This window comes from Sander vitreus, chromosome 4, assembly GCF_031162955.1.
Source record: "Sander vitreus isolate 19-12246 chromosome 4, sanVit1, whole genome shotgun sequence".
In the NCBI taxonomy this organism is placed as follows: Eukaryota; Metazoa; Chordata; class Actinopteri; order Perciformes; family Percidae; genus Sander; species Sander vitreus.
Genome location: NC_135858.1, coordinates 14,807,270 through 14,923,819, shown reverse-complemented (window position 1 = coordinate 14,923,819; position 116,550 = coordinate 14,807,270). Strand labels below are relative to the sequence as shown.

The window sequence follows — 116,550 nt, the reverse complement described above, 5'->3', positions numbered from 1 at the left end:
TGATGTCACATTAATGTGTAAATTGTTACATGACTATGAAGACAAAAGAAAAAAATCACCAGAATCACCATCAGGATCATCATCCTTGCAAGGCCAACAACAACAAAGAAATGCTCGGGTATTGTGTAAATATTGATGAGGGCTGATGATCTCTTTTAGATTCTTTTTCTCACTTTCTACATCTCTCTCTCTCACTTTCTCTCTCTCACTCTCTGTCTCTCTCTCACTCTCACTCTCCTCACACAAATCAGGGGTCAGAGAAAGTTTAATCAGCATCAAGTCAGGTCAAGTTATTTATAGAACACATGTAAGAAGGACAATAGATGTTGACCAAAGTGCTTTACAGAATCATTTGAGTACATTTACACTATTAAAGTAGGCTACTTGTTGCAAACAAAATAAAAGGGATTGTGTAGTTATGTGGTCTCCCTTCTTGGTAGCAGTGAGAAGTCTTGCTGCTGCATTGTGGACAAGGTGACTGACTCCCACATAAAGAGAGTGTCGTTAAGACACGAAGAGATGAGAACATGTAAAACGTGTTGTTTTTTGTTTTTTTTAAAACATGGGGAATGGCTGACAAATTGAAATTTAAACCTGCTGTAATACATCATTGCACAGTGGACTGCACAAATCAATGACAAGTATAAAACATAATATATGCAGCTAGGACAAACTTAGTTTGGCACAGGGTGGTGTCAAACTGATCAATATTCAATAATTGATATACTTGAATCTATTTTGGTGGACTCGTATTTGCTTCACTATTACTGAAGCATTTCAAATTTTTTTATTCTTAGCTTTAGGATGAGAGTAGCTAGACGGGGGGAAAGAGAATTTTTAAAACATCATAGTAATAAAGAATTATATGCAATCAAGTGTATTTTCACAATAGATCTATGTAAAAAAAAAAAAAAAGCTACAAATTAGTTTGTCAGAGTTAGTCAGATGCCTTGATTATTTTTGTTTGTGTGAATAAATCAGTGTGGGAAAGACTTACTTTATCGTACAGCCTAAAGGCATCTTTACAAACTTGTATCTGATCTTAAAAACGTCATCCTGATGTACCATATAACTAGATACCATGTTTTAGTCGATAATGGTTTGGTTTGGTATAGTAGCCCAGGGAGTAAAATGGAATGATGATGGAAACATATATCAAACCCAGCATACAGCCTGTACACCTGACTATAGACCAACATTGCAGCATTCATTAAGTCATCTACTAAACAACAATGTAATCTAATATAATGCATGTAAAATCAGTACCTCTGATGCATCTCTGCAAAAGAATGAACATTATATGAACTTTACCAAATTGGTATTGATAGCCTAATTATTGCGAGGTGTTTTGGTCATGTTGTCCATCTCCTGCAGTGTTATACTGCACTGAATATGAATGAAAACATTAAACTTCAAAAAAGATTTAACTCCAAATGTGAATGGACGGTCTTCCATTTTCTATTTATGTCCTACAAATGACAATGAGATCCAATTTAACCCCACTGGTATTCTCACAATGGTGAAGTAACTGGTTAAGCTCTTTTTTTACATACACAATGGAGAGTCTAGACTCAGGATCACTGGATGAGAATGAGTTGACAGTTGTAGGTGGTCTAACATGAATTATCCCTCACCGCTGAGAGCAGGAGGTCAGGTTAAGCTCTTAGACAACAGGTGTCCGCTGTTTAACCCCTAAGAGGTTTATTTCCAATTAAGTCAAGACAGAGACTACTGTTTGGGTTAAGAGTTCAACGGTAGTCTGGTTGCGATTATAAAGCTTTATGTCTAGAACAATATATTTAATTTGGATTGATTTGAAATTACACATAAAGCAGAGGCCCATTCACTTGTATATTTTCTTTGTTGTCGCATAAGTGAAATTGTTTTTTAAAAAAACATGTTAACCATGAAATTGGAGACAGTTTGACTTATCAATCCCAAGGTCCATGAATTAGGTTTTTTTTCTGAGTTTTCTGAGCTTTTTCTGGTTCAAAGCTCTCCATAAAGCCAGTAAGTTCAAAGTGTTTTGTCAAAGTACTATTTCCGAGGTTAAATATGAACTTACACTGAGCCAACCTGGACAAGAACGCATCAAAGTTCTATGGATTAAATGATTAAAGCTACTCAGCTTGCTGAACTCTTAACCCAAAATCAGACCCATCATCACCATGACAACTGATGTACGCGGATATTTATGTAATGGGTTTCACTGTCCACATTATGAACTGAAATAGAGTTGAGAGATGTATTAAATGCTTCTCAGGCCTTTGGGTACTCTGGACTTGGTTTGCAGTGCAGCATCTGAGTGTGTATGTCCTTTATTTCAAGAAAAACAATCTCAATTTAGGGTTAACTTACAAGCTTTTCCTGGGGCTTTCAACCATACCGCACAGACTTCATCAGAAAGTGATCACATTCCTCATTGAAATGTATGTAGCAACTCCCCCTCTCTCAACAATGTGTTTTGCTTGTTGGTACTTCACTGTGATGTTTCAGCTTCACTGTGCAGAATGATGTATGTGCTGAGTTTGACAATCGAAGGCTGTTTTCACAGAAAGTTTCTCTGTGTTCACCTTAAATCTGAGTTTAGGACATGTACGTACCAGCAGGATTTGTGGCATCACAACTAGCTTGGAAGCCAATCGTGATCCAGTATGCAACTTACACAAGTGTGATACATACACTGAGTATGAACTTTTTAGTGAGGGTGGTGCAACGACCCAGAAGCAGATGACGCATTCCTTGCCCAAGGACACTTCAGCAGGACTTGAGTCCCAGTTGTGTTTTTAACCGGACGAATAAAACTTGAGGACTTTCTTCAGTATTGTGACAGAGAACTGCTATTATTTGTCGTCGATAGTTAATTAAAGCATTCAGGGAGGCGAGGGAGGAGAGAGTGGATGATACTGTCCGTCATCCAACATGCAGGCACCTTATCGGCACGTCCCAGACAGTACAGGCTCCTCACAACTTTGATGTATGATGCAATTACTAAACTAATAAAAGCTTCAAGTCGAAACGTGGTTCCTGTGGTGGTGGTGCATCAACCCGCCTGCTGCCTTGACATCATTATCGCTTCCTAATCAGCGTTTACAGAAGACGATTAGAACATCTTTCGGTCTTATTTTATACAGTAAGCACTGATCAAAACTTTATGTCTTCTTCACCAGTCACATGCGTGGCAGAGGCGCTTACTCACTACCCCTCCATACACGTCCACGTGGAAAAATTGCTGGTGAGTTACGTCATTGTCCAAAGTGATGAATTAATAAACTTCAACCAATCATAGACAAAATACACAAATACTTTATACTTCTACTTCAATACATTTCAGTAAAAAGTATTGTACTTTTCACTTCACTGCATTTGTTTAAGAGCTATAGTTTTAAGAGTTTAAGAGTTTAGCTAAAAAAACATCAGTTAATAAAATATGATATATATATATATATATATATATATATATATATATATATATATATATATGTACATTTTGTTGCTAATTCTTCTGTAATTTTACTTAAGTGTTTTTTTTTTGGGTGCAGGACTTTTAATGGTGCTCTTTCATTTTAGTTGTTATGTAGTATTCCTCTGGACTCAGTGTACACATATTAGTTTTCTTCTACTGAGCTGCTGGCAGTGCGGAAACCTTCATCAAACATCTGCAGTCTCATTATCGCCCACAGAGCCATTTTGTCAGGAATCTCCCCTCATTCTGTGCTTCTTTTTTAACCTGTATATTCTTGGTAATTCATTATGTCATGCACCACATAATCACAACCCAGTTATAGTAAAACAGGCAGTAAAAACAGCTTTTTGTGTGTGCAGCGTGGAGCTCGGAGACAGTCTAGGCTACACTCGGCTACATCAAGCGTGTACAGTATAGGCTAACGCAGCGTCAGCGTTAAATGCAACAACTTCTGAACAGTCGACATCAGAGATGTGCGTCGCAGAGGACAACTAAAGTACAGCGGGCAATTTGAATTTTTCAGCATTTTGCAGATGAATATACATGTTTTCGGTAGCTGTGTAGCCGGTAGCACCTGTCCATGCTGCTCTTCTCGGCTGGAAACTGAATAGAGGAACCCCCCTCGTGAATCAGATTGTGCCGATTTCACATCCTCAAGCTTTTCAGGCTTAGTTGCAATTGCAAACATGCAGGCGACACGTTTCCAAGAATAAAAGAGCCAACTGAGGGGAGGGGGTTCTCTCTCTCTCTCTCTCTCTCTCTCTCGCTCTCTCTCTCTCTCGCTCCAATCATATACAGTAGGGTACGTGCTGGCAGAAGCGAGGCTGGACTGGAGACGGTGCACCGGGGTCCAGTACGGTGCTGGGACGGGATTCTTACTGAACAGATATTTTATAAGAAGAGCCGAAGATGCTGGGGAACTGGAGGATCCTGTTTTCCCACGTGTGCAGCAGCAGCTTCCTTTTGCTCTGGATCCTCGTCGGCTTGAATGTGGAGGAGGTGGCGGGGTCCCAGCAAGGGATCCCTCTGTCAGTGTGAGTGAGAAGCTCTGCAACTTTGTTTCACATGGAATTAAGTAGGCTAATATGTTGATCCCTTACGGGCAGGAATTGTATTAGCCATTTAAAGAGGTTTAAACAGGTTACAGGAACAGAGCGATTGGGATTTTTTGTGAAAATCTCCATCATCTGATTCTTGTTTGTCTTAAAATGACCACCATGTGGAGTTTAATTTAACCACAGACATCTGTCTGTATTCCCACACACAGGCCATATTACAGTAGGTTTAGCTATTGGTAGAGAGTGACACTATAAGTAGATGGGAACAAGCAATCACACATGTGATTTTAATAAATAAGCAGCATGATTAAAAAAATCACAGAAGGTGGAGTAATTCAAAATGTGACATGTTGATTAAACTGCTGCAGTAAAGAGGTTAAGATATTTAACTCTTATTTGTCTTATTTTGTTATATGGTTGCATTATATACAATCAATAAATAATAATAATAATATAAAGTTATTAAAATATATGGTTCTGCTAAAAACAAGACAAAGCTTTGTATATCTCATGGACTTTAGAGGTACATTTTTAATGGCGCATTTTATCTCAGTTGTTTTTTTATGTCTAACATATTTCAAATTGATGAAGAGCAGGTCATTTTTTTTTACAAACTTTCTGATAACTGTAAATTGTTACAGTTGAAATCACAATTATGCAGGCCTTCACAAGTGCAATCTAATCATTCACAATTGTCTACATATCACAACAATAATGAACTGATAATGATAATTTCTTGATATGTTAGATTGTAACTGCAGCAGATTGGGAGACTTGTTAAATTGCAAAACCTTTTACTCTGGGAAGCTAAAACACTTTAAACACAAGACTATGTAAAATCCAAAATAAATGTCTAAAATGTAAATGTGTACTCAAAAAGTTCATCTCACCCCGATATCATGCCAAAGTTACAAATTTGTGTGTATTTAAACTCTGTGCACATATTCAAAAAGGCTAGATTGTGCACCTATATTTTAAATAATTTTCCTGCAAGGTCTTAAAATGGTCAGTTTAGTTTAAAATATTACAGAAACAATACGATTTTGCAAAACAGTAGAAAATAGAACATCAACTGAGATCTAATTATTCTTAAAAAAAATGTTGTGCTCAGGAAACACCTCTGAGCTGTTTTTGAAAAGTTGGTTCAGCAGATGAGGACAGTTCAACCACCTCATGTAACTACAAATCCTTTATTTTGTAAACATACTTTTATAAATGTAGTTTTCCTTAATTTCTGAATATTTAAATCAGGCCCCATTCTTAAAGCGGCATCTATGTCTTCTGTAGGACGGTTACACGTTCTACATTTTATGTACAGTATTTCGCTGCCACGCTTAGTCATTTACAGTTTAAAAAAGCTCCAATAAGTATAGATCATCAAATGTACAAGCAACCATCTGTCAGGAGAGTGAAGGTCAGGGACACCAGAGCCATGACGATAATCTTTTGACTGATTGGTCAGAAAAAAAGCTAAAAGGAAATGACAGCTGAGGAGAGATTAAAGGCATTTAAAAGCAGCTGGGCCGAGGAGAGGACAAGCAGGTGATAAAGATATGACTGCCGCTCAAACTGAAATCTCATATACTTTGTTAAGAATGGTTTTAAATGTCTTTTTGTAAATAACTTAGATATTATTTCTATTGATTTAATTGAATCACATACCTTATGTAATTCTTTTCACATTTTTAGGCACATTTTTCCACAATACTTGTGAGATTGTTAGCTAAACTCTTATTTGTCTGTTTTGTGTTCTAGCGTGAAGCTCTGGGCTTCGGCATTTGGTGGAGAAATTAAATCCATTTCTGCAAAATATTCTGGATCCCAACTACTGCAAAAGGTATTCTTCTTACGTCCCAGTCTTGTGTGAACATGCATGTTTCCCTTTTGTCTGATAGTCATGTAGTTACACACACTGCATGATATAAAGTATTCCCTCTCTAATGGCTGCAGAGACATTTCGGTGTCTCAGCTGAATGCTGATGCGCTGTTTTAGAGGAGACTCAGGTGCTCTGTGTGTGTGTGTGTGTGTGTGTGTGTGTGTGTGTGTGTGTGTGTGTGTGTGTGTGTGTGTGTGTGTGTGTGTACTTGATACGGCCCATTAACCACGGCTCTGATTCCTCTTTCATCTCATCTCTCCAGTTAACTCTCTGGAGTCAAGAGTTTCAACCTCTGGATATGAATGCGACAAGGAGACAAAGTGTGTGGTTGGTTTCGATAGTGGGTGAGGGGGTGTTGATATGATGAATGAAATCAGTAGAGAACGAGTGATGACTCAGTGCAGTAGATTTCACTTTCTGACCACTTAAAGGCAAAGGTGGGCTCTGTGTTCACAGGCCTCTGGTGAGTCAGGTGGATGAACGGTGAACTTGCTTATAAGGTATTTAATGTGTGTGTAAACTCTCCTTTACAGTCGTGTCTTATGGCATTTTAAAAGGCATTAAATCTCTAATTAATTCTGGTTTCAGCCTTAAATTTTCCCCCTTAATAAGTTAAAGAAATTTTGACTTTGCAAAACAAGAGAAAAGAAAGAAAATACGAAGCGACGGACTGGACGATAAAAACATGCACACAGCCACAAAAAATGTTATCACATTTAACAAGCCCTACATTTAAAAAAGTACACCCTCTCTCTGTGTCAGTTTTATAGACTTGTTTCAACAGACTTTATGATACTTAGACCATGTGAAATATTCAAACACACCATGTATTTATGGCTGCATCATTACATCAAACATAAATATTCTAGAAATCGTGTGCATTATTCCATTTATGCTTCCCCAAAATGCAGCCTGGCGTATTAGGTATATTTAGAAACTCTGCACTAGAATGTGCAGAATGTGTAGAAAGTTGTATTTAGTTCTGTGGATCTGAGAAAAAAAGCTTGGACTTACACATAACATGAGCTTGTAACAGTAGACGCACAAGAAGCTCTGTGGGTTGAAGAGGTTAAACCCTGATAAAGGGTTATGTACGTGCAAAGCATACCGCAAACATATACAGTAGGTTACCAACACTTTAGGTTCTAGCCAAACTAAATAATGGCATTTTAAGAAGGTTATACTCAAATGTCTCAGGTCTCTTTTCTGTCTAAACAGCAGTTAAATTTTTTTTTTACTTGGGGTTGAACATAATGCATGAGTTTAAATCCTGAGTTTTGTAGAACACACTACAATACAGTCATAAATAAAACCGTATCTAAAATGTCCTGTTTTAGTTTTTCTATTTCAGCTGGTTGACTTAGTTCTTCTGTATGTTATGAGGCTGTAGTTTGTGGTACAAGTTGAAATGAACTGCATTTTATTGATAGGTGTTTTCAATACTGTGTCAGTCACATTTTATATATACAGTATGAAAGAACAAAAATGTTGGAGTCACCTTTATAATCATGCATTTCAATTAAAGAACACCACAAACTTCAGGCTAAAAAATTACAACAGATTTTAGTCTCTCTGACAACTGAGTTTAATTTTCAGAGTTGATTTATTACAGGACTACATGGGACAGCTGTTTCTATTTTTCTGGTCACTCGGTGGACATGGCATCCATTTAACTCATATACAGTATAAATCCGGTATAGACCATTATCAACTGGGACACTGTGATCTATTAGCCTGGAAATCCAGACCCAAATCCGAAAGATTAAGGGTCTGGCAATGAGTAATGAAAATGGCCCAACTCGAGGGGCTGCACCAAGCATGCATTTGAAAATCTTACTCCACACAATTGGATAACACTACGACCATTCACAACAATACATGGGGTGACGTATCCAGAGCGTACCCATACGCTTAGCTAACAGTGGAGCTGACTGGTAGATTAAATTCTTGCCGTATCTGGCGGTCAAAACAGCCAAAACATCCTTCTTGCAAAGGAACGATTCAAGCGCCGTCTTCTGTTACTCTTTTAGATAAAAAGTCAAGTCTAACTCGTTCATTGTAGCGGCCAAAGCCGTTTCAAACTGGTGTTCATCCATAGCCATCTTGCAATGTTTACTAATGACTTTGACGTCGCAGCGCTGTCGTCTTGCCTCTGGCCTGCCTATATCAGATACACCGATGTGATTGGTGCAGCACGGCTACAAGGGCATAGTTAATGAGCATCATTACTGAATGCCAGAGTGACTCACTGAGCAAATTCAAATTGTGCTCTCGCGAGAACTTTGGATTTCCAGGGTAGTAGTCTATAACAATTCTTTACTTTCTTCCTGTAGGTTAAGTTACTAGAGTCCCCGTCATACTTGTTAACCCTCTGCATTTGACCCATCCTCACTATTTTAGGAGCTGTGGGCTATCACAGCGCCGCGTCCGGGGACCAACTCCAGTTCTGAGGCCAGTGCCTCGGTCAAGGGCAATAGCAGGATTAATCCTAAAAACGCTGCATGTCTTGGAGCGTGGGAGGAAAGAGGAGGAACCAGAGGAAGTCCACGCAAACATGGAGAGAGCGTTCAAACTGCATATAGAAAGCGGCTCCTGGGTCCAAACCTAGGACCTACTTGCTCTGAGGTGACAGTTCCTTAATGTAAGATAAGATTTAAAGTTCAAACGTGTATTGGAAGCTGAAGCACGGTCCTTCCATTTGTTACCAAATATGTATTTCATCTTTGTACAAAAACATTTTGCAATATGCCCTGCAGATTTGTTCCCTTTTTTGTGTGTATGTAAGCACTTTGCTTGTGTTCCTGTTCATGGAGGCATGTCTGGAGAGAGCTGTGCCGAGCCAGTCAGCATAAAGCAGTGAGCTGTGAGGGAACTGACGGGTCGTTAGGGACTGGTCATTAAGGCTGATCATTAGATGCTTTTATGGTGAATTACCCGATTTCACCAAGATTTTCTGCAAAGGGGGAAACATTGGGGATCTTCAGGCTACCGGCCTCACTCCTGCATTGGTCATTACTCTAATCAATAATCATGATCAGTGCTTTTGATGGATGGGGCTCAACCTTCTCTTGATGACTAGAGTAGTGTGAGGGAGGAGGAGGGGGGACTGGGGGACTGTTGGACTTGGGGTGCTGAGGCGAGGAGGACAGGCGTGAAATGAACTGTTCTGCTCCACTGCGAGCCCACACTCTTCCTTTCAGTAGGTAATTTGTCGCCTCATGTACTGGGGCGTGTGTGTGTGTGTGTGTGTGTGTGTGTGTGTGTGTGTGTGTTTGTGTTTTTGTGTGTGTCATGTTTGAATGTGTCCTACGAGCCTAACATGGCCTGTGTTTAGTTTTAGATAAGGTTATTGGAAGTGCGTGTGATGTAGCTGAACAGTGTGAGAGCATCAGGTTTTTGTTTTTATTTGGTGTGTGTTTGTGTGTGTATGTGTATGTGTGTGTGTGTGTGTGTGTGTGTGTGTGTGTGTGTGTGTGTGTGTGTGTGTGTGTGTGTGTGTGTGTGCGTGTGTGCGTTCGTGCCCAGGTGTGGGATTATGTAATGTTATATTCCTCCGAGCTGTGGCGGGCTTTGTTCTGTATCACTGGAGGTCCTGTGCATCCAGCAGAATCAGCATTATGTGAGGTGTAGTTCATTACCCAGAATTGCCCAAGCTTGACACGTTATTATCTTTCTCCTGTGCTTTGACTCCATTTCAATTACCCTCTTACCATGCATAGCCTTCAGATCCAGCCTGCCCCCCTCCCTCCCTTGGCCACCCTACATGGCCATCTCCAGCCAATCAGAGTTAAAGAAGCAGCATGTGCAGCCAATGACTGAGACGGGATAAAGACTATCAATCATTCTGTGTTGCAGGGAGGGTTTTATCAACCGTTCATCTGAGACTGGCTGCATGCAGCTTGTCAGCCAACATGTGAAGGCTTATAAGCCTTGTTCAACAATTCCCCACCTCTCTGGAGTGTGATGCAGTGAATTGTTTTAAAATGTTGCAGAACCACACACAGAAAGAGATAATTATCTTAATGTTTTTTTCTTGTCTTATTAAGTGGACATTTAAGGCACTCCTAATGGGTTAATCAACCATGTGAGCTCAATACGTGTTTCAGTATGTTTTCCTGCAGCCATGTTTACAGTCGTCCCCTCTGTCAATGCCACACTTTGGTTTCTGGTTATTTTCAGAAATATAAAGACTTTGAAAAGTCAGTCAGAGTGGAGGAAATTGATGGTGTAAAACTGGTCAAAAACCTGGCTGTGAAGATGGAGGAAGTTTTCCGGAAAAAAGCGGAGGCCACCAGGGTAGGTACAATATTAAATATCTTTATAAAAAGCCTTTTATGTTTCTGGAATATTCTGCTTTGCAATCAATAACTCTACTTTTAATGAAAAATTATTAGAGTAAAGTTATTGCTTTTGTTAACATAATAAGGTTTAAATAGAAGAACACTGTGTGTGTGTGTGTGTGTGTGTGTGTGTGTGTGTGTGTGTGTGTGTGTGTGTGCGCGCGCACACCCACACACACACACACACACACACACACACACAGTGTTCTTAATGTTACAGGGGGTAATGTAATGTTTCTTAGAAAATATGAATAAATATGGGGAGAGGGTCTTGGTTTCTTCGCCCACCTCCCCACCACAATAGGCCTAATTTTTTTTTTTACAGTCCCTAAATTGAGCAGATTATTCACTTGGAAAAGCAGACTAGGCTACTGTTCAAAAACCAAATCTGTACTTAATGTAAATGTAACAGGTCCGTCTGGAATATGGTCTTGTATGGCCTGAGCTGTTGTCAGCCTCACAGCAGCAGCCTGTCTGCGACCTCAGCGCAGATGAGCTTGTAACCATTTTAATGCTGCACCTCGCAGGGACTGCTGGGTATTGATAACGTTTATCTCCCCCCGCCTGATCCCATGTGTGCGACAATTTATGACAGTTCAGCCTATAAATTACACGAATAGTAAAGCGCTTAATTTAATTTAACATAATTTGGTTCCCTGAGATGCATCAACATATTATGGTGTTTTTTTTGTTTTGTTTTTTAAAGAATACAAAGCAGAAATTTGGACGTTGTAATAACCAGCACATGTGTGATAAATCATAATCGGATGACGTCGTCGCTTTTCTTCAAATTGAAATCAGAGTTTAAAAATGATGCAGTGACCTCAATAAAGCGGCGGAGGTCGGGTGTCTGGCTCCTGCAGGTACAAGAGCTACCAAGAGTAGCCTAAATCAGAAAACATAATATTTATTTCATGATGTTTTTTATTAGCCAACTGCTGACGACATGAAATCTCACCATGAGGTCAATTGAATTTGGTCACCACCGCCCCAGTTGTGTTTATATGGCAGTTATTTTGACACATGTGACGGATGTTAATTACCTGCTTGGCTCCGAAGGCGAGAGTGACCGTGACGTTTAGGTGGCGTTTCCCCCGGAAACACAGAGCCAAGCACATTTTCCAGAATCAAATTATTACAGAAGCTATCGCTGCTATACACGGCATGAGATCCCGCTCTTACCTGCCTCCATCAATCATTTCACAGCTGCACTCCACAGTAGTGCCCTACATTTTATGCATATTGTTGTCCAAAATACCTCAAGGATTGCAAATGAGGGAGAGACTAACAGTTCTGTCATCATATTTTATTATTACAATTTAAAACCAAAGCTGGACATGGATTTTATCCAAACATTAATCTAAAGCCTGGCAATGGCCCTCGGTCATGTTGCTCTTCAATGGAATGACATGTGTTGAGGTTTGGAAATATGAGTGGCAGAGTAACGTGCAAACAGCAAGTTTGAGAAATACAGAGAGCAGCAGAGTGTAGAAAAACTTCTGGGAATGACTTAGAAGGCTTTGGGGAAATCTCAAAGGATAGTGTATATTTCCTAATGTAAATATGCATGTTTTGTATAGGAATTTGGTCGTTTAATATATTAGGCTACATTGTATGTAGCTCTATTCTTAACCAACGTTTTTTTTCTCCTCTCAGCGGCTGGTGGAGGCAGCAGAAGAAGCGCACCATCAGCATGAGGATAATCCCGACCTGCAGGTGAGGTTTGTCCCGGACCAAAGAAAAGAAAAGAATAGAAAAGAGGAACGTAATTATTAAAAATGTGGTGTGTCATTGTGTTAGACCAGAATGAATCATTTTTAGTTGAGCTGGGGAGGAGCGGCTGCAAGGTGAGAGAAGGGTAATAGGCCCTAAAAGTCTTTAATTACGTTGGCTTCGTCCTTCGCACTGATGTCTTGTCAGCGGTTTGATACATAATGCTTCTTTGATAAGCAATGCCGCACATATTGAAGGCTGCAGCGCCATGCTGTCATCACTCACACTGATTGTGAAAGCGTAATCGTAGCTCAAAGGCTATCTGTAGGCCTGCTGCAGCGCCTTTAGGTTCAGTAGACTACAGTAACCGAATAACTGTAATACAGTAGGCTATTAGGGATCCAGTGTCCTGATGTTGCGTGCAGAATTAAAGGCTGTGTTGTGTATTTTATTTATTTATTAGTAGAAACATTTCTCAGGAGATACTGGACTCAGTCTGTGTGGCTAAAGCAGAGAGAAAAATGGGAGAGAGAAGTCGGCCTGCATTGTTTCTAGTTTAAATCGTATTTTACGCTCATATGCTCAGACTCTGTTCAGGACATTATTTAGCGGCTCTCACTGCGGATTTCCAGCTCGCACTGAGCTTCTTCGGTGTCTGCAGAGGGAATGCAGTATTTCTGTCGTTTGTTAGTTCTCTCTCTCTCTCTCTCTCTCTCTCTCTCTCTCTCTCTCTCTCTCTCTCTCTCTCTCTCTCTCTCTCTCTCTCTCCCTGTGTGTGGACAAAGATAAATGAAACTCTTTTGCGCGGCGCATTGTTTCACTTTCGTGGCTCTAGATTGGAAACCCACTCGAGCAACAAACCACTGAAATAACGACAGCACTTTACAGTTAATAGTACCATTTACATCATAGGAATACATTTCAGTCGCCTTGTTCCCTGCCCCTTTCTCTGTTGTTCACACAGCCCGAACAAGACAGATTGTAGCCTACTTTTAAACATTTTCAATAAAAATTACGACTGCTATTCTAATAGTAAAGGGAAAAAATATATATTCGTTTTCACCATTATCCTTGAAAATAGTTTGCCTATAGACTTTAATATGGCTTTGGCCCTCTAAAGCAGATTGCTTCCAAAAACACATTTTACTGAAGGATGTAGCCTACTGTATGTATGGGACTCGTTTCATTAGATATTTTTGATTACATTATTATATTTGGGCTATTATTTCTGTAAGAAGACAAGGTTTCCATTTTCTCCATAGACAGTTTGGTATCTCTTACTCTCAAACTAGTAATCCTTAAATCAAACAATATGGACTCCACAAATACATAGAACCCCAGGTATTAATTCAATTCTTTATATTATTTTTGCTGAAATATTTAAATAATATTTTTGTAAACTTGACATGATTTTATGATAGTTTCATTGGCTTTTTTTTATAGTTTGCCATAGACAAATATCTATCTCTATTAAGCATTTATGTGCTTTTATAAATTAAATGAAAACTAAATTGTGTATACTTTTGATAAGTCCAAGCTATTTGAATGCTTTATATTCAGGCAATTGACATACAGCACAGGCCTATCACAGAGATTTCATCTTAAAGGCCATAAAAAATAATAAGGAAAATTCAATATCCACCTGCGATAATGATGTGATGTCATGATATTACTCCTTGTGGCATCATTTAGTCAGCCTCGCCTCCCCTGACACTGCACATTTTTCACGCACCATTTCACTGACCACAATGAGATAAGCCGCCTGCTCTTATCTCAGCTTCTTTGTGTCAGGGCAGTCGGGTGTTTTGCATTGACCCGAGCGTAGTCTGTGGTTCAAGGGTGTGCAGATCAGGTCTGACGGAGCAACAGAAACTTGGCTCTCAGAAATTGTATTATACTGTAAAGTGTCTTTGGTTTAATGTTTGCTAACAGAGCTTTTGCTTTCAACTTTAAACATTTATGTTGGCCTATGAAAAAAGCCTCTAATTGATTTTTGAAAATCAGGAACATTTAGAAAATAATGAAACAGTTAAACAACTTCAACAGTTTTCATTAAATGCTCTTTGTGTGCTTTAAAGGTTTCTTTAATCTGACTGCCAAAACCTTGTCGAGTTAAAGGCCGAAATTCTGCTTTTGTGATTGCCCCTGAAATATTTGAAGCATATGTAAAAAGACAAAAACATATTGTTTAATTTAAGAATCCTTGTTTATTGTGTATTTCATATTTTTTACATGATCAAATTAAAATGAAAGGGAGAGATGGATTTAAAAAAATGCTAAAATCCACATGATTTTAGCTGTTGTTATGATAGTTTCTAAGGATCATAAAAAAAACGGTTTGGCCAAAAAACACTGTTACAAAATGATGCTATAGAATAACACTCTAATTGATTCATATAGTAAAGTGTACAGTGTATTTGGCTCATATGCTGCATGTATTGTATTGATCACACATTACTGTAACTTATCTTAAACAACACGTCTACTTGGACAATGTGATCTGTAACATCAGGGAAGTTTCTGAGCAAATTAGTTTTGACTCTATGAAGCTGTTAGTTATAACAACGGCAGTACGAGTCAGGGCCTGTTAAACCTTCAGTGCTTATTGGGACCCACCATCTCCAGATATTGGAGTGTGGGTACACAGTAAGTCCCAGCAGCCCATAATGGAGGGCAGATCGCTGCGGCAGGGCCTACAGCTAACTGCAGTGGTGTAGAGTCAGCGGGGCATCTCAGAGAGCTGCAGTGTCCCATGGCCTGCTCTACAGTAATAACCCTGGTGGTTAACGTGCCTCTCTACAGCACTATAAGTTCTGCTGAGGGTGCAGGTTTCTCTCCCCTGCTGCTCCCCCTCTGCAGCAACACCCCCCATCACCACCCCCGCCCTGCCGCAGCTCGTCAGAGAGCTGCTCAGGCGTGGTATGAGCTGTCAGGGACTGCTTGATGGTGATGCCCGCGCGGCCTCCCTCGAGTGTGATGCTGTAGAGTCCATCACCCATCTCCTCCTCCTCCCCCCTCTTTCTTTCTCTCTCTCTCTCTCTCTCTCTCTCTCTCTCGCTCTCTCTCTCTCTATCTGTCTCTCTCTCTCTCTCTCTTAGTGCAGCCAATAAGGACCACAGGCCACAGAGAGGCCGCTCAGACAGGATAGTCTTTCTTCTTGGTGAAGGACAGGACAGACAAACTGTTGGGTTTCACTTAAGGGAGGACAGACCTTTCACTGGCAGTCATGAAGTCCTCTTTGCACGTCCAGGGCCTTCTTAGACCTCAGTGACGAGTGACAATTACAATGGTTGCACATTTTGATATACTAAGAACATTGAAAAACTGAGCTGAACTGAACTGAAGAAAAAAAAAAATCTGCACACACTCACTTGTTATTATGTTTAATTAAAAGAATGTGTATTAATTATGAGTTTCAGTAGCTTTGGTGGTACAGCAGATTAATTTATCCCCGCTTTCTCCAGTCCGTGTGTCCAAGCGTCCTTGCAAGACACTGAACCCAAATTGCTCCCAAATAGTGTGTGCATGTGGCGGAAATAATTTAGAACAAAAGCCTCTTCCAAATCAATGCAATGTAAAAAAACATAATTCATTCATTCATTAATTACAATATTTCCACGTTGTGAGAAGCCAGCATGTATTTTTTAACCATTTACACCTTATTTTTCTGGTTGTATTGTGACACTTGTTTTATTTCACATTTGGCAGTCTTTTTTACTTCTCTGTGACCTTATTATCAGCTTATAATGCTAATAGGACAGATGTAGAAAGAAACGCATGTTATTGTGCATTTGATTAATAATCTGTGAAAAATACTTAAATTCCTATACGCACACTGAAACTGTTTTTGGTTACTGTAATTGTTCTTGCTGTCTATACTGGCCATGAAGAGATGGGGGACAAAATCAGTACCAGATTCCATCTTTGTGGTATTATCCATCCGCCGCTGCAACACTGTCAGGGGAGAGAATTTATACTAATAAGACTGTAACTTTGGAAGATACTCAATTCAGACTGCTCAGAGTTTGTCTTCGAGTAAACTTTAGAATGCACTTTTTGCACAGACCAAGGACTGTGGATTTTCTCCCCCATCACATACATTGAAATCCCATTAGGAAGAGATCTCTTGATGGCCAGAACTGACAGCTTTTAAAATACATATGGGAATGTGAGTATTGTTTTGTAAGATAGATTTGTAAAAATGTGAACCTATACTTTAAGTATTAGTATCACCACTGCTTTTAAACATTTGGGTATTCACTCTTTTTCTCAGTATGAGTACTTCAATGCCGTGCTGATCAATGAAGTGGACGAGGAGGGCAATAACGTAGAGCTGGGAGGAGAGTTCCTCCTGGAGCCCAACGACCATTTCAATAACCTATCAGTCAACCTGAGCCTCAGTGTGGTGCAGGTGCCCACCAACATGTACAACAAAGGTGAGAGCTCAGCCTGCACACAAGGATTATGTGAGTGTTATTTACCTACTGTGAGCTGATTAATGGGGAGGAGAAGAGAAGGGAGGAAAGTAAGTGGTGAAAATGAGAAATGGTAGCTGAAGCTGTATCAGTGTCACAGGCTGGGAGAAGTGGAGTTAAGGGATCAATAACAGTCCAGACATAAAGGGAAAGCAACTGCAGACCCTTCAAAGAGACTGGAAAGATTGCCGAGAGGGGGTGTGTTGCTTCTTGTTTTTTAACGGAGTGTGTCACCTCTTCCTGTGTATTGCCAGGGCTGCTTTTGTTTGGTTATAATGGACTCCCCATAACTCTGTTCACAGCACAAAGGCAGGCTCGTCCAGCAGGAGGAGGGGAGGGGATGATTTAGTCACAGGCATTGTAACTCCTTCAGGGGAGTCAATAAGGGACAAAGGTCAACCGTGCACTCGGTAATGATGACCAGGATGATTACTATTATCACCATTTCATTTACTTGTTTCTCTCCCTCCTCAGATCCTGACATAGTGAACGGAGTGTACTGGTCCGAGGCTCTGAATAAAGTATTTGTAGATAATTTTGAAAGAGACCCAACACTAATCTGGCAGTACTTTGGGAGCGCCAAGGGTTTCTTCAGGCAGTACCCTGGTGAGTGCTGTAACTCTGTCAGTCCGTCTGTGTGCGTGTGTGTGTGTGTGTGTGTGTGTGTGTGTGTGTGTGTGTGTATGTGTGTGTGTGTGTGTGTGTGTGTGTGTGTGTGTGTGTGTGTGTGTGTGTGTGTGTGTGTGTGTGTGTGGAAAAGAAAGGCTTGTCTCAAGGGAGCCATCAGCCATCAGCGCACGAAAAAACCCCAAAAAAAAACAGATCAGAACAAATGATTTAGAATTACTAAAAGGGTAATTTGGCTAATGTTGTAATTTTACAGACCATCAGAGAGGATGCATATATACAGGCTGTAATTAATCAGAATTTGGTGGTGTAGGTCTACAGTCGTACTGAGCGCGGCTGCTGGATCCAACCAAACTTATCAGACTGTTACAATTATATGAAACAGGCGGTCGGCTCACTGCAGTGCTGGAGTGAAGCTACAGAGATGAGCTACAGCTGATGATAATCTAATACAGATATGGACTCTGTATGTTTAATGTATCAGGAGAAATTCATAAAAAAAGAGATTTCTTTCACCAGTGTTTTGTGACACCCTTTTATTCATCATTAACATGTTATTTGAGAATCAAACTTCACTGAACTCTTCTTGGTTTCTTGTTTTGGTCATACTCTATGCAATATCCAAAGAGTGAAAACATTAATAAAGATATAGCCCCCAGTATGTAGGTTATACTGTAGGCAGTGTTCCTCAAGTACTACCTAAGTACCACTTTGAGGTACACATACTTTACTGGAGTACTTCCATTTTATGCTGCTTTATATTGCAATATTGAATATTGCACTTTTCACAGTTACCTTTCATATTAAGATTTTACATCCAAACATCAGTTTATAAAATATGATGCATTTTGATAGATTTAAAAGCAGTTTAAATGTTTAGTTTTGATTAACTACATCAAGGTACCACCTACATGTTAAAACCCCTCAAATCTGAAGTATTTCCCTAAATCATTAATATGCATGACTAAATAAGCACTTTGAAAAACATATTCTCTTAATATTTATTAAAGCTTTAGTGCGTAACTTTTTGATATTAATGAATGTCCGTTACATTCAAGCCATTGCCAAATGAGTTGCTACAAAGCTAGTTAAGACTATCAGCTCCACACAACGCTCTCTGTATTTCTCAGTATGGCTGTGTTCAGAAGATTCTGTCGTCCGGTGACTTTCCCGCGCAGAAGCTCGAGTGAAGATAATTACCTCTTCTGAAGAGTCCATCATGTTTTTTTAATCCTCGTGTCCTCCTTGCATATTAGCAACTGTGTGGAGGAGGGGTGGGGCCGCGTGTGCGATCACGGAAGGCTTGTATCATGTGGATGCGCCGACAGTGTTGTTGTCTTCTTCTTACTTAGAATTCCTCATGGGGAATACAGAAACTACGCACTACAGCTTTAAGAATTTAACATCCACTTCATCAGGACTGTGTGGGTGCGGTTTTATCAGATTTGATTAACAGTGCTGGCAACGTGAGCAAACAACCCACCATCTGTCATCAGATATTGATTCCAGTGTTGTTAAATCCTGATTGGTGCTCAGAAGTATGTGAACCACCTGTTTTCATCTGAGACCCGCCCACTTCAAACCAGTGAAAAGACAAGAGATAAAAAACAGGTATACAGAAAGGTGAAGTTATCAAAATATTTCTAACTTTTGCAGAAAATGTCATCTCCATGTAGTACATTTACATAGTAAAAAAGGGGATTGAGAAAACGGATACATACGTTGATACTATTGAAACATTTACTTTTGATACTTTGGGAAAAAGACATACATTTATTTTTATAGTGTGGTATTGTTATATATAAACTTTATTTAAGACCCAGGGGGATCCATATTACAATAAAAAAGTATAACATAAACATAACATAACATAAAATACAAAAATACAAAACCTTCCACAATGTTCAGTGTCTGACATATAGACATGTTCGCCAATGGTTCCACAGTCTGGAAGTAAATCTGACAGAACTGCGTACAGGGTTAGCTAAAACAGTAATCAAGTTATTTTCTGACTCAGATACCCTACACATAAATCTATACATCAGGTTACGTAAAACAGCAGAGCAGGTAGGTACCCCGACACTGAGAAACATATGGCTTGCACTGGAGCTTCTTGGAGCTCTCAGCAGCAGCCTCATGCTGTCATTATAAGCCACTATGAGTTTTCTAATGCTGCCTTGCTTATAACGACACCACAGGTAGGCAGTATACAAAGGTGTACAATAAGCTCTGAAGAGTGAGATCTTCACAGATACAGAGCACATGCTAAACTTACAACACAGCATGTTCACTTGAGCATACAGCTTCCAACGCTGCCTATAGATATTCTTATCATCAGACAGGTCATTTGCAATAATATGGCCCAAATATGTAATCTCACTGCACACCGTAAGTGCAGTGCCAGACAGACAGAAGTCAGGGAAGGTTGACTGTCTGTCTTCTCTACTCCTGATAATCATGATCTTACTCTTTTTGGCATTGTATTTCATATCAAAATCAGCACCATACTGTGTGCATATTCTTAGAAGCTGTTGGAGACCACTTACTTTTACTTAAGTGAAGGATCTTATTACTTCTTCCAACACTGACTAGTACCTCACCCTGAAGTACCTCCCTAGTACCCTGAAGTGCAAATCACAACAGCAAATAGAAAAGCGCAACAGCAAATCATAAAACACAACAGCAAATAGGAAAACACAATGGCAAATATGAAAACACGACAGCAAATAGGAAAACACGACAGCAAATCATAAAACACAACGGCAAATAGGAAAACACGACAGCAAATATGAAAACACGACAGCAAATATGAAAACACGATAACAAATAGGAAAACACTTCAATAAATCATAAAACACAACGGAAAATATGAAAACACAACAGCAAATATGAAAACACAACAGCAAATAGGAAAACACGACAGCAAATAGGAAAACACGACAGCAAACATGAAAACTCGACAGCAAACAGGAAAACACGTCAGCAAATATGAATACACAACAGCAAATATGAAAACACGACAGCAAATAGGAAAACACTTCAACAAATCATAAAACACAACGGCATTAACTTCTACCGGAAAAGGTAGGGCCTATCTAGCAGAGGACGGACCCTCCTGATTGGACAGACAGTTTTCATATTTGCTGTCATGTTTTCCTATTTGTTGTCGTGTTTTCCTATTTGCTGTCGTGTTTTCATATTTGTTGTCGTGTTTTCATATTTGCTGTCGTGTTTTCGTGTTTTCATATTTGCCGTCGTGTTTTCGTATTTGCTGTCGTGTTTTCATATTTGTTGTCGTGTTTTCCTATTTGCTGTCGTGTTTTCATATTTGTTGTCGTGTTTTCCTATTTGCCGTTGTGTTTTATGATTTGTTGAAGTGTTTTCATATTTGCTGTCGTGTTTTCCGATTTGCTGTCGTGTTTTCATATTTGCTGTTGTGTTTTATGATTTGTTGAAGTGTTTTCATATTTGCTGTCGTGTTTTCCTATTTGCCGTTGTGTTTTATGATTTGTTGAAGTGTTTTCATATTTGTTGTCGTGTTTTCCTATTTGCCGTTGTGTTTTATGATTTGTTGAAGTGTTTTCATATTTGCTGTCGTGTTTCCCTATTTTCTGTCGTGTTTTCCTATTTGCCGTTGTGTTTTCCTATTTGGCGTTGTGTTTTATGATTTGCTGTTACGTTTTTCTATTTGTTGTTGTGATTTGCACTTCAGGGCCACCGTAGACTAGGGTTCTTGTTCAATACATCCAAAACAAAATTAATGGTCACCAATTTGCAAGCCAAAGCCTTTTAAACATAAAGCATTGTTAGTAACCTCCCTTTGAATGTGTTCATTTTTTGTGGTAATTTTAATGCCTACAGTAAGCTTCGTACATACAACAGCACAGCCGACACTGTACAGTATAACAACAGATACAATTATGAACCTGAAAATTATCATAATATGAGCACTTTAATTGACTTCCTATTCCTTCTATTTCACAGGAGTAAAGTGGCATCCAGATGAACATGGTGTCATTGGCTTTGACTGTAGAAACAGGAAGTGGTAAGCCTCTACATACTTAGTCTATATCCACGACGTTCCACTTCCGGGATTGCTCCGGTCCCGCAGGAAATTCTGCCAGATGCATGTCTTTTCGTCCGATGTCCCGTTTCCTTCTGCTTCTTTGTGTTGGAATTTTAAACTCCGGTCGATTTATGAGGAGTATGGTTAGATCTCTGCAAGGTAAATCCAGGCAGCTACTGTAGCTAAACTCTCTATCCAATCTGAGTTTTCTCTTGCACGACTAAAACAACTTTTGAACATACATATATTCCACCAAAACAAGTTCCTTCCAGAGGCTATTTTGCAGCGACACCGTGGCTCCGTGCGGAGCTTAGCGGTGCCCATGACGATTGTGATTGTTTTCAAGAAATGCAAATAAACCAGAGCACGTTTTTCTACCATCTAGCCAGACCAGGCTTGTGTGGACTAGCCAGACCCTCCTCCGCAGCATGTGGAGGAAGGTCTGGCAAAGCGAGACTACTACATACTAGACTAAATTTATTGCTATTGTTTTTTTTCTTATTTTGCAACAAGGTATCAAAATGTGTAATTTAACATATTTTCATATTTCAGGTACATTCAGGCAGCAACATCTCCGAAAGATGTCGTTATCTTAGTCGATGTTAGTGGAAGCATGAAAGGACTGAGGCTGACCATCGCCAGGCAGACTGTCTCCTCCATATTAGATACACTTGGAGAGGACGACTTCTTCAACATCATTGCAGTAAGTTTTAGTTTAGTCATTTACAGTTTATGTCCTATATCTGTGTCTATTCCTGTCTATTATTTTAACAAAATAGTTTTTACTGAAGTATTTCAGATAATTGGAGCTCATTCTTCCATGAAAAATACTAATCTGTAATTTGCATTTCCACAGTATAATCAGGAGATCCACTATGTGGAGCCTTGTTTGAATGGCACGCTGATCCGAGCCGACAGAACCAATAAAGACGTGAGTCGCAATCAAACTGACATGTAATGAATACAGTATATCGGATCAGGTTAATTCCTGTGATTAATGTTTAAAACCTTTCTTTTCCACTTTTATCGTTATCTGTTAGCATTTCCGCGAACATCTGGACAAGCTGTTTGCCAAAGGGATTGGGCTGCTGGGTGACGCTCTGGCCGAAGCGTTCACAATCCTGAGTGATGTAAGTTCCAGTACAGTAAACCTCTCTGTATCTGTGACTGTCAGTTTAATAGCGATGCTGTGAAAACACAAATCTTCCCAGTCTATATTCCACTGAAATGATGTATCACAAAGCAGACCAATTCAATTATTTTTTACTGTTTACTGATTATGTGACAATGCTGTTAAGTATTCATGAGTTATCACAAAATTATCCATTTATTTATTGATTCCTTTGATGGAATAATAATGTATTTGTGCACAGATATCACAAATGCACGTCATTTTCATTTAACTGAAGGGCTCCACATGATCAGAACATTAGGAAAAATTTTATTTTACAAGCCACATTTTTTTTCAGTGACAGGAAGTGTTCGAGTACAACCTCATGTTCTCAGCTAATCATAAAAAGTAGCACACTCCATTCATATATATTTAAGCGTTTGGGAGGTGTGTCGCCTGTCGAAACGCTCCAGCGCTATCCCTGTTCCGCCCTCCAAACACAGACACATCTATTCTGCATCATGATTAATGGCTCTAATTAATGTCGATGATTAATAACGTGGCTGATTGGAACACAAAGCAGATAAGGCCAGGAGCCACACCGCACTCCTTTTATCTCCCTGTATTCAGGCGAGCTTTGGCTGCATCGCTGAAGCTGAGGGACTGCAGCTTTTACCTCTGCATTTGTCAGATTAATTAAAGCCCTGCAATGAATATGGTAATCAGGTAGCAAGTAGCCTACTACTGAAATGCATTGTTACACCACTGCCCAGTGAATGAAATCAGAATACAGCCTATCGTAGACCAAATCAAAAAGAAACTTGCTTCACTTGAAGAGCACTGCACCATTTTCATAAGAGCAGTGTTGAGATACAAAAAAGCAACGTCTCACCCTCTCACAGGCGGCTGATATAAGAGAATCACAAAATGTGTAATAAAATATCCCCAACATCCCCCTGGTTGGATTGTTATAGAACAAGATAATTGATGTATCTCTCAAACAACTAGGACTTGGGGTTGATTAGATTGTATCAGCATCAACTACTTCATGATTCCTGTTATTGATTATGTCTTTTATCATTAACATTTAGATTTACTAATTCCTATTTACTTTCAATACTGAAAGAAATGTCATTTTATACATTCAATGCATTTTGGAGGTGTTGAAAAAAGGAAAAGAAACGCAGGGTGGACACCAGCTGAAGGAAGAAAGAAAAGGAGGAGGTTAATAACATACTGTAGCCCAGGGAAGCTAGATGAGCTGCAACCCTCCATTGTCAGCCAGTTGCCTCTTGAGCTTGATGAAGAGAGCCCACTCACGGCAAGAGGGATGTCACACACTGGACTGCCTCTTGCACAGAAGCCATTTTGACATCTTAAAGGTCCAGTGTGTAACGTTTTTAGTTGTTCATTATCAAAATCTGTGTTGCCCGTTCACAAACTTGTAATGGGTACATGTAAGGGACATACAGGATATACTGCTCCGCCTTTCGCGTTTTCGCTGTCACATGATAAACTCACAGGTGCTGCTAATGGGTATCGTGGCTTCCCGGCCCCGGCAAGTTTGAAGAAGGAAACATGGAGGACCACACGTATTCAAAATCCAAATTTCAGGAACAGGAGTGTTCTTCTTCGCCCAGAAAAAGAAAAAGGATATTGAAAAGAGCAAGAGACCAGCGTTATCAGATGGTGTAAATAATTAAATTAATGACGATTGAATTCCATCTAGCTGCTTCAGTTTTTAGGGTCCTGGTACTGTGCATGCTGGCTAACTGTCACTGATTACTGGGACATGTAATGGAACAGAGCCATCGTTAATGTCATTAATAACAGCTGTGCTTTCACTACCGTGACAAGTCAAACTCTTTCATTATATCAAAACATTGTGGCTGATTATCTTACTTTAGAGTTATTTATTTATATTTATATAATGGAACATGGAAATTATAGACTACAATCAAACATGTTCTAATTTTGGACATTTGTTTATTGTGTCATGCATATACAAGTGCCCAGCCAATCTGAAATTTTAAGACCCTCAACAATATGGTTGTCATCTGATTTTCTCAAGAGAGGCCTCCTGATGCTCCACCTGTGTGATTTGAGAGTAGCGGTGCTCAGCAGTTTTCATCCTGTGTGATCGTGTCACTACATCCTCCTTGTTCTCTACGTTACAAGTCAATGAACCACTTAATTACTGCGATGCATCTTCTGGCATCAGAATAAAGTGTACCACACTCAGGTTTATTTACCAAGACATTATCTGTATTTTATTGACTGATGGCTGCACAGCTGCCATATCAGACATCATCATCATCATCATCATCATCATCATCATCATATACAGTGGAAACAGACAGCTCTGTTTGTTTAATGTTTAAATAACAACCCATACTGTATATTATTTGTGTTGTGAATTTATATCTTCATGTGTTTTCTCTCTTTCTGCAGTTTAATCAGACTGGACATGGCAGTCTGTGCAGCCAGGCCATAATGCTTGTGACTGACGGGGCGACTGAAATGTATGACGACGTTTTTGAGAAGTACAATTGGCCAGAAAGAAAGGTGAGTCTCTCTCTTTCTTTCTTTCCCTTTCTCCGCTGTTCCTCACAGTGCCTAATGTTCAATGTTAACCATGTCCTTTTTAAAAACATTCTGCTTGCTCTGCACTTTTGTTCCAGTTGGGATAGATGTACATGTGAATACTTTATGCCAGCTGGAGCTCCTGTCCTGACGTTATGAGGAATTGGTTTCTTACTTCATCATCACTCATAACTCTATAATTTACAACCCATGTCAATATGATGATTTTCAACATGTTGACGCGTTACAGAGCAATATTTCCCCCCACATAGAATAATACATGGGGAATAAACTGCTTTCAAGGGTAGAGTGTGTACAGTGCAAGCAGCTCAGTCTCAAAGGCTCTGGTCTTCATCCCCTCACTGCTGTGCTCTCCCTACTTTTCTTCCTGGACTCAGGAAAAATCTTTTGTTAGCCTTCCATTGTAAGACTAAAATGCAATTGAAATGGAATGGACTGCTGTGCCACTCACAAAGCGATAAAACAACAGCTCAGGGGTGGTTGTTCAGTCCTATCAAGCATATGTGTGTTGGCAGTGTTTGGCAGGATATTTGGCAGGAGACCCCATCCCCCCTCATACACCCTCAGGGCCGCTATATGGCAGCCATTCACTGTTTTCTATATGCTTCATGCTTAGCAAAGCATCTGGAGCCAATGAGCCGTGCAGGTTTGGCAAAGTGTCACACAGCGTTCTTTAAAAGGACAGTGGAACATGCCCTCATGCCAAACCCCCAACAAAAGAAAAAAAAATGAACTGCAGAGAAACAAAAAAAAAGCCATAACTTACTGTTAAAGAACTGACAAAGATGGACTGAAAAAGGTAAAGAATGAAAAAAAAAAGAGCTGGAAAAGCAGCTTAATGCTCAGTGCTTTCACATGAGGGTGTAAAAACATGCAGCTATACTTCTTACACCAAAGCCTGATAGAATCAGGACAGGAAGATAAAGTCCTAAGGAGACACATCACTTTGCATGTTTTTTCAATCCTTCCATCTTTGAAACTGTCGACATCTATGTGTCCTCTGCACAGGTGCGAATATTCCCGTACCTGATTGGACGAGAGTCTGCATTTGCTGATAACCTCAAATGGATGGCTTGTGCCAACAAAGGTTTGGGACTTTTTGACAAACACTTCTCAAGACAGCGAGTGTCGAGTATAGGCTGATGTGGTGCTCCTGTGGAGCAATGTGATGATGGTTGAGGATGTGAGGGTCTCCGTGTGGTTTGGCCGTGTATGCGTATGTTATGTGTGTGTGTGTGTGTGTGTGTGTGTGTGTGTGTGTGTGTGTGTGTGTGTGTGTGTGTGTGTGTGTGTGTGTGTGTGCATGCATGTGTGTATGTGCTGGCTCAGACTCTTTCTGCCAAGAGGCAATGAAGTGGCACTTGGGGGGGGTCAGAGGTCAATCCGCTCTAATCCCTCTTCCTGTCAGAGTGTCTCCCCCTTGGCTGCTCGCTGCTGATGGCTCCCACGTGTCAACGCTCTGGATGAGTGCCCTCTGGAAGGGAAAGTCACAGGCAGGAAAACAGAAAAAAGGAAAGCCCCAAAAATCCTACCCCATACATACCCCCAATGGGGAATAACCTTACATGTCCAATATGAAGCATTGTCAGCAACAGCAGGAGCTGACACAAGTCAAGTGACTCCCGTGTCAGTGTAAACTGTAATGTCAGGGAAATTAGCAGCAAATTACGAAATGTTGTTAAGGGGTAAGTGCTTTGGGGAAACTTGGACACATGACTTCTGTATTTCTAAAATCCTAGCTACAGCCCTGTTTGCTGATAGTACTTTTGTTTAAGTTTCAGATGCAGGACTAAACATTGCTGATCATATACTTCTTTTTTTTTTACCACTGGATATCAGTTTTAAATATGTTTATGTGTTGTCTTAAATAGTCAGAATACATGTAGGACTACACATTATGTATGCTGTGCCTCATTTTAGGCTAATATGTGTTTAATTTCAGGATATTTCAGTCAGATCTCCACCTTAGCAGACGTTCAGGAGAACGTGATGAGGTATCTTCACGTCATGAGCCGCCCGAAGGTTATTGACCACGAGCATGACACAGTGTGGACTGAAGCTTACGTGGACAGTGCTGTGAGTGTGTTACAGTGCTTTACTTCAAGTTATTAGTTCTCATTCCCAATTTACATTTGTATATGAGTGAGTATATAAGTGAGACTGCATGCATGTGTGTGTCCAGTGCAGCAAAATGCTTTGATTCCACTTTTAGGGGCTATAGTTTCTGATAGTTGCAGGAGCCACGTTATTTTGTCCATTCCTGTGCCGTACAGTAAGCATGCACACGTGTGGGTCTGCTTTCTCATCATTACTCTTCATGCTGCTGGAATGATTCCTCATTATGAGGTTCATTAATCTGCATTGGTCTCCCCCCCTCTGTCGTACATCTGCGTCCACAAAGTCAATGCACAATGTGAAGGCTTTAATCCACTGAACAATTCAATCTTTATGCGTCTTTTCTTTCATTTCAGCTTTCCCAGGCTCATAAGGTAAATATCTACATGTGATGTTTGCGTGCTCGCAGGTAGAATCATGTTAATAAAAAAAATGTGTTGTCTTATCATAAAAGATTTGAACAGATGCTGTAGGAAGTAGTTCTGAACTAGCATCAGAAAGGAGATCACAGGCAGGTTATGAAAGGTTTCCACTGGGACTCAAATTTGAGTCATGTTGTATAAAGAAGTGACCTGAGAGGTTAAATAGCTGCTTATTGCCCCTACTTTTCAACATTATGCTTTTTTTTTAAATTTTCTTAGGAAGTTTAAAGTGAGGAGAGGCTCTCTGAGGCGCAGGAGCAGTAGAGGAGCATTTATTGTACTTCTCTCCAGTATGGAGACAATGAGCATGCATACACTAAAACACAGACACATACACAGACACAGACACACACACACACACACACACACACACACACACACACACACACACACACACACACACACACACACACACACACACACACACACACACACACACACACACACACTCACAGAAGGGTTGGGAGATTGTCCTCTGGAGTGTGTGCTCTTGTATCTCAGCCTCAGACACACCATTCATCATTCTGTGGATCATTGCATTTTATCTCCTAATGCCCATAATAAAACTGACATTGGAGGGGAGACCAAGAAAGGGAGAGGGGTGGGGGGGAATGTGGTTAGGCGTCTGTGGCTTTACCTGACCTATGTGTGTGTGTGTGTGTGTGTGTGTGTGTGTGTGTGTGTGTGTGTGTGTGTGTGTGTGTGTGTGTGTGTGTGTGTGTGGGGACTGAAGCAGTCCAGTTTCTACTTCAATTGTGTGATGAATTGAAGGACCCACCATTCTTCATTTTGTCAAGCTAGATAGTACACACTGCAGTTCACGGCTTGTTTGCTTCATATGCATGCACATACACAAATGAACATCAACTACGCACGCACACACACACACACACACACACACACACACACACACACACACACACACACACACACACACAAACAGGGCCATAGGCACACTCAGCTGTGTCAACTCACGAGGTGAGGGAATAGCAGACCTACTTTAACAGCGCTCATGTGCTTAATAATGTCAGCCTTCATCCTACTGAACTGACCCCACGTGAGACTCACTCAGTTCTTGTTTGACAACTGAAAGGCTGCGACCAGGATCCTGTATGATTCTGCAGGAATTCATGTGGATGCGGCTTTTAACAGATTCTGTCTGTTGTTTGTGTTCCCTACTACTGAATTTGTAGCCACATTTGGCTTCATTAGTGTCAAGTCCTGAAGCTGTTATTCCCTGCTGAATAACCCATGCTCTCTCTTTAATATTTGGACATTTTAAATTGAATTTCATGTCAATTAGGCTGCCTCTTCACTGGTAATTAGCTACTGTACTATGTGAAAAAAAAGTTGTCAGAAGTCAAGTGCTTTTTCACCCAGTAACATTGATTAACATTTCCATGGCAGCTGTTCTTTTTCTTTTAAATTTTACATTCTTATATGATTGAGTCTAGACAACGTTTTGTTTATGAATACAATTATTGTTTTAACATCATTAATATAATTTCTTCTGTAGTAGTTGCTGCAGTAGCAAAAGGACAAAATATATCATCTTTGTTCTGTAGGTATAATAATACAGTTTAAATGTGTCTTTCTCTGTGCAGTTTTTGCTTTTGACTAATGCTTACCAACCTGATGAGAGAACACGCTGACACCACTCTCAATGGGACTGCTCAGCTCAAATAGCAGCATTCAACAAACAGAAATTCCTTCTTTTTTTCAGTTGAAAAACAAAGCAGGCCCAAGTCTGATGACTACAGTAGCCATGCCTGTCTTCAGCACAAAGAATGAAACGGTAAGTGAGCGAGTCATTGACTCACATGACTCTAGAAATAAGTACATTTACTCAAGTACTGTATTTAAGTACAATTTTGACATACTTTACTTGAGTATTTGCATTTTTTTCTACTTTCTACTTCATTACATTTCATGTTGTACTTTTTACTCCTACGTTTATATAATATATGCATATTTACCTATCTAACTTATCTAAAGTTACTTCTTACTTTTCAGATTAAGATTTTACAAAAAAAGATATGATAAGATTATTAAATTAAATACATTGTTAAAGAATAAATGAATGGCTCCCAACCCTTTTGGCTTGTGACCCTTTACAAATAAGTCTTGCTGGGGCTTATTGTCACATTTCAAATGTCTTTTAGTTGTTAGCAGTTCCAACAAAGAGACATTTCCCCTCTAAACTTCTCATTTGGTTTCATTTAAATAACTCTCCAAGGCCCAAAGAGGTACAATTAATTAATATTTCACAAAACGTAGAGTATGGAAAAAAATGATTATAAATTTGATTTACTAAAACGTTTTACTTTTAACTTTTTGACTAAACTACCTTACAGTATATGGAGTGGTTAAAACTAGCTACCCCTTGATCAGTTGCAACAGTAAAATGCTGCTTACAGATTGATGAATTGGTATTTTCTAATAATGTCATATACAATAACATCAGTGTTTTTTATGTAATGAGAACTTTTACTTTTAAATCTTTACGTTTTGCTGATAATACTTCTGTACTTTTACTCACTTAAGTAGGATTTTGAATTCAGGACTTTTGCTTGTATGGATTATTTTTACGTTGTGGTATTGGTACTTGGATCTGAGTACTTCTTCCACCACTGCTAAGTAATTATTCATGCAAATTTCCTCTAAAGTTGTGTATGTGTGTTTTGAATCTCTTCATGCAGAAGAACCAGGGTATTTTGTTGGGGGTCGTAGGAACAGACATCCCTCTGCAGGAGCTGATGAAGCTCATCCCTAAACATATGGTACAATCAGCTGTGATCTTCTTGTACTTTTGCTTTGAATAAAAAAATATGTATTAATATTAATTAAGTAATTTTTTTTTTTCTTCTCTGTATCTCATGTTGTGTCTCTAGTTAGGAATCCATGGGTACGCATTTTCTATCACAAACAATGGCTACGTCCTGACTCATCCGGACCTCAGGCCTTTGGTAACTCAGTTTCTTAACGTTACTTTTACACCAGAACAGTCTCACAGCATTCCCTGACTTTACCATGTTTTTCTTTTTGTTTTGTCCATGCAATTGTATACATAATGGAAATGATGAACTGAAAGCCTCCATTATTGAGGGCACACAGAGACAAATGTGTTATCTAGTTAGGAGGCTAAATGGACTCGTATAGTCTGTAATCCCCACCTTTTCCTTTGATGTATGCATGCAGGGATAAAGGCCACTCATAGGGCTGGCCGGCCTGAGATTTCCCAGAGGTAACTTAACACTCGCTGGCAGAGACCACAGCCGCTCGCATTGGGACCGTTGGTTCCTCAGGAGCTATGGCTGTGCTAATGGGTCTGTGTGTGCCAGTGTTAGTGCTGTTCCTCTCTGTGCAACGGTGTGTGTGTGTGTGTGTGTGTGTGTGTGTGTGTGTGTGTGTGTGTTGGTCTTTTGTGGTTTTTTGTGGTTTTTTGTGAGCGTCTCTTTGTGGCTAAAACTGTGCTGTGGTTGTATCATTGACTTGTTTCTTGTGGACCAGACGACATACACTAGCAGAGTTTGACATGTACAGTTTAATGCATCAATGTAGACTTGTTTAAGCTTGGAATTCCTATCAATCATGTTAATGATTTTAATTTACCTGACAGTGGTGTTAATTTCACAGACGATTTGTTAAATAATTACACAACAAAACCTCCATAACAAGGCTTGATAAATAAGATCATACAGCAAGTCTTCATGTTGACACTGAAACACAAAAGACAGATTACAGTGACACCTTTCTGAATAGATTTATTTCTTTAATATCACGCTCATAGATTTAAAAATTGTGTGTCACATGCAGATTTCACAAATGGGTCAAGCTAGAGTAGCAGACATGCTTAAGCCGTGGTCTGTCAAAATAAAATTAATTGATCATTAAATTGTGTATATTGTGTTTCTTTGTGCAGTATCAGGGCAGTCAGAAGAGGAGGAAGCCCAACTACAGCAGTGTGGATCTCTCTGAGGTGGAATGGGAAGACAAAGATGATTTTGTACGTGTTAAACCCCTAAAAACCAATGTTCTATGGAAAGACAGGTCATTATTCAGTCGACAATATGAAACAATAGATGTACTTTGGACTACATGCAACATTGTGTGACTGCAACTGACACAATGCTTTGATTTCACATTGTTACTGGACTGCATGTCCATTAGTTAGTTTGTACAGTAAATTATCTATTATTTCAAATAGATTTAGGCAAAATGCCAGCCACATCCAGGCTGCTGGATCACTGATCCAGCCTCGACTTCTCTGCTCCATGTGCCTCTTTGTGTGCTTTATCTTTCAGCTACGCAACGCTATGGTGAACAGGAGGACAGGGACTTTCTCTATGGAGGTGAAGAAGACGGTGGATAGAGGGGTGAGGCTGCAGATAAAGATGTCTCTCTATCAGATAAGGCTTGTTCTCTCCATTGTCTCGAGACTCAAGGTGTAAATCTCATCTGCACTTCTTTTCTGCTCTTTTAGCGGCGTGTCCTGAAGATGCACAATGACTACTACTTCACTGACATCAAAGGAACACCATTCAGGTGGAGAAAATAAAGTTTCATTACATTCCTAAAACAACTTTCTGTCCGTTTATGTCTTGGTTACAGTTAAATGTTGATTTTCTCCACTGTCTGCATCTCCAGTGTCGGAGTGGCTCTCTCCAGAGGTCAGGGAAAGTACTTCTTCCGAGGAAATGTCTCAGTTGAAGCCGGTATGTCACTCCAACTCTGTCATTTACTCCGTAAATACAGTGAGATGCATTTCACTCTGACTTGCTTGTTTGAGAGGGCTTATTGTATTAGTCTACCCAAGCTGGCATTGCTGAAGCGTTACTGACTTGTGTTTTTCAGGGCTCCGTGATCTGGAACAGCCAGATGTCGCTCTGGCAAATGAATGGTAACACTGGGGTTATGGGAGCGGGCATTCATGCGTTATGTAGGTTATCCCTCTGTGATCATCACACAGTGAGGCCTGTGATGTAACAGTGTGGCTCTGTTTGGACCACAGGACTTACTGCAACACAGAGGAGCAGCACGAGCACCGTCACCTGACCCAGATTCAAGCCATCAAGCTCTTCATGATGGGCCGCAGACCACACCTCAGATGTAAGAGACATCTGAGTCACACCTAAATAAACTACACTACATGGATCCTGTTTTATCGCTGATCAAATTCTAATTCTAATATGAATGAATATAATACACAAAAAAATGTATTGTTACAAAAGAGATGGATGTTTTAGGTTTTTGAACAACACTCTGCAGGTGACAGAGAGCTGATCCAGGAGGTGTTATTTGATGCTGTGGTCACTGCTCCACTGGAGGCCTACTGGACTGGACTGGCCCTCAACAAGTCAGAGTAAGAACATTTTTGGTACCACTTTTCAAGTCATTAATGTTTTCTAATAAGCCATCAGTAAATGTTTGTAGGTCATCAGCATTCATAAATGTTTGCAAGTCATAAATGAAATGTTCTTACAATAATCCTTCAAGTCTGCTATGTAAATGGTAATAATAAGTTGTCATGATCAAGTAGACAAAAAAAACAGCCAAAGGGATTTTTTACAAGCTGGCAACCCAAAATGATTCTTATGAATGCCGTATAACTGATTTATAAGGCATTAATAACCATTACAAAGGCATTCGTTACATATCCTTTATATGCCTTTTTAGAAAGTGGCACCCACATTTGTTTACAGAAACTCTATAACTATATCTCTTTACCATTAATGATACTTACATACACATTACGTACATTGAAATAACTGTTAGTCGCTTTATTGTTACCTTCTTAAAGCAACCTCAGTGTAAGAGATGGGCTTAATCTTCCAAGTCTAGTCTTCCAAAAGTTACTGCCTTTTTGATATCAAATTACCCAGACACAGTTTCCTTGCTGTGCACTGGTGGACGGAGGCTAACACAAAGAGAACTTTGGGTGATATATGATATTAGGAAGGGGTGTTTTTTCACAGACAGAATGAACAGGAGAAAACAATCACAGTGACAAAAACTGTGTGGACATGTGAGTGCTATTTTAAGACAAACTTGTGAAAAATTTGAACTTATCCTTTTAAACTCTGAATCCTATTATAATGTCCTGGTATACATATTAATGTGACGTTGTCAGTCTTCAAATGTACGTTTGATGTGTATGTGTCATATAAGGCTTTACAGTATAACTAGAGTTTATTATCATTTTAGATTCATCTTTTTTTATTGTTTTATTTTTTTTTGGGCTTTTCCGCCTTTAATGGATAGGACAGCTAGGTGAGAAAGGGGAGAGAGAGGGGGAAGACATGCAGGAAATTATCACAGGTCGGATTCAAAACCTGGACCTATGCGTCGAGGCATAAACCTCTATGTTTATGTGCGCCTGCTCTACCCACTGAGCAAACCCGGCCACTTAGATTAATCTTTTGAATATAAAATAATAAAAGTTTGAGAAGAACTCATTTAATGTGGTATTTTGAGAGCCATATCAGCTGCGTCAAGACCTTTCCTCTATTCACCATTCAGTTTAATCAGCAGCAGATCTGACTCACACTGTATACATTTATAAATATTCCACACCATAAATTCAAAAGTAAAACCCAAATTACATGTGGCATTGTACAATTGTGTTTAGACTTTTCAGTCAGGAATGTTCAGGGAAAGCACTCAGAAAGAATGTACAGATGTGTTATACTGCTTCTGCATATACCCACAGGAACTCAGACAAAGGAGTGGAGATTGCTTTCCTGGGTACACGCACCGGCCTGTCGAGGACCAACCTGTTTGTACCTGCCGATCAGCTCTCCAATCAGTGAGTCCCGCTGCTCAACATCGCTCTAATTATACTTACAGCACGAGGCGAGGCTGTGATTGTGCTTGATAAATCTAATCTTTTTCTCTTCGCCTCACTTTCATTATGTGTGCTTCCTCAGAGATTTCCTGACAGCTGAGGACAAGGAGGGTGTGTTTAATGCTGATCACTTCCCACTGTGGTACAAGAGAGCTGCAGAGCAGGTCCCCGGCACATTTCTCTACTCCATACCCTTCAGCACAGGTATGCAGAACAGAACCAGAGATAGAGATAGAAGCTCAAGTGTGCAGTTCAAAATAAAAGTTCCCTGTGCCGCACAAAGAAAGTAAGTTTATCTGCCTATTGCTGCTAAATAATCTGCATCTTACATGTACGTTATATAAGAACATCTTAATTATTGAGTGCAGCAAATATATAAATTATTTTTCTGGAAGTCCGTCTGGTTGCTTTGGTCATTCAGTATTTTAATATCTTAATCAGTCTTTCTCTATGTCCCTCTTTCTGTTATGGATTGTGGTTTTTACTGGTTTCCACTGATAGGATGTGCAGCACAGCTCACCTCCCTTACAGCTTTTATGCAGTTAATGTGGCCCACGCTCTGTCTGCTCGCAGAGGATGGAGAATTCAGCTTCACTCTACGGGACATTTACCACCTTTCCTCTGTAAATGATGACTGCATCCACTCATAACATGAAATGTTCCCATCACAGCACCCATTTCAGAATTTTTAGAGTCATCTGGCTGTAGTAAAAGCTCTGACTGGACATTACTGTAATGAAATAGACTGGTACTGCGGTTTCTTTTGAGCCTGCCAAATCAGGCTGCTGAGTAAAGGGCACCATCTAGTGACCAGAAAGTGTAAGTTTATTCTCTGCTCTCCTTTCTAGCTTTAGAAAATAAGAGTGTGGTTTTGGCCAGCACAGCAATTCAGCTCCTCGATGATAGAAAGTCTCCAATTGTTGCAGGTAACAACCTTTAACCCATTTATCATATCATTATTATCTTCATGTTAAGACTTCCTTTTGGATATGATGCAGTATCTCATGTGCTTGGTCTTGGTGCTCAGCTGTGGGGATCCAGATGAAGCTTGAATTCTTTCAGAGGAAGTTCTGGACTGCCTGCAGACAGGTAGCTACACATCATCATCTACTGCAGCATGTTTTACAACAACATGAGCTCCCTGAATAGGTGTGAAGCTTAATTACTTTGTTTTGTGCTCAGTGTACAGCTCTGGATGGAAAATGTAGCATTAGCTGTGATAACGCGGTAAGAACAGTCACATAACTCTGGCTCTTTGAATTTTTTTGTCAGGTTGTTTTGTTAACATACAGTAATGTTTTATTTGCCCTTCTGACAGGACATTAACTGTTATCTCATTGACAACAATGGCTTCATTCTTGTCACAGAAGAGCAATCTCAGGTACGGTGTGCATGTGTGTGTGTATGCATGTTTACATCTATAAAACAAAGGTTGAAATAATGGAAACACCTAAACACATGCCTTTACCTTAACTGCTCCAATGTTTTCCCGCAAGTCGTGAATGTGTATAGCGCAACACTGAGTCGTAAATCCAAATAGGATAGCTGAAGGCCTTTGCATTTTGCACTTCAGAACATCCCAGAGAGATTCAATAATGTTTAGATGTGATAATATAACACACTGACTCCTACAAGATGGCTTCCTATACTGTAACAGCAGCCCTGAAATAAAAAAGCAGTTTCTCTGCTGATGCAATTTGTGAAGTTTTGAAACAAAAAAAAACCTTGAATCACAACTTACTTAGTTACGAGATTAAGTCTTTTCATTGGATGTTCCTATTATTTTGTCCACCCAGTGTATGTGTAAAGTTATGTGCCTGTGTGCTTTGACATAACTTCTATCTCAGACAGGGCTCTTCTTTGGGGAGGTGGAGGGTGCTGTTATGAACAAACTTCTCCAAATGGGGTCATTTAAAAGGTCTGAGACACAACATAACATTTCCCTGAGCCCTGAACTGATACATTTAACCTGACTTTAAAATCATGTTGTTACAAACGTCATATTTGATTATGTGGTTATGACAGCGTGTGCTGCTCGGTTTGTGTTGCAGGATCATGCTGTATGATTACCAGGCCCTTTGCAAAGACTACGCTGGGAGCAGCGACTGTGCACGCACTTTGTCAGATGTAAGACACAACATCAGCTGGTAGATTTATAGATAGACAACAGACGCAATACTTTTATCATCTGCGGTTCACTACTGTAGGCTACATCTACATTTGTGTGACCTGAGTTAAAACCATCGTAGCATAGACCTCGAAACCTCTCTCAGAGTTTGTGGTCGACGCTGTTTGCTCTCTGGTGGAACATCGGGAGAGAGCACAGTCTCGAAATGAACTTCGACATTTAAACAAACTCAAACATTTTTTTCATTTCATTTCACGTTCGAACATAATATGCTTTTCTCTCTCTTTTAGCCCTTCACTGTTGTTAAGTGGCTCCTGACTGAACTTGTCATGTAAGAATAACACAAAAACATGTATGATGTACACAATGTGGTAATAAAGGTATATTGATTAATAAGAGTTAGTATTTGAAAAGAACAAAATGTTGAAGGATGGAGGTTTAAGTTGATAATCATCATCTTTTAATAAACATTTTAAAACATATTTTCACTTATAAATGCATTTACATATTACATCCTATCAACTGTGTACTAATATTACTTCATAACCCAGCATGTCAACCAGTAACAAGATACAATGGTTAATACTTATATATTGTGCTATGAATAAAAAAAGAATTAATTCTCTCATTAACTATACCCTTTTAATAAAGACATTAACTATTGAATAATGTGTATCCTTGTGTTAACTGATATTAATTCAAATGTTCTCATAACTGTCACTGGAAACATTTGTTTTAATATGATTTTTGTGTTTTTTTCTCTTAAGTTTTCTGCTCGAATTTAACCTGTACAGCTGGTGGAATGTGGATCTTTCAGTTAAAGGTAACTGTAGTTAACCATCATTACAGGCGTGTACTGTATGTGTTAGAGAGAGAGTATGAGAAGGAAACTGGAAACCCTCTCTGTTCATCTGTTGTTTTGTTAACATGCTGCAGTTAAATTAAATTTGCTTTGTCACACATTCAGCTCAGAGATCTCGGGGTAAAACCATGATGGTGCCGTGTGATACAGAATACCCCGCCTTTGTCTCCGAACGCACCATCAAAGAAACAACAGGCAACATTGACTGTGAGGGCTGTATCAGGTACTGCTTCAGGCCAATGTAAACACAGTGAATCATGTAATAATCATCGCTTTTCCTAACAATATCTATCGTAGTATCGATATAGTAGATGTTCGGTCTGCTACTATTCATATTGTTTCAATTCCTGTCTCTGTTTGGGCTGCAGATCTTTTGTCATACAGCAGATTCCCAGCAGCAACCTATTCATGGTTGTTGTGGACAATAAGTGTGACTGCAGCAGTTCTCTTCCAGTAACCATGGATCCCATCGAGATCATGTATATCCTTTCGAGATGTAACACAGATGCAGAAAGTAGATCCTAAGAATATTTGTACAGCTACTTACTGTGAGAATTATGTTATTTCTTCCTTAGGATTCAATGTGTTTATGTTGGTGAAGCGCTGAATTTATAAGCACGTTCTGTTCATTTATTTACATCCTTGACGCCTTTGAACACAACGAGTCACTTAAATGTGACAGACTGAAGTTTCAGAAGGACAGAAAAAAGCCTGAATCATGCCATCCTTTCCACCCTGAGGTATGAGGACATGTGTTTGTCTGCATACAAGCAGTAGGCGATTTGAGGGGAGATGAGGGGGGATGCCATCTGCCTTGTTAGCAATATAGACCTTTCATGGCAGACATGTTGACATGTCATAGTAGGAAAAGCAGAGGTGTATTCAAAACCATTGATGACGGCTGCATTCCACTTAGGAGAGGCCCTGGTGTTGTGCATGCTGACTCACTGAAATAGTTTACTGGGACACTTGATGGAATTGAGCCATCGTTAAGGTTATCAATTTCAGCTGTGCTTTTCCTACTATGACAAGTCAAAATATCTGCTGTTAAAAAGGTCCATTGTTAAAAAGAAGTCCAACGGGCCAAGTAGTCAGACAGTCGTACTGGTTTTAAATAAACCCTGAGGTTAGCAAACTTATTTGGATGAAACAAGAAGGTGAATGGTAAAATGATTACCCGGCGTTTATAGACCAACTTACTGCTTCAACTGTAGCCGTACCAAACGTGCACAGTTTACTTTTGCAATGAGGGATTATTAACAATATTACAGGTGTGTTTCCTTTCGTTTTTACCTCAAAATAAAGCGGTTTAGATAAATTAGCTTAACTGTTTGCTTGTTTACAACCTCTACGAAACATTACGGAAATCCCACCTTGTTCAACAACAAACGTTTACATCTATTAGCATCAACTACTGTCTTTGCCGGAAAAAAATCACACAGTACAGTATATCCACCCTGTTAACATTCAACATCATACCCTGAACAGCTTCATCTGTATCACCCATGACTGTGTCTTCTACAGGAAAATGCCATGGAGTGTGGTTCAGCAACACGCCTCTCCAGCCCTCTAACAGCAGCTCTGCTCCCTCTGATAGCAGCGACCATCAGCAGGTGACCATTAGCAGCAGAACTGCACATCAGTAAGGACTAAATCAACGAGAAGATGCTTATAAACACATAGAGAACATGGCCAATCAGAAATGAATTTGCTCATACCTCTGCAACAGGCAGCGCTCTACTAAGAAAAAAAATCTCTATCTGTAGCACTGAGACTCTCATCCATTAATGCAGAAAACATAAGCGATGTGGTGCAGCAAAAGAAAATGAGAATTATGGGAGTGCTTGGTGACTTTGCTCTGAATACTGCAGATTATGCCACTGACAGTTTGTCATAGTGTTCTGAATGAGTGCTGAAATAAGAGAAAGAAATACAGTATGTCAACAGTAAAAAAAAGCATTTTGCTGGGTTTTTTTGCTAAGGATGATAGTACTGTAAGAAATCATATGTTTTTTGTGAGAGTGAAAAAAAAATGAAGGCTAATGTAAAAGTCTGCAGAATGTAAAATGCACTTGTGTCATATGTGAAAAGAATGCAGAGCGGTCTATATTTTGGCAGTAAATTGCTAAAAAAGAGTTGACAGTGCCGTCATAGTTTTCTTTCTTCAAATATTTTATTTTGTAACTAATTGTTTTTAGTGTCTGTAATAATACAGATCATGTAAAATAGCTGTGAGACAACGGAAAAATTCAAACTTGCTTTAATTTGCCAGTTTTTCCTTGTTTATTTGCAGAAGACATTTCAGACGAGCTAAAGATGCATGAAGAAGATCACAGAATGTTACACTGATATAACCAGCCATAATTTGTCAAGGTTACCACATACTCTTGACCCCATGTTTAAGAAAGCTGATGAATAAACAGAAAGAAATATTTTCCTTTCTTTATTTAGCCCTTGTGTTATTTCCGTGTGTGTGTGTGTGTGTGTGTGTGTGTGTGTGTGTGTGTGTGTGTGTGTGTGTGTGTGTGTGTGTGTGATATGTAAATGAACAATACAAAGCATTACAAGGTATGGTATTATTGGGAGGCCGTGGGCATACAGTGTGTACAGTATCAGTAAGTTAAAAAATATGACCAACATTAAACAGAAAACACATTAGAAAACAAAACAATTACAAACACTAGTGACCTTTCGTTTTAATTATATATGAGTAAAACTAAATACATGTTTAATCTTGATCTAAAATAAAGCTAAATTGAAATGCAGTTTGGAAACCAAGCTGTGCTTTGTACATCATAAACCTCAACTTTACAAGTGCATCCAACTGGAAAACTTGGAAACTTTTGTAAAAGTTTGGTTCAGTCTTAAACAGCAGTTTGGTTGATCTGATAAAAAGACATTACAATTGTTTAACATTAGTCTGGAATATACCACTCAACTTTAAACACAAGGTTTACATTTTTACAATTCTCTAGTCTTTGTGGCTTCTCTTTCTTTATACAGTATAAAACTGTTTCAGTGTGTCTGCACGGTGCTGTACACCATATCCTTCAGGGCTGATGCAGCTGACTCTTCAGCGATGGTGTAGTACGTATGGTATGTGTCAAACTGGGGGAGGGGGAAAGAACGAACTATAACATATAATATATATGGAACATGTATTTATAAATGCCTCTCATGTCAGACTTACATTCTTGTTTTGAGGGTCTTGCCTTTTTACTTCCTCAGAACCTGCTGGTAAGAAAGACACACAAAGTAAGACGATTGTTTCCCACAAAGGGTGGCGTACAATTTTGCTCATATGTGAAAAAGAGTGTTAGACCCGATCAAAGGAAGTTATTTTTGTCTCAGTGCAGTGGTGGTCTCCCAAATGCATGGTTTACTTTCGAGTCTCGCATTGCCAGACCTATCTCCACAGCACTACTTTCAGTTTGAGATGCAGGTCTTGTGAGTTTGTTCTGTCCAAGCTGATGAGTTAAACAATAGTTATTTTAGTAGCTGTGAGCTACGTAAACTCTGTTTAAGTTAGAAAATGAGCTGCGCCAAATATGTCTTGCAAGTGGCAAAAGGGTTTCAAGATCGATCCAAGCCAACAATGTGTGTAAAGGTGTACTTTGTACTTTACTTTGTAAAGGGTAAACTGTGTGGCCAATCTTAACCAAAACGTGTTAGTTCAGACAAAGCACTGAGGCTGCTCTTACATTAGCTGACTGGCATCATCGGTTTCACCATCAGTAGCTTCTTTACCAGTTGTGTGGCATAGCCATTATAACAGGACACTTCTTACTGATATTCTGCTGATAGACTCACTCCAATAACATATACTGCTGCTGCTGCTGCTGCTGCTATGAGCTATATTTGTGGTACTGTAGATTTAATTTAAGTTTAATGCTGCTGGATTCTTTGAGAGCTTTCTTTAAAGAGCACAACCTTTATATAACCATTTGCAATAAATGGCCAATTCCTTGACTAGTGTCTCTGACTGAAGTGGTAGCTTTTATGGTGCTTCTTTTGAGTAGTTGTTTAACCCTCTCAAACTGAATAAATCTTAAGATGCAATGATTGTGAAAATGCAACATATAGAGCTTACATAATTTAATAATCAGAGACAAACAAAAAAATATATAGGGAGGGTTTTAGATTCGTATGTGCACCTCTATATAAAAAAAACTAATTTTGACTTAATATGTATTAGACAAACAAATCAACCTCGTTCTCACCAGTTTTTTTGTTGTACAGAATTGCAGAAACCAGCAAGATGACGCCAACAATGACTCCACAACCAGTCACAACTGCTACAAACTTCAATATCCACGTTTCTGCTTTGCAACAATAGAAGCCATAAACAAGTCAGTTTTGTATCTCACAACATTAACAAAAAGCAGGAAGACATGTTCTGCGGGTGTGCAATATGCACAACTCAAGTTAACTTTGAAAGTTACATACTATTAGATAGTAAGTTACTGTAATAGGTTTTATATGTTAATATCAGAATACAAGGTCCTGTATTCGTGTAAAGAGCTATGTTTAGTGTGAGGCATACTAACCCTCGACCATAAGTGCACAGCAATAAACATCCACAGAAAAGCAAAGCAGGTTGCTTTTTGAGGCAATAATAAAAATGTACCTGTTATTTTATCTCCAGATTCTGGAGTCATAGGAGTACTGGTATATGTTACTTGCAGGCACAAAACATATTGACATCACAACTATTATAATATTTTCTTCCTTTGTACTAGGGGTATAAATATTAAGCAGCACCGCACATTGTTTTTAATGTGCTGCTTAATAACTTTATTTTACTTGAACAATGTTGGCTAACATCTGCACAATAGGAAGGCTAACTTCACATACATATAAGCAACTGCATATCTATCACACACTATCTGAGTAACCAGTCAGCAACCATAACTTGCTTTGTAAAGACACATTGAGTGTACATGTGAATATATTGTATGAACACTTTGTAAAGAGTCAGTTTGAATCATTGAACTGAATAATTCCATCACCTGGTGCTTGTTTCACTGGTGTTAGGTAAGTAGAGGTGGAACTACCAGTGCTACTTGGCATATCAACAGTTTGACCTGGTGAATCAACAAAAGTACATTTCAAAATATTAAATACATTGAAACACGTATGACTTGTATTTAACTAATGTCACACTCATTAAGAGTTCCTTTGACAGGAGTCTACCAGAGTGGAAACGCCACGCCTGCTAACAGTCAGACCTCACGAACTATAAAAACATAAAGATGTTCAAACTAATTCATATTAAATTGCTATGTAATAATATTCAGGACTGCTACCTTAATGTATAAAATGTCCTACCTTTGGTCATACTAAATGTTGGCATTGTGTCATGCTTGACTCTCTTTCCACAATATCTACAGAAAGAGAAGATGGATTTCAGCTGACAAATTTTTCGAGTGTACAAACAAATAAATATTAATGTAGAAATAGAACACCATACAATCTGATACAATCTGTATCACCTGTATCATCGCCCACAGGTGGCATTTTAAAGGGAATGGAGGTTGTTAAATCTGTTTCTTAGACTTAGAATAAGTCTTTACAACACTGGGTTGATAGGAATATTATTTTTTCTTGCAGACTTACAAAATGATGAAGCTCAACTTCTTAGTTATGAGGAATTTCTTAGATCTAAAATCTTTCCTGTCACCCACAAAGAATATCAAACAGCAACAAATGCTATACCTAGTGGAATTCTTCAACTAATGAAGTGTCACTCTGAGAGACAAGAATTGGATCTGACCTTCTTTGTTAATGGAATAAAAGTCATAAATGTACCAATAAACATATAAGGAATTAATTCACACTCATTAAGAGTTCGTTTGACAGGAGTCACCAGAGTGGAAACGCCACGCCTGCTAACAGTCAGACCTCACAAATAAAAACATAAAGATGTTCAAACTAATTCATATTAAATTCAATCCAATTCAAAAAAAAGTACAAAGCAATGATTTTCAAAAAGTATATGAAAGAAGGAGAGCTTTAACAGCTGCACTGTGTTCATTATCGTATGTGTATGAATGTGTGTCCACTCCATCACCTGGTGCTTGTTTCACTGGTGTTAGGTAAGTAGAGGTGGAACTACCAGTGCTACTTGGCATATCAACAGTTTGACCTGGTGAATCAACAAAAGTACATTTCAAAATATTAAATACATTGAAACACGTATGACTTGTATTTAACTAATGTCACACTCATTAAGAGTTCCTTTGACAGGAGTCACCAGAGTGGAAACGCCACGCCTGCTAACAGTCAGACCTCACAAATAAAAACACAAAAATGTTCAAACTAATTCATATTAAATTGCTATGTAATAATATTCAGGACTGCTACCTTAATGTATAAAATGTCCTACCTTTGGTCATACTAAATGTTGGCATTGTCGGAGTCATGCTTGACTCTCTTTCCACAATATCTACAGTAAGAGAAGATGGATTTCAGCTGACAAATTTTTCGAGTGTACAAACAAATAAATATTAATGTAGAAATAGAACACCATACAATCTGATACAATCTGTATCACCTGTATCATCGCCCACAGGTGGCATTTTAAAGGGAATGGAGGTTGTTAAATCTGTTTCTTAGAATTAGAATAAGTCTTTACAACACTGGGTTGATAGGAATATTATTTTTCTTGCAGACTTACAAAATGATGAAGCTCAACTTCTTAGTTATGAGGAATTTCTTAGATCTAAAATCTTTCCTGTCACCCACAAAGAATATCAAACAGCAACAAATGCTATACCTAGTGGAATTCTTCAACTAATGAAGTGTCACTCTGAGAGACAAGAGTTGGATCTGACCTTCTTTGTTAATGGAATAAAAGTCATAAATGTACCAATAAACATATAAGGAATTATTTCTACAGCAAAAAGAAAATAACTCCACGGGGGAAATTAGTTTGGAACTCTTTTTTTCTAACATTCACTGGGAATCAACATGGCTTCTACCGTACACATCTGTTATCCCCAATACATTTTAAGAATACTGCATAATATTGATCCCACTAACAAATTAGTTTCGAGATTTGTGGTTGTGGACAATAAATGGGAATTTTGTAAAATTGAAGAAGAAACTATTGTACATTTATTGTGGGAGTGTCGGTATTCTGTGGAGTTCTGGAAGAAAATTGAAAACTATTTCAATATTCAAAAGAATCACAAAATTAAATTGGAAGCAAACAATGTTATTCTTAATTATGATGTCAAAAACAAAACAATACATAGGATTGTCAATCTATTCATTCTACAAGGGAAATTTCATGTCCATAGAGTTACATTTTCTAAATCTCGGCCAGCTTTTACTCACTTCAGATTTTGAATTTTGAATTTTGAAAAAAAAATACACTCACACTCTCACACTCACAATAATACCATACTTTGTATTGCTTTGTATTGTTCATATACATATTACACACACACACACACACACACACACAAAAACTACCTGCAGCTGTCTTATTTTGAAACGTTATCCTTTTATTATATAGAACCACAGTCTAAAACACATTAAACTGAAATGTAGCTGTGATTGCATGTGTGTGTTGATGTCTTTGCCGACTTACCAGTCAAGCTGTATCCATCACTACGAGGAGACAAAGAGTTGGGTTCACTTCCCAAACTGTAATCACAGCTGGCATCTCTTTGTTGAACTAAACGTAGACGACTCAGCAAATCATCAATTGTGACAGTAAACTGGCAGAACGACTCTTTCTTTGAGGTCTTCTTCCCCGAGATGTTTGTTGTTAGAACTGGACGACTTGCTTCTCCAAAGTATAGGTTACATCTCGTATCAGGATTAGCAGATCCAGGCAGAGAGCAGGTGAAGAGAACGTCGTCACCATAAGAATGGTGAACAGCCATCCGTGGTGTTTGACCTGCAAAAAGATTAATGCAGTCATTAAATAAAATGTGCCATTCTGTGATCAAATACACTGTATTGTAGAAGTGTAGCTGCCCATTAAAGGCGCCCAGAGCAATAGGGGGTTCGGTGCCTTGCTCAATGGCAAACTGGCACCTCTCCACCTACCAGTCCACATTCTGTACTTGATCCTGTGGTATCTGACGATTTACACTTTGACTTAAGATTTGGTATAAGGAGATGCATGAACTTTACCCCACTTGTATTGAAAAACATCTGGAAACTGTTAACATGAACAGAGGGCCCCCCCAAGACAGAAGAGTCCTGTTTTTGGGGGTTATGCCAGATAAAAGGCATTGATTGGTCAGTTCCCTACTCCAATCATATACTTACACATATCACGCCTTATGTTATTACAATGTACAGGATATATACTGGATACACACAAAGAAAAGGCAGAGCGACAATATTTGAAGATTGGGTTGGTCGCCTCTCCGAGCTTCTGCAGATGCTTGTAAATTGATGCTGGAATCTTTGATGTAATAAACCTTTTTATAATCAAGAAACAGTGTCAACGGGAGTTCCTTCTCCACACATCGGCAACGCAGTGCTGCAACTAAATATACAACAAACCGTACCGGGACTTAAACCGGCAACCCTCCGGTTCCCAAGCCAAGTCCCTATGGACTGAGGCACTGCCACCCTCCAAAGACTACACAGGGCTCCAGAATAATTTTTCTTACTAGGGGCACTGAGCCACTAACTGAAAATTTAAGGGGCACATGCAGAAAATGAAGGGGTGCATACCCTAAATCGACCTGCAATGCAATTTTTCACATTTTCCCCATTTTAACCGCATTACTGATAAATGCTTTGGCAATTAATACAGAAACTACAATCTTAGTTCACAGTCATAATTTAATTGAATGGTGCTTAACAAATGCACATTCAGAAATGTAAACAAAGTGTTATTACTGTCAATGTAAAAAAACAAAACTGTTAACATGATAAAGGTAACATTTTATCCCACTGATTACATTTAATGGAAATGGATTTTTTTTGTTGTTCCTTAAAAACACCTGAAATTTGACACCACATCACTGAGTTATCTTGCACTAACACTATATGATAATATATAAAAGAACGATAACAGGAGTCACTCACTGTGTATGGTGATGGAGGATGTATCACTGTATGGAGATTGAGAATTTCTCTCTCCAACCTTTACAGTGTAGTAACATTTCACTTCAACCTCAACAGATGAATTCTTATTTGCCATCTTCAGCAGCTCAGTTCCCTGTCAGTGTCTGCAGACATGAGAAGACGTCGACCGCTTCTCCTTTGTGGAAATAACACTGAGACACGTTACAGGAAGACAGTGATGATGGAGTCTGCACAGTTCAGTGTGACTGAGTCGGGTTTCTGTGATCACTGGTGGATTCACTGTCAGTTTAGGTGGAAGAAGAGCTGAAAAGTAAGCACATGTTGGATCAAATAACTATAAATGTAATGTATTTTCAAAAATAAAATCTGATGATAAATGTATAATAATAGAGGATGCCAATTGAACATTTTCTAAAAAACTCAACATCCACGTTGAAAGCTACTTTGTTGTTTGTGCTGATACATGTCCATGCCATGCAGTGTTCACTCACTGCTGTATGGTGATGGAGGATGTACATCTGTATGGAGATTGAGAATCCCTCCAACCTTTACAGTGTAGTAACATACTCACTTCTAACCTCAGCATGTAAACTTTGATGCGACATCTTCAGCAGCTCAGTTCCTGTCAGTGTCTGCAGACATGAGAAGAGGTTGACCGTTCTTCTACTTAAAGTGTAGAAATAACACTGAGACACAGAAACAGATGATGGAGTCTGACAGTTCAGTGTGACTGTTTCTGTCACTGTGATCACCGCTGGATTCACTGTCAGTTTAGGTGGAAGAAGAGCTGAAAATTTAGAGGTAAACATATGTTATATCAGTTAATAAATAATAACATTATCATCGTAATATACTTGAGAAATTGTGATTTTAATTAAGAAGTATATACAAGCATTGAATTACCAACAGACTATAATAAAGCCAGACTCTATAATAGACACAGTGATAACCGCACAGTTAAACATGAAAGATAACAGATCAGAGACTGACCTTGTGCTTGAACCTCATGAAAGGAATCTGTTGGAAATACGTGTTCACAGTGTAAATAGACTTAATAATGATGTGATAATAATAACTAAATATAATAATAATAATAATAATAATAATAATAATAATAATAATAATAATAATAATCACTAGCCATTAAAAAGATAAAAACAAGAGTGTGGTATAACATGCTGATACATGATGGCTGACATTATATATTAATGTCATGTTTGCTAGAATGAACCTGCATTAGTTTGTATTAGGAATGAAAAAAGGGTTTTACTTACACATGAGGAAGACAAACAGCAGGCGTCCAGCCATGATGAAACTGAATACTAAGAGAGAAGACAGTTGTGTGTCTAGCTCTCAGGAAAACCACAGCTAGCATCAGGCGTGAAACCTTAACAGACAGGCCACAGAAATGCACTCACAGAACAACCTTTTTAGAATACATGTGTTTTATTTATATTGAATCGACCACACTGGAAACCCACAGCTGAAGAAAGATGAGTACGTGTTTTCATAATTTCAGTGTCTTGGTTGATATACAATACATCAGCTCTGTTTCTGCTTTTTCTATATGAATAGATACACAACATCAAGTGTAAACATTGGCTCAATTCATTAAGGTCATCTTAAAACTTATATTCTTGCAAACAGTTGTTATCGATTTATTCTCTTTGCTGTGTTCCCTTTTATTGTGTTATTCTTGTGTTGCATCTTGTTTTGTAATCCATTTTTATTGTTTTCTTTGTATGTGTGTTGTATGACTTTGTGTACATGTATGACTCACTTCACTCCTCTTGTATAAAGCACTTTAGTACAAACATGTGTGGAAGAAAAAGTTATTTCCGGTCCAATAAAGTGGCTAGTTCAGATGAGTTTTATTTACTGTGCAGTGGAGACAGAAGCTCACAAGAAACTGTAGGTTTCTCTCTGACCAGAATGAGTTTTCTGGTCAGGGTTTTATACAAGGTTACAGGAAGCAACAGAATAACAAAAGTTGAGAAGACATTCACTCACAAAACGATCGGAGTAGATTTGCATAGACCCAATACCATCTGCTCCTGAAGTTCACCTTTTGAAATTAATGTTTTTATTATTCAAAGCACTGTGACACATGACACATGTTAACTTCTGTTCATATCAATTCAATGAAGTTACATTACTTGGGGATCATGATGTAAATAGTGCAAACATTAATTAACCTCGAAAACAAAGGAAAAGTGAAAAAATGCAAATAAAACAACAATTGGACATCAAATTAACTTTTGGAGCGCTGTTCACTGTATCTCTGAGGGCTGATGTAGCTGGCATCTCTGAGGTGCTGCTGTTGTCGTTCTATGAAGAGAAACAGACATGACTCTGATGTGCATGTTTGGTTTCTGTCATGCCACAATAACAACTTTTTTTCACATCTGAGAATGCACATTTTAATTTGTACCTATAACGACATGTTATGCTTGTTCCAACATTAAAAATGTTGGCTGAACATGCACCAACAAGAAGCTAATCAAACTGTCTACCTTATGCTACATTCAGGAAGAGAAAAGCAGCTCATGTCTTGGATCCATAGGTGACGATACTGTAAGTTTCATCATAACCAGCCTGTAGACCAGATACGTTTACTTTTTGTTCTAAATGGAAAATAATAGAAACATAGGTTTTGTAAAGAGTGTCTTAATGTCAGAGGAAAGCAAAAGCTTAGTACACATTTCCAAGTTAATGAATTACTCCCCAAACATCTAAATGATGTGAGTGAAAAGTGTGAATCTCAGATTCTGCTGGAAAATATGGCAGTAGCCTTTCTGACCTGCAGTTGTCACTATTACTCTGCTGAATCAGCAACACAGACGTGCTGGTTTTAGATGATGGAGTCTGACAGTTCAGTGTGACTGAGTCTGTCTCGTTGATCACTGGTGGATTCACTGTCAGTTTAGGTGGAACAGATGCTGGAAATGTAGGTATATGTTGGATTAAATAAATGAAAATTGCATTTATTTAAAATAATTCTAATACATTCATAATAGCAGACGATGTCTATTAAGAACCTTCTAACATTTATTTTGAAGACTTGTCCCCCATGCAACTTATAGAGCTTACATAATTTAATAATCAGAGACAAACTAAAAAATATATAGGGAGGGTTTTAGATTCGTATGTGCACCCCTATATAAAAAAAACTAATTTTGACTTAATTTGTATTAGACAAATAAATCAACCTCGTTCTTACCAGTTTTTTTCTTGTAGAGAATTGCAGAAAACAGCAAGATGACGCCAACAATGACTCCACAACCAGTCACAACTGCTACAAACTTCAATATCCACGTTTCTGCTTTGCAACAATAGAAGCCATAAACAAGTCAGTTTTGCTTCTCACAACATTAACAAAAAGCAGGAAGACATGTTCTGCGGGTGTGCAATATGCACAACTCAAGTTAACTTTGAAAGTTACATACTACTAGATAGTAAGTTACTGTAATAGGTTTTAAACCAACCATAAGTGTAAAGCTATTCTCAACATTTATGTACAGGAGCTATTTCTCAACATTTTGCACAAATGACATTACATCTAGTAAGTTACTGTAATAGGTTTTATATGTTAATATCAGAATACAAGGTCCTGTATTTGTGTAAAGAGCTATGTTTAGTGCAAGGCATACTAACCCTCGACCATAAGTGCACAGCAATAAACATCCACAGAAAAGCAAAGCAGGTTGCTTTTTGAGGCAATAATAAAAATGTACCTGTTATTTTATCTCCAGATTCTGGAGTCATAGGAGTACTAGTATATGTTACTTGCAGGCACAAAACATAATGACATCACAACTATTCAGAATCAGAATCAGAAAAGCTTTATTGCCAAGTACGTTTTTTACACATACAAGGAATTTGTTTTGGTGTTGTAGGTGCACGTCACACATTCTCTAAAATAAGTTAAACAAGCAGGTTAAACAGAACAAACAATATATGTATAACTATATGTATATATATATATATATATATATATATATATATATATATATATATATATATATATATACACACACAGAATGTATTAAAAATAAGAGAGTAATAGTTAAGATAAAAAGAGCAGATTAAGTACAGTGGCATGTAGAGCCAGAGGGGGGGTGTGGAGAGAGTTAGGGTGGTTTCCGGGCCTTGTTGATAAGGCTAGAGGCAGAGGGGAAAAAACTGTCCTCGTGACGTGAGGTTTTATTATATTATATATGATTATATATAATGTAATATATGTATTATAATATTTTCTTCCTTTGTACTAGGGGTACAAATGTTAAGCAGCACTGCACATTGTTTTTAATGTGCTGCTTAATAACTTTATTGAACAATGTTGGCTAACATCTGCACAATAGGAAGGCTAACTTCACATACATATAAGCAACTGCATATCTATCACACACTATCTGAGTAACCAGTCAGCAACCATAACTTGCTTTGTAAAGACACATTGAGTGTACATGTGAATATATTGTATGAACACTTTGTAAAGAGTCAGTTTGAATCATTGAACTGAATAATTCCATCACCTGGTGCTTGTTTCACTGGTGTTAGGTAAGTAGAGGTGGAACTACCAGTGCTACTTGGCATATCAACAGTTTGACCTGGTGAATCAACAAAAGTACATTTCAAAATATTAAATACATTGAAACACGTATGACTTGTATTTAACTAATGTCACACTCATTAAGAGCTCGTTTGACAGGAGTCACCAGAGTGGAAACGCCACGCCTGCTAACAGTCAGACCTCACAAATAAAAACACAAAGATGTTCAAACTAATTCATATTAAATTGCTATGTAATAATATTCAGGACTGCTACCTTAATGTATAAAATGTCCTACCTTTGGTCATACTAAATGTTGGCATTGTCGGAGTCATGCTTGACTCTCTTTCCACAATATCTACAGTAAGAGAAGATGGATTTCAGCTGACAAATTTTTCGAGGTGTACAAACAAATAAATATTAATGTAGAAATCCTGATGTGATAGAACACCATACAATCTGATACAATCTGTATCACCTGTATCATCGCCCACAGGTGGCATTTTAAAGGGAATGGAGGTTGTTAAATCTGTTTCTTAGAATTAGAATAAGTCTTTACAACACTGGGTTGATAGGAATATTATTTTTCTTGCAGACTTACAAAATGATGAAGCTCAACTTCTTAGTTATGAGGAATTTCTTAGATCTAAAATCTTTCCTGTCACCCACAAAGAATATCAAACAGCAACAAATGCTATACCTAGTGGAATTCTTCAACTAATGAAGTGTCACTCTGAGAGACAAGAGTTGGATCTGACCTTCTTTGTTAATGGAATAAAAGTCATAAATGTACCAATAAACATATAAGGAATTATTTCTACAGCAAAAAGAAAATAACTCCAAGGGGGAAATTAGTTTGGAACTCTTTTTTTCTAACATTCACTGGGAATCAACATGGCTTCTACCGTACACATCTGTTATCCCCAATACATTTTAAGAATACTGCATAATATTGATCCCACTAACAAATTAGTTTCGAGATTTGTGGCTGTGGACAATAAATGGGAATTTTGTAAAATTGAAGAAGAAACTATTGTACATTTATTGTGGGAGTGTCGGTATTCTCTGGAGTTCTGGAAGAAAATTGAAAACTATTTCAATATTCAAAAGAATCACAAAATTAAATTGGAAGCAAACAATGTTATTCTTAATTATGATGTCAAAAACAAAACAATACATAGGATTGTCAATCTATTCATTCTACAAGGGAAATTTCATGTCCATAGAGTTACATTTTCTAAATCTCGGCCAGCTTTTACTCACTTCAGATTTTGAATTTTGAATTTTGAAAAAAAAAATACACTCACACTCTCACACTCACAATAATACCATACTTTGTATTGCTTTGTATTGTTCATATACATATTACACACACACACACACACACACACACACACACACACACACACACACACACACACACACAAAAACTACCTGCAGCTGTCTTATTTTGAAACGTTATCCTTTTATTATATAGAACCACAGTCTAAAACACATTAAACTGAAATGTAGCTGTGATTGCATGTGTGTGTTGATGTCTTTGCCGACTTACCAGTCAAGCTGTATCCATCACTACGAGGAGACAAAGAGTTGGGTTCACTTCCCAAACTGTAATCACAGCTGGCATCTCTTTGTTGAACTAAACGTAGACGACTCAGCAAATCATCAATTGTGACAGTAAACTGGCAGAACGACTCTTTCTTTGAGGTCTTCTTCCCCGAGATGTTTGTTGTTAGAACTGGACGACTTGCTTCTCCAAAGTATAGGTTACATCTCGTATCAGGATTAGCAGATCCAGGCAGAGAGCAGGTGAAGAGAACGTCGTCACCATAAGAATGGTGAACAGCCATCCGTGGTGTTTGACCTGCAAAAGATTAATGCAGTCATTAAATAAAATGTGCCATTCTGTGATCAAATACACTGTATTGTAGAAGTGTAGCTGCCCATTAAAGGCGCCCAGAGCAATAGGGGGTTCGGTGCCTTGCTCAATGGCAAACTGGCACCTCTCCACCTACCAGTCCACATTCTGTACTTGATCCTGTGGTATCTGACGATTTACACTTTGACTTAAGATTTGGTATAAGGAGATGCATGAACTTTACCCCACTTGTATTGAAAACATCTGGAAACTGTTAACATGAACAGAGGGCCCCCCCAAGACAGAAGAGTCCTGTTTTTGGGGTTATGCCAGATAAAAGGCATTGATTGGTCAGTTCCCTACTCCAATCATATACTTACACATATCACGCCTTATGTTATTACAATGTACAGGATATATACTGGATACACACAAAGAAAAGGCAGAGCGACAATATTTGAAGATTGGGTTGGTCGCCTCTCCGAGCTTCTGCAGATGCTTGTAAATTGATGCTGGAATCTTTGATGTAATAAACCTTTTTATAATCAAGAAACAGTGTCAACGAAGTTCCTTCTCCACACATCGGCAACGCAGTGCTGCAACTAAATATACAACAAACCGTACCGGGACTTAAACCGGCAACCCTCCGGTTCCCAAGCCAAGTCCCTATGGACTGAGGCAATGCCACCCTCCAAAGACTACACAGGGCTCCAGAATAATTTTTCTTACTAGGGGCACTGAGCCACTAACTGAAAATTTAAGGGGCACATGCAGAAAATGAAGGGGTGCATACCCTAAATCGACCTGCAATGCAATTTTTCACATTTTCCCCATTTTAACCGCATTACTGATAAATGCTTTGGCAATTAATACAGAAACTACAATCTTAGTTCACAGTCATAATTTAATTGAATGGTGCTTAACAAATGCACATTCAGAAATGTAAACAAAGTGTTATTACTGTCAATGTAAAAAAACAAAACTGTTAACATGATAAAGGTAACATTTTATCCCACTGATTACATTTAATGGAAATGGATTTTTTTTGTTGTTCCTTAAAAACACCTGAAATTTGACACCACATCACTGAGTTATCTTGCACTAACACTATATGATAATATATAAAAGAACGATAACAGGAGTCACTCACTGTGTATGGTGATGGAGGATGTATCACTGTATGGAGATTGAGAATTTCTCTCTCCAACCTTTACAGTGTAGTAACATTTCACTTCAACCTCAACAGATGAATTCTTATTTGCCATCTTCAGCAGCTCAGTTCCTGTCAGTGTCTGCAGACATGAGAAGACGTCGACCGTTCCTCCTTTGTGGAAATAACACTGAGACACAGAAACAGATGATGGAGTCTGACAGTTCAGTGTGACTGAGTCGGTTTCTGTGATCACTGGTGGATTCACTGTCAGTTTAGGTGGAAGAAGAGCTGAAAAGTAAGCACATGTTGGATCAAATAACTATAAATGTAATGTATTTTCAAAAATAAAATCTGATGATAAATGTATAATAATAGAGGATGCCAATTGAACATTTTCTAAAAAACTCAACATCCACGTTGAAAGCTACTTTGTTGTTTGTGCTGATACATGTCCATAGCCGCAGTGTTCACTCACTGTGTATGGTGATGGAGGATGTGTCACTGTATGGAGATTGAGAATTTCCCTCTCCAACCTTTACAGTGTAGTAACATTTCACTTCAACCTCAACAGATGAATTCTTATTTGCCATCTTCAGCAGCTCAGTTCCTGTCAGTGTCTGCAGACATGAGAAGAGGTTGACCGTTCTTCTACTTAAAGTGTAGAAATAACACTGAGACACAGAAACAGATGATGGAGTCTGACAGTTCAGTGTGACTGAGTCAGTCTCTGTGATCACTGGTGGATTCACTGTCAGTTTAGGTGGAAGAAGAGCTGAAAAGTAAGCACATGTTGGATCAAATAACTGTAAATGTAATGTATTTTCAAAAATAAAATCTGATGATAAATGTATAATAATAGAGGATGCCAATTGAACATTTTCTAAAAAACTCAACATCCACGTTGAAAGCCACTTTGTTGTTTGTGCTGATACATGTCCATAGCCGCAGTGTTCACTCACCCTGTATGGTGATGGAGGATGTGTCACTGTATGGAGATTGAGAATTTCCCTCTCCAACCTTTACAGTGTAAAAACACCTCACTTGAACCTCAGTAGGTAAACTTTGATGCGACATCTTCAGCAGCTCAGTTCCTGTCAGTGTCTGCAGACAAGAGAGGACTCTGACCGTTCCTCCACTTAAAGTGTAGAAATAACACTGAGACACAGAAACAGATGATGGAGTCTGACAGTTCAGTGTGACTGTTTCTGTCACTGTGATCACCGCTGGATTCACTGTCAGTTTAGGTGGAAGAAGAGCTGAAAATTTAGAGGTAAACATATGTTATATCAGTTAATAAATAATAACATTATCATCGTAATATACTTGAGAAATTGTGATTTTAATTAAGAAGTATATACAAGCATTGAATTACCAACAGACTATAATAAAGCCAGACTCTATAATAGACACAGTGATAACAGCACAGTTAAACATGAAAGATAACAGATCAGAGACTGACCTTGTGCTTGAACCTCATGAAAGGAATCTGTTGGAAATACGTGTTCACAGTGTAAATAGACTTAATAATGATGTGATAATAATAACTAAATATAATAATAATAATAATAATAATAATAATAATAATAATCACTAGCCATTAAAAAGATAAAAACAAGAGTGTGGTATAACATGCTGATACATGATGGCTGACATTATATATTAATGTCATGTTTGCTAGAATGAACCTGCATTAGTTTGTATTAGGAATGAAAAAAGGGTTTTACTTACACATGAGGAAGACAAACAGCAGGCGTCCAGCCATGATGAAACTGAATACTAAGAGAGAAGACAGTTGTGTGTCTAGCTCTCAGGAAAACCACAGCTAGCATCAGGCGTGAAACCTTAACAGACAGGCCACAGAAATGCACTCACAGAACAACCTTTTTAGAATACATGTGTTTTATTTATATTGAATTGACCACACTGGAAACCCACAGCTGAAGAAAGATGAGTACGTGTTTTCATAATTTCAGTGTCTTGGTTGATATACAATACATCAGCTCTGTTTCTGCTTTTTCTATATGAATAGATACACAACATCAAGTGTAAACATTGGCTCAATTCATTAAGGTCATCTTAAAACTTATATTCTTGCAAACAGTTGTTATCGATTTATTCTCTTTGCTGTGTTCCCTTTTATTGTGTTATTCTTGTGTTGCATCTTGTTTTGTAATCCATTTTTATTGTTTTCTTTGTATGTGTGTTGTATGACTTTGTGTACATGTATGACTCACTTCACTCCTCTTGTATAAAGCACTTTAGTACAAACATGTGTGGAAGAAAAAGTTATTTCCGGTCCAATAAAGTGGCTAGTTCAGATGAGTTTTATTTACTGTGCAGTGGAGACAGAAGCTCACAAGAAACTGTAGGTTTCTCTCTGACCAGAATGAGTTTTCTTGTCAGGGTTTTATACAAGGTTACAGGAAGCAACAGAATAACAAAAGTTGAGAAGACATTCACTCACAAAACGATCGGAGTAGATTTGCATTGACCCAATACCATCTGCTCCTGAAGTTCACCTTTTGAAATTAATGTTTTTATTATTCAAAGCACTGTGACACATGACACATGTTAACTTCTGTTCATATCAATTCAATGAAGTTACATTACTTGGGGATCATGATGTAAATAGTGCAAACATTAATTAACCTCGAAAACAAAGGAAAAGTGAAAAAATGCAAATAAAACAACAATTGGACATCAAATTAACTTTGGAGCGCTGTTCACTGTATCTCTGAGGGCTGATGTAGCTGGCATCTCTGAGGTGCTGCTGTTGTCGTTCTATGAAGAGAAACAGACATGACTCTGATGTGCATGTTTGGTTTCTGTCATGCCACAATAACAACTTTTTTTTCACATCTGAGAATGCACATTTTAATTTGTACCTATAACGACATGTTATGCTTGTTCCAACATTAAAAATGTTGGCTGAACATGCACCAACAAGAAGCTAATCAAACTGTCTACCTTATGCTACATTCAGGAAGAGAAAAGCAGCTCATGTCTTGGATCCATAGGTGACGATACTGTAAGTTTCATCATAACCAGCCTGTAGACCAGATACGTTTACTTTTGTTCTAAATGGAAAATAATAGAAACATAGGTTTTGTAAAGAGTGTCTTAATGTCAGAGGAAAGCAAAAGCTTAGTACACATTTCCAAGTTAATGAATTACTCCCCAAACATCTAAATGATGTGAGTGAAAAGTGTGAATCTCAGATTCTGCTGGAAAATATGGCAGTAGCCTTTCTGACCTGCAGTTGTCACTATTACTCTGCTGAATCAGCAACACAGACGTGCTGGTTTTAGATGATGGAGTCTGACAGTTCAGTGTGACTGAGTCTGTCTCGTTGATCACTGGTGGATTCACTGTCAGTTTAGGTGGAACAGATGCTGGAAATGTAGGTATATGTTGGATTAAATAAATGAAAATTGCATTTATTTAAAATAATTCTAATACATTCATAATAGCAGACGATGTCTATTAAGAACCTTCTAACATTTATTTTGAAGACTTGTCCCCCATGCAACTTATAGAGCTTACATAATTTAATAATCAGAGACAAACTAAAAAATATATAGGGAGGGTTTTAGATTCGTATGTGCACCCCTATATAAAAAAAACTAATTTTGACTTAATTTGTATTAGACAAATAAATCAACCTCGTTCTTACCAGTTTTTTTCTTGTAGAGAATTGCAGAAAACAGCAAGATGACGCCAACAATGACTCCACAACCAGTCACAACTGCTACAAACTTCAATATCCACGTTTCTGCTTTGCAACAATAGAAGCCATAAACAAGTCAGTTTTGCTTCTCACAACATTAACAAAAAAGCAGGAAGACATGTTCTGCGGGTGTGCAATATGCACAACTCAAGTTAACTTTGAAAGTTACATACTACTAGATAGTAAGTTACTGTAATAGGTTTTAAACCAACCATAAGTGTAAAGCTATTCTCAACATTTATGTACAGGAGCTATTTCTCAACATTTTGCACAAATGACATTACATCTAGTAAGTTACTGTAATAGGTTTTATATGTTAATATCAGAATACAAGGTCCTGTATTTGTGTAAAGAGCTATGTTTAGTGCAAGGCATACTAACCCTCGACCATAAGTGCACAGCAATAAACATCCACAGAAAAGCAAAGCAGGTTGCTTTTTGAGGCAATAATAAAAATGTACCTGTTATTTTATCTCCAGATTCTGGAGTCATAGGAGTACTGGTATATGTTACTTGCAGGCACTAAACATAATGACATCACAACTATTCAGAATCAGAATCAGAATCAGAAAAGCTTTATTGCCAAGTACGTTTTTTACACATACAAGGAATTTGTTTTGGTGTTGTAGGTGCACGTCACACATTCTCTAAAATAAGTTAAACAAGCAGGTTAAACAGAACAAACAATATAAGTATAACTATATGTATATATATATATATATATATATATATATATATATATATATATATATATATATATACACACACAGAATGTATTAAAAATAAGAGAGCAGATTAAGTACAGTGGCATGTAGAGCCAGAGGGGGGGTGTGGAGAGAGTTAGGGTGGTTTCCGGGCCTTGTTGATAAGGCTAGTGGCAGAGGGGAAAAAACTGTCCTTGTGACGTGAGGTTTTATTATATTATATATGATTATATATAATGTAATATATGTATTATAATATTTTCTTCCTTTGTACTAGGGGTACAAATGTTAAGCAGCACTGCACATTGTTTTTAATGTGCTGCTTAATAACTTTATTGAACAATGTTGGCTAACATCTGCACAATAGGAAGGCTAACTTCACATACATATAAGCAACTGCATATCTATCACACACTATCTGAGTAACCAGTCAGCAACCATAACTTGCTTTGTAAAGACACATTGAGTGTACATGTGAATATATTGTATGAACACTTTGTAAAGAGTCAGTTTGAATCATTGAACTGAATAATTCCATCACCTGGTGCTTGTTTCACTGGTGTTAGGTAAGTAGAGGTGGAACTACCAGTGCTACTTGGCATATCAACAGTTTGACCTGGTGAATCAACAAAAGTACATTTCAAAATATTAAATACATTGAAACACGTATGACTTGTATTTAACTAATGTCACACTCATTAAGAGTTCGTTTGACAGGAGTCACCAGAGTGGAAACGCCACGCCTGCTAACAGTCAGACCTCACAAATAAAAACACAAAGATGTTCAAACTAATTCATATTAAATTGCTATGTAATAATATTCAGGACTGCTACCTTAATGTATAAAATGTCCTACCTTTGGTCATACTAAATGTTGGCATTGTCGGGGTCATGCTTGACTCTCTTTCCACAATATCTACAGTAAGAGAAGATGGATTTCAGCTGACAAATTTTTCGAGTGTACAAACAAATAAATATTAATGTAGAAATAGAACACCATACAATCTGATACAATCTGTATCACCTGTATCATCGCCCACAGGTGGCATTTTAAAGGGAATGGAGGTTGTTAAATCTGTTTCTTAGAATTAGAATAAGTCTTTACAACACTGGGTTGATAGGAATATTATTTTTCTTGCAGACTTACAAAATGATGAAGCTCAACTTCTTAGTTATGAGGAATTTCTTAGATCTAAAATCTTTCCTGTCACCCACAAAGAATATCAAACAGCAACAAATGCTATACCTAGTGGAATTCTTCAACTAATGAAGTGTCACTCTGAGAGACAAGAATTGGATCTGACCTTCTTTGTTAATGGAATAAAAGTCATAAATGTACCAATAAACATATAAGGAATTAATTCACACTCATTAAGAGTTCGTTTGACAGGAGTCACCAGAGTGGAAACGCCACGCCTGCTAACAGTCAGACCTCACAAATAAAAACATAAAGATGTTCAAACTAATTCATATTAAATTCAATCCAGTTCAAAAAAAAGTACAAAGCAATGATTTTCAAAAAGTATATGAAAGAAGGAGGGCTTTAACAGCTGCACTGTGTTCATTATCGTATGTGTATGAATGTGTGTCCACTCCATCACCTGGTGCTTGTTTCACTGGTGTTAGGTAAGTAGAGGTGGAACTACCAGTGCTACTTGGCATATCAACAGTTTGACCTGGTGAATCAACAAAAGTACATTTCAAAATATTAAATACATTGAAACACGTATGACTTGTATTTAACTAATGTCACACTCATTAAGAGCTCGTTTGACAGGAGTCACCAGAGTGGAAACGCCACGCCTGCTAACAGTCAGACCTCACAAATAAAAACATAAAGATGTTCAAACTAATTCATATTAAATTGCTATGTAATAATATTCAGGACTGCTACCTTAATGTATAAAATGTCCTACCTTTGGTCATACTAAATGTTGGCATTGTCGGGGTCATGCTTGACTCTCTTTCCACAATATCTACAGTAAGAGAAGATGGATTTCAGCTGACAAATTTTTCGAGGTGTACAAACAAATAAATATTAATGTAGAAATAGAACACCATACAATCTGATACAATCTGTATCACCTGTATCATCTCCCCACAGGTGGCATTTTTAAAGGGAATGGAGGTTGTTAAATCTGTTTCTTAGAATTAGAATAAGTCTTTACAACACTGGGTTGATAGGAATATTATTTTTCTTGCAGACTTACAAAATGATGAAGCTCAACTTCTTAGTTATGAGGAATTTCTTAGATCTAAAATCTTTCCTGTCACCCACAAAGAATATCAAACAGCAACAAATGCTATACCTAGTGGAATTCTTCAACTAATGAAGTGTCACTCTGAGAGACAAGAGTTGGATCTGACCTTCTTTGTTAATGGAATAAAAGTCATAAATGTACCAATAAACATATAAGGAATTATTTCTACAGCAAAAAAGAAAAATAACTCCACGGGGAAATTAGTTTGGAACTCTTTTTTTCTAACATTCACTGGGAATCAACATGGCTTCTACCGTACACATCTGTTATCCCCAATACATTTTAAGAATACTGCATAATATTGATCCCACTAACAAATTAGTTTCGAGATTTGTGGTTGTGGACAATAAATGGGAATTTTGTAAAATTGAAGAAGAAACTATTGTACATTTATTCTGGGAGTGTCGGTATTCTGTGGAGTTCTGGAAGAAAATTGAAAACTATTTCAATATTCAAAAGAATCACAAAATTAAATTGGAAGCAAACAATGTTATTCTTAATTATGATGTCAAAAACAAAACAATACATAGGATTGTCAATCTATTCATTCTACAAGGGAAATTTCATATCCATAGAGTTACATTTTCTAAATCTCGGCCAGCTTTTACTCACTTCAGATTTTGAATTTTGAATTTTGAAAAAAAAAATACACTCACACTCCCAATAATACCATACTTTGTATTGCTTTATTGCTGTATAGCCATTAAAAAGATAAAATGAAGAGTGTGGTATAACATGCTGATACATGATGGCTGACATTATATATTAATGTCATGTTTGCTAGAATGAACCTGCATTAGTTTGTATTAGGAATGAAAAAAGGGTTTTACTTACACGTGAGGAAGACAAACAGCAGGCGTCCAGCCATGATGAAACTGAATACTAAGAGAGAAGACAGTTGTGTGTCTAGGGAAATTAGCTTTGGACTCGCTGAAATTCCACAAAAAGTTCACAAATAAACAGTACAGACTAACATAGGCTATAAGAACACACATCAAATAAAATCACCCATGACAAAAAGATAAAACATGAGTGTGGTATACTGATACATAATGACTAACATTACATTTTAATGTAATGTTTGCAAGTGTGAACCTGCATATGTTTGTAATAACACAATAATAATAAATCTATAGGTTTAACTTAAACATGAGGATGACAAACAGCAGGCATCCAGCCATGATGAAACTGAATACTAAGACTGTCCAGAGAGAAGATAGTTGTGTGTCTTGACCATGTGGACTTTAATGTACTGGTCACTTTGCAAAACTTGCTCACAGGAAAACCACAGCATCAAATATAAATCACACAGACAGGCCGCAGAAAACGTGCACACGTTACATCTACTTGTTTCACACACTAAAAAACTAAAACATGTAGGCTACTATTTTTAGATCACGTCTATCACAGATGGTTAACTGGTTCAGAAGAAGAAAAAAAAAAAAGAGTTTGATCATCATTTGTTCACAAACTGCTCACACCTATACATAGTTGTTTGATTTTTGTCCTGACCATTCAACACAGAAATCTCCATTTCCATTCATATTTCCAGAATTACTTATAGCATTTACTAATATTTTACACTGACTAAGCAGGGAGTGACAGTTTTAAATGCAACCTGGCAATAAATTGTTCCTCAAACCAGAACGTGACTTTCTCAAATCATTGCTGCATTGTGTCCTTTACAGCGGAGCAAGGAAACCCAAGCACTAGACACAGGAGGAACAGGAGGTCGGAGTAGTTTGAAAGGAGATTTATTTCCAACTTGAATATTTTGCGAGCAGGGAGTGAACTAGATCCAAAAGGTCAGGAAATAAAGTTGGGACTCTAGAAAGGGGGTAGCCAGGAGTGATGTGTGTCAGGGTGGTGTCCAGTAGGGAGCCGAGCAGAGGCAAAAACCACAATCTCACAGGAATAAAAAAAATGGAGCAGACGGAATTAACATAGAAATAAACACGGTAAGCAGAGTATAAATGTTTACAATCACAAAAAAAACTATGTTGAGGCTGACCCCCGTGCACTAACTCAGCGTGAGCCACGTTCTGGCAATGTGAGCGTGGCAGTGCAGAGTCTTATAGGCAGGCTCGATTGCAGAATAGCAGGCAGCTGGTGAAACTCTGCTTGGGAAATCAGCCACACCCACACACTGAGAGAGAGGGAAAGGTTAAGCAGAGACCATTACAGTGAGGTTAAAGGAACATATCTGAGAGCACAGGGCCAACAGTATCACCAAAAATATTGACGCTAAAACGTATACTGTAAATGATTGTTTTGGAGAAGACTAACATGGAGTGTTTCTATACTGTATCGTGTTTGTATGAACTGTTTTTGCCCAAGCCTGAGTATTCTTTAGCATTCCTTAAATATACAAATTCCATGTTTCAACAGACCCCTTGTTTTAGCTGAAACATATTCCAGCCTCATTAAAAAAAAGAACAAAGTATTTAACCCCACAAATCCAAATTGTCTCAAAACACAATTTTATAACTTTAAAATGCTGTTCAAGTGCTGCTCCCATTAGCTCTCTGGTCTGAAACAGCTGGTTCTTCTGCGGTGCTACGGGTTAGCATTTGTTGCCATAGTGGGAAAAAAATATCAGACTTGATGGCGTTTTAAAATCTTTTCCTGCATTATGCAATTGCCAAGAGATATACCAGATGCACATTTAATTTCTGTTCTTCCACATTGCCAAAACATCAGGAAATGTAATGTAACATTGTACATGTAAGTTTTTCATGTTATTATACCCATAGTAATCACAAATACCAAAAAGTTAATATATTAAACAATGAAATCTCTTCCCTATCATGTGTGTGAAACATACTGTAGAAAGCATTCAAGTTGGCAGAGAGAGAAAAGCAGCTCACCAATATTGCTGAATTTGTAAGTGACGATAATGTAAGTTTCATCATAACCAAGTGGCAACTTTATCAGAACGATAGAGGGAAGGTAAAGTGAGTGGCCTTGTCCAGAGCAGCATGATCACTGAATGAATGGATACAGACATTTTTAAATGACCTCTCCACTGTTGACACTTTACATAAAACGTAGATTACACATACTGTACACATAAATAACAATGTTATTTAGCATTTTATATATATTTTTGATTTATCAGTGACGTTGGCTTTGGGGATAAAAGGCAAAAAAAGAAGAGCGTGTCTTCATTGTGTGTAATATACAGTATTACTCTCCTCAAACATCTCTATAATGTGAGTGATAGGTTTGCTGTGAAAGTATGGAATGTGCCATCGTATTTATTCAGGTGGAGCACTTAAGTTGTGTTTGCATCAGTTGATCACGATCGTATTCATGCTTCAGCATCAATGGTTCATTATCATATGATTCTGAGAGGTTTGTGCACTTTATGCTTGATTTTCAATCGGCCATTAGTGTTTCTTTGTTTGTTTTTGAGTTGGAAGACATTTTTCTTTCTATATATATTGGAAATAGGATTTTGCACTTTTGCACAATCCATACATTTTTCATAATGAGAAGCACTTGCAAATAATGCAAAAGAGTGATATACCGACCTATGGCAAATATGACACATTCAAAGAATTAAAAATGACCTAGTCTAAATGGTGGATGAATCATTTCGCCCCGATCCATGCAGGCTTTCATTTACAAACCCTAATGGGTTGCACCTGATGCTGATTGTGATCACCTGGTTTCGTTTTACCGGAAGCAGCTGCATAAAGACAGACGTGCTGGGCGTGCAGATATAGCATACTTTTAGACTTCGCGTAACACGCTGCTTTTTGTGTCGTGTGTTTCTCTTTTATATTGAATTCTCAGTAATGCCTCCTAAAAAAGCAGCAGCAGTAGTAGTAACCGCAGCAGCCGCAGCCGCAGCAGCTAATCCACCTGCGCCGTCCTCCAATGAAGCCCCGGAGGAAGAGAAAAAAGGTTTGCTCGTTTTTCATTTAGCTAAGGAGAACTGACCGTCGAACCCATTATTAATAGTAACAACTGTCCAAAACATCGACTTTTCTTTCCACGAATGTGTAAACATAAATTGACTGTGCACATTTGCTCTCCAGATGCTGCGGCGCTGCGCAAACTTACAGCTCATCCCTCCACAGCAATTATGGTGAAAGAAGCACTTAAAGAGTTGGACTCGCGCAAAGGGGTTTCATCCCAAGCAATACAGAATTACATTAAACAAAAATACCCCTCGGTGGATTTGGTAAGGCTGAAGCACTTCGTCCGTAGAGCCCTGCAAAAAGGACTGGAGACTGGCACGTTGGTGCGTCCTGCTAACGCCAATGTCACTACAGGCGCAAAGGGGAAATTTAGGGTAAGAAGTCAACTCTACAGAGCTTCATCAAAGCATATCAAATAACGCCATTCATCGGGCTTTATTTTTGTCCTGTCTTAAGCTTGCACCTAAAGTCAAGGAGCCAAAGCCCAAAGCTGAGAACGTGGATCCCAATGTGCAAAACGCAGTTAAGGATGGAGCTAAGAAGTCCAAAAAAACGGGTATGACTAAAACTGTAAAATGATTACAACCACTCATAAGCTATCTTAAAGGGTGTCTTGTTTAATAGCCTGTAACTACTTAAAGGTACCACGAAGAAGAGAGACCCTGTCAAAGAAGAGGCCAAGTCACCAGAGGTGAGACCATGCTTGTGTGAGATCATGGGGGGGGAAACGATGGTGTTCCTGTCTGCTGTATTTGATATAGGCTACGGGCATGAGGTTAAAGATACTCAAGTATCTGATTTGATCATTTTCTGGCCAAGAAAAAATGTTTCATCTGAATTTATTCTTTTAAGATATTAAAATTTTAGAAAACCGCTTATATAGGCCCATCTGGGACATTTAAAAATGAGAACATCTTCACATTTTTCTGGGGTTCAAGTGGCTGACTTATTCAATTTCTGGCTACAGCCTTGTCTGACTGTTATGTTTTTTTTTAGGTGCCTCCCAAAAGGTCTAAGAAAGAAAAAGAGGCTGCTACCTCAGAGACTACTATCTCAAAGGCTGCTCCAGCAAAGAAGCCAAAAGCTAAAAAAGCTGCAGAAAAGGTTGATGTGGAAGCCTCTGATTCAGCCGACACTAAAGTAGCAAAGACCACCAAGGAGGCCGAAACTAAAGTGGCAAAGGCAGGAAATGCAACTCGGAGCAAGGCTGCTAAAGCAGGCAGCGATGCCCCTGCTGCTAAAGCAACTGGGAAACGAGGAAAGAAGACTGCAGAATAAATTATTTTTATACTTTTTGTTTGCAATAAAATCTTAACTTTTGGAGCTCTTGTGTGGTCTCTAAATTGATGATGGATGTCTGCTTGTGTCAGGACATGCAGCACTGGAGCTGGCCTTGTCTATGGAGCAGATGGCAACAGGGATTCCTATCAAACTTTATATTAAAATGCTATCATGCAGACAAACCCTTTCTTCAAATACCATTTCAGTGGTATTGTGCACACCAACCTGTTGGACCGACAAAGGCCGGTTTAGTTTTCCTGTAATCACATAATTTGGAGAGGACGATTCTCAAGTTAACATTCAAAAGGGCTCTTCCAAAAAGCTGGAGGCATGTAGAATTAAAGGACATTTGTGAAGCTGATGGGGAAATGGTTTGTTTTACGGCTCATACAGTCTGTTAACACAATAGGTACACAAGTATTTACATACCAATATTTGATTGGCCGCTAACTTCCTTTGTTAATGTTCATACTCAAAGGCAATATGAATCTCAAATGTCTTAAAGGCCTTCTAGACTGCTAAAGGGAAAATAGCCTACTTTATAATTGAATTTCCCCATTGAGGGACAAGTTTAAAGTCAAACACAGACTGGCTTTTAAACCTGAAACACAGGTTTTACAAGTTTTCCTGTGCTGAAAAACTAGACATTAACTTCAGTGGGAAAGGAAGAAGTAACTAGTGTGGAATGTGAAATATGGAACCTTAATGCCAAGTAGGCTAATGCCTTTTTCACTAGATTGCTTTAAAAGATGCCAGAGTGAAGCTTCAAGTTGACAGTTTTATTGATAGTTTCTCTTTTCAAGACGAGAGCAAAAAAAGTAATTAGGATATCCTGAAATGGCATCCCAGTGCCTCCAGAGGAAAGAGAAGAGGACTACAAAAAACATTGTAAAAAGCATGCGGCTGTATGTTTTCATTAAAGGGATGACACAGTTAGCCGCTGTGGACACAAACACTAAAATGACTGCCATAACAGCCAGCAGCACATTGATTAGTTTTCCAAGAAGAGTCTGTGCTGTGGCGTTCTCCAAACCTTCAAGCTGCACCACCTGCTGTTGATGCTCCATCTTGAACAGACGTGTCTGACATGTCTTCAGCGCCTCCTACAGGGTAGAGACAAAACTGCCAGTGAAGGTGCTCTAATCTAAAATTAGGATAGACGTACTGTATATACAGCACCACTCGTCTTATCTATAAATCTTTTCCATTGCAGATATTTTGACTTGTGATAGCCATGATGAAATTAACCTGCTACAGAGCCGCAGGGCAAAATCTAGCTCCCGGGCCTCTGTTAATCCCCTGTTATTCTATACTGCAATACTACCTGGCCCCACAGTTGCTATTTGTTCATATGCTTAAACACTTTAATTTAGGAATATGCAGCATTTAACCTTTATGCAAGTATTAAAACTAGATTTTGACTTCAATACATGACATCAAAAACAGGTAATTAAGAAGAACCCACATTTATGACCTTATGTCAGTGAATATTGCTTTACTGGTGCATTTTTCTAAACACTACCAAAAACCAGTTGACACACAGTCAGCCTGGCGCTTTCAGGGTCTCTGAGCTTGTGGGGCCCTGGGGCGGTTGCCTGCTTTGCCCTGTTACTGTGAAAAGCACAGGTGTCGCTAATATTAATAAATGAATGATTGTTCATTCCATTACGCCTGAATGGAACCAGCTCACCTAAATGTAACACAGCCATTATTGTTATTAGTAACACCTGTGGTTTCTTGCTACGACGTTAAAATGTCAGCTGTGAAAAAGACGTATATTAGTAAAGCTTACATGAATATCTGTTGCTCTGTCGTAAGAGTGATAAGCAGTCTTCTCCTCCATGCAGGCTAGTTCCTCTTTCAAGTTACAAATTTCATTCTGGTGCAGTTCTGTCAAGTCATTGAGCTGTTCTTCTAAACGTTCACTCCTGCAAAATAGTGACAACAGTATATCAAAAACAGGACAGGTTCCTTTAAACTAACAGAGTACTATAGTAAGAATATACCTGTATCGCTCCTCTTGTAGGGCCTCCACAATCACTGTGTAGTCTCGTTGATGATAGGATTTTAAGTTTTCCAAGCATTCCTCAAGTTGGACTTTGTTTTCCCTGAGCTTTTGGATTTCATGGAGTATAGTATTATAGTCTGATGCCTGGGCATGGTCAGGTGTATTGTCCCTGGAGCTAGGGATTCCTGCAGAACCAGACGTAGTATCATCATCGCAGCCATACTTCGGGCTGGACTGCTGCTGCCCTGTCCTCAGGACCCTCGTTTCCCCAGGGCCAACACCCTCATCTACCTGGGTTTCATCCAAGTCTTTCAGGGCTGCAATGTTATCACTGCTGCCAAACATTTGCGGATAATGGAAGGAGATTTTTCTCAGCTTGGACACCACAGCTCCAGCTGAAGAGCAGTAGCTAGTAGTAGGCTAGAGAGATCACCTGTCACCTGTAATGGGCAGGACTGGGTTAGCAGGCAACTGCTCAGGCCACCGAACCACTTTGTTTTTACCTTTATTTGAGCATGCCAAAAGCAATAGTCTTCATTTTTATATTACGTTAGCATAGACAGAATTCCTCAAAATCAGATTCTTACCATGAGACCGCTACCCTGGTTTATGTATCTTGAACCTTCCATCAGAATAAGATGATTGTTTTATTAAATTAAAAAGGTAGGCTATTAACATGTGGACTTTTTGTTCATAAAATGGCATTTTAGCAACAGAAATACTGAAGGTACAAGAAAAGCTAACAACTTGACTCCAGTTAGCCTACTTAGGCCCTGGTGCTTGCTTGTCTATGGGCCTGAGGGATGCTATTACCTTGATGTAAACTCTTTTGGAACCATTTTCTACCAAAGCAGTCCCTATACAACTATTGACAGTGGGTTCAGGGAGGACTGTTTGATGTTAAATGTGTAATATATAACGTTATAAAAATATATAAATATATATATATATATATATATATATATATATCTATCTCCCATTCATCTCCACTGAATAGTGGTGGAGCCAGATAATGTTATTTAGGAGACAACTCAAGACCTTGCATGGTCACACACCTCTAACGTTAAAGGTAACGTTAATTCACAGGGTTAAATGAGAGAATGTGATTTTTGTAATATGGGTAAACGGACTTATAATAGATACTTACCTTGCTTCAAATTAAGTTGTCTATTTCGGTGACTTCCAACCTGTCAGGCATCATGATGACGGCTGTAACGTTAGCTTAGCTAGCCTAGCTAGCCACTTGGTGTCGATTAAATGTTTTCACTTGGCCTTGGTAACGTTAATTCAAAGCATTTAGCGTGGTGGGTTAGTGTTTAATTCTGTAAATAATGTGCAGTATATGCTTGGCATTCAGTTTGGAAACGTTGTGTGCAAAATAAATCTCAAACAGCAACACTACGGTTTAGCAGTTTGCTAAGGTGGCTAAGGTTCTATCGACCACCGCCAACTGCTTTTCACGTTGCTTAGCAACGGTTAAGCGTTCAGACTTTAGAGAAAGTGAGTTAACACCGTTTTCCTGAAAGGAATTAGGTTTAGGATCCTCTGATATTGATCACTATCACAGTTGCATTTCATGTTAAGATTTATTTTAATAAGTCAAAATGTCAGATGTGGTTAGTCTGTAAATTAGATCTACTTTGGGAAGGCTGGGTCATGCTGAAGTAGGTTTGTTTACTGAATCGGTCTGGGTCAAGTCAAAGCAGAGAAAGGGTTTCTAGCACAATGTCACCTACCTCCAAGGTGCATGGATAATGGGGAAAGTCTTTAAGATGCCCTGTGCACGTCTGGTCGACCCAGGTGATTTTAATTGTTTAGTCTGATTAGACCTTTTCTCAGGACTGTGGGCTGTACAGACTGCACTTGACTGACTTCTCCCAGACTGCTGGTTTGCTGCGGGGACTCTTGTTTTGTTGCACCTGTTAGTGGCTTATTCCCACATCCAGCATATTCATCTGCATCTGTTTTACCCACAACACACTGGCCAGAATGAAGATGGTTAAATGTACACTTAGTTGGAGGCACACATTTTGCCATATCATAGAAAGTCAAGAAGAGGTTTCCTACTATGACATGTCAAAATGTGTGCTATGAAAAATGTCTATTAAGGTCTTTTGGTATTCTCCCTCACTAACCATAATGCACTTCAAGATGTTGGCAGTAGAGGGCATTTTTTTCTATTTTCACTTTGCAACAAGACAGCAAAAATGACATCTGGAGGATAATGTAACTACCACAGTCTGAAACCTCCACAATTTATTTCTGTTACTATCATGGCCTAAAGTCCAATTAATCCTCTTATGTAAATGTTGCCTAGATTTTGGAGGGTATTACTAGTTTCCTACAAGTTAATGCTTCACACTGGTGAATGTGTTCAATACCTGTAAGAACACGACTACTGTCTTAAATACAGTATATTCCCAAACATATGGCCCACAAGCAAAGCAAACTGACCCCAACAAGAGGCGTTTTGTAGTGTAATGTGTGATGTACAATTTAGGGACTTCATGACATTGGAGACAAATACAAGTAACTTTCAATTTCACCTTTTAAAACAGCAAATTTATTTGTCTTTAAAAAATAAAAAAATCAACTAAAAAGTATAACTATTTCATTGTCACTAATAGAAACAGTACGGAAGCACTGAGTCTTTGAGCATTTTAACCGCTCTTCAAGTATGTTAATTCAGTTCATAGATTATTCTTCTGCAGTGGAAAAGCCACCAGGATAGTAGGACCCAGTTGGCCTGAGGGCAGGATCGCAACTCCAAACTTAAAGTTCTTGATAGTAATATCCTGGTTGTGGCAGAACCAGTGTTATTGACTTCACACATCCACAAGAACCAAGTCAAGAATCCCCTATTTGATCCAGTGACAAGTCTGATTCCAAAGCAATGTAGCTGATGTGCAAGCACCCCATTCATCAGAGTGTAGTGTTCAGGGAGAGGAAGAGTTGGTCACACAAGCTAAAATTTGAAAAGATTGAGTAAAGGGAAAAGAAGGAGAAGACTGTAAAACCAGGCAAGACCAGAAGAGAGAACTTACAAATAATAATAATAATAATAACTTGGACAACTAAATCAGCAGAACACGGTCAGTTCATTACAGTTAAAAGAAAATAAAAAGCCATCAATCAGCTGTAATAAAAATAGCAGTGACTTCAAAACAATACCACTTAAATCAGCTCAAAAGTAATAAAACTGCATTACAATGTCTTCTGTGGGGAAACAATGCAATGCTTTCCACATGTAAACAAATTCACTCAGAAGAGAGAAATCAAGTGTGCAGTTCTCTTAGCCCCTCCATCTACATATACCCCATTCACCCTTATACTATGCTTCACAATTACACCAAAGAAAGCAAAGTCAATACCAAACATCCAGCCTTTTCTTCCCTTATTCTGTTTTATTCTTCTCAAAACACATTTCAGAAAGTGATAAAGTGACAAACCTCAGATGCAACCCTTCTGAGTGTTTTGAAAAGCTGCTGAAGAGGAACAAAAGATAGGACTATTCTAACTCCCTGTATGGGTCAGTGTCCTCCCTTTACACATCAGCCCCAAAGCCTCTGTCCCTTCATCATATAAATAAGCCTCTCCAAGCCGGTCATCTTGGGTGTAGAAGAAAGCGATGCAGATAATCTGAAATGGCCTCCCAGTGCCTCCAGAGAAAGGCAAGGAGGATTACGAGGAGCAGCGTAGAAAACGTGCGGCTGCGTGTTTTCATTAAGGGGACGACGCAGTTAGCAACCGTGGACACAAACACCAAAAGGACTGCCATAACAGCTAGGAGCACATTGATAAGTTTTCCAAGTAGAGTCCGCGCTGTGGCGTTCTCCAAACCCTCGAGCTGCACCACCTGCTGTTGCTGCTGCTGCAGTTCCATCTTGGAGATACGCGTCTGACATGCCTCCAGTGCCTCCTATAGATCAGAGACAAAACTGTCAGTGAAATAGCTCTATTGACAAAAGCAGAAACATCATGTTCATTTTGGTGAAGCTTACCTGAATGTCCCTCGCTCTTTCATAAGACTGATAAGCAATCTTCTCCTCCATGCTGGCTAGTTCCTGTTTCAAGTTCAGAATTTCATTCTGGTGCAGTTCTGTCAAGTCATTGAGCTGTTCTTCTAAACGTTCACACCTGCAAAATAGTGACAACAGTACGTCACAAACAGGAGGTTTTCTTTCTACCCACACAGACCTGCTATACTACACTGTATAAGATATATGATACCTGTATCGTTCCTCTTGCAGGGCCTCCATGATCAACGTGTAGTCCCGCTGATAGTGGGCTTTTAAGTTTTCAAAGGACTCCTCCAGTCGACCTTGGTTTTCCCGGAGGTCTTGGATCTCATGGAGTATAGCATCAAAGCCTGAGGCCTGGGCATGATCAAGGGTATTGCCCTTGGAGCTAGGGGGGCCTCCAGGGGCTCCAGCCGTGCTGTTGGCTCCTGCAGAGCCAGAAGTAGCGCTAGAACAATCCTCATCACTGCCATACTTTGGGCTGGACTGCAACTGTCCGGTCCCAAGGGTCCTCATTCCCCCTGGGCCAACACCTTCATCTCCCTGGTTTTCATCCAATGAGTCTTTCAGGGCTGCAATGTTATCAGCGCTGCCAAACTTGTTGCGGATAAGTGAGGCGATTTCTCTCGGCTTAGACACCACAGCTCCAGCTGCAGAATGAGTGGCTTGAGAGAAACTGGAGAGGCCCCCTGTCACCTGTAATGAGCGAGGTCTGGTCAGTTCTCAGGCTGCGTCGAGTATGAAAACTGGTTTAACCGCATTCAAACTGATCACTAAAGAATTGATCACATTAGCACTCGTCATTGAACAGGCTTGAACACACAGAAACAGTGTGAGCTGTCTTACCTTAGTACAATGTATAATCGTGCAGTTTAAGTGCAAAACTTTCTAAAACATCCTTTATAAAATCCTAGGCTCTGACCAGATATCTGGAGCTAACAGCTAATTCTGCACTGTGAGCTAACCAGGAGGTTTCCTTCTTGAGATTATGAATGCAACATTTTTTTTTATCTGGGTAAATTGACCCTATAACTGGAACAAATTAGGAATTAATTCAGATTCTGCTTTTGAGTGAGTCAGCCACCAGATACAAGACTGTTTTTATAGATATTTCTCACAGCCGATATTCCAACACTGTTCCATTTATGTGAGCCAGTAAACCATGCGCCATACTGGCACACTTGAATGGAATGCAGCCAATATTCATTTTGTTTGTTACACCTGTGTTTGTCAAGTCAAGTGTCTAACATCTAAGAAGTTGTCTGCTCTCTTGGCTCCTTTACATTTAGATGAAGTACTTTATACTTTTTTTCCAATAAAGTAGAACATTGAAGGCAACAGCAAATCACACACCTTGGCTCCGACATCTTTCAGCCCCTGGTGCATGTCTCGGAAAACATCTTTGGGCTGGCGAGGGATGCCGTTGTGCTCCACCTCTCGAAGTTTCCGGTGGTAATGCTCCAGCTTCCTCTGCAGTTGCTGGATACTCTGCGCTGACTTTTGGTTCTTCTTCTCAAACACCTGCTTGATGCGTGCACTCTGCTGTTTGTCTGCATTATTGGCGAGTTTCAGGTATTCAGCCACGTTGTCATCACGTGCAGTTTGTTCAATTTTGATTTGTTCTGTGAGTTTGAGGATCTTCTGTTGTAGTTGGGCAATGGCCTGCTTAGTTCGCTGGGGGTCTGGGGTACTGTCCACTACATCATACCCATCTGCACCGTAGGGGAGGGCATTGGGTGACACAGCAGGGCCTGATCCATCATAATGATCCATCTGCTCAAAACAAAATATGGAGAGAAGCTTTTGATCATTTGAAGTTTATCAAGACAAAACTTTAACACTGTTAACGCTGTCATGGTATCATTTAATCATGCATTTGCAACCACTGGGTGAGGTTATGCTGACTGTGACACTTTACAATACTTAATTTGGTGTTTATGTATTGTCTCACCCTCTAGTGTTAAGCTTTTGTCTAATGAGAACCCTTACAGTATCTAATGTGAACACTGTGTTTAAATCAGTTCAAAATACAGTGCTGTGTCGCCGGGTTGGTTCAGTGGGTAGAGCAGGCGCACATATACTGAGAGGTTTATGCCTCGACGCAGAGGTCCAGGGTTTGAATCCGACCAGTGACGATTTCCTGCATGTCTTCTCCCTCTCTCTCCCCTTTGTCACCTAGCTGTCCTGTCAAATTAAAGGTGGAAAAGCCCAAAAAAATAAATCCTCTTTAAAAAAGGAATACAGTGCTGTATTGGCTTTAATGTAAGGCAGTGTTTAAGAGGGAGTTAGATTTTTAAGTGGCATGTGACACATGCCAGTGACATGTACTTCCGGTACTTGCATATGCCAATTGCGATTGCGTGTGAATTGACGCCGTAGCGAGTAGTATTAAAGGGCGAAAATCTGCATAGGTAGATTGGTTGGGGTGGAGGATGGGGAAAACACAGGACTTTCACCCTGGAGAGCGGGGATCGCGTCCCACGTGTGACTTTGTGTCCGTGTCCCGCGAGTGATGTTACCTTTCCACGTTTGTTGTTTTCCTAAACCCAACCCCGTTCTTTTCCTAATCCGAACCGTTTCTTCTTTTCCTGAACGCAACCCACGTGTGACGTAGCCTCGCGAGTAGCCTAGCAATAGCGCGCCACTTGGCTTTAGGAAAGTGGCACATGCCAGGACATGCCACTTCCAGCTGCCACATGCCACTTAAAAATCTAACTCCTACTGGAGAGTTTTCTTTTTTCCAGAAACTAGCATTTGAAAACCTGCAGTCACCTTACAGTTAGGTTATATCTGTCACTATGCGTTAAGAACAGCAGATGGCGCCTGTAAAACTAAAGTTCTCTTTTGTCACTTCACAGCTCCAGTTTAAGGAGTCACAGGAGGATAGATGCAGTGACTGTTGTGGGGAACAAACGCTCAAAAATAGGCCAAGTTAACTGAAGATCATAAAGGGATTATGACATTGATTTTAATTGTAGTTTAAAAAGCGCTGTGCAAATGATGTGTAGCCATAAACAGTCATCAGAGCCTTGAGGCTTAAACTGGGGCAACAAGAGGAAAGGTAAATATCAATCTGGGTAATTAACACAAACTGAAATGGTCCCATCATAAGAGCTACCAGCCCCTATTGGAAACGTGTTAGCTGTTGAGCTCCTTGTACTCTGAAAAACTGAACGTAAAGTATGTCTGAACAAGTTTAAGTGTGAACCATAAAGCTAGAATAGAGCATTGTGTTGTCGGACAACGTACAGTACAGGAAGATGTTGTTAAAATGTTACGTTGACAGAGGCAATTAGAAAGAACTTCTAATGAATAACTTTCCAGTCGCTTTACAGGGATGTTTGGTTATACGCCAACTTTAACCAATACGTAGGGTATTTAATTCCAGGCATATTTACTTAAACTGCAGGTATCTAGCACAAATAAAAACAATTAAGCAGTACAAACAGGTTCTTGGATAATTCCTTTTTAATCTGCATTTGTTGAATGGGCTACGAAGCACGGTGGCAAGGAAACAAAGAGACAACTTGTGTTCCATGGAGGATAAATCATCCTCAGCTGAGGATTGTTGAACAGGTCATTTGTTTTTGTTTTTTAAAGATGAACAGGAAGACGGGGTAAAATGTTCCCATTTTGCTTAAGACATCTGTTGAAAAACTTAATTCATGCTTCCACTGAGTTACCAGAGCTGCCAAACAGTGTGGCACGGCCCCCTCGTTTTACGACGTCTACTTTCTCCCGATTTGTCATTTTGAGATTCCCCTGGCATACTGCTGGAATCTAGCCCCCTACTTCAATGGCCCTTTACTGTGTAAAGATCTTCTATTGTCTGCTCTTATCAACGTGTCAGGTTTTATATGTTGTAAATACTAAACACATTTCCAGATTTCTATCTATAAAATTCAATGTGAAAAAACATCACCACAAGTTTGAGTTTGTTTAGCCCTGCAAGCCTTCTCTGACCTGAAGTACACTCAGAGACAGCAAAAGGCTAAATTTAGAAAGGCTTAAAGCACATAGTGACCAACCACTCAAGGCAATCGCTGACCTTCCACCGCTGACAGCTCATCTCCCCATTTACCAGGCACATCCAAACCATTAACAGTCTTTTAACACATTTGCACAATTCACTTAGTAGACATTCTTGCACAGATATAAGTGCATGACTCAACTGTATCTTTTGTTTATACAGCTATGTTGCAAACAAATACAATGCATTTGTTTCCTCATGAGTGCACAGTGTCTCTTTGGATTATTTTTTTTTTTATGTCCTGAAACATTTTAGGATTTAATTCAGTTATGATAATCTTTTGTTATGCGAGTTGTACTACACATTTTCTAGGACAGATTCTATTTAAAAAAGAAAAAGATTCAACAAAAAAAAAATTTCCAACACCGAAAATATTTGTAAATGAATAGAGGTGACTGTTTGTGTTCCAGGGATATAATAATGTTAGTGGGACACTCTGAATAATGCATGCAAATGTTATTAGTATTGAGTGCAAAAATAAAAAGCTAATATTCAGGGATTTTGTCACTGCTATAAATTTTATTTATTTGATTTGGGACAAACAGGTTCTAAGTTGTAGAACTAGTTCCCATCATGCTTTGGGGATGCAAGTAAGAAATATGGTGTCAGTGAGTTAACTGTTGGCAACACCTTGAGCCCCATTTTTTTTGGCCTATATTTGTTTACAGTTTGGCAAATTAGCATTTTGAAAAGTGATACTGCATTAGCTTTTAGCCGTTCCGGAGTCTTCGGAGCACAGACAACAATTACAGGATTACTTTTGATACTGAGGAAAATGTCTAAAAAACAGGGGTGACCCTGAGTTGTCGAATATTCAACGCTTTGATTGAAGGAGCGACTGCCAATCTCACAGTCGAATCTTCGCAGAGGCGTAAAGCCCCAGTTCAGACCAAAGATCTGCGATGAGACGAGTTGAAACTTGCAACTACTTGCAACGCGCCGGTCTGCAGCGCTCTGAAACCTGCCAACTTACACCAATGCAACGAGACGGTGTATCCTTTTCATAGGAACGACTCTTTGTACTTCCGTTCTAACTCCCGACCTTCAGGCTTTTTTGTAGCTGGATATATCATTTGTCATTCTAAATATGAATGTGGATAACTTTAGTGATAGTGACATGCTTTCTACAGTTGCATTTCTAGTGATGAAATGGCAAAAACATTTTATTTCTCTGATTCACTGCTTTGTTTTAACGCCGCTTGCTCTCTCCAGTCACTCTCTAGCTCGCTCGACCACATTACTGTGAAACGTTTCTTTTTTTTTTTAACGTTAAGTTATCTTTAATAAATGGTGATGCTATAAGCAAGCGCAGAGTGCGGGATTTTCCTTTTTTTCCAAATTTCTATCGTTATGAAACAAGGATCATGACATTTTGGCTATATGGGGGTGCTATCGGTTTTCAGCCTATTATGATATAAATATCAACATATTGCTGGAAATAAAAATGTGAAAAGAAGCTTATAATACATCTTTTTAAAATGCATGAATAAATCCAACTTCCCCATGACAGATTTAAGTTTAACTTTCCATAATCCGTTGCCGACTATAAATGTAAATTCTTAGTCGGGGACACCCCTACTAAACATGATGAATACGAGGCAAGTTCTGTTATAAGTCATATGACTTCTAAGCAAATTTATGGGCGTTTATCTGTGACAAATATTGGAGATATGATATATACAGTATATAGTGTGTATGTAAACCATGGTTTATCTCTCACCTGGACCACTTGACAGGACTGAGACACTCACCTTGTCAGGCTCCTCGGTTGATTGGTAACCAGAGGTCAGCAGCATGTCAGCTAGAGCTGGGCTGCTGGGTGTATCCGTGGTCGAGGAGGAGCGTGGGCGTCCAGCCTGCAGCAGGGCTTCATGGGTGCTGCGCCGGTGGATCTGTGGGCTACCTTTCTGGGGAGGATCCCCAGTGCCCCCCACCTTGCTGCGGCGGCTCTGCAGGCTGGAGCCTCGCTTCATAATTGGTGGAGCACCTCGGATCTGCTGCAGAACACGGCTCAGAGCTGCGGGAGGGGCGGAAGGGTTGTCAGAATCCAAAGGGAGGGCCAAGGAGGCAGCAGCGTCCCCTACTTCTGACCCTACATCAGTGGGTTCGGAGGGAGGGGCACCTGTGCAGGACGAGAGGGAGTCATGTGGGGAAACAGAGGAGCGTCGGCGCTGTGGCTGGAATAACTGCTTCAGGCCATGGCCTAACACTCCCAACGCTCCTATGTTCTCCAGGGCATTGTGGGTGATTTTGGACAAGCCATGCTCTGACTCCGACGCCCTCCTGCCGACCTCCGGCTCCGCTCGGCCTCCTGTGTCCGGCTCCTCTGGACTCTGCTCACTACTACCCTGATCCATCAGAGACCTCCAGTTTCACAGTGAGGTTCTACTTGGGGGTGCAGGGGACTAGCTATGCCCCGTCAACACCCCCACTCTGGGCGACTGGTTGAAAGCCGGAAAGCAGATGGGAAGAGTGCTCAGTTGGGCCTTTTGAGTGGACATGCATCTGTGGCTTGGCTCAATGTCATGCTTGTCTACCACAAAAGGAAAATAAAATGAATTATGACATGCAGCAGCGAGTGATGAACATAATGAGCAGCAGAATTAAAAACAAGCAACATAAACTGGGTTGACACAGACATGAACACTTTTTTTTAGCAGTGGATAAGGTTTCTTATTCATTTTGTCCAAAAAAACATCTTTTTGCAAACAATTCATGTTTGAAAAAAGATATTTTCTCTCTCTTTCTATGTCTGACAGTGCCAACCCGGTAATGCAAAAACACAGAGTCTACAAAATAAACAAACTTTGAGAAAAGTTTCTGAAACGCCAATATTTGTTATACTGCACATGTTGAAGGTCGATGCCTTAGGCTGTTTCTGAAATCACTATTATTTATTTCTGGGCATTCAAGCCTGACTGTACAAAAGCCCTCATGATAGTTGAATAATGACATTTCAGAAAGTGTTTATTATGGAAATGAATAATCAACATAATTGAGAGTGCTTGGATGGTGCTAACAAAGAGATTGCAGTGTGAAAAACTTAAATTAAATTCTAAAACAGACAGTGATTATTATGCAATTCTATGAGGATGAAGGTGTTCAACGATCTACGGAGGTCTCCTCTTTCATCTCCTTTCATAGCAAGGCCTTATCCTGTAATGTGAAGGGCCATTCCAAGACTTTGGCTCTCAAATGACTCATGATTATATAAAAGCCTTTTGGTTTACCAACATGTAATGAGACATTAAAGAAAGCAAGACACAAGGTGAGACAGAGTGTGACAGAAAGCTTACCATCAGCCCTGCTTCCCCTCTGCTGACTCACAACTCAGGATTGGCTAAATGACCAGAAATAGAAACAAAAAAAACCTAAATGATGTGCTCCATATAACAGAAAAAGAAAACGGTTAAAAAATATGCATTCTGTAGCATTACACAGAAATAAACAGACCTGAACACAAACCTTCAACTCAGTAACTGGTAGTAATGGATATGTAAAGGAATGCTACGCAGATGAGAGACTTCAAAGCTTCTAACATGCATTTCAACAACTTTGTTTAAAATCTTAAGAGCCAGGAGTAAGTCAATGCAGGATGAGCCTTGTTATGATATAATGGCAACTATTGTACATTACAGCATACATGACAACATTAACATGACAGCAGACACTGTTCAAGTAATAAGAATACCAGTTCTACACAGAGACAAACATCAAAACATGGCATGAACTTTGAGCTGCCACTCATCTGTAGCATGTACTGGAGGGGTAGGGGGGGTGTGACAGACGGACGTTAAGCTGAGAGAGAGACCTCCTGTCCTTCTCTCCTAGGCCAACGAGCCAACAAATGTTGGCTTAAATATAAATATCCATTTTCACATTTTTGATGATGTCTCACATGACCAAATGGACATCTGCATTAAAAAGATTTCTTATTTTACATCATCTAGTCCAGGGCCAAATTAAAACCTTAATCCCAGATGGCAGGCAGTTTTGTTTTTGACTACTTTAAATTGTTCTGTGTTTAAATTGAAAGATATGCACATTTATTAATAAAGGAATTCCTTTGATGATGATGATGATGATGATGATGATGATGATGATGATGATGATGCAAGCTTATCATTAATTTTTGGATATACAGTACTTTAACTTCAGTGTTTAATAGGGCTGACCGTTATGATGGTATCGTCAAAACGATATAAAAATGTCTAAAGCATTCATTTTTCTATATCGTTTCTAACGTGATGCCAAAAAGAAACTGCAGCCAAACTGCGATACAGCAATATCTGGTCATTTGCACAATGCTTTACATTCTGATCCCGGCACGTTATGTTTATTTTGCATAAAAGTTCATAATAAAATGAGAATTTTTTTAATTTGTTAAGTATTTAATTCACACAAGAAAATTATCAATTTAGCAGAAAACATGCTATATATGTATATTTAGTTATTGAGATATAAAATTACCTATGTATATCGGGATTGAAGATTTTGGCCTCATCGCCCAGCCCTAGTGTTCAAGCATTCCCATTTCCAAAGACAGAAATCTATACAGGTCATACAGTTCTGCTACGCCTCTGAATGCTCGAATCACGTATTGTTAAATTAAAACGAAATTACACCCATTACTAAACAGTACAACTCTTGTGCTTTTCTAAAAGACCAGAATACAATTCATTTCTCAACAGTAAGTTTGTGATGTACCCTCCTTTAGTCTTTGAGTACCTAGACAGGCTGTTTTACAAGGCACAGTGAGAAGCATGTTTCTCTAAAGGAAATAGCCAAAGCCTAAAATGATGGGTCTGACTATGTAGTAAGTGGTTTACTTTGCAGAAAAATGGAAAAACGATTCCATGAGTCAGCAGAGCTACGAAGTATCACTTAACAAGCCAGCAGCACAATCTAGCACCAAAAGCCCTATGAAATGCTCCATTAGCGATACACAGTGACTCATTACTGCTGGTCCTGCTGTTAGATATGCAGTGTTGGATAAGAAAGCACTCTGTTAAAGGGTAGGGGTAGGTGGTAGTGCAGTAATGAAAAAAAAGAGTACCCTTACCAAGTCTTGCTGATCAACATGCTGGAACAAAGGCTTCATTTTTAATTGTATTATTGTTCACTTACTGCCGTCGCAGCTCATTTCACTCAATACTCAAAACAAATTAAAACATCAATACAGTATTCACATCAAGCATCCCTCCCTATGTAAGGGCAATACTTTAAGTGTAAACAGACTTCTGGTAACTTTAAACTGCATTCACTTAAACATGAGTTAACATAAGTGATTGCTTTATGTTACACATCATGTGTTAAACCAGAGTTGTCTACACTCCTAAAGGGGCAGGTTTGCATATGCAGATTTTTTTCGCTGCTGCTTTAAAACTCAAATGTCAGGTATAGATGCACATCTGACTGGCTCTTTGATAGACATGCCATAATGTTACGACTATCAATTATCATAGACTAACTATGTAGCCAACTGATGTAACACTACTAAGCTTCATCTGCAGATGCCTCCGATCGTAAAAACAGTTACTCTTCAATTACATTTCCTGATCACAGACAGAGACTCAGCCGTTCAGTGCCTCAGTGCGATGTATGGCGGTAGAAACGAAAGACAAGACATAGCAACAGACAGTCCACACAGACATGGAACTATATCCCTCATCTACAATGAAAATACACTTTGCCCATAGCCTCTAGAAGGCTATGGGCAAAGTGTTCTCTCAGAAGTGGGTCAGCCAACATTCGCCTATCACTCTCTGTACATGCAGGGCTCCAAGGTCACACCATCTACAGAGGACTGTGCATGTCTAGCAGCATTTAAGCATTTACTTAATGCAGGAGCACGTCCAATTACGGATCTGTAAGCAGTGTTGTCTTAGGTCACTGCTACAGCATAGGCCTATAATTTATTCATGTTTATATTAAATATTAAAAATGGGATGAAAATCATATACATTCAGCAGCTCCTTTGCATTGTCTCTCCATTTTCTCTTAACTTTTCTATTATTGGTCACATTTTGTTAGAGGACCTTGTATACTCAAAAGGAATAACAGTATTGCTCAGGGAAGATCTGTAAAAAACAAAAATGACTCACTTTACCCACACACACACACACACACACACACACACACACACACCTCAGCAAGAGTCCAAATATAAACATACCTTCAGATGTGGTCATCAGCGGATAATTTGTGGATCTATTAACACCGGAAAAGGCTTAATCCAAGTGATTTCCAGCACTGCTTCCTCTGGGGAGACTTCTTACAAATGGAAAACTGGTGGGATAGCTGTTAAACTTTAGTCAGCTGTTTCCATGGACATTTAGAAAAATCACATGCTGCAAAGAAAAACAAAAAAACAGAGGCAAGACATGTGAGAAACATTTGTTATGAAGAGATTCTGGCATTTTGAAACTGACAACTTCAGACACAGTGAGAAGAGATGTCCCGATTAGATAAAATGTTATCGGACTGATCTATTCATCTTGTACCCAAGTCTCCAATATTATATATATATTATATATATATATTTTTTTTTAAATGATGTGTGAAATGCTATATAGGCTATCTGTGATCATCATGACTATGGTTTAACCTCAGTATTACTCATTTATTTTACATAAAAATGTAGATGGCCTAGAATTCTCATGTAAGGCAGCCATCATATCAGATTGCCAGCTGCCTAGACTTGATTGATGGGCCTGTCCACCTCAAACCAAATGAATTCAAAAATGGATCAATAGTCTAAATCACAGTGAGAAGAAAGCAGAAAAACAGGACAATAGTTTTCACTGATCCATTGGCGTCACAGTAAGTCAAGATGAAGTCGGACAGAAATCTAACTAACTAACTGTCAGCAGATTTCAGCAGCACTGAACAGCAAACAGAAGTTAGCCATTAGCTGGTGAACATAGGTAATCATCTTGGACGCTAAAACCAAGATATTGTTATTATTAATATTATTACTTTCATTATTAGGAGTTGGCACAGACCAAACAAGAGCTAATAGGAGAGTGAATATTGGACTTACATTCATTAGTGCACAGAAATACAAATCAAAATAAATGCTTATTTATGTCTGCTGGATGTGTAAACTAACATATTAACCATAACAACGTTATAATACAATAATATTAGAGTCTGGGTTTTTCAGGTAGTTGTGGAGTTATTCTGCCCAGAGGTGGCAAAACAAACAATGATTGCAGCATCTTTCCAAAAGTTAACGAGTAATTGTGTTAAATAATCATTATTTCTATATTGACCAAAATAATCGTGATTATGTTTTTTTTCCCTCCATAATCTCCTACATGTAATGCAGCCCATTGCAAGATCTGATATTTAGGGTAATAACATTTACAGTGATTACTCAACCCAAAGGAACCAGTAAAGCCATTTTTACAAGGAGCTCATACAACATAACCTGGCCTCATCACTTAGAAATGGCAAAATGAAAACACGTGTTTTAATTTGTACAGCACAGGCCTCCAAGGCGTTTTAGCTTAATTAATGTTAATGGTGTAATGTTAATTAATAGTGCCGAATAGCCCCGTATGGGAATAGCTACAGGGCAAGAACCATTTGCCTGTTTTATATAACCACAACTGAGACGAAATAATTCTACTTGACGATTAAACAAAACAAATGTTAAACGCAACAATGTACTCAGACAAACATCGCTTTCCGTTTTCTTTTACGAGTACGCGGATACAGTCATACGTGCATTCCGATGAGATCATCACCACCCCTTCAGTAATAACATCTACTCGCCTAACAAGTTTCCTTTTATTTTGACTATTACGTTAAACACAAACTTTATTTAAAACACACTTACGAGAGAGTACCATCACCATACAATGTAGGTTAACGTTAGTTAATTAAATTATTCAATAGGTTACAGGTGCATTCGGTGTCATTACATGTAACGTTAGGGGTAACCGTAGTACACGCGTAACGTTAACGTATGCTTAAAAATTTAAACAGATGGTGTGATAAAGTAAGACATGTACACAACTACCAGGCTGTACCTATGAGTAACGTTAACAAGTTACTGCAAATAGTCTGAGCCCACCGGTTTAACGTTAGCTAGCTAGCTAGAGATAAGAAGAGGATAAATTAGCAGCTCAGCTAGCCAACGTTTCTAGGCCTAGCCTTTAAAACACCCAACTGCAGGATTTATTTGCCGAAAACGTCAATGTAGTTTATCGTTTTATTGTAGGGTGGTGCTAACCGTTATGGTAGACAAAGTCAGGACATATCGTTGACCCCGTTTTGGTGGCTTTTCTGCTCCTCTTGTAGCTAGCAGTACAAGCTAACGTGGTGCACCGGGGAGTGTTCGTTTTAGTTTACCGTGCACACCGGTGCGTGATGCTGTGCGGGGCGAGGTCATAGTGTTATGTTACTGTATGTGTAGATAGGCTCTGTATACTAAATATTTAGCATTTATAACATCTGTCAGAGGTGTACACTTCCAACAGCTGCCTTTATCACAACCAGAGCATTTCATATTTTTAATTATTTACAGTTTTAATTTTCTTGATATATTTTTCGATAAATAGCAGACAATGTTTTAATAATTATGTATGCTGCAAGGCTAAGGAGCAGAGGGTAGGCTTGCATCCGATTACCAAAAGACGTTACCTCTCTCATCACTTGCGATATCTGCTAATAAACAGACTGCTCATGCGCCTTTACATTCAACTTCACTGGCCAACCTCAACATTACTGATTTTAATAGAATATGGCCATAATGTAGAGTTTTCCAGTGCAATCGAGTAGATTACTTTAGTATACCTGCTCAAATAACATGACATACTCCTACATCCGGATTTGTTGTATCACATAGCCATAGATGCCATTACAGAACAAATGAATCCCTCTCTACCTGTTTGGCCATCAAACTCACAAACTGAATATTGCAATAAACCTAAGGTGACATTTGGGTGCGACAGTTTGTATACTTGATCGGTATTTTGTCATAAATATAGAGGCACCCGTTTAGCGTTTATGTCATTATCAAGTCTTCTCCAAACATGGAATAAACGATTAAAAAAATGAACCTTATTTTTTATAGAAATGCAGAAGTATCCTGTCCTATTGACACCACCACCATAAAACGGCTCTCACAGGTGTAAAAAGCTCAGACACACCGGGTGAATTTAGAATGGAGGTATTGGGTGGCCATCTGTCACATACTCTCACAAGGTTTCTTAATCACACCTTGGAGTCTTGTATTTCACGGTGGCGTATTTAAATCCTACAGTTCTCACAGTATATGTTTGCATTAGCTTAGAGTCCCCTCTTTGCATTGCTGATAAACCAGTGTTTAGCTTAAGACAAAGTCGAAATTGTTCAGTCAGCTAAAAGTAACACTAGATACTTACATTCTGGTCTGACCGCTGTGAAAATATAATTGAATCCGGCCTGGGTGTTGTCTCCAATGTTAAGCACAATCATTAATTTGCTTTTCGTAATCACTCACATGTAACTACACTTAACATCGCCCATCCAGACTGTCGTGGTGACAAAACAGGCGCTTACTCGCTCGCCGCCTGGCCACTCAGCCTGTCAATTAGCAGGCTGGCTAGACACTCTAGCTAAAAAACATCGCTTCAGCCATGGTTAGCTACAGGCAAACAGGGCACCTCGCCAGGCGGGCGCTACAATTTATAAACAACGTTAATCAACCGTAACCGTTTTGCAGATCGGATAACAGCATATGGAAACATTTCATTCATAGACCGGTTCGCAAAATGTGTGTTTTACTGGCTTGAACTTACATGGGCGCTGAGAGGATTGTGTTGATGACAGTTCATTTCTCCCGATGGTGGAACACTCCCACGGTGACGTCAAATAGCGTGCTCGGCGTCAGAACAGCTGAGTAGCAGACAGAATAACCATCCTTTCCATGCAGGTGGACCAGTTGGTTACGTTTATGACTAGTTTAGACATTTATGATTGTAGATATGAATAGTGATAGGGTGCTGTAGCTATTTGAGGACACTTAAGGTCGTGTCCTCAATGTTTTGTCTGGGAAAATATAATACTTGGTATTTTACTGATTCAAGTATTTTTAGACTCAACATAATTTAAAATTTGACAGTTTTTAGGCCAACACAAAATAGTCAGTAAGCTCTTTGCCCAATAGAATGTTGTTCCAGGCAATGTGGAGAAGGTTTGGAAGCATGCAGAGTTGAAACAATTAGTGTATCTAATCAGCAACATTTTTGATAATTGAATAATCATTAAAGTCATTTTTATAAAGCAAATATAACAGAAAAGTCACTGCTTTCAGCCTCTCGAATGTGAGTATTTACTAGTTTTTTTTAGACTTCCATAATAGTTAACATGACATCTTTGGGTTTTGGACTCTTGATCATTTTTCCTTATTTTCTGACATTTTGTGCAGACAAAACAATTAGGCAAGAAAATAAAAAGGAAGATTAATTGATAATGAAAAGAAGTGTTTACAGCCCTAGAAACAGCCATCATGCTTAGAAATAAAATGTACAAAAAATATAATGAATGAACTTTACCAGAATAAATAATATATTATCACTTAAAGAAAAAAAAAATTAGGGTGAGCATGGACTCACAACCTCAGGGTTTCTAGAATCCAACTACGGCCCTGAATGTCTTACCATCATTACGTAAAAAAACCCGTATTCAGACAGTAATTGTGCAGCTAACCTTGCCCTTTATTTTTCTTCAGAAAATTTACATTTTGAATCCCTCTTGCTAAATGCAAAGCAAGAGACGTTGCTTAGAGAGTCTGTTATAGCTTTGCTGGCCAAATCTGTGAGGTTAACCAAAACTCACAAAGCAGAGTCTGAAGCAGAACAGCAGAATCTTTACCACTTTCTTGAAGCTGATTTTGGCTTTTGATGAGGAGGGAAAGGATAAAATCGAGGCATGGCACGATACATAGACTGACATTCATGCTCATCAGATGGAGCTGTGTTTGCAGGAGGCGTAGTTGGAGAATCAGGAAATACTGGAATGGGAGCCTGCTGGGGAACATGATATGCTGGCAGGGTGTGAATAATAAAATGGCTTTTGAACAGCAGGCTTTAAAGCAGTATAGCTGCACTGGTTGTTGAGGTGGTAACAGGAGCAGCGTTTGGATTATTTTGTCTTTGAGAGGGATATTTAGAAGGATACAACACAGGGATCTGGTAGGTCTGAGGATACACATGATATGGTTCTGGCTGCTGGATTACAGGTTTGGGATCCTGAAGAGCTTGAGTTTGACCTTGTGGAGGCAGCAGGATCTTTGGGAATGGCAGTAAAGGATATTGAGGGAGCATTGGAAACAATACAAGACTTCCCATCATGCTTCGTGTTGGGGGCAGGTGTGGTTACCAAAGCCTCTGTGCTTGTGGCACAAGTAGGAGGAGGGATTGTTGGATAAAAAAAATGTCAGATACCATGGGGAATTGTGGGGGAAAAGGAAATGGAGACATCAGCATCTGAGGTAGTTGGGCCAGGGGAGCAGCAATGTTTTTATTAGCAGTAGATTGCGTTGGTGGTACAGGTTTGGCAAACAGAGTGTACTGAGGGAACTGTGGATACTGTGGCATGAATAGAAATGCAGGGTGCTGAGCTGCAGGTGATTCTTGATTTTCAGTGTCTGTAGCAGCACCTGTGGATGTTGTGGCAATGGTGCCATTGTACCTGTGGTAGGGGCAGGAGTGTGTGGTGGAGGAGTGGGCCCAGGAAACACTGTGTATTGAGAAACCATTGGGAAATGGGGGTACTGAGGATACTGCAGGACCTGGCCACTATCACTAGGAGGCGTAGTTGTTGCTGTTGTCGGTGTAACGTCCTGTAATGAAGGGCATGTGACTAAGAGCTCAGCATCCGCCAACAGAAGAGAGAGTAAATACTTCTTATCCTGCAAGCAAACAAACTGAGTCAATAAAAAACACATGTACACTTCAGCTTCCATTTTTAACCATAAGAGGGTCCACCATACCTTGATCTCTACGCATAAGCCTCTGTTGTAGGGTGCAGTGAGGGCCAGTCCTCCAGAGAGCACTTCAACAGCAAATCCACAACTGCTACAGACCGATGAAAGGGGCTTCCACGTGTCAGACGCTGTAAGAGTTTTAAGAACAGATGTGAAAAATATACTAAAACAGTTTTCTAAAGCCAATAAAATGACAATATGTTAAGTCACTAACCCTTAACTTTGAGTTCATTTGCTGCGATACCACCAATCTTCACCACCATCCCAGATGGGAAGCAAGAAATAGAGGGTGGTGGTAACGCAGCAGGGCAAGACATTGTCACTGGTGCCCCCCATAAACGCAGTGGTAGTACTTAATCACCACCCTGCAGTGTAAAATGATGGAGGAGTGAGAAAGAAGCACATTTGTATGCAAGAAGTTAGAGCAGGCTGAAAATTGATCAAACAATTGATTTTATTTACAGAGTTAGTCTCGCTTTGCCAGAGGAGGGTCTGGCTAGTCCACACACGTGATGGGCGGCGCTAAGCACCGGGAAAAGCCGCGGGGCCGTTGCAAAATAGCCTCGGGAAGGAACTTGTTTTGGTGGAACATGTGTATGTTCAACAGTTGTTTTAGTCGAGCAACAGAAAACTCAGATTGGACAGATAGTCTAGCTAGCTGTCTGGATTTACCCTGCAGAGATCTGAGGAGCAGTTAACCATAGTCCTCAGAAATCGACCGGAATTTAAAATTCAAACACAAACAAAACGGAAGGTAATGGACATCCGGCTGAAAAGAGTAAAAATCCGGCGGAATTTCCGACGGCAATAGAGCAATCCCAGAAGTGGAACGTCGTGGATTTAGACTAGGGAATAGCCAAATGCAAAAGTTAGGAAAAGGCTTGATGAGTGTTCACTATAATGAAGTGCAGTTTGATTTCAGTTATAATATAATATATAATATTATAATTATATGATATATATATAATGCCACTGATAATATGGCAGCTCTGGTAAAGTGCAGCAAAACGCACCTCTCAGCGGGACAGCTCCACAGAGAAGTCACATTCAGAAGGCATTTGAGACAAAGGAGTAAGAGGCCCATCACCTGTTTGACATTAGAAGAAAACATTTACACAGTTTGTATATTGGCCAAAATTCCAAACTGCTTATATAAAACCTACCACTATCCAAAAGAAAGTGAGGAGCTCTGACTCATTTGTCCTTCTGAGTCATCAAATTGTCACTACAATGCACTGATGGATCCATGCGCTTCAGTTTTGCAGCCATCAAATTGTACACTGGAAAAACAAGCACATAAATAAATTCAATTTGGTGATCCAAACACACCCGACAGCCCTGCCAAAATACACTGCAATAACCATTCATTGCTCACTCAAAACTAATAGGTTCCATCATGTTTTAAAAAGGACCCGGAGGAGTTTTTGACCAAAAGAGCTATATTTTGATGAGTATGCCCCATACAAGAACACATTATGCAGGCTACAGCACACATTTCTGTCCACTGAAGACGGCCTCTGTGGGCCAATAAATAAATAAATATAGGCCTAATTTTGAGATCTTAAAATAATAGGATAGAATATATATACGTGTGTGTGTGTGTGTGTGTGTGTGTGTGTGTGTGTGTGTGTGTGTGTGTGTGTGTGTGTTTATTTATTTAGAATGCATTAACTTAGTTGGTCATGAACTACTGGAACAATATAGGCTATCACACATAGGCTATTTAATCAAAGCTTGAATAGGATTAATATTTTGATATATTTTTGATTCAATTCCCCATGTGGTATTTTATTAATAATTTAATACGCACTAAACTCTGTGGCATGAAACACTCAGCACCATTGTGGATAATGGATCACACATTATTGTGTGACTATAAGAGATGCGAGAGCATTGCAGTGCGAGAGTGTGGAGGGAGAGAAGACAGACGGAGGAAAATAGTATTATTTCGAGAACAATTTTGTACTAGTTGCTTAGTTTTTTGTTTCTTATTAGCCCCCTGGTAGCCTTTAGTCTCTAGAAAGAGCCAGCATCTACGCAAATCTACGTACCTGTGCCTGGAGGACTGCACATTTTCTACGAGTATAATAAACATTAGCTTCAGGCTAACGCCAGCTCCATGGCTACCTCCACACCTGGCGAGTCCCCATTTCCCCACAGAATTTCCTCGTTGCTTGAAAATGCAAACAAAGAAATTTCTGACCTTAGGGAAGAAGTTCGTCGGCTCTCAGAGGACTTAAAAACCAAAGATGCCTTGTTAACAGCCTACCTGGACGTTGCTCAAAATCAATTGCTCCAAATCACAACTCTCGGCGGATTTCCAGGATAGAGGAGAAACTTTTTACATTTCCTTCAGTTTCTCAGCAACCGTTTGTATTAGAAAGACAAAAAATATATATTTTAAACCCATATATGTCACCTACCTCCCCATACTGCTGCAACCATGTGTACATATGATAATATGGAAGTAATTTGTACTTAAATGGACCCTGAAAAATGTTGCAACAGTACCGAGGGGCAGTTGCAACAGTCATTTAGATGTAATAAAACTCATACTTCGGCATAATTATTCAAATATTTTTTTTGTTTATTTCAGACCAGAGTTATTAAACCACTGAATTACCTTTTATGTCAATTTTATCTAATGTCATGAGGGACAGTTGTAACGCCATGTGTGGACAACTGTCCCCACCCCAAAAGCCATCTTAAAACTAATGATGCTAGCCTAACATTAGCTTTAACACATGGTACTTAAGTCTGTTAAGAGCTAAGAAACTGCACATTCAAACTATATAATGATAAAGATCAATACTTAAACAGTTTAGACAGTATGACAAAAAGTCTGGTCGTAAAAAAGTTACTTTTTCACCTTGAATTTCAGTTCTCCCATAAGGAATGATGACATGTGGCTGTTAACTTCCAGACAGATGGAGGGGTCTACTGAGCATGTGCATTAGGAGTTTCATGACTCTAGCTCATTCCTGATTGGAGAAATCAACTGCCACACGTTGCAACTGTCCCCACTCTCCCTACTGCACTTTGGGACCCATCCGCCTGCCCACATCCATCTTCTTGCTCGACACCGACCATCAGGCCATCCTGGACTAAAGTGGTTTGCGGCTGAAAGAGAGCCTCGGGTAGGGCTCCATCGCCTCCGGCCCTCAGCCTCTCCAGTCGCTTCGATGCCCTGTCGAAGCCAAATGTTCCCCCGGTAACGGCCGATGTGGTTACCCGAGCTCGCCCCGCTTCAAAGCCGACTGACCAGCTGTTGTCACGGGAGACGACCGCTGCCTCGCGGCGAAAACTTCTGAGGGATGCGGTAGGCTAGTCAGACGGTCCGGTGGCCTCCCTTGCCTGAACCGGCCAAATGACAACGTTCCTCAAAAACAATCTCCCCCACCGAATGCTAAGCAATATTCCTCTTCTTTTCCTTGTCCATCTGAAACCGATACTGGCTGTTTTGTTCCTGCCACCGGCCATTCACGCCCCCCCACTCCTCGTCCGCTCTTCCCCCCAACCACAATAATTATTGGTGACTATCCCGGGTGATCACCCGGGATATATGTTTTTTTAATGCTGTCACACACTGCTTTCCTGGAGCCAAAGTTGCAGACATCCTGGCTAAAGCTGTGGACCTGATACCCTCACTCCCGACCTCTATTAAATGCATTGTGGTCCATTGTGGACATAACGACATGTCCTATCAGCAGAGTGAGCGCACAAAGAAATACTTTAGTACTCTCATTGAAGCTTTAAAAAGCACTGGGAAGAAGATTTTTATTTCGGGCCCACTTCCATCTCGAGGTCGCGGAGTAGGCCTATGCCTTTTTAGCAGACTACTCATACTCAACACCTGGCTCCAGCATACATCATAGGTTTTAGACACAAGATAGGTTTTATTGACAATTTTAATCTGTTTTGGGAACGTGGCTCCCTGTTCAGCAGGGACGGGATTCATCCCAACAGACGCGCCAGCCAGATGCTATGTGAGAATCTGCGGCACACCGTGCAGACCAAGACCTTTGATTGACTGTTTGCACCCTGTAAACACACGCACAAGCGCACTTCCCAGTCACACTCTCCCATAAGCTCTCACTCCTTTACAAATAACTCTGCTAACCCACAGACCAGCTATATCATTCCAGTAGGAATCAATAATATCAGTAATCACAGGTACAGCGCTACACGCTCCTCTGTGCTTCCTTTGGAGCAGCCACCCATTCATAATCCCATAACTACGGTGTCTGTCCCCCGACTGAGATCGGTAAAATCAAACGTAAACCAACGAGGTGCTATACTTAACAACCTAATTGGAATTAAAACAACTACTGCAACGATAGAACAGAATAGGAAAATCAAATGTGGACTATTAAATATTAGATCTTTGTCTTCTAAAGCAATATTGGTAAACGATTTTATATCAGATAATCAAATTGATCTATTCTGTCTTACTGAAACATGGCTGGGACATGAAGAATATGTTAGTCTAAATAAAGCCACTCCTCCCAGTCATATTAATACTCAAATTCCTAGAGGCTCAGGCCGAGGAGGGGGAGTTGCAGCCATATTTGACTCAAACCTGTTAATTCATCTTAAACCTAAACTTAATTATAACTCATTTGAAAGTCTTGTTCTTAATCTTCAACATCCGATATGGAAAACATTACAGACAATTATATTTGTTGTTGTTTACCGAGTGCCAGGCCCGTATTCTGAATTTTTATCTGAATTCTCCGAGTTTTTGTCATGTGTAGTCCTAAAATCAGATAAAATAACTATTGTAGGTGATTTTAATATTCATGTGGACGTTGACAGCAATAGCCTTAGTACTGCCTTCAACTCACTACTAGATTCAATTGGTTTCAGTCAGAGTGTGCATAAGGCCACGCACTGTTTTAACCACACACTCGACCTTGTGCTGTCATATGGCATCAAAATTGAAGATTTAATAGTATTTCCACAGAACTCCTTATTATCAGACCATTTTTTAATAACTTTCGAATTCTTAGTACCCGACTATACAAAATTAAATAAAACCTTCTACACTAGATGTCTATCTGACATAGGGCTGTAGCGATACACTAATCTCACGATACGATACAATACACGATATTCAGCCAACGATACGATTCGATACGATTCGATATAATTCGATACACCAATTTACTTGGATTTAATTAATTGAACTGAAAACTAAAAACCTCAATTACACAATATATGTCTCTGACTGGACAGACAGTCTACAGCTTGCAAATGCTGGACAAAATGAATCAAAGATGTGTTGAGAAAATTAGTTCCATTTATTGAAAGCTTACAAGCCTTTGAAAAGTAAATAAAATGCAGTATTGCAATTAACAATGGAGAGTTAAAAAGTGCAGCAAGTGGCCTGTTCTGAACAGTTTCTTTGACAGCTTTTTTAGCTTGACACTGAACATATGAAGTAGCCAGTCTAGGCACCAGGTAAGTAAACATAGTACCATGGCTTCTCCTCAGAACACACCGAAGAAACGCCGACTTGAGTGTACGCTCTGCACGTGTGCGAAACGTAATACGTCTCCATAGTAGCAGGCGGCGCTGCTCTGTATTGTTTCCATTAACAGTCTGATTGTTTCCCAGAAAATGAAAACCGGCAGCTGATTGGACAAACGCATCACATGGTCCTTTTTCTCCAGAAATTCACAGCCAGACTGTCATGGCGGCTTGTTCAGAATACGATCTCATATTGTACTAAAATAGTTCACCGAAACGTGTTTCTGAAAACATTTTAAGCGAGAAATAGGCCGTGCAGTTGCTCAATCTGTCTTCATTTCAGATCGACAAAGGTCAGTTTAAAAGATTTTCGTCAGATTTTGAGAGGCTCATCCGCTCGCCATTTCCGGGTGAGTCCCGACTGCCCTGTCTCTGACTGAACATGTTGGGTCAGCCAAAATGAAGGCCGACGGCTCCTCCAACGGACGACGGCACGGAACACACTGAACAGACTCGAGTCACCGACCTTGCCAGACGGTCCGACGGCCGATAATCGGCTCTGTGTGTCAGCGCCCGTAGACGTCGGCGTCTGCGTAAAGTTAGTACGGGTAACTTGCTCTACAGCGACACTAGCGGCTGGCTGACCAAATCGCTCTTCCTGCAACGCGTACGGGGGTAAACCATGGGGTAAACACGGGGGATTTGAATGAGACTTATGTATCGATACTCGCGGCTTAAAAATCGATACTTTCTTGGGAAAAAAAATATCGATTTATATCGCAGAATCTATAAAATTGCTCAGCCTTAATCTGACAGTGCTATAGCTAAATTTAAGGAAAATATTCCAACAGCATTTAACTCAATGTCGTGCTTTAATATAACAGAGGACCTTTATGTTAACTTTAATCCCTCCCAAATTGATAATTTTGTAGACGGTGCTACGGCCTGCCTATGGACAACTTTAGACTCTGTTGCTCCCCTCAAAAAGAAGATGATGAAGCAAAGGAAACTATCACCCTGGTATAACTCTCAAACTCGCAAATTAAAAAAAATCTCACGAAAACTTGAAAGTAAATGGCGTTCCACCAAATTGTAAGAATTTCATTTAGATTGGCAAGACAGTTTGAAAACATATAGGAAGGCCCTCAGAAATGCCAGATCAGACTATTACTCATCATTGATAGAAGAAAATAAGAACAACCCAAGGTTTCTTTTCAGCACTGTTGCCAGGCTGACTGACAGCCACAGCTCTACTGAGCCATCTATTCCCCTAGCTCTGAGTAGTGGCGACTTCATGAGTTTCTTTAATGATAAAATTATAACAATTAGGGATGGAATTCATCACCTTTTGCCCTTAACTTGTAACGGTTCACCTTTGAATGCAGGAGTGCTAGAAAGAACGACAGGACCTGACATAGACTGCTTTTTTCCTATAGACCTTCAACAATTAATGCTAAAGGTCTCCTCAGCAAAGCCATCTACCTGTCTATTAGACCCCATCCCAACGAGGCTACTTAAAGAAGCGTTATCTGTGATTAACACTTAATTACTAGATATGATCAATATGTCTTTATTAACAGGTTATGTACTGCAGTCATTTAAAGTAGCTGTGATAAAACCTCTTCTGAAAAAACACACCCTCGATCCTGAGGAACTATAGACCTATATCTAACCTTCCCTTTCTCTCCAAGATCCTTGAGAAAGTAGTCGCTAATCAGTTATGTGACTTTTTACATAGGAATAGTCTATTTGAGGACTTTCAGTCAGGATTTAAAAAGCATCATAGCACAGAGACGGCACTGGTGAAAATTTCTAACGACCTTCTAATTGCTACTGACAAAGGACTTGTCTCCATACTTGTCTTATTAGATCTTAGTGCTGCATTCGACACTATTGACCATACCGTCCTTTTACAGAAACTGGAACATTTAGTTGACATTAAAGGAATCGCACTAAGCTGGTTTAAGTCCTATTTCTCTGATCGATCTCAATTTGTCAATATCAACGATAAATCCTCCAAGTACGCTAAAGTTAGCCATGGCGTTCCTCAAGGCTCAGTGCTTGGACCAATTCTTTTCTCCTTGTATATGCTTCCTCTAGGCAATATTATTAGGAAACACTCAATTAATTTTCACTGTTATGCGGATGACACCCAATTATACTTATCAATCAAGCCAGACGAAACCAGTCAGTTAGCTAAACTTCAAGTATGCATTAGAGATATCAAATCATGGATGACCTACAATTTCTTGATGTTAAACTCAAACAAAACTGAAGTTATTGTGCTGGGCCCTAAACACCTCCAAACATCATTATCCCAAGATATAATTACTCTAGATGGCATTGCCATGGCCTCCAGCACTACTATCAGAAATCTAGGAGTTATTTTTGATCAGGATATATCCTTTAACGCCCACTTAAAACAAACCTCTAGAACAGCCTTTTTTCATCTTCGTAACAGTGCCAAAATTAGGAACATCCTGTCTCAAAACGATGCTGAAAAACTAGTCCATGCATTTGTTACTTCCAGGCTGGACTATTGACATTCCCTATTATCAGGATGTTCAAATAAAACTCTAAGGACTCTCCAGCTGATCCAGAATGCTGCAGCGCGTGTTCTGACAAGAACTAAGAAAATTTCTCCTATATTAGCTTCTCTGCATTGGCTTCCTGTAAAATCCAGGATTGAATTTAAAATCCTTCAATTAAAATGCTTGTTACTAACATAGCTCCGGGGAGCTTATTCCCCGGAGTCCTTATGTTCTTTTTCCGCCCAGCATCATCATCTTGGATCATGATGGCACCTACATCATGGTGGCAGCTGTCGCCGTGGTCCTGCCCTACGCCCTGCTGTGCCCTATTACACCCTGCTACACACTGCAATGCCCGGCTTCGACTTGCTATGTCCGGCCAACGCCCTGCCACGCCCTGTTATGCCCTGCTGTGCTCTACAACACCATGAACTATTATAACTATTACAATATCTTTATTGTGACTATTATTGCCATTGTTCATCATACCCCAAACCGGCACCATCAGACACCGCCTACCAAGAGCCTGGGTCTGTCCAAGGTTTCGTCCTAAAAGGGAGTTTTTCTTTGCCACTGTCGCACTTACGCATTCATGCATGCTCTTGGGGGAATCACTGGAATTGTTGGGTCCTTGTAAATTATAGAGTGTGGTCTAGACCTACTCTATCTGTAAAGTGTCCTGAGATAATTCCTGTTATGATTTGACACTATAAATAAAATTTAATTGAATTGAGAGGATCTATGTTCGTCGAACTTGAATGCAAGTGAACCGCGTCGTGTTGGAGCCGCAGGTGCATGTTTTCCATCAGACGCCACACCTCTGAGGTGAAGACTGTCTTGTAACGGAGACCTTTGCACAATAACAGCTTCTGTATCAACAGCTTGTCCGTTACAAAGTTGTATACATGTAGTCTTCAATACGTCTTAATTGACCAACCAATCACAGCCAGTTTGGTGAGAGCACGTGTGATGATGCATTGTGGCTCTTCCGCCGAAGAAAACCTAACTTAAAATTGAGTAAGTGCATGTTCAATTATAAATAAGGCATATGGAAGTGATTTATCAAAATGAGACAAGCAAATAGTTGTTTGTCAAATAGATTCCACAAAAAACAAACATTCTTCTGACCAAGGCTTGATTTCAAACCTGTTTCAATCGTTAAACTGGATGGACTTAATCAGAAGTGCATTGATGATAGCTATGATAAACACAGCTAAAAAGGCAGGTAGGATAACCTACTTAAAAAAAACACACCATTCAATCAAATTGATAGACTACATGGGTAATGTTAGTATAAAGGACAAATCAAATATCATTAGAATAATATAAATGCATTTTTGCTTTGCAAACTTTGCTACACATGCAACCACAATTATTCCAGTTACAATTCTCTGTGTTTAGGCACATGGCAATTATCAAGATGATTAATATAAAGTCACTTTATTTCATACACAACAAAAACATCCAATCATATTTATTTCTGCAAAGGTAAATAGTGCAATGAATATAACACCCCTGTATTTTCAAAACATACATGTACATACATACATGTGACGTCTTAATTTAGTCAATATTAGACCAACACAAGTAAAGCAGTTGTTGCTTGAGGCCATATCGCAAGAGCATAACTGTCTACATTATGTGAGTGTGCCATTTAATGAAGGCTAGAGGTTAGAAGTGGTACTCCTGACATTAGAGGCAGCTTTAACATCTGTCACATCGTCTCCAGACCAGCAATGCTGATGCATCACTGTTGAGAGTGCTAAGTTAAATTCTTCTCCCTGATGTGCAGCAGCTGGAGACCCAACACTACCCTCATAATCAGTGATAATACTGGGTGACTGTATCAGCTCTGAGTCTTTACCTTGGAAGTCGTCTAGAGATGCAGAAATAGACTCTGTATCCAACGTCCACCCATTGCCAACATAAGCTGGAGGGAATGTTATTGTATCACTATTTCCATCAGCAGTGTCTGCGCCCACAGTTTGAGTCCAAGAGGGAGGTGGAAGTGTGAACAGACCTTCTGTTACAAGCTGTCTATTGTGAAAGGCGAGGTCAATGCTGCGTCTGAGGTTAATTGGAGATGGAGGCCACATGTCAAATTCTATAAGTGAAAGAATACATTCACGTTCACCAACTGTCTGCCACAGTGGTGTAGCCTGAAAGTCAGATCTGCTACTGCTAACAGGATCAGGCATGTATTCTTGTGTAATGGTAGACGGTTGAACATCACACGGACACATTAAGTTGTTGCTGAAACCTGTTCTAGACAGCTTATACTTTGCCCAGTTATTTGGCATCAGGTCTTCCAGGGTTTTCTCCGATTTTCTTAGTGGCCTTTTCTGTTTCCTGGCCAAGACCCTACCCCACAAGCGGGTCTCCTCTACCGCTTTAGGCACTTTACTTCTGCCCTGCCCATGATAGCCCCTTGAATGACCCCTGGATGGTGTCCAGGAGATCCAGGATCCCAGGACAAGCAACGAAAATCCCCATGCTAACTCAAGAACTCTGGCCCAAAACTGACAAAGCCACCAGCCCCAGCCAAAGCGCCTCCAGTTCCCCAGAAGCCCATAAAGCCAGAGGAGACTATACATCTGAAGGCTGCAGCAGAGAAACCCGAGGAAGGCGCACAGTACTGTTACTCGTCTTGCACACTTCTCAATCCTCTGTGAAGGAGCCCACTGACGTGCAAAAGACCTGAGAAGGGGATATCGATAAGAGAAAGACTTGAGGATTCCCATGCAGAATGGGAGGCCCCAGCAGAGGGAGAGGGTATGTAGCAACAGAGGGAGAGTGGGGGATAAAGTTGTAGAGAAAAGGTCTGCTACAAATAATGGAGTGCAATGTGATACAGCCAGCACTCCAACCACCCATGGGTGCTGCAGCTTTAGTGGGAAAAGTAATAATTTCAACCCTCTGAGTGTGACCAGTGCGAGGGTAACCTGCACCCACAGAAGGAGCTGCAGAGGAACATTATGGAGAGCTGCCAGAGTAGCACGAGACAGGATCTGACGGGTGCCATAAGGATCAAGTAGAAGGAGGACACCACGCAGACTACCACAGAGGATCAGGAGAGTATTTGCTAAAGTCAGGGTGTCACAGAGGGGATGAGGAAGAGTGCATGCACCGGCCATTCCCATAACTGCCAGGATTGCCATCAATATGAAGAGGCTGGCTGATCCAAAGACATGTAGTTCCCAGGCAAATGCCAGTGTGCGTCTCATGTCATCCCAGAGCAGATTGGTGCCGTTATAGTTTGTAAGAACAACACAAGGACTCAGACCAAGCACACAGGGACCTCCAGGTCTTGACAGGTAATGGTTCAGAGTGGAAGTTAACGCATTGTTTTGGACAGTGAGTTTAGGGCTGTCCAAACCTAAAAATGAGAGACAGAGAGAGGGAGAAATAAGAAAAGTCTTATTTTTTGATGCAGGAGAATTCAATTTTGTAAACATATATTTTGAATTAATTGTGTATTTTACTATGTGGCTAATGGGAGAGAATTAACTATGTTCACTTACCATGCAGAAAATCATCATTTACAATGGATGTATGACTCTTTTTTAATTGTTCCTCAGTCATTATGTGGCTGCCTTCCAAAAGAGCTTCCTCTGAGATCATGTGCACACTGGAGTGAGTGTATCCTGTAATTGAAGTATTAGCTTTGTCAGCTCCTTGGTCACGAGCGCCTGAGTGGCGTAGAGTAAGTGCTGGTGTTTTAGTTAAAGGAATTCCAGATCCAGAATGGCTTTCATTGCTGGCTTGCTCAGTCTCCTTTGGAATGATGAGTATCTGTGATGCTCTACTGTCAACACTCTGTCCACGGCCCTCTGCAGAGTCACCGCTGCTCTCTGAATGGAAGATCAATTCACTGGCCAAGCTGTCTGGAGCGTTGTTGTTTCTGCCTGTGCTTCGAGTTATTCGGTCTGGATCAGAGTTGTCCAGTGAATGTGAAGTGATGAGGCTTCCAAGTGAAGAGAGAGACACGGTTAGCGAAATGAAGAGCAAAGATGAACGCCCCATTTTGACACTTTTGATATTAAGTCAAAATCCCAAAACCTGTAGGACGACAAAGAAGAAGGAGAGGAACAGCCTGGCACAGCAGACTGACATTGGCTACAGAGACTACTTTCATATAACTATTCCACTTCAAAATTAGACCCTTATTCGGTGTCAAGACAGGATGAGTCACACAGATTCCTAGATAATTAATTTTGTGTTTCAATCCTACAAAGGACACTAAATTCCCTGTGTAATCCAGTGGGTTTGCACAACATCTGTGAATGGTTTATCTCAGTTAAAGTACGACACAGCTTGGCAAATCCATGAAAGTTCACAGCATGAGTCAGTCTGATCTGTCTGTGACCTTTGGTCACAAATGCCAAGCTGCCACTCTAGACAATAGAGCACAAGTATTATATATATATTATTTTCAGCATGACCTAAACATATCTTACAGGTGACCTGATTTCCCAAAGCCTGCTGAAACCTTGGGTAACTTTAGATGATAAATTAACGTTATTTCTGTTTGTTTACTTTAAAACTGCTTAAAACATGAACCACAAGTTTTAAGAAATGCCTTGTGTCCTGACTTATTGTTGATAATTTGTACTATTTGATTAAAAAGTGCACTCAAACAAATACAAAAGTAGTCTCTAAAACAAGCGGGGGATTTTTCTAACTATTCCAACTATTAACATTAATTTTACAACATTATCAAAACACAATATCCGATTGCCGAAACAAATTCTCCTATACACTAAACCAAAGATTTAAAAAATGTTCAATAAAACCAGATAACTCAGACGTACCTGTGATTCCTTTTGCTCTACTTTCTTTAAGTGCTTCATGGGTAGCACTCTAGCTGCAGTTCAAGCGTTTGTAACATGTGATTTCTGATGTAGTACATAAAGAGCATCACAGTAAGGGTTGAACCCATTGGATTTACAGGCATGCTTTCAGCCATCCAGCTGACATCCTATTCCTATTACTGCACCGGCTGGTTACTTGGCAGCTTCCCATCTTGATGTGTCACCTGCTAAAACAATTGCAAAACCAAAATACCAGGGGGTAATTCTGGAAAAGAAAATGCTTAATTAAGCACCTTCTGGGGGATTATTGTCTTCACATATGTAGATTTAAAAAAGAAACATTTGTTGTAAATAATTGACTATATAAAAGCTGACAAGCCTCATCTGCCTGTTTTCACAACAGTTGTGTTAAGGTTAATCCCTTCTCTAAAGGATTACATTAAGTAGCACAAAGTCACATGAAGTGATAATGTGAAGCCAACTAGACACTAGTATTGTTTTATGCCAACTCACTGGCTATTAGTTTGAAACATGCACATGTGAGGGGTTTTGTATGCCAAACATGACATGACGTGGAGAGATGTTATGCATACTGTATGATAAAATGTGTAAGACTATTAGTCACAGTCACCACTTAGATGAATCTTATTATGTTTTTGCTATCATTGTAAGCAATTTTATTTAAGAAAAAAATGGTAATAAGCATATTACTCCCACCACCACTTCCACCATAGAGCCCCTGCAGTCTGTAGTGAGTGTGGGAATTAACTCTTTCCTATCCAGTGTGTAGTGGACATAGCCTATGCCCACAGTACATCTGTGTTGGTCCACCTTAAGACGGGCGAGAGGCAGTTTGTTGTGGAGAGTACTGGGGGAGGCCCTCAGTAGCACATGCCTGGCTCTTTAAGGCAGACTGGGGAAGTTAGATTTTGTTAAAGGTACATGCATTCAAATGTTTACCAGGCATCACCAGAACATCTCTGGGAAGCATTTTAACACTGCTGCAATTATATATACTGTATGTTTATGTGTCAATGTTAAATGACTCAACCTGGAACTTGGGTTCCAGAGTCCTGTTGTACAGAGTCAAACATATAGGGATAAAAGGAGATAGTCTGACAAAATAAGGTCCATTTACTAGCTTTTTTATCAGAGCTTTCAACCACAACTCATAGGTGCTGTGGCATACAGAGATTATCATGAGGCGAATAAACAACCAAATTCAGCAAAAAACAATAACGTTTAAGTGAATTGTAAATTTTGGTTTATTCTTTTAAAGAATTGCCTATAATTAATGTTTTTAATTCATATTAAATATCTATCTATTATATATCCGACTGCATTTACTATGAGTGCCTGTTTTTACTTTCCATGTTATCTCTTATGTTATTTCCCCTCTCTGGTTTTTAGTGCCGGATAATAAAGAATTAAATAAAAATAGGTATGGCTCCAAAGCACACAATATTTATGTGAGGTATTTTAAATTGTAGGAAATTTGTTTATAAAATCTGACGAAGCATCATTACACAAGCTGTAATGATGCTTCTGATGCTTAATCAGATTTTATAAACAATTTTCGTCTGACTATAAACCCTGCATGTCATCTCTCTGGATGGGAACTCTTGTCAACAGAACACCGCGGCAGGACGTCGCAAGCAGTCTGTAGTGGAGTCGCGTTGTTTTCGGGGCCTATACTTCCGTTATTTTATATCTCACTGGATAAATACAGTGGAGGTTTTTGTATGTGTCGTTGTGTGGTGTAGGTCGTAGCAATACCACTCGGAATTCAACTGGATACATAAATCTGTGCTTTGCTGGAGCTGTGAAACTTGTTTTACTCCGAAGCGTGCCCGGAGACGTCAGACCTCGCCTGCTCGCTGCTACTGTTACATTTTTATCGCAATCTAAACAGCATTGTTTGCGGGACTACACCGTCACTACACGCACTATGTAGCGAAGTGAATGGTGTGCTGGTGGTAGCTGTTAGACGTTTATTGGCTTTTTAGTTTTAAACACCGTGCCTTGGCGGAAAGGAGAGGATTTCGTTTTATTTAAGGTAGCATGACATGATCCGGAGCCATCGAGCTAGCTAGCTAACGTTAGCACAATGATTAGCTAGCTAGCGTCATGTTATGTATGGAATGAATGTACTGTTGCTTTATTGTTTAACATATGTTATGAGCAAATATGTAGCTAAATTGCATAATTTACGGTAGATATCACAACTCGGCGGTGTTAAATACAGTTAGCGGTTGTTAGCAAGCCAACTGTCCATATGGGCTGTGACAAAACAGTGCCTTGCTAACATCGTGAAGCTAGCTTGCTAACCACTAACGTTAGCTGTAACGTACAGTATAGTCGCTCAAATGTATTGTTGGTGCTCTATAAACATTAAACCAAAATTGTCTTTCATGTTGTAGCTAACAATGTACAGTTAGCTGTGAGCTAGCGTTATATCTCTGACTGTAATGTTTAAGTTAACATTTACTAGAAAAAGTTGATGGAAGCGCTGCAGTCATTGTAATATTAACGTATTGACTTACAAGCCAAAATGCACTTTGTCCCGTGTGCTTGTTAAGTTATTACAACGTTACCCTATTATTTAAATGACAGTATTGAGCTAATTAATGTCGTGCTTATAAAATTGCACTGCCCCTCTTTATTACAATATTCTTCATTCACGTTATACATGTCTGTGCTTTCAATACATAGCTTGTAAATGTGAGCTTTTTTGGACTTGACTGGACTCTCAAATGTTTGAAAATGTATCTTTCTAGGTCAATTGAGGATGAATGAGCAGGGGAGTGGGGTCGTTTCCTTTGATGAGTATGTGCGGCAGAAGGCCCGCACTGTGCCTCAACACAGGATGAAGGAGTTCCTGGAGTCTCTCGCCAAGGGCCCAGAGGTGATGCAGGAGTTCAGTCAGCAGGAAGGTGCGGCCACCACCACAGCCATGGTGTACCAGCAGCAGGGTACCAACTGTGTCTACGCAGACAGTACGGAGGTGGCTGGCTCTCTCTTAGAGCTGGCTTGTCCGGTAAGAGCAGGTCCCTTTTTATTATGGTTGATGTTGAATGATATTCTCCACTGTGGTGCAATCTGCTGCACTTCATATACGTGCTTAATGACAGGTACAGGTGACCTCAGCAGAGATTTCACCTCATCTGTCTGTGCATCAAGAGTCTGAATAGCAGCTTCAGATGCAGGTTAGTTTATCAGCAATGTCAGTTTCTCGTATTATGACATGCTATGGTAAAATTGCACAAGACATATGGGGCCTGCAGGGACCTGAATGTCAGATTGTGATGATCAGTTTTTCATTTGAGAGTAAAGCTGCCATTCTACGGTTGATATGTTCATAGTAAGATAATCTGTTAATACATTTGAGGTAACTCCAGATCTACAATTGTATAATAATAAATATATATTACAGTTAACAGGCATTGCTTCTTACCTCCAAGGTGCCTCATGATTCTAGTGGTTATTGGCCTCCTACTAGTTGTTAGGAGGCATGGCCTTGGCTACACAATAAAGTGGGATCACTCATTCACTCACATTCTCTTTACTGCTGCACTTCTGTCTACTGCATATCCTTTTAAACTTTTATAAATATTACTTAAGCCCATCGTGGAATATTCCACAATAGACACCTACTCCTATTGTGGATTTGCAAAAACATAGGGTTGTGTAACATTTTCTGTGTAGAAGAAACAGTTTCTTTGGTTAAATTCACTGATACATTGTGACGTGTAGACTGTTTGACCTGCTCAGTATTGATAGTATTTGTATTAGTGTAGCTTCACATTTTATCAGAAATGTCATTACTTTGGACATAAACTCACTTTATCTACATTCACATTCTTTTATCTCAAATAGTACTTCACAATGGTCTGTTTATTTTTCAAACATTCCCTCTGTGCCAGGTTCAGATTCAGGAACAGCAGGGCCAATCAGTTGGCCAGGTTCTTCAGGTGGCCTCCCCCTCACAGCAGGACCTGCAGGGAATCTCAACAGCCCATTTTGTCCAGCAGGGAGAGCTCACAGAGGAGCAGCAGCAGCAGGTACAGGATTTTTTTTTTTAAACACCCACCCATATCAAGTGCATTCATGTGATGCTGGTTTGTGACTATGTCAACTGTGTTCCACAGATTCAGGCACAGCTGGTTGCTGCTGTAGCTCGGGGACAACAAATCCAGTTGTCAAGTGGACAACAAATCCAGTTACAAGGAACGCAGCATATTCAGCTGCCAGGTGGCCAGCAAATTCAACTTCAGGCTGGCCAACATATTCAGCTACAGGATGGTCATTTTCAGCTACAGGATGGTCATTTTCAGCTACAGGATGGCCAACATTTTCAGCTACAGGATGGCCAGCAAATTCAGCTACAGGATGGCCAGCAAATTCAGCTACAGGATGGCCAGCAAATTCAGCTACAGGATGGCCAGCAATTTCAGTTACAGGATGGCCAGCAAATTCAGCTACAGGATGGCCAGCAAATTCAGCTACATGGTGGCCAGCAAATTCGGCTACATGGCGGCCAACAAATTCAGCTACAGGATGGCCAGCAAATTCAGCTACCAGGTGGCCAGCAAATTCAGCTACCAGGTGGCCAGCAAATTCAACTACAAGGTGGCCAAAAAATTCAGCTACCGGGTGGCCAACAAATTCAGCTACAGAGGGGCCAACAGATCCAGATTCAGACCATAGAGGCCATGTCTCCTTCGCAGCAACAGGACTCAGCCAGGGAAGCAGAGAGGAGGTCTGCCACTGTCCCAACTGTTCTCCAACCTGCCAAGAAGCGCAAGATGGATGGCCCTCTATCTGTGTCTTATGCTGTTACACAGGGGCAGCAGGTTGCCACAGTTCTAACCATCCCTCAAGGGCAGCAGCAGAGCTATGTGTCCCTACGACCAGATTTGCTCACTGTTGACAGCGCTCAACTGTACAGCACTACAGGAACAATCACAGGTCCCACAGGTGAGACCTGGACCATCCCTGTGTACTCCACTCCACAGCAGCAGGGGGTAACTCACATTGCCATACCACAGGACACATACAGCACAATGCAAGTTGCCACCACCAATGGTAAGGACAAAATGTCCCCCAGTTCCTCATCAAGGTCTGCAGATGTGCAGTCGGCCTCCACTGGGACGCAGGAAGAAATAGTACAGACCCTGTTCCCAGCGCAGTTCATGAACGGGAACATTCACATCCCTGTGGCAGTGCAGACTGTAGGAGGGACTTACAACGCTGCACAGTCGGTACACATATGGGACCCAAATAAACAGCAGAGCCAAGGAGAAGAGGGACAAGAGCAGCAGCTCCATCTGCAGGTGTGTTCTGACTTTGATTATCTGAATTGGTCCTATGCTGTGTACCCTGTTTTTTCATAGCTCAAAGCATAAAATGGATAAAAAGAAATGTATCTTAAAATTGTTCTTGGTGATGAGAATGAATAACGTGGCAGACATGTATCGTTATAGTCAGGAAATCCTAAGAAAATTACCTGAAATGATTGAGTGTTTGAAACCTTGCAAATGCATTTCTTTTTTTTTGGAACTATCACTATAAAAAGTTTGTAAACTTGCATGTCATTTTTATACTGGCCTTGAAAAATGTATTATTGCTACTTACTGTAATTATAACATTATCTAGCTAAATTATTATGTGATTACAAAGTTAGCGTTTTATTCTTGCTGCCCTCTTTCCCAGAAAGTATTAACTGACGCTTTTGGTCTGTTGCAGGGTCACATAGAGACAGAGTCTCATGCTGAACCGCCCACAGAGATCATGGTTCCTGTCTGCCTGAAGCCCGAGGAAGGCCTGGAGGTCTGGCGCCTTTGGGTGAACCGAAAAAACGCGGAGCTAAACAAGCAGGAAAAGAACAAGCTTGCACCCATAGGACGTAAGTCAACTAATCATTTTGAACACACATTCATAAGCAACACTGATATCTATCATTATGGATACTTACTCAAACCACTGGAAGCAATAAAACGACAAGTTGTAATCCCTGATTCATTCACTGTTTATATTGTACTTCTTGAGAACTTTTATTCTGCTTGAGAAATAAGTGTGTAAACTTTAAAGCACTCATCTGTCTGTGGCTGTGCACAGGTCGTCAGCCCCTGCGTTTTCAAGAAGACTTGGTGTCCAGTGCAGTAGCTGAGCTAAACTTGGGTCTTTCCCTGATGACACAGGAGGCACGAGGATCAGACGAAGAGCAATTCACATCCGATGTTCTCTATTATGTTTTCTTGTGCATACAAAAGGTTAGTATCTCCATGCTCAAACAGTGCATCTTGCCAAAAGGCTGTCTACTTTAAGTTCTAACCTGCACATTTCACTTTTTTTTTAATTTATTTTTTTTAGTATCTCTCTGAAAATGGACGTGTGGACGATATTTTCTCTGATCCGTATTACACACGTTTTTGTGGGTGTTTACACAAAATCCTGGATGGTTGGAAACCCAGTGTCCATCCTTTAGGTAAGAGAGAGTCAACATATAAATTTTTATTGTTTTATAGAAAGAATTGCTCATTGCATGTTTTTCATCTTAGGTTATGTCATCCCAAGTCATGTAACAGAGGAGATGCTGTGGGAGTGTAAACAGCTTGGTGCACATTCACCAGCCACATTGCTTACAACTCTAATGTATTTCAACACTAAGTGAGTAACCGCATCTCACCACTGAATGAGCTGAATCGGTTTTCTTTAATGACAGACATGTATTTTGTTATTACTGCGTGTGGTAAAAACACATCTTTGTCACAGGCATTTCCACCTGACAACACCCGAACAGCACATGAAAGTAGCTTTCTCTAAGGTCCTAAGACACACAAGGAAGAACCCCACTAATGCCAAGGACAAAGCAACCAGCATCCGCCTTCTCAAAGGGCAAGGTCCACAAAGTGCAGGACAGAATGGCGCTCAATACAGTAAGCCTCATGTTAAAGTCTTGCTACAAGTCACAGCCTTTGACAGCAGAAGTTGCTGACGTGCTGTGTGACGTCTGTTTCAGAAACTGATGACATGTATGAAGAGCAGGCTGAGGATCCTGAGAATCCCCTTCGCTGCCCCATTAAACTTTATGACTTTTATCTCTTCAAATGGTAAGTACACATAAATTGTGTGTGTGTGCGCGCGCGTGCACTGTATTGTACTACCCAACAAAAAACGTATTTTCCTTTTCCAGTCCTCAAAGTGTTAAGGGACGCAACGATGCATACTACATGACTCCGGAGCCTGTCGTTGCACCAAACAGTCCGATGTGGTACTCATCTCAGCCCCTCACGAGTCAGCAAGTTGAGCACGTGCTGGCCCGCATCATCGTGGTCCGAGAGATCCAGGAGATAATCGGCGTTAGTCCGGACTGACTGGACTCACAGAAACTTGTTCTCCAGTCACTGATTGTTGACTATGCAGTATCCATCCTGACTCTATAAACCTCAATGACCCTCATCTCAAATCAAAAGGAACAACTTCTGGAACAATCATTTCTCTGAGGAGTGCATCATAAAAGCAAAGTTTTTTTTTTTCTTCTCTTCTTACATTTTCTGTTTTCAGCTGATGGTTTGGACTGTTATTTTTTTTTTGTCTACCTTTGTAAGCCATTGCCTCTGTAACCTTTAAACTGGCAAGTAAGGGAGGCTTTAGTCTTACCGCTGCTGGACTTTGATTGACCTCCTGCCCTCTCGACTCGGCAGATGTGGTACATTTTCCTATAAAAGTATCAATTTGAGGATATAACCCTTCAGTACTTAACCTCACAGAGCATTTAACACATATTACGTCTCTTCAAAGTCCCACTATGATACATGACATCTTAATGGACAATTACAGGAACTTCTTCTCACAATTGTTTTGTATACTGACTGCATTTTGGATCACATAATTGATACATTCAAAACTTAAGAACTTGTGCCTGTTTTCAAAACTGACGTCATTATTTATGCTTGTGGATCATTAAGTGAGTCGAACCTCAGATATTCACAAGGTCAAAGTGCTATATTGTGGTCATTCAGGAGATTGGAAACATTTTTTTCTCAGGTCAAAGCTAGTGATTTAAACACCCATCAAGGATTTTTGCCAACTTATTCCTGTATGTATAGTCGGTTATTAAACAGGACATGGAGATGGAAAAGTAACAGTATTAATCCTTGTCTCAAAAGTCATGACAAGCAATTCGAAAAATGAAAGTATTAAGTGCAGTGTTGTCTGTAGAAATGCAACTCTGATATTTGAAAGAAGGATTAGTTGCTGGCCTTTTAAAAAAAAAATTGTTACACCAACAGCATCCATTGTCTAGTTATCGTCTATTTGGATTAACTACATTGACAAATAATTGTGATACAGTTCTGCTTTGTTTATTACTAAAATGAGTTTAGCACTGTACAGTCATTTTCTATTTGATAATTTCACATAACCTCACAATAACCCAGCTTGATTTAATTTTGCATTTAGGATGATACACTTTTCACCCACGTTGCAGTCTGAAATCCTTCACACCGATGCCCAAAACATTTAGACATCACTTGGATTGATAAGAATTTAACAAAAAACGAAGAGGTGGTTATTTATGGTCTTTTTTGTCAGGAAGGGTTAAATGCAGTCGATTCAACGTTTGTGTGAAGTATTTAGGCATGGGACAGGACACGTTGACGTCGGCTCCATTGGTACCTGGCAGCATCAGCTGTCGAGCGAGCACATGTAGAGGAAGATACCGGCTCTTGCTCTGCTCCAGTCCAAGCTTTCCCAGCACATGGTCTGGTAATTTCTGTGCACCAAAATGAACAAACTTGTGATTAACTATAGAAGATACTAAATGACAAAGTGAGCTCTCCTCTACTGTTTGTATATGTTTAACAAAATATATATATATATACACCCAAGTGAAAGCAACAAAAACTCTCAAAGGTTTCACACTTGACATCTTAGTAAATTAAAGCATGACCCAACGGATTTAAAAAGGCCCTGTTTTGTATGCCAGTAGTGTAGGTTTCAGGATTAGTAATGCCATAGTCTCGCATTGGATTGGATTAAGGTCTGGCTGCACCACACATACATTCTAGGATAGGAGAAAAAAAAACACTGGTTTAAAGAAATGCAAATAACCCAATCACAATTGTCTTTGGCAGCGCCAAGGTCTAGACGCAGCGACAGTGACTCTGCTAAATGGTCTCAGGAAGGAACTTGTTTTGGTGGAATATTTGCACCCCGCAAAAGAAAACGCCACATAAAATATTAAATGAAGTTAACTGTTCACACAATACATAGTGAACTATTTAAATTAGCTGGATACATGGTTAAACGTAATTTGCTCTTACCAGTGTATCACCATGTGTACTTTACCCACAGCAATCCCCACCAATCTGTCCCAGTTAGATGGTAAATGCCGTAAAACATTCTTTGTAAAACTACAATTATTCCTCGTAAGAACCAAGCTTGCCTTATCGCACAATCCAAATTTTCTTCGAAACTTCCTTCAAAACAAAAATTTTGAGAACTGCAACACACAGAGCGGAACGGGAGTCAGGCAATTATCCTGGAAATGAACTTTGGTTGATTCAGACTAGTGAGGCCACAACCTTAAAGTGGTACAATAACAATCAAAATGATTGTCATGTGGGAGGGAGATGAAAGTACAAGAAGCTGGTTGGTTCATCCCCAGCCCATAGTGTGACCGTTTACATTTCAATACATTTATAGGATACAACGGCCATATTTGTGACGCATCGCACTGACTATGTTTACATGCATGTAATATTCCGAAAAAAGGTATTATTCCGACTAAACCGTGTACGTGGCTAATGAAAGTGAATATTCCCGTTTACATGCAGCCGTGCAAAAGACAATTTTTTTCAATTTGGTTTTCGACCAGGCGGACACAGCATCCCTCTCTCATTCCTTTAACCACCTTCTTGACAAAGTCGCCGTTGCGATGTTTGTGCATTTTCAAACACTTGTTGATATGCAAGTCTTTCATAATGTTTAAAAGTAAGTGCGTTTCTCCTTTTCTTTTGGGCATGCATCTCTACTGCAGCCTTGCAAACTGTTGGCTTATGGTTTGTGTACAACAACCATAGCAACTTACAGAGCTGACCGTAAATGGGCAAGAGGGCACAAACTGCGGTAAAAACCCAGATTGAGACGCATATTCCGAATGCGCTGTACATGATCTACATGTCCAAAGAATACTGGCATATCCCACGTCTTAATTGGAAAATGCTAAATTCGTAAAAGTATATTGTCATATACAAATATTGTCATATTTGAAATAATAGTGGAATATTAATGTGCATGTAAACATACTCACTGTCGCCTGTTTAGAGGTTTAACTGAATATGGTATGCAGTTAATGTTCTACCAGCAATTGTGAACACGTTCTTGGTGATACACTGTAAACATATTTTACCTGGGGTGCCAGTTTGCTCCAGTGGGAATATTTGTGGTCACCAAGAATGGGGCATGTCAGAGCAAGTGCCATGTGAACCCTCATCTGGTGTTTCACTTCTGTGGACACAAGAAAGTGACACAGAAAAAAATGGGTCCAGTCTTAAAAATGAATTCAACAAACTGAATTGGCAGTTATTTCCTGTGATAAATAAAGCACTTCCAGTGTCTTACCAGTAAAAGGCTGGAGCTCCACGAGGCTGCAACCACTGCTGCTGTCCAAGACTCTGTACTTGGTCACTGCAGAGTGGGCTTGCCTATGGCCGCGGACTTTGGTCACACCATCGCCTGCATCATTCATTTTGAAAAGAGGACTTAGAGCCATCTGGAATTTAAATAAATAAGTTGTTATGAATAGTTCTACAATAAAACCAAAATTAATAATTATTTGAATCATTGACTAGTAATTTACTTGAAACAACTGTAAATAGACAATATACTAGTAGGTTAACATGATGTGACCAACAGCAAGAAAACCCAAAGCATTCAATGTACTATATAACAAACAAACAAAAAAGAAAGCAGCTCTCTGCAACTATAAAGCTAAAACTGGTACTTGTTTGTTTTTTTTACTAATGACTACAGCAATTTTCACATTTGGAATTAGGTTTCTGTCAGTTGATGAACTGACTAACTAATTATTACAGCATTAAAACCACAAAATAGGAGACACCTTGTAGTGTGGCCGAGAGCCTGTGACCTCTCTCTCTATGATGGGGATGTCAATCACTCCTTCAGATGGAACAGGTACACCAACTGTGATGACCCTGAGGAGGAACAGTGAATACGTTAAAGACTGGCAAACGTGTTACTGCAGCATGTGGTGTGACAATGTGGAGGCAGAATCTTTTCAATGGTTTCCAAAGTCCTATTTTAACCACTTTTCTTCCCCATCACTGTGTCTTACCAGTACTTTCTCCGCACTTGGTTATTTCTGTGAAGGTTGAGTATGTGCTTGACTACTTCTTCACTCCTGGCCAGCAGGAGAGCTCCTGTTGTTTCCTTCTCCAGCCTCAGACAGGGGAACAGCTGAGAATCAGACTTGATCTTCATCCCATCCATCATTTTGGAGAGAACATGAAGCACAGAGGAGATCGATGTCGCCCCACAGTCATCTGAGAGCAACAACAACAAATGTGCATGTATTCAGGTCTTCAGCAACTTCAGCATGACTCAACACTTCTGTCAATATCTTGTAATTTAAACCTATTCCGTAACTAATACTGCAATACTATACAGTTTGTAGTTACAATTATTGGAATAGAACTCTACCAATATATCAGCAGACCAATATTATTGGCCAATGTTGACTTATTATCAGTATGGGCACATTTGTTGGCAGATATGCAAAGAAATGTAGGCCTGCAATTTAAGACTTTTTTTCTTTATCAATTAATCTGCAGAACAGTTTTTGGTCTATAGAAATTTCAGAAAAATTGTGAAAAAATAAGTCCATTATAAGAAATATTTGAGTGCATTATTACAAAAAAAATAATTGAAGTCCAAAAACTCCTGACATTTAAGCTGGAACCAGAGAGTTTGTGGCATAGAACTTAGAAAATTACAAGATTAATCAACAATCTTTCTGTCAATTAACTAAGTTGACACAAACTGTCTTTTACTGTACTCAGAATAAAATCAGTGTAAATCAGTAAACTGTCTTTAGCTCCTGTCGGTTTACCTCTGACAGGAACACCATAAGGTTTGTTGATGACAACTACATCTTTGTCCTGGTACAGCACGGCTCTGTTCAGGTGTTTGGCCAGCACGTTAGGATGAACATGTTGTAGCTGCAGACTGAACCGTTTCAGCTCCATCACCCTCTTCTGCTGGCCGGATAGCGGAGGCTCTGCCGCCTGTGGCTTCCTCCACTCCTGCTGGACCTTCCGCGCCAGGTCGACCGCCCTCAGCCGGGGCTTCTCTCCCGTGTCGAAGCCTGGAGCCTGTTTAGTGGCCGTGGCCTGGCTCCGGCTGAGGGGCGGTGCTGCCTCCGGACACCGGCAGCAGTTAGTCCATGGTTTGACCCGAGATAAGACGACGTTCAAACCGGATTTCCAGTCACTACAGGATATTCTCCTAATGCTGTTCATTGTGAAGTATAGCTAAACAGTTCACATTAGCTTGGAAATACACACAACTCCAGAGGACACATGCTCGCTGTTTCCGGCTTTCGACCTCCGGGCCGCACCTTTCAGAATAAAGGCGTACAAACTTTATTTTCAGAAAATACAAAAATCTAATATTTTAACAGCTGTAGTGAGTTTGGTGAAACATACATTAGTTCAGTCAAATAAATATTTTTTTTGACTGGTGGTTGTTAAAGGCTGTTAAAATTACAAAAATCCAAGTCGCTTTAAAAAAAAAATTCATGCATGCAGCAATTTCCTGTGGTGTTGTGTCGTATTTCCTTTTTCTGACAATAGGAATGCTCGTTTGTGAACCCGCCACTGCCCGTTTTGTTGATGCTACTGAATGTAATGGTGATTAGAGAACACCGCCCATCTGGTAGATAATGTGGTATAAACCGAATGTATTGTTGTCACTCCAAATGTCGCTATGGGTTCTGAACATACACCGTTTTGTTTTATTTTTGTTTTTCTGAAAATGTAATTTTATTTCGCGTAACGGCTCCTAAATGATATTGCTCATGCATTGCTCGACCAGAAATTACTCGCCGGCTTCATTAAACCAGAGGGAGAGGTCCACATTTGGGGTTTTACACAGAAGCTTATGTATGCTATAAAAAGCTGCAGGCATGAAGATCACAGACAGCGTGTTACGAAGTTTCAGGGTTGCCAGAACATATCGAGAAAATTCCCAGAAAGTCAACTGTGTGGACTTCAGCCCAAGTGGTGAAAATGCAATATCAAGCAGCGACGACGACTGCATTGTGTTATATGACATCCGGGAGGGAAAGTAAGTGGCCAATTTATTACATTAATAAACAAGTTCTCTCTATAATGCATTTATGCCTAAAATATATGAAATCATATGATTAACAGGTTTTAATATTCTGTCCTGTCTCAGACCTAAAAGCACCCTGTTCAGTAAGAAGTATGGAGTAGACCTCATCCGCTACACACATGACGATGCGCAGACAGTGGTCTACAGCTCCAACAAACTAGATGGTAATAACGCAGTACTGACAGCTGCTGGCACAAAGCACCAAAAAACAATGTTAACTATAGTAAAAATATATGTGCTCATGATGTGTTTTGGAAAATAAAATATTGATTTTGTGTTTTGTATAGATACCATCCGATATCTGTCACTAACTGACAACCAGTACATCAGGTATTTCCCAGGTCACACTGCAAGGTGAGTAAAATAAAGTAAGGATGTGGTATGCTGCATATGGATTTGAACAAAGAAGTCTATTTCCACTCACAAACCAATTATAAATACAAGGTATGCACACTAGGTGGGAAAAGTACCATCAAAGTATGTGCACATTAGGACTGTAACTAACAATTATTTCCATAATCGATATATCTGCTATTTATTTTATAGATTAATCATTTGGTCTATCAAACATCAGAAAACAGTTCAAAATGGCCTGTCATTTTCTGTCTTGTTTTGTCCAACCAACAGTCCAAAACTTAAAATATTCAGTTGACCAACCGATAAATTGACTAATCATTGCAGCTCTTACACTCATCAGATTTAAAAAAAAATCTTCACATTTTCACTCAATGGTTTACAAATACACAAAGAAAGAATATAAGCATGTTTACTCTTTCACAGCTACCAGTTACTCAGTTCTCCACAGGCAGCAGAGGTTTCACTTTGTCTTATCTGGTCTTTTATTGTCTTATTTGTGTGCATGTCTTCTCCAAAATGATCATTTATTACTTAAGGTTAAAGTTTGTTTCTTTTGTAATTTTGTTTTTGTTTTTAGAGTTATTGCGCTCTCCATGTCACCAGTCGATGATACATTTATCTCGGGCTCGTTGGACAAAACAATCCGGATCTGGGATCTGCGTGCTCCAAACTGTCAAGTGAGTAGTCAGGCTGGAAAATGACACTTCCTCTGTTCTCTGTGGGCAGTTTTCTCAAATGTATAATTACATCTACTGCTACAGCTCTTACTGCATTCGATTACGAATTCCCAGATTACTGCACATCAAGGTACAGTACATCTGTAGTTACCAAACCCCCTTTTAGTAGGCATTTGTCCTGTGACCACTGGGTGTCCCCAAACCTGCTTTAGGAACCACTGCTACACTTGGTCTGAATCTCACTTCCCTTAAATTGCATTCATGGTTCCTCCACTTGCTTCCCTTCCTCGCGTCTTAGTACGTCCCCACCGCGGAAGCATGGGGGAGAGGGAGGAAATCATGCGAGGAGAGAGGAAACGAGGAAATGTGTTTTCAGAGGTATAAGAAGTCCTTTCCTCTGAAGCGTCACATGAATTTGTCAGCTGTATAGGCGGAATTAGCAATGGCTTTCAGCTGCACGGCTTCCTGGAAGGCTGCTCTCATATCTCCTCGCTCATAGCTCCGAGGAGCAAGGAGCTATCAAATAAGAGAGGTGAGATTCAGCCTAGGATCTGCCCTCTCAGTGCTACAAGACATTGTACTATAAACAGACTAAATTTGGGAGAGGAGGAGAGGCATTAATGTGAAAAATGTACGACAGAAACTACAGTCATTAATTAGGAAGGCTGAAATATAGCGGTAATACTTTTACAATATCTCTATAAAAATCCAGACTTCCTGTTGCAATTCTCACTTTCTTTTTCTTGGATTTATTTTGATTTTGTTTCAGGGTTTGACTAACCCGCTGGGGAAACCTGTATGTTCCTTTGACCCTGATGGGTTGATATTTGCTGCAGGGGTGGAATCACAGGCCATTAAACTATACGACCTCCGTGCTTTTGACAAGGTAAAATGCAAATAACCGTGTTAGCGGTTCAGTAAGATTTGACTTTTGATTTGATTGTCTCTGTTATATTTATAATGTGTTTTATCTTTCTGTAAAAAAAGGGTCCCTTTGCCTCATTTGAGACGAGGTTTAATCGCTTCTGTGA

At 39.5% G+C, this 116,550-nt stretch overlaps 9 protein-coding genes across 14 annotated transcripts in view; 4 read left to right on the top strand and 5 right to left on the bottom strand.

Moving 5' to 3' along the window:
- Positions 1 to 10,643: 10,643 nt before the first annotated feature.
- On the top strand, positions 10,644 to 40,248 carry cacna2d3 (calcium channel, voltage dependent, alpha2/delta subunit 3). Its single transcript, XM_078248575.1, has 36 exons — positions 10,644 to 10,697; positions 12,398 to 12,457; positions 16,728 to 16,890; positions 17,404 to 17,535; positions 21,541 to 21,601; positions 22,175 to 22,325; positions 22,479 to 22,553; positions 22,663 to 22,752; positions 25,185 to 25,298; positions 26,346 to 26,424; positions 27,280 to 27,413; positions 27,809 to 27,826; positions 29,598 to 29,669; positions 30,574 to 30,654; positions 30,766 to 30,840; positions 31,797 to 31,880; positions 32,179 to 32,250; positions 32,358 to 32,419; positions 32,522 to 32,589; positions 32,729 to 32,774; positions 32,886 to 32,983; positions 33,143 to 33,236; positions 34,584 to 34,679; positions 34,801 to 34,922; positions 35,567 to 35,644; positions 35,746 to 35,807; positions 35,901 to 35,945; positions 36,037 to 36,099; positions 36,566 to 36,636; positions 36,770 to 36,845; positions 37,137 to 37,177; positions 37,614 to 37,669; positions 37,814 to 37,931; positions 38,077 to 38,189; positions 38,366 to 38,448; positions 39,233 to 40,248. The coding sequence occupies exons 1-36, from the start codon at positions 10,659 to 10,661 to the stop codon at positions 39,323 to 39,325; spliced, it is 2,985 nt and encodes a 994-aa protein (XP_078104701.1). The 5' UTR covers positions 10,644 to 10,658; the 3' UTR covers positions 39,326 to 40,248.
- On the bottom strand, positions 40,179 to 56,147 carry LOC144516894 (uncharacterized). 4 transcript variants are annotated; one of them, XM_078248576.1, is made up of 14 exons: positions 56,054 to 56,147; positions 55,785 to 55,811; positions 55,285 to 55,581; positions 54,801 to 55,097; positions 54,323 to 54,613; positions 52,867 to 53,178; positions 51,613 to 51,672; positions 51,298 to 51,372; positions 44,094 to 44,153; positions 43,779 to 43,853; positions 42,718 to 42,792; positions 41,929 to 42,027; positions 40,899 to 40,942; positions 40,179 to 40,816 (listed from the first exon to the last, which is right to left on the bottom strand). In XM_078248576.1, exons 1-14 carry the CDS (start codon positions 56,085 to 56,087, stop codon positions 40,724 to 40,726), a joined length of 1,839 nt encoding a protein of 612 aa, XP_078104702.1. In that variant the 5' UTR covers positions 56,088 to 56,147; the 3' UTR covers positions 40,179 to 40,723. The 4 variants fall into 4 exon arrangements, 3 of the variants coding, with proteins under 3 accessions (XP_078104702.1, XP_078104703.1, XP_078104704.1); XM_078248577.1 differs by having other exon boundaries at positions 40,899 to 40,939; XR_013501880.1 differs by lacking the exons at positions 40,179 to 40,816; positions 40,899 to 40,942 and adding an exon at positions 43,037 to 43,092 and having other exon boundaries at positions 42,014 to 42,027.
- A 106-nt stretch (positions 56,148 to 56,253) lies between these two features.
- On the bottom strand, positions 56,254 to 62,909 carry LOC144516895 (uncharacterized). Its single transcript, XM_078248579.1, has 9 exons — positions 61,852 to 62,909; positions 60,673 to 60,732; positions 60,358 to 60,432; positions 59,613 to 59,672; positions 59,298 to 59,372; positions 57,999 to 58,097; positions 57,579 to 57,717; positions 57,293 to 57,402; positions 56,254 to 57,106 (listed from the first exon to the last, which is right to left on the bottom strand). The coding sequence occupies exons 1-8, from the start codon at positions 61,883 to 61,885 to the stop codon at positions 57,324 to 57,326; spliced, it is 621 nt and encodes a 206-aa protein (XP_078104705.1). The 5' UTR covers positions 61,886 to 62,909; the 3' UTR covers positions 56,254 to 57,106; positions 57,293 to 57,323.
- Positions 62,910 to 64,698: 1,789 nt separating this feature from the next.
- Positions 64,699 to 66,266, top strand: h1m (linker histone H1M). Its single transcript, XM_078247450.1, has 5 exons — positions 64,699 to 64,926; positions 65,061 to 65,317; positions 65,400 to 65,499; positions 65,585 to 65,634; positions 65,940 to 66,266. Exons 1-5 carry the CDS (start codon positions 64,818 to 64,820, stop codon positions 66,219 to 66,221), a joined length of 798 nt encoding a protein of 265 aa, XP_078103576.1. The 5' UTR covers positions 64,699 to 64,817; the 3' UTR covers positions 66,222 to 66,266.
- Positions 66,267 to 67,003: 737 nt separating this feature from the next.
- LOC144516086 (transmembrane and coiled-coil domains protein 1-like) lies at positions 67,004 to 69,433 on the bottom strand. The gene is made up of 4 exons (XM_078247292.1): positions 69,420 to 69,433; positions 68,231 to 68,641; positions 68,017 to 68,152; positions 67,004 to 67,327 (listed from the first exon to the last, which is right to left on the bottom strand). Exons 1-4 carry the CDS (start codon positions 69,431 to 69,433, stop codon positions 67,004 to 67,006), a joined length of 885 nt encoding a protein of 294 aa, XP_078103418.1.
- Positions 69,434 to 70,772: 1,339 nt separating this feature from the next.
- tmcc1b (transmembrane and coiled-coil domain family 1b) lies at positions 70,773 to 86,160 on the bottom strand. Of its 3 annotated transcripts, none has more exons than XM_078248571.1 (8): positions 86,070 to 86,160; positions 82,457 to 82,631; positions 79,578 to 79,621; positions 78,033 to 78,814; positions 73,605 to 74,024; positions 72,463 to 72,947; positions 72,234 to 72,369; positions 70,773 to 72,151 (listed from the first exon to the last, which is right to left on the bottom strand). In XM_078248571.1, the coding sequence occupies exons 4-8, from the start codon at positions 78,636 to 78,638 to the stop codon at positions 71,837 to 71,839; spliced, it is 1,962 nt and encodes a 653-aa protein (XP_078104697.1). In that variant the 5' UTR covers positions 78,639 to 78,814; positions 79,578 to 79,621; positions 82,457 to 82,631; positions 86,070 to 86,160; the 3' UTR covers positions 70,773 to 71,836. The 3 variants fall into 3 exon arrangements, with proteins under 3 accessions (XP_078104697.1, XP_078104698.1, XP_078104699.1); XM_078248572.1 differs by lacking the exon at positions 86,070 to 86,160 and adding an exon at positions 85,674 to 86,063; XM_078248573.1 differs by lacking the exon at positions 86,070 to 86,160 and adding an exon at positions 84,521 to 84,619.
- A 16,534-nt stretch (positions 86,161 to 102,694) lies between these two features.
- Positions 102,695 to 109,463, top strand: LOC144516888 (transcriptional regulator QRICH1-like). Its single transcript, XM_078248564.1, has 11 exons — positions 102,695 to 103,125; positions 103,847 to 104,106; positions 104,993 to 105,130; positions 105,218 to 106,402; positions 106,815 to 106,974; positions 107,187 to 107,341; positions 107,442 to 107,556; positions 107,630 to 107,738; positions 107,844 to 108,007; positions 108,091 to 108,181; positions 108,265 to 109,463. Exons 2-11 carry the CDS (start codon positions 103,858 to 103,860, stop codon positions 108,443 to 108,445), a joined length of 2,547 nt encoding a protein of 848 aa, XP_078104690.1. The 5' UTR covers positions 102,695 to 103,125; positions 103,847 to 103,857; the 3' UTR covers positions 108,446 to 109,463.
- rpusd4 (RNA pseudouridine synthase D4) lies at positions 109,420 to 113,708 on the bottom strand. The gene is made up of 6 exons (XM_078248566.1): positions 113,203 to 113,708; positions 112,429 to 112,636; positions 112,195 to 112,288; positions 111,696 to 111,846; positions 111,484 to 111,581; positions 109,420 to 109,845 (listed from the first exon to the last, which is right to left on the bottom strand). The coding sequence occupies exons 1-6, from the start codon at positions 113,609 to 113,611 to the stop codon at positions 109,642 to 109,644; spliced, it is 1,164 nt and encodes a 387-aa protein (XP_078104692.1). The 5' UTR covers positions 113,612 to 113,708; the 3' UTR covers positions 109,420 to 109,641.
- Positions 113,709 to 113,971: 263 nt separating this feature from the next.
- The window catches only part of LOC144516890 (WD repeat-containing protein 82-like), a 3,530-nt gene continuing 951 nt past the window's right edge, over positions 113,972 to 116,550 (top strand). Inside the window, exons 1-6 of the mRNA XM_078248567.1 lie at positions 113,972 to 114,437; positions 114,549 to 114,649; positions 114,773 to 114,839; positions 115,420 to 115,519; positions 116,289 to 116,405; positions 116,507 to 116,550. The exon at positions 116,507 to 116,550 is cut by the window's right edge and continues 112 nt beyond it. Of these exons, the coding sequence (XP_078104693.1) occupies positions 114,277 to 114,437; positions 114,549 to 114,649; positions 114,773 to 114,839; positions 115,420 to 115,519; positions 116,289 to 116,405; positions 116,507 to 116,550 (590 nt within the window). The 5' untranslated portion in view covers positions 113,972 to 114,276. The remainder of the gene's footprint in view (positions 114,438 to 114,548; positions 114,650 to 114,772; positions 114,840 to 115,419; positions 115,520 to 116,288; positions 116,406 to 116,506) is intronic.

What these genes read in the sequence shown, in the direction of transcription:
- cacna2d3 (XM_078248575.1), top strand. Translation starts at nt 10,659, where the DNA reads ATGGAGGAAGTTTTCCGGAAAAAAGCGGAGGCCACCAGG. An exon ending in CAAATGGGGTCATTTAAAAG is followed by an intron (nt 36,637 to 36,769) that starts GTCTGAGACACA and finishes TTTGTGTTGCAG; the next exon opens with GATCATGCTGTATGATTACC. An exon ending in GGATCCCATCGAGATCATGT is followed by an intron (nt 38,190 to 38,365) that starts ATATCCTTTCGA and finishes ACGCCTTTGAAC; the next exon opens with ACAACGAGTCACTTAAATGT.
- LOC144516894 (XM_078248576.1), bottom strand. Translation starts at nt 56,087, where the DNA reads ATGGCTGGACGCCTGCTGTTTGTCTTCCTCATGT. An exon ending in ATCCTCCATCACCATACACA is followed by an intron (nt 54,614 to 54,800) that starts GTGAGTGAACAC and finishes CTTACTTTTCAG; the next exon opens with CTCTTCTTCCACCTAAACTG. An exon ending in TGATGGATACAGCTTGACTG is followed by an intron (nt 51,673 to 52,866) that starts GTAAGTCGGCAA and finishes CTCTTACTGTAG; the next exon opens with ATATTGTGGAAAGAGAGTCA.
- LOC144516895 (XM_078248579.1), bottom strand. Translation starts at nt 61,885, where the DNA reads ATGGCTGGACGCCTGCTGTTTGTCTTCCTCACGT. An exon ending in AACATTTAGTATGACCAAAG is followed by an intron (nt 60,433 to 60,672) that starts GTAGGACATTTT and finishes TTGATTCACCAG; the next exon opens with GTCAAACTGTTGATATGCCA. An exon ending in AACATTTAGTATGACCAAAG is followed by an intron (nt 59,373 to 59,612) that starts GTAGGACATTTT and finishes TTGATTCACCAG; the next exon opens with GTCAAACTGTTGATATGCCA.
- h1m (XM_078247450.1), top strand. Translation starts at nt 64,818, where the DNA reads ATGCCTCCTAAAAAAGCAGCAGCAGTAGTAGTAACCGCAGCAGCCGCA. An exon ending in TAAGAAGTCCAAAAAAACGG is followed by an intron (nt 65,500 to 65,584) that starts GTATGACTAAAA and finishes AACTACTTAAAG; the next exon opens with GTACCACGAAGAAGAGAGAC. An exon ending in AAGAGGCCAAGTCACCAGAG is followed by an intron (nt 65,635 to 65,939) that starts GTGAGACCATGC and finishes GTTTTTTTTTAG; the next exon opens with GTGCCTCCCAAAAGGTCTAA.
- LOC144516086 (XM_078247292.1), bottom strand. An exon ending in CTACAAGAGGAGCGATACAG is followed by an intron (nt 68,153 to 68,230) that starts GTATATTCTTAC and finishes ACTATTTTGCAG; the next exon opens with GAGTGAACGTTTAGAAGAAC. An exon ending in ACAGAGCAACAGATATTCAT is followed by an intron (nt 67,328 to 68,016) that starts GTAAGCTTTACT and finishes TCTACCCTGTAG; the next exon opens with GAGGCGCTGAAGACATGTCA.
- tmcc1b (XM_078248571.1), bottom strand. Translation starts at nt 78,638, where the DNA reads ATGGATCAGGGTAGTAGTGAGCAGAGTCCAGAGGAGCCGGACACAGGA. An exon ending in CAACCGAGGAGCCTGACAAG is followed by an intron (nt 74,025 to 78,032) that starts GTGAGTGTCTCA and finishes TGTTTTGAGCAG; the next exon opens with ATGGATCATTATGATGGATC. An exon ending in TGAAAGATGTCGGAGCCAAG is followed by an intron (nt 72,948 to 73,604) that starts GTGTGTGATTTG and finishes CGCTCATTACAG; the next exon opens with GTGACAGGGGGCCTCTCCAG.
- LOC144516888 (XM_078248564.1), top strand. Translation starts at nt 103,858, where the DNA reads ATGAATGAGCAGGGGAGTGGGGTCGTTTCCTTTGATGAGTATGTGCGG. An exon ending in ACCCAGTGTCCATCCTTTAG is followed by an intron (nt 107,557 to 107,629) that starts GTAAGAGAGAGT and finishes TTTTCATCTTAG; the next exon opens with GTTATGTCATCCCAAGTCAT. An exon ending in CTAATGTATTTCAACACTAA is followed by an intron (nt 107,739 to 107,843) that starts GTGAGTAACCGC and finishes TCTTTGTCACAG; the next exon opens with GCATTTCCACCTGACAACAC.
- rpusd4 (XM_078248566.1), bottom strand. Translation starts at nt 113,611, where the DNA reads ATGAACAGCATTAGGAGAATATCCTGTAGTGACTGGAAATCCGGTTTG. An exon ending in CAAGTGCGGAGAAAGTACTG is followed by an intron (nt 112,289 to 112,428) that starts GTAAGACACAGT and finishes GTTCCTCCTCAG; the next exon opens with GGTCATCACAGTTGGTGTAC. An exon ending in GGAGCAAACTGGCACCCCAG is followed by an intron (nt 109,846 to 111,483) that starts GTAAAATATGTT and finishes TTTGGTGCACAG; the next exon opens with AAATTACCAGACCATGTGCT.